This window comes from Hyperolius riggenbachi, chromosome 10 (genome assembly GCF_040937935.1).
Source record: "Hyperolius riggenbachi isolate aHypRig1 chromosome 10, aHypRig1.pri, whole genome shotgun sequence".
NCBI lineage: Eukaryota > Metazoa > Chordata > Amphibia > Anura > Hyperoliidae > Hyperolius > Hyperolius riggenbachi.
The window spans coordinates 19,293,243-19,437,421 of record NC_090655.1 but is presented as its reverse complement, the minus strand read 5'-3'; the positions used below and the strand labels follow the sequence as shown (position 1 = coordinate 19,437,421).

Genomic DNA, 144,179 nt, shown 5'->3' with positions numbered 1-144,179 from the left:
GCAGGCTCTCAGCGGCACAGATTTTCATCCAATCTGATTATAATAATCGGATGGTCGATAGGCCTCCAAGTTGCCTGATGTATGAGCACTTTAACGGGAAATAATATAAGAGCTGAGCAGATAAGGAGCTTGATTGAAGAGGCATGCAGACGGCACTGCGCATGTGCAGTAGCTGTGACTACAGCTCCAGTGGCAGATCTTTGTGAGGGTGCAGCAGCACAATGGCAGGAGAGGGCATTCCACGATCAGGGTCAGGATTACACCAAAGGTTACGGTAGGCAGCAGACAAACAATCAATAATCAAGTGATAGGCCAGTGAGGACAGCTTACAGAATGAAACAGGTTCAAGCAGAGGTCAGGGCAGGCAGAAGATGATGGTCAAACTCAGGGGTGTAACTAGAAATCACTAGGCCCCCGGTGAAACTTTGCATAGGGCCCCCTCCCGCCCCCCTTGCTTTCTGAGAACCAATGTTATTCAGTTGGCTAGTGCACACTTGAATGTGTTTTCCCCATGCAGATAAAAACAGACAGCATAGGAGCACTTTTGTCTCTCAATTACATTAGCTTCTGTGATAAACATGCATGTTTTCCCACAGATACACGTGACGTGCAGAAAACACCTACAGAGAACCGACAGACAAGTGTGCTCCCGGCCTCAGCTTATTACACTCACCCTGTTCATTTCTGATGGAGCAGAACTGGCTCTGCAGACTCCCAAGGCATCACTACAGTACACAGCACTTGGGGAGGGGTAGAGAGGCTTGGGGCTGGGTGATGTACACAAGACCCTGCTGCACACTGAATAGGGACTGTCTACAAATATTTGTCTACAAAACTTTTTATGATTCGTTATCAGTGGCTGAGCAGATGCAGGCATTTGATATTGCAGAGAGCAGAAAGATTTTTCTGTCTGTGCCCTTAGTTGTCAACTTGTCAGTCTCTCAGGACAGGGAAAAGAAACTTCTCCCCCCTGGGGCCCACTGAGACTTCTGGGCCCCCCTGCGGCTGCATCCCTTGCAGGGTCTATTGTTACGCCGCTAGGTCAAATATGAGGCAGAGGTCAATACAGGCAAAGCGTAATCAAGAAAGGGCAAGGGTTGTCATCAGGAGATTCACATCAAAGAGTATAATTAGACAGGTAGATGGTTGGAAGTCCTTGGGCTGCAGTTGCAGGAGACCTAATTAGTCATCTTGACCATCAGGCTTGTCCAGGCGTAGGGAAATGTGCTCGTCTGCAAACACCGATGTGAACATGATCCCACATACGCACGGCCGCACAAATGTGCCGCAATGTCTGCATGTAACGTTTAAAGAGACACTGAAGCGAAAATAAACTAATAATGTAATGATTTGTATGTGTAGTACAGCTAAGAAATAAAACATTAGGAGCAGAAACACAAGTCTAATAATGTTTCCAATACAGGAAGAGTTAAGTAACTCCAGTTGTTATCTATGCAAAAGACCCACTGAGCTCCACGACTTTCAAAGTCGCAGAGAGCTCTGTCTTCTAAAGCTTGTTATCTCAACTGTCCGTCATTAAATTTTCTTTTTCTCTGCAGAGGACAGTTCAAAAGTTCACTGGCCTGCTCTGTAAAATCATTTAGAATGCTGAGTAGTGTGTAAATTGCAAATATTAGAGAATGATGCAATGTTAAAAAAACACTATATAACTGGAAAAAAAAATGAGAATATTTTCTTTGCTACTAATGTTCCAGTAATTATCCGTATTATACAACCAATTAATTATATCATATTTTTTTTCCGGGTTTAGTGTCTCTTTAAGTGGGTTTTTTTCTTTACATTACTAAAGTAAGAGTTTTTCCTAAAACTAAAACTTGGCAGAGAAACTAACAGATGGAATTCCAAAAATGAAATATCCATTATTGTCAGTACTGCAGTACTGACATTTTTATGATTATTAGTCGCATAATTTGGGGAACATTATTTCCAAAAATAAGTTTCCTTTAAAAAGCAACAATCATCAGTTTGCTTTAGCTCAGAGAAATTACCTTCCCTGATTTCATATAGAAAAACACCTGTCCCCAGACCATCCGTCTGTTACTTGTTCATAAGAATGTAGAGAGCCAATTATATGCAACTAAGTATATTTTTCTTCTTTTTGGGAATTTACAGCTTTTTAAACATATTCTTACTTTATTTCTTTGTTGTGTCTTTAGCAATACCGGTAACCGGTAAGCCTTTAAATCTAATAGCCACCTGAGTTTAGTTCACTGAGGCGCCAGGTCCTACCCGGACATACTGCTGTCGTGTACTCCTATCCTGTATTTGCCTGATGAAGTGGGCTTGACCTGCGAAACGCGTTGCGATCTACCTTTGGGGTGTACCAATAAATATACCCCCCCTTTTTTTTTTTAAACATTAATTTTTATTGCCAATAAGTATAGCAATGATATAGTTGCGACAAAGCAGAGTTGTAATATACAAACACGATAAACATCTTACAGTTGGCTAATTATTATTTTGAAGTTATCAACACTATATATAACCAGTAGTATAGAGCAAAAACTTAAACATTATACTAATCAACATATCAAAAGGTAGAACATTTTTGTGACATCGGTTTACTAAGCAGGAGAATAAAAGGACACATTTAGATGGGTATACTTATAATGCTAAACGGGTGGTCTGAACATGGTGAAGAGTGATGGAGGAGAGTAGTAATCTGTGGGAAAAAAAGTTTTTTTTTCACTCATATCATTAACCTGAGATTAAGTAATTAGAGGACGTATGGTCTTTTTCATATTGATATTAGCTATTGCTAGAGCAAGAATTTGGTCCAGAGAAGGTGGGGTGGGATTATTCCAGTTGGTCACAATTTTATGTCGCGTGGCACATACAATTTGGGAGATTTCTAAACGGTATATAGTGGGTATTGTGTCCAAACCTATATGTAGTATAGCTAGCTGTGGAGTTAGGGTAAATGAGGGCCAGATATGAGAAGTAATGTGTAGAGAGATTTCTCTCCAAAGGTTTCTTATATGCTTGCAATACCATAAAATGTGGGGGAGTGATCCCAAGTCTCCACAGTTCCTCCAGCATTCAGGCGATTGGTCCACCTTGTATTTTGCTAGTCGTAGAGGGATGACATACCAGTGCAGTAAAAGTTTTTGGAAAGTTTCCCAGTGGGCGGTACATCAAATATACCCCCTTTTTGAATACGCAGCTTGTTGTGCCTGCTTGTAGGAGGTAAGTCCACCACTGCCTCCTAAGCAATTTTAAAACTTTTAAATATTGTTTTTATCCTTTGGCACCTCTGTTCTCGAATATAATACGTCTAATATTCACCCTTGGTGGAGGGGGATACCCCTTTTTCTTCAAATCTACAGAGAGCGACTTCTTAATCCTGAGTGAGGACAGGCTAATCTCCTCACCTGCTTATACAGTGGTTGCCTGGAGGTAACCCTGGTTTGCGAGTATCTAATTTATACTCGTCCTATTGACCCTGTTGCCTGTACATACTACACCATATTGGGCTCTCAGATCTCCTTTTTCTCATACCTGAGTTTAGTGACTGATTAGACATGATCTTTTCTCCCAGGACTATGGGTGCATACACACATCCAATTTTAACTGGGCGATGGTTGGCCAATTTTACCATTTCCGTGTAGTGGGAGGGCCAACCGATTGTAAATACTATGAATAGTAATGGGTAGGATGGAGGCGCCCAATGTGTATTCTATTTTAGTGTTTTAAAATATAAAAATAAAAAAGAGAGGAAATCGCTTATCTCTCCAGAAGATATAGACACCAGTTCAACTGGAAAAAAAGGTTTTATAAAAAAAAGCAATCTGACAATGCGTTTCACGGGTCATGTCCTGCTTCCTCAGGTCAATACAAAATGCCTTGATAGCATAGGGGATAGAGTGTGGATACGCCTCTCCAAAAACGTGGAGAAAAGGCCATTGCGTCTTATATGCCCCTGACTTTCAAACTCCCACCGATACGAACCGCCGATCTGTTGCAATGTCAAGGACTTCCTGTACTGTGCCCGTATTATCCTCTGCTCCCCCCTTGAGCCCTTCTCCGCTCCCTTGAATAAATGAAAGCAGCAGCAGCATGGCTCACCTAACCCATCGGAGCCCACAGCAGTCAGAGACCTCTCCTCTCCCTCACTGCTCCCCTAGTGCTGGCTTCTGCTGATCGCATCATTACACGTGACCGGCACTAGGGGAGCAGTGAGAGATATGAGAAGTTTCTGATTGCTTTGGGCTCTGATGGATTAGGTGAGCCATCATGCCGCTGCTTTCATTTATTCAGGAGGAGCGGAGGAGGACATGGGGGAGGCGAGCAAAGGAGACATGAGGACAGAAGGGGACACATGGCGGACAGAAGGGGACATATGGGGACAGAAGGGAACACATGGGGGACAGAAAGGGACACATGGTGACAGAAGGGGACACATGGAGACTGAAGGGGACACATAGGGGACATATGAGGTACAAGGGACACAATAATTGGGGGAGAACATCTACAAGATGCTCCTGGACCATGGACGCACAAGGTTTAGGATATTTTTTACCTGGTTTTTGCCTTCTAAATCTAGATGTGACTTATAGTCCAGAGAATCTTATATTCTGAAAAATACGGTATATTCTGAAATTTATCACAGGTGGCAATATCTTTAGTGCTGTCAGTTGCATCTCTGTGGAATCATGTTTGTATATTCAGTGTTCCAAAGCCAATACAAATAATACCTGGCCTCCTAGAACGCTCAGGGGAAAGAATTCTTCATAGTTAAACAGTCTAGGCTAAGCATCACTGGGAGGGTGAGGTTACATACCAATATACAGCAGTGTACAGCTATAGGAAGTGTTTGTGATGCTGACACCAGGATATTTAACGTAAAAGTGGGTATCAAGAATAATTTACTGCCTTCTACTATATGTCATTACAGTTCCTCTTTAACTACTAGCCGACCGCGTCATGCCGAAGGGCGTGGCTTCGGCGGCAGCCCCAGGACTGCCTAACGCCGATCGGCGTAAAGTCCTGGGGCTCTGTTTTGCAGTAGATTGCAGGCAGGCTGCACGCGCATCTCCTGCTTGGTGGGCGGAAGGGAGCCTTCAGTCTCCGAGCGGCATTCACCGCCACCGTCTATTTACCCGTACAGCGCTGTGATCTGCAGCAGTGCTGTACTGTGTCCCCCAGGAGCGACCCGTTGTGATAGGCTGGCCAGGGGAAGGAGGGTAAGAAAAAAAAATACATATGTTTATTTAAAAAAAATACAATAAATATTTATAAAAAAACAAACAAACCTGGGGGCGATCAGACCCCACCAACAGAGAGCTCTGTTGGTGGGGAGAAAAGGGGGGAGGGGGTGAATCACTTGTGTGCTGTGTTGTGCGGCCCTGCTGCTTGGCCTTAAAGCGGCAGTGGCCTATTTTACAAAAAAAAGGCCTGGTCTTTAGGGGGGTTTAACACTGTGGTCCTCAAGTGGGTAAAGTGGTATGAACCCAGCATTTCCTCTTTGTTCTAAAAGATTATTTACAACATAAAATCTACTACCAGAAAAAAATTATAACAGAATAGCATTCAAATAGTTAAACACAGCACACTGTTCTTCAGTGGAAATCTCCTTGCTTCAGTGGGCAGCTTCTGGCCGCATCTGAAGAGGTGATAACATTATCTTTTGTTTACATTCCTTTGTGAGATACATTTAGTAAACATTAGCAAACTGCCGAAACTGAGCTGTACTGAGCTGAGAAGCAGAAAGAGCTGAGAAGAGATCACTAGATAGATTTTGATATATAGATACAGCAGCTATGCAATACAATGGCAGCTTTCAGAGCAGATAAACTGTACTTAGGGAATTTGTCATTTGTAGCCAGACAAAACTACTTGTGCACAGAAGCAAATATGAGTTTTATCCCAGTTTACTAAACAAAAAATGTACAAATTCCCCCCAAAAGCCCTATAAATCACGGTGAGTAAAAAGCACGATGGTTGCTAATGACATCGCCTCTTCTGTGCATCGCTCTCCATTCTTACCCAGCAGCCCCCAGCTGTCTGCAGAACTATAATGTTTATTACTCCGGGAAATCTCTGCCCAAAGACAGCCTAAAATAATAAGAATTGGATGTTGCTACAGTTCTGACTGCAGGCACTTAACCTATCTCACCTGCGTTATCTATACAAATAGATTTTTAATGAATAATTCATTGCGCTAAATTTTTCTCATCAACAGACTACGTGGGAACGCACTTTGCAGTCCTCTGGTGGAGCGCGCATATTGCAAGGATTGACAAGCAGGATGGAGTGATGGAACGCTTGTAGTATGGAGCTGGAGCTCCCCCTGCTGGAAGGAAGAGACATGCTTTTGCCAGGATAGAGGCTTTCCATGCACAGAATACAGCTATAGACAAGGATGGATGATGATTTTCTTTTAAGCAATATCAGTTGCCTGGCTGTCCTGCTGATCCTCTACCTCTAACACTTTTAGCCATAGCCCCTGAACAAGCATGCAGCAGATCAGATGCTTCTGACATTACTCTCAGATCTGACAAGATTAGCTGCATGCTTGTTTCAGGTGTGTGATTCAGACACTACAGCAGCCAAATAGATCAGCAGGGCTGCCAGGCGACTGGTATTGTGTAAAGGGAAATAAATATGGCAGCCTCCGTATTCCTCTTACTCCTGTTGTCCTCTAAGGCTGTTCATATTGGTGCATTGCAGTGCAGCATAACCCCAGCTTTGTAACTTGGCTTGCCGCTCTGCAATACACCACCTATAGTGATGCTCACAGTGTGACGAGTGTGTTGCGGTTTGTCGGCATATGGCATGGTAACGCACTGCATGCAGCGTGTTGCCGCAAAATGCACATGTTAACAGTGACAGCGAAGCATACTTTTCATTGCCTGTATGCTTCACTGTATACAACACATTGTGAGAGTAATGTGCGGCCTCTCTTTCCTGATCCGCTGAACGTATCCTAAAAGGCCTCCTCAGGGCCGGCCCTAGACTTTTTGCCGCCTGAGGCAAAATGTAAGAAAATCGCCGCCCCCACCCCCGCCGGGGGCCACCGAGCTGGAGGGGTAGCGGGCAGGAAGGGGGTATTGGGCCTAGCGGTGGAGAGGGGGGGTCGGACCCCCCCTCCCTCGCCTGGGTCCCTCGATCTGCGCTCCCCTCCAGCTGTAAATAGTTAAGTACCAGCGTATAGATTAAGAGGCAACGGGCGGGGATCACTCACCTTTTCCGCGTTCCAAAGTATGCTCCACTGACATCACTTCCTGCAACGCCGTCCACTTACAATACAGTGGGCGGCGTTGCAGGAAGTGATGTCAGTGGAGCGCTCGCTGGAACGCGGAAGAGGTGAGTGATCCCCGCCCGTTGCCTCTTAATCTACACACTGGTACTTAACTATTTACAGCTGGAGGGGAGCGCAGATCGGGGGACCCAGGCGAGGGAGGGGGGTCGCCCCCCTCCCCACCGCTAGGCCCCATACCCCCCTTCTGCCCGCTACTCGTCCAGCTCGGCGGCGGCCCCCCACCCTCAGACAGGCGGGTGCCGCCCCCCCAGATATGCCGCCTGAGGCAAATGTTTCACCCCGCCTCATGAGCGGGGTGAAACATTTCATGAGTCTGGAATTGATGGACATGCAGCCTCTGTCTATGGTGCTGAAAATGTTTAGCTCTGTGGAAAGTTGTAGGGAAAAAAAAGTAGCCCACCCCCAACTGTAGCATCTGCTCATGAGTAGAGTCCACTTATTGTACCAATGAGAAGCCTGAGGACTCCTCCAGATTCTCATTGGTACAGTATGTGGACCAATAGGAGACCCCAGCGGCACATTTTAAATATGCTTTGCCATGGCTCGCTAGTTTAGTAAAGCAAGTTCCAGCAGCAGGGAGCGAAGTGTGCGCAGATGTGTGGCAGGAATCTAAATGAAGGGCCAGAGGCTATTGGCCTGCGATCGTTTCTGAGGATATTGGTATGGGATCATTAATTAAAGTATTTATGGTTCCACGATGTTTGCCCATTTGGACATTTTGTATACTTGCATAATGTGTACTATTAGTTTTGCCTTGACTGTGATATCAATAAACTTTATTTATTTAAAAAAAAAAAACATATTTATTGTTAAAGGGGCACTATAGCAAAAAAATTTAAAATTTAAAATATGTGCAAACATATACAAATAAGAAGTAAATTTTTTCCAGAGTAAAATGCACCATAAATTACTTTTCTCCTGTGTTGCTGTCACTTACAGCAGGTAGTAGAAATCTGACAGAAGCAACAGGTTTTGGACTAGTCCATCTCTTCATGGGGGAATTCTCAGGGATTTATTTATTTTCAAAAGCACTTAGTGAATGGCAATTGCTCTGTCCAACTGCCAAAAAACTGTGTAGGGAGCAGGGAAGCTGGCCAGCATCATTGTTTAAATCCTTTTTAGGGAATATTTTTAAATAGAATAAAAAAAGCCTTGCTGAGAATCCCATATGAAGAGTAGTGTTGGGCGAACAGTGTTCGCCACTGTTCGGGTTCTGCAGAACATCACCCTGTTCGGGTGATGTTCGAGTTCGGCCGAACACCTGACGGTGCTCGGCCAAACCGTTCGGCCACATGGCCGAACTAAGAGCGCATGGCCGAACGTTCCCCGAACGTTCGGCTAGCGCTGTGATTGGCCAAACGGGTCACGTGGTTCGGGCCCGAACGCGCTCTGATTGGCCGAACGGTCACGTGGTTCGGGTAAATAAATACCCGAACCACGTCATATCTCCGCCATTTCTCTGTGGGTTTAGCTTTGGGTAGGCAGGCAGGGTAGTTCGCTCTCCAGCCACGCTAGCCAGGGTCCCCCCCAGTCATTGTGTGTCGCTGCTGGGAACAGTAGTACACCGCTCGCTCAGCCACACTATATAGCATTCTGTTTACTGCCACTCTGTGTACCTCGCTCAGCCACACTATATAGCATTCTGTTTACTGTTCTGTGTCTGCTGGGAATAGTAGTACACCGCTCGCTCAGCCACACTATATAGCATTCTGTTCACTGTTCTGTGTCTGCTGGGAATAGTGGTACACCGCTCGCTCAGCCACACTATATAGCATTCTGTTTACTGTTCTGTGTCTGCTGGGAATAGTGGTACACCGCTCGCTCAGCCACACTATATAGCATTCTGTTTACTGTTCTGTGTCTGCTGGGAATAGTGGTACACCGCTCGCTCAGCCACACTATATAGCATTCTGTTTACTGTTCTGTGTCTGCTGGGAATAGTAGTAATCCGCTCGCTCAGCCACACTATATAGCATTGTGTGTACTGCCACTCTGTGTACACGGCTCAGCCTGACTATATAGCATTGTGTGTACTGCCACTGTGCACCTCGCTCAGCCACGCTATATATAGCATTGTGTTTACTGCCACTCTGTGTACACCGCTCAGCCAGACTACATAGCATTGTGTGTACTGCCACTCTGTGTACACCGCTCAGCCAGACTCTATAGCATTGTGTGTACTGCCACTCTGTGTACACCGCTCAGCCAGACTATATAGCATTGTGTGTACTGCCACTCTGTGTACACCGCTCAGCCAGACTATATACCATTGTTTACTGACACTCTGTGTACACCGCTCAGCCAGACTATATACCATTGTTTACTGACACTCTGTGTACACCGCTCAGCCAGACTATATACCATTGTTTACTGACACTCTGTGTACACCGCTCAGCCAGACTATATACCATTGTTTACTGACACTCTGTGTACACCGCTCAGCCAGACTATATACCATTGTTTACTGCCACTCTGTGTACATGGCTCAGCCAGACTATATAGCATTGTGTGTACTGCCACTCTGTGTACACCGCTCAGCCAGACTATATACCAATGTTTACTGACACTCTGTGTACACCGCTCAGCCAGACTATATACCATTGTTTACTGACACTCTGTGTACACCGCTCAGCCAGACTATATACCATTGTTTACTGACACTCTGTGTACACCGCTCAGCCAGACTATATACCATTGTTTACTGACACTCTGTGTACACCGCTCAGCCAGACTATATACCATTGTTTACTGACACTCTGTGTACATGGCTCAGCCAGACTATATAGCATTGTGTGTACTGCCACTCTGTGTACACCGCTCAGCCAGACTATATACCAATGTTTACTGACACTCTGTGTACACCGCTCAGCCAGACTATATACCATTGTTTACTGACACTCTGTGTACACCACTCAGCCAGACTATATACCATTGTTTACTGACACTCTGTGTACACCGCTCAGCCAGACTATATACCATTGTTTACTGACACTCTGTGTACACCGCTCAGCCAGACTATATACCATTGTTTACTGCCACTCTGTGTACATGGCTCAGCCAGACTATATAGCATTGTGTGTACTGCCACTCTGTGTACACCGCTCAGCCAGACTATATAGCATTGTTCACTGCCACTCTGTGTACACGGCTCAGCCAGACTATATAGCATTGCGTACTCTGCCAGTCAGTGTGTATATTGCTGGGATCAGTAATACTCCACTCACCGTCAACCACTATATGAGCTCACCATGAGTTCCTCAGAGACCTCCGCTGTGAGCAGCACTCCCAACAACAGCAACAGCCAACGCCCCACGCAAGCTATAACATCCACCCCAGCAGCCAGTGGTCAGCAGCAGCCCTCCCCGGAGGAGAACGTTGTGTCCATCGGTCCGGCGCCAGAGCGATTAATGAGGGCTGCCATTGAGGAGATGATGGGGCCTGATGTGGAGGAGGAGGTCGGGCTCAGGCCAGCATCCCAAGTTAATGTTGAGGACGATGAGGGGTCTGTGACTGTGTCTGGGGATGTTGGGGTGGCAGAGGTGGTGGGTGGGTCAGACTCAGGAGAAGAGTTGTATGATGAGGATGATGATCGGGACCATCTGTATGTGCCTCAGAGTCCGACCCCGGAAAACATGTTGTATCGTGTGTTTAGGTACTAAAATCTGCGTTCCCAGTAGTGTTGGGCGAACAGTGTTCGCCACTGTTCGGGTGCTGCAGAACATCACCCCGTTCGGGGTGACTATATAGCAGACTATATAGCATTGTGTTTACTGCCACTCTATGTACACGGCTCAGCCACACTATATAGCATTGTGTTTACTGCCACTCTTTGTCTGCTGGGAACAGTAGTACACCGCTCACCCGCCACTGTATAGCATTGTGCTCTGTGTCGCTGCTGGCAATAGTGGTACACCGCTCACCCACCACTGTATAGCATTTCTGTACTGCCACTGTACTGCTGCCAGTCAGCGTGTACTGTAAGGATAAGTGAAATGAGGAAGAAATCCGGTGAAAGAGGGAGGGGCAAGGGAAGAGGTGTTTCCCCTGACGGTTGTGCTGGGGAGCTGTACTCCACGGCGGCGGCCCCCCACAATGACATATGACGAGTTTGAGGAGATGGAAGAGGAGGGTATGGACAATGTGGACATAGACCCAGATTTTGTTTGTGAACGAGAACATCGCCGTCGTAGCAGCAGCACAGATGAGTCTGTTGAAGAACCCACTGCTGCACGAGTTCGCCTTGTGCCACAAGGTAGGCGGCGCGCAATTTCAGGCACCACAAGCGTGGAAGTTCAAGTGAGAGGCAAAAGAGGCGCAAACAGAAATCGCCAGCAAGGCAGGTGCTCCAAAGTCTGGGCTTTCTTTGAAGACTGCACTGAGGATGTTACCATGGCGATTTGCAAGGTGTGCAAGACCCGCCTGAGCAGGGGGAAAAGTATTAACAACCTCTCCACCACCAGCATGAGCCTCCACATGCTATCCAAACATCCCACTCTGTGGGCAAACGCGGCAGGACAGGGTACCACCAGCAACACTGCCTACCTTGGGTTCACCAGACTCACCACCAGACCCGCCTCAGCAGCAGCAGTAGCCCAGCCATTGCGTGGTTCAAAACATTCCAAAAAATCAGATGACGCTGACACTGTCACTTTCCGGAGTAGTGCTCTTGAGGTCTCCCAGTGTTCATCAAACACAACAACCAACAGCCCTTCGTTGTGCAGCCCTACGGTTCAGTTGTCTGTCTCGGAGATGTTTGAGCGCAAGAGGAAATTGCCAGCAAATGACCCCCGGGCCGTGGCAGTAAGAGCCAGCATAGCCAAGCTTCTGGCCTGCGAAATGCTGCCATATCGAGTGGTGGAGACAAACAGCTTCAAGGGCATGATGTCAGTAGCCATCCCACGTTACGTGGTTCCCAGCCGCTACCACTTTGCGCGCTCTGCAGTGCCTGAGTTGCATGAGCACGTGGTCAGCAAAATAACCCGAAGCTTGAAGAATGCCGTTGCCTGCAAGGTTCACCTCACCACTGACACCTGGACGAGTGCGTTCGGCCAGGGTCGATACATCTCCCTTACCGCGCACTGGGTGAACCTTGTGGAGCTTGGCAGCGAATCCTCACCTGCTACGGCGTGGGTGTTGCCCAGTGCCCACGCCGCAAACACCTGCACCGCCGTCCCTCCCACTGGATAACAGCAGCACCTACCTCTCTGACTCCTTCTCCTCCAACGCATCTCAAAGCTGTACCTCATCCGGAAACGCTAACCCAGCACCAGCAGCAGTAGGATCGTGGAAGCAGTGCAGCACAGCTGTTGGCATGCGTCAGCAAGCGTTGCTGAAGCTGATCTGCCTTGGGGATAAGCAGCACACAGGGGAGGAAATTTGGAGGGGAATAAAGGAACAGATGGATTTGTGGCTGGCACCGCTGGACCTGAAACCGGCCATGGTTGTGTGTGATAATGGGAGTAATCTCATTCGCGCTTTAAGGTTGGCTAAGCTGACACATGATGAAGAAGAGGAGGAGGAACAGCTGGAGTTGGAGCAGGAATTTCCTGCCACCACTGACGAGGGCCAGAGCGGTGCACGTTGGACTTCCACAATTCAGCGCGAATGGTCAGCAGAAGCAGACCAGGAAGAAGGTGACGACTATGATGCATCACAACAACTATCACAACGCTCACAAGAGGATGATGAGGATTCTGGTAGGACTCTGGCACACATGGCTCAATTCATGCTAAACTGCATTGAACGCGACCCACGCATTGTGCGCATTCGGGACAACACCAATTACTGGGTTTATATACCCTTCTGGATCCACGGTACAAACACAATGTTCCAAAACTGCTTGAAGAGTCAGACAGGTCAAAATGGAAGAATACCAGCAGGCCCTTGTGGAGACTTTAGAGAGGAGATTGACATCCTCCCCCTCCTCTAGCCAGTTGTACGCCGACAGACTGACTTCCGCAAACCCAGGACGACCAGGAGGGCAGCAAACAACACAAGCCGCAGCTAGTGCCTAAAAGGGAATGGTATCGGCAGTGTCCTTGGAGTGGGAACATTTTCTGACACCCATGCAGCAGCAGCCCACAGAACAGCAAGCGTGCAGATCCACCTCCAACACCGATCGCCTGGAGAAGATGGTCAAGGACTACATGTCAGATGGCGTAGCTGTGTCTAACAATCCATCTGCACCCTTCAACTATTGGGTATCGAAGCTAGACACCTGGCACGAACTGGCAATGTACGCAATAGAGGTGCTGGCTTGCCCGGCAGCCAGCGTTATGTCGGAACGCTGTTTCAGTGCTGCCGGAGGCATCGTCACAGATCGGCGTATCCGCCTCTCCACAGAAAATGCAGACCGTCTGACTCAAATTAAAATGAATCAATCCTGGATTGGAAACGACTACGCAACACTCCAGGACCCCAACCAAGTAACATGACCAATGAACATCTGGGATGGTTTAGCGTTTCCGGTCCCTGTTTATTGAACCTCTCATCTGTATTACATTTATGACTGCATGGCGGCAAAAAGCATTGCTGCTATATCCGCACGCTTTTTGTCCTCATGCAAGGCCTGGGTTGTTGTGTCTCAAAAAGCATGGCCTTCTCCTCCTGCGCCTGCTCCTGTTCCATCACGTGTGCTGCTGCTGCTGGGTTAGCGTTTCCGGTCCCTGTTTATGGAACCTCTCATCTGTATTACATTTATGACTGCATGGCGGCAAAAAGCATTGCTATATCCGCACGCTTTTTGTCCTCATGCAAGGCCTGGGTTGCGTCTCAAAAAGCGTGGCCTTCTCCTCCTGCGCCTCCTCCTGTTCCATTATGTGTGCTGCTGCTGGGTTAGCGTTTCCAGTCTCTGTTTATTGAACCTCTCATCTGTATTACATTTATGACTGCATGGCGGCAAAAAGCATTGCTATATCCGCACGCTTTTTGTCCTCATGCAAGGCCTGGGTTGCGTCTCAAAAAGCGTGGCCTTCTCCTCCTGCGCCTCCTCCTGTTCCATCACGTGTGCTCTGTGCTGCTGCTGCTGCTGCTGGGTTAGCGTTACCGGTCCCTGTTTATTGAACCTCTTATCTTTATTACATTTATGACTGCATGGCGGTAAAAAGCATGCTATCCGCACGCTTCTTGTCCTCATGCAAGGCCTGGGTTGTTGTGTCTCAAAGCGTGGCCTTCTCCTCCTGCGCCTCCTCCTGTTCCGTCACGTGTGCTCTGTGCTGCTGCTGCTGCTGGGTTAGCGTTACCGGTCCCTGTTTATGGAACCTCTTCTCTTTATTACATTTATGACTGCATGGCGGCAAAAAGCATTGCTGCTATATCCGCACGCTTCTTGTCCTCATGCAAGGCCTGGGTTGTTGTGTCTCAAAAAGCGTGGCCTTCTCCTCCTGCGCCTCCTCCTGTTCCATCACGTGTGCTGCTGCTGCTGCTGGGTTAGCGTTACCGGTCCCTGTTTATTGAACCTCTTATCTTTATTACATTTATGACTGCATGGCGGTAAAAAGCATGCTATCCGCATGCTTCTTGTCCTCATGCAAGGCCTGGGTTGTTGTGTCTCAAAAAGCGTGGCCTTCTCCTCCTGCGCCTCCTCCTGTTCCATCACGTGTGCTGCTGCTGCTGCTGGGTTAGCGTTACCGGTCCCTGTTTATGGAACCTCTTCTCTTTATTACATTTATGACTGCCTGGCGGTAAAAACCATGTTACCTGTGCAAAGAAACATGACATTTTCAGCATTTAAAAGACATTTTTTCCTTTGAAACTTTACAATCAATTTTCTCAAAAACTATAAGCTCTTTTTGCTAAATTTTTTTCCCTCTTGTACCCACTCCCAAGGTGCACATACCCTGTAAATTTGGGGTATGTAGCATGTAAGGAGGCTTTACAAAGCACAAAAGTTCGGGTCCCCATTGACTTCCATTATGTTCGGAGTTCGGGTCGAACACCCGAACATCGCGGCCATCTAGATGTTCGCCCAACACTAATGAAGAGTAGGGATGGTCGCTGAAGATTCCGGCCGAAATTGAACCAATTCCGATTCCGGCGGTCGGAACGAAATTGCTATAGCAAAACAGAATTCCGCGGAAAATTTTACAATTCCGCGGAATTGTACGGAATTCAAATTTATTTCCTCACCTAACTAATTTCTACCTAATTCCCTTCCTCCCTCCTCCCGGAGGGTCTCGTCTTCCAGGGAATTGTAGTATTTCAAAAGCCAGCCTACATACCGTGGCTGGGAATTGAACCCAGGTCTCAGTGTGTGGTAGGTAACTCACTTAACCACTATACTACCACCAACACTACATGCTGAAGCCAGCCTAGCATGTACCATTATGATCAATCCAAGAGAAAAATTAGCTTGCTTAAGGATTTGTAGCATGTCAAAAGCCAACTCACATTGGCTGGGAATAGAACCCAGGTCTGAGTGTGTGGTAGGTAGCTCACTTAACCACTATACCACCACCAACACTACATGCTGAAGCCAGCCTAGCATGTACCATTGTGATATACTCAAGAGAAAAATGAGCTCTCTCTCTCTCTCTCTCTCTCTCTCTCTCTCGCTCCCAGCCACGGTATGTAAGCTTTTGAAATACTGCAATTCCCTGGAAGACGAGACCCTCCTCCCTCCGGGAGAAGGGAGGAAGGGAAGAGGGAAGGATAATAGGGTCTATGGGATACCATATAGGATAAATAAGGTTACCTTAGCGATTTTTTTAATTTTTCCGACAGAATCCGGAATTCCGCGGTATTTCGTACAGATCCGGTGGAATTTTCATAGCGACGGAATTTAACACTGACGGAATCCATGATTTCTGGCGGAACGGAATTTGCTCTTTCCGATCATCCCTAATGAAGAGATGGACTAGTCCAAAACCTGTCGCTTCTGTTGGATTTCTACTACCTACTGTAAGTGACAGCAACATAGGAGAAAAGTAATTTATGGCTCATTTTACTCTGGAAAAAAAACGTACTTATTTGTCTGTTTGTACATATTTTAAATTTAAATTTTTTTCGCTATAGTGCCCCTTTAATAAAGAATATTAAAATACATTTAATGTAGTTACATAATTATTTCATAGTTTAACTCTTTGTTGAAATGGTATGCTGCACAAGAGTAAAAGGGATATGTGCTCTGACCAATCAACTCCTGACTTAAATACTGGCTGCCTCAAGTCATCTGACTAATTAAAATGGCAAAGCGTTTGCAAATTGCATTCGCCCACCAGAATTTCTTTGTGGAAATGGGTACAGGGCACAATAGTTCCCCTACACCCATTTCACTTGGGGATGGGGTGGGCTTCAGGTGGTTCCCAGATGCCACCATGAACCGACCCCCACCTACACCTACAGGCGTCAGGGTTGTTACACCAGAGGTGGTGATGAGCCCTTTGTCCACAGTATGAACAAGAGCTTTAGGGTAGGGGGGAGGGGCTTTGCTGCCCCTCTCTTCCAGACCCCCCCCCCCCTATATCCTGGACAATGTGGGCTGGTATAGCTCAAGGTGCAGAGCCCCATGCAATCCTGGCTGCAAATTCTTGATATACGAGCCTGCATGGGTGACAAGGGGTTAAGGAGGCTTAAGAGAGGGGACCCCCATCTATGCTGTTCATTTTCTTAAAATGTATATAAAACTCGAATCTCAATAAATATATATATATATATATATATATATATATATATATATATATATATATATATATATATCTTTTTTTTTTTTTTAGAGTGTACCACAGCAAAATATAATTTTTCTGAGCTTAAAATCATTTTTTCTTTGAACCATTTAAAATTGGTTGTCTCAAAACCTTATCTCTTTACTTGTTCCCACTATTCTCAATAACATACCTGGCAGATTTGGGGACAATAGCATGTATGGGTCGGTGCAGGGCCAGTTAAAGGAGGTGTGGAGCCCAGGGGCAAAGGTAACCTGGGGACCCCCCTCCCAGCAAATTCAGCCCCCAGGGCCCCTGAGCCATGCTCCCCGGCAAAGGGAGCAATTGTCTCAGGGTCCCCAAGCACTGCCAGATGCTTCCAATCTCTCCCGTCACCTTGTGCCCCCTGAGGCCCCTGGTGCTAGGACTATAACACCTGTCCCTGCGCACTGCTGTGTCCATGCTCCCAGTCTTCATCCCCGCGGCTGTCTGCCTCTTCTCGGTGACCAGGCACATGTTTGCTTAATGACCCGATGCATGACCATGGCAAATCACGCGCCGGGTCAGACTGGGAGCACGGACACAGCAATGCGCTGAGACAGGTGAATATAATCCTGGTTGCAGGGGGAGCACAAGGCAGCGGGGAACATTGAAGCGGTCCAGCAGCACGAGGAGCTGGGCAGCACTTGGGGACCCTGGGGCAATTGCCCCCTTTGCCTTAATGTCAGCGTCGGCCCTGGGTCAGTGGTATCGACTTTAAAGGGAACCTGAAAGGGAAATGGAGGCTGACATGTTTATTTCCTTTTAAGCAATGTACTTTTAGCTACAGACCCTGAACAAGCATGCAGCAGATTAGATGCTGATTGGATTAGCTGCTTGTTTCAGGTGTGTGATTCAGACTCTACTGCAGCCAAAAAGATCAGCAGGATTGCCAGGCAACTAGTATTGGTAAAAAGGAATTAAAATATGGGAGCTTCCATATCCCTCCCTCTCAGGTCAGACATCGTTAAATGTAAATGTGGGAATTCCAAATTCCCCACTTGCAGGACTTTGAACGGGTGACACCGCCCGGCAGGAGTGGGGAAGGGGACCAACATCCTTTCCTCCCTCTCTGTGGGCCACCCTCCTGTGTCCCCTTGCAGAACTGGCCCAGTCGTGCGTTTTGTAAATGTCTCACCTGTCCATGCTTCTCAGCAGCCGGCTCCTCTCTACTTCCTGTTTCCCTGCATGACATGTAGGGAAACAGGAAGTAGAGATGAGCCAGCTGCCAAGAAGCATGGACACGTCGCATGGACAGGTGAGACCTTTACAAAACGCACCACTGCACTAGCTCTGCAAAGGGGCAAAGGAGGGGTGGCCCATGGAGAGGGAGGGAGCAATGATGTTGGCCCCCCCTCCCCACTTCTGTCGGATGGGTGTCACTTCTTCCAAGCCTGTATCCCTACTCACGACATCACTGTTCCAGCGCTGCCCCCAGGTAATTTGCCACCTGAAGCAGGTGCCCCTGGTAAGGAGCATCATTGCAGAATGTTCTGATGTGAGCAGAAACAACAACTGGTATCCCAGAGTGCTCTGGGGCAGGAGGCTGCATAACTAAACAGCTTAGGATGCATGTAAAAATGGGTGTCTTGAATAACTTATTACATTTCACTTTATGTCACTGCTGTGCCTCTTTGAAGCTCCCAAAAAAATCTTGAAAGAAGGCTTCAGAAAGAAGTGTGTGGACATCTGTAGTTTCCAAAGAAAACAAACCGGTAGGATCTGGGGGAGGACAGATTGAATTATGCAAGAACATGCATTCCAGATCAATAAAGAGGCAGTTAATTTTCATCATTCTTATCACAAGTCTTGGAAGGGATGTTAGAAAGTGACACTTAGGAAGTCATTACAGATTCTAGTGGTGCAGCACTACAATAGTTCAGTGATAAAACACTCGCAGTTATTCAAATCACAGGCTTATCTCCACTTCCATTCTGACCTCAAGAGGATTCTTCAAACTCGCTCCAAAAATTTAAAAGGAAAACTACAAGTCTATAAAAAAAAAAAAAAATTAGGGTGGAACTCTGAGTCAACAGCAAGACACAAAGCTGAGAGACAGGCTAATTGACACCTTAAAGTGTACCAGAACTCCAAAAAAATATATATATATATACCTGGGGCTTCCTCCAGCCCCATCAGCTTGGATCGCTCCCACGCCACCATCCTCCGATGTCTGCAGCTCCGGTACCGGCTCCCCACACTTCCATCAGTCGGAGCCAGTCTACACAGGAGACGTATGCTCTTTGCGTATCTCTCCAGCAGGTGCTGGAGAATTACATAGAGGGCGCTCTTTCCTTACGTCAGACTGGCTCCGACTCCGAAGTGCGGGGACCCGGTACCGGCGCTGCAGACATCTGAGGAGGGCAGTATGGGAGTGATCCAAGCTGATGGGGCTGGAGGAAGCCCCAGGTATGTATAAATCTTTTTTTTTTTTCGGAAGCTCTGAGTCACTTTAAAGTAGACCTGAACCCTTGCACCGGATAGATGGAAAAAATTGAGAAATGCACCCTGTATGTATTTAGAGAGTTTAGCCCGTCTGTGACTAATCACAACTGTAATTTGATCTCTCCACTGTGTCAGCTCAAGAACCTCATCAGTCCTCGGGAAACAGCAGCTAATTCATAAACACAGGATGTTAACCCTATTTCTGCTTACATGAAAGCAGGAAGTAGACACACTACAGATTTATTGCAGGATTTGAATCAGTTGTAACAAATAAATGTTTTTGTTTAAAGGTTATTATGCTGCTGCTCATCTTTCACAGCAGAGAGGAAGTTCTGAGTTCAGGTCCGCTTGCAATTACATTTTTCACCTGAGTTATCTCCTAGGAGATCATTTTCATCTTGTCTTTAAACAAATTTTTCAGCTTTTTAAAGCTTAACCTCCTTGCCGGTCTAAAAAATCCGGCAAGGAGGCAGCGCCGCACATTTTTTTTAATTTTTTTTTTTTTAAATCATGTAGCGAGCCAAGGGCTCGCTACATGATAGCCGCTAAGCGGCGGCATCCCCCCACCCACTCCGATCGCCTTCGGCGATCAGAGTATGCAGGGAATCCCGTTGAGAACGGGATTTCCTGCAGGGCTTCCCCGGTCGCCATGGCGACGGGGCGGGATGACGTCACCGACGTCATGGACGTCGGTACGTCATAGGGAATCCCGATCCGCCCCTCAACGCTGCCTGGCACTGATTGGCCAGGCAGCGCAGGGCTCTGGGGCGGGGGGGGAGCGACTCGGCGCGGCGGATTGCGGCGGATCGGCGGCGAGCGGCGGCGATCGGAAGTTACAAGCAGCTAGCAAAGTGCTAGCTGCTTGTAACAAAAAAAAAATTATGCAAATCGGCCCAGCGGGGCCTGAGATATCCTCCTGCGCAGGTTACCCCGAGCTGAGCTCGGGATAACCGGCAAGGAGGTTAAAAGGTATCCAAAAGTTGGTGAAAAAGTGCTACCAAATTCATTTTGAGTGTTTTCTTGTTTGCTAATTGCTGGTGGCTTAAAGGGCATTTCAGGTCAAGTTATAAAAATATCACCTAGGAGAAAGCTCAGGAGAAAAATGTAATTGCATATGGGCCCAGGTGCGTTTTAAAGCAAACCTGAAGCGAAAATAAAAGTATGAAATAATATATAATGTACTGTATGTGTAGTACAGCTAAGACATAGAACATTAGTAGCAAAGAAACGAGTCTCATATGTTTTTCCAGTACAGGAAGAGTTAAAGGGACACTTAAGCCAGACAAAAAAAAATGAGTTTTACTCACCTGGGGCTTCTACCAGCCCCCTGCAGCAGTCCTGTGCCCTCGTAGCCACTCACTAATCCTCTGGTCCCCCGCTGCCAGCTAGTTTTGTTTTTGCCGACAGGACTGGCCACGCGTAGCTTTTTCTGCATTCCCGACTGTAATTTGCCGCTATTGCGTTATCTATGCGTACAAAAATACGCGTTGCCACATTACGAAGGCATAGATATGTGGTAACGTGTATTTTTGTACGTGTTGCGGCCCGCAATACCGGCTAATTACAGTCGGGAATGCGGAAAAAGCTACGCGTGGCCAGTCCTGACGGGCCTGTCAGCAAAAACGAAACTAGCTGGGAGCGGGGGACCAGAGGATTAGTGAGGGGCTGCGAGGGCACAGGACTGCTGCAGGGGGCTGGTAGAAGCACCAGGTGAGTAAAGCTCATTTTTTTTTCTGACTTAAGGTTCACTTTAAGAAACTTCAGCTGTTATATATGCAAAAGAGCTTCTCTGAGCTCTCTGACCCAACTTGGGTCGAAGACCAGGTCCTGTTTTCTGAAGCACTTATACATTAAATAAACAGCAAGAGACAGCTTGGATAAGGTTTTACTGCAGGGTAGTTCAGAGTCATTAGCTCTGCTCCGTTTTATAGTTGAAAATAGGGGGATCCAGCGCTGTCTCCCCGAAAATACAGCCGATAAGGATGTTGGCTGTGGCGCAGTAGCGCCTGCAATATTTACCTACCAGGTTCAGGTTGGCTTTATTGCGTAGGCGCGAGTCGCCTGTACATTCGCAGTAGAGCGGACTCAATTGTCCTCTGCTATTTCTGCCTGAGCCTGTTCAGAAGCCGCTACTGCACCTGCGCTGGATTGCAGTAGGTAAATATTTACCTCGCTGGTGAGCCAGCTCTAGATCCCGGCAGGTGAGGAGGATGGGGAAGCATTATTAGGACCCTGAGGCTTCCCCCTCCCGAGATAAGTACCCTCCCCCCCCCCCAGGGAAAGTTTTTGTTTGTTACAGATTTGCTTTAACCGCCCAGAAAAAAAAAAACTTGATTTTTTGTCACCACGTGATTTTTCATGCAAGATGCGATTATTCGATTTTTCTGCATTCTCACGGACCTGACTGCAAATCCCTTGAAATACATTATATATATGTGTGGCAATTGTATTTTTTTGAGAATTGCAAATCTCACGAGAGAGAGAGACAGAGAGAGAGAGAGAGAGAGAGAGAGAGAGAGAGATACAGTGTATGTGTGTACAGTGTGTGTGTATATACTGTGTGTGTGTGTGTGTGTAGTGTGTTACAGTGTGTATAGTGTGTGTGTGTATAGTGTTTGTGTATACAGTGTGTGTATACAGAGTGTGTATACAGTGTGTGTCAATTAATGATATAATCATTTATTCAAAATATAGATTTAAGTAATCATATCAGCAGGAGATCTTGCATGGCCAGCATTGGAGATGCTACATGGATTATTATAGTTACCAAATCCCTCACCTGCAGATTATTTCATATATTTATGCCATCTGGTGTTCAAACGGCAAACTGCAAGCATCTTATTTTTCTAATCCAACATCGCCATCTTATGGGCACTTTCAGTATCTACAACATGTGCATTTAGAATTAGTAACAATGAATGTGAATACAGTATCTGATGAGGGACTAATAGACTGCGTCATTATAACCCATATCTATAGCACCTTCTGCAGTGCCTTACAGAGAGCTTCTAACAATACAGATCTCTAAATGTCCCTCAGCAGGATTCCCAATCACCTGTGAGGGAATATGGAGGCTGCCATATTTACTTACTACTAAACAATACCAGTTGCCTGGCAGTCCTGCTGATCATTCTGTCATCAGTAGTGTCTGGATTACACACCTGAAACAAGCATGCAGCTAATCCAGTCAAACTAAAGTCAGAAACTCGGCGTGCTTGTTCAGAGTCTATTGCTAAAAGGACAAGAGGCAAAGGATCTGCAGAACAGCCAAGCAGTTTGCATTGTTTGAGGACCAGTGCACCCCAAAAAGCGCTAGCGTAATTGCAAACGCTCAGCACTTTAAGTGATTTTCCTAGACGATTCTAGACATGTGCCTGGCGATTTTCTAAGCATGGCTAGTGTTTTTGGAGCGTTTTGGTGTAGCATTTATTATTTTTGTTACAGTAGAGCTGGAACAGATCAGCTTCTGTAACAAAAAACGCTTGGAAAATCACTCTGTTCTAGCGTTTTTCAGAGCGATTTTCCACTTTCCTATACTTTACATTGAGGCTGAATCGCCTCAGAAATCAGCAAAAATGCTGCAGGACCCGAGTTTGCGTTTGGGAAAAAAAGCTCATCGCTCTGGTGTGATTTAAATACATTAGTCAAGCCCTTTTCAAAGCACAAGCGTTTTTAAAAGTGCTCTGAAACGCTCTTGGTGTGCACCAGCCCTAAAAGGAAATAAAGATGTCAGCCTCCATAGCCTTCTCACTTCAAGTGTATTTTCACAGTGCCCTGCAAGGCAGAGTGTCCATCTACAAATTGATACACAATAGTGCAAGAAAGCACCACACTGGCTAACTGGAAACTGTAGCGGCTTCAGAAAAATTTGAGCTCTATCCCCAAAAACAAACCAAAAAAACCTCCACTATACAAAACATTATCACAACAAGGTTATCATGTTTGCAGACAATTGTCACTATCAAGCCATGAACTTCTCCGTCCTGTCCCCACAGACCAGCAAACAATACGCTCTCATGCTCTCCTGCCTCAACTACTGCAACAAAAGGATTAACCTCCCTAGCGTTCTGATTATTTGCGGCGCACGGCCGCGGGAGGGTTTTTTAACCTATTTTTATTTTATCATGTAGCCAGCCTAGTGCTAGCTACATGATTCCCCCTTCCCTGCGGCATCCCTCCCACCCCTCCGATCGCTGCCGACGATCATACCCAACAGGAAATCCCGTTCTGAACGGGATTTCCTGTATGGGCTTCCCCTGTCACCATGGCGATGATTGGAATGACGTCATCGACGTCAGGGGTAGTCCCGATCCACCCCATAGCGCAGCCTGGCGGTGATTGGACAGACTGCGCAAGGGGTCTGCGGGGGGCCCTCTTTCGCGGCGGGTAGCGGCGGATCGGCGGCAAGCGGCGGCGATTGGAACAAACACGCAGCTAGCAAAGTGCTAGCTGCGTGTTTGAAAAAAAAAATTATGCAAATCGCCCCACCAGGACCTGAGCAATCCAACGCGGCATTACTGGACAAGCTGAGCTCCTCCGTAACGCTCAGGTGGTTAAAGGGAACCAGAGATGAACGATTCACACAAAATAAACATATCAGTTGATAGTTTGTAAAGAATAAATGCTCTACCTGATAATTTAGCCACTCTGGTGTGCCTTTTTGAGTGTTTTTTTATCCATTATTGCTCCAGGAAATATCCAATATGGCCGCCGGCTCATATCCCTTCTGCTTCCAGGTTATAAGCTGTTCTGGATGTGCTGTCTAGCCTCTATGAGACTATAGACAAGCAGGGCTGCTGCAGCCTTTCATCTGTCTGCTTTCAACTATTATTCTGGAATGCTGTGTGGCTGCCTGTAGGAAGTGTCTCTCATAGAAATGAAACTGCATACAGTAGATAATGACAGGCTGCACACTGCACACAGATACAATTGTGTGTGTCAGAGCTTCTTTCTCGGCAGCAGCAGCCCCTCCCATGTCAACAGCTCTGAGTATGAAATTTGAGCCAGGAGGGGGCAGGCTTGGGCTTGAAAAGGCTCCACAGAAGAGTGACTCAGCTATAATGATTCCAGGTCAAACCTAGACTGAGCCAGTCAGGGATTCTTATCACAGTTGATAACAGATAGATTAGACTGAGAAGAATAAAACTAAAAGCAGGGTAGGTGTTTACTGTCATGTTCCCACTGATAAATGTAATAAAATACATAAGGGTGCTTCCTCTCTGGTTCTCTTTAAAGTGGACCTGAACTCTTGCACAGGACTGAAGGAAAACAGAGAAATGCACCCTGTATGTATTTAGAGAGTTAGCCTGTCTAATTCCCCCTCATCTGTGACTAGTCCTAAGTTGTAATTTGATCTCTCCCCTGTGTCACATGACTGACTTTGCAGAGATGGCAGCTAAGCTTTAAAGGATACCCGAGGTGACGTGTGACATTGATGAGATAGACATGTGTATGTACAGTGCCTAGCACACAAATAACTGCTGTGTTCCTTTTTTTCTTTCTCTGCCTGAAAGAGTTAAATATCAGGTATGTAAGTGGCTGACTCAGTCCTGACTACAGTGTAGCCACAGGAGGTGTGGCTAAAAGTATTAGGGCCCATTTCCACTATCGCGAATTCGCATGCGTTTTTCGCATGCAAATTCGCATAGCAATACAAGTGAATGGGAATGTTTCCACTTGTCAGGATTCCTTTGCGTTTTTCTGTGCAGAAAAAATTTGCATGGCAGAGCCATCAGAATTTGCATATCGCATACCGCTATGCGAATCGCATACAATGTATTTAATAGGAAATTCGCATGAGGTTTGGGTATGCGAATTTGCATAGAAACAATGGAAAAAGCACACCAGCACTGCTATGGTTAAATTTGTATACATCGTCATCCATGCGAATTTTCATGCAAATTCGCATGAAAGTTAGCATAGACCCACATGCATCCGCATGTGAATTTTTACCGCAGCGATTCGCACCGCACAAGTGGAAATGCAGCCTTAGAGACACAGGAATTAGCAGGAGAGTCAGGCAACTGGTATTATTATTTTGGTCTCTCTAAACCTCCGAAGCCACAGTAGACAAACTGTCAGGCTGGGGCGGAGGTGCACTACTCCTGCAATATTTACCTTCCCTGGCTGCAGCGCAGGCGTAGTAGCAGCTCTCGGCTCTGATCAGGTGGAACTAGACGATCCCAGCTGGGTCTTCTCTGCTGCGCAGATGCAAGTCTCCTGCACAGTAGAGTGGACCCGACTGAGATCGGCTAGTTCCGTCTGATCTGAGCGGAGAGCTGCAGGCGCTAGTGCACCTCCGCCCCAGCCTGACAGTTCCGCCTAATAAACTGTATTTCGGTAGTGGTTTTTGACAAGGGGCGCCTTGAAAAAGAAGTCAAGGGCGCCCTCACCTTGAAAAGTTTGAGAACCACTGGCCTAGGGGGAACTCACCTCAGGAGGGGGGAGCCTAGGTCTACACTGCTGCGCATTAGTGGCGCTAGCATGCATGCCTAAGGCTCCAACATGCCCAGCACTAGAACGGGGCTGCTGCAGAGACAAGGGAATCATTTTAAGGATCCAGAGCCCACCGGAGCTAAAGCGGGACGGTAGTGCTCACACACACACACAGAGGCCTCACGGAAGGTCCCGGCAATGGAACGGTCTGCAGAGGACGAGGCAAGTGTCCGTTTCTTTCCTTTTTTAAAAGCACCGATTAATGTTAAAGGAAACCCGAGGTGAAAATAAACGGATGAGAAACAATTGTATCTGTTCTACTCCTAAATAGAACATTTTTATATTCCTAGTTTTATTCTCTATGTCTCAGCTAAGAAGAGAGTTTTATGTTGGATGGGCTCATAACTGATACAGCCTCTCAGTGTCCAGGAAGCTAAAATATGAGCTATCCCACCCACATCCCACTCTGTTTTTTTTTTTACTATCCCCTAGTCTCTGAAGCTGTTCTGTGCATAGCGAGTTGCTGTAATTCCTTATCATGGAGGATTATGTTATAGCCCCCCAGGTCCTGACTGGAGAGAAACTGTCACTTGCATACCTGAATGTTAACCTTTTCAGGCAGAGAAAGAAAAGGAGCACAGTCCAGTTATGCTTGGCACTATACACACATACATGTATCTTATGTCACATCACCTTGGGTACCTTTTAACCATTTATGCCGCCTGGACGTGATTGTCCCATTCATTGATCTAAGTTCCCGGTAGAAAGACTGAAGGCTTCTTTTCAGAAGCCGCAGTCTTTCTGACATAACAAAGTTCCCCATCCTTATACTTCCTGGAAGCTTCCAGGACTAAAAAAAAAAAAATTCACTGTGGCCCTCTTGTGGCCAAATAGTAAAACTACATCTACATACATTTTTTTTTTTTTTTTTTTTTTTTAATAAAATAAACACACATTATTACATTTCCAATTAACTGTTCACCTCCCACACCAAAAATTACCCAAATAAAATTTTTAATGAAAAAAAAAAATTACAATTAAAAAAAAAAAAAAAAAGCATAGTTACCCAAGATTCTGAACTTTTAATATGCATGTGAAGAGGGTATATTAATAGCATTTTTTTTTAAATTATAAGCTTGTAAATAATGATGGCCGCAAAACTGAAAAAAATTGCACCTTTATTTCCAAATAAAATATTGGCACCATACATTGTGATAGAGACAGAATTTAAATGACGTAATAACCGGGACAAATGGGCAAATAAAATACGTGGATTTTAATTATGGTAGCATGTATTATTTTAAAGCTATAATGGACGAAAACTGAGAAATAATGATTTTTTTTCCATTTTTTCTTAAAGGGAAGGTTCAAGCAAAATAAAAAAATGAGTTTCACTTACCTGGGGCTTCTACCAGCCCCATGCAGCCATCCTGTGCCCTTGTAGTCACTCACTGCTGCTCCAGTCCCCCGCTGGCAGCTTGCCGACCTCGGAGGTCGGGGGCCGCATTGCGTACATTTTTACGCATTCCCACTAGTGCAGGAACATTAATGCATACATTTTTACGCGTTACTGGTTCAATGCGTAAATTTTACGCATTGAACCAGTAATGCGTAAAAATGTATGTGTTAATGTTCCTGCACTAGCGGGAATGCGTAAAAATGTATGCAATGCGTACCGCCGACCTCCGAGGTCGGCAAGCTGCCAGCGGGGGACTGGAGCAGCAGTGAGTGACTACGAGGGCACAGGATGGCTGCATGGGGCTGGTAGAAGCCCCAGGTAAGTGAAACTCATTTTTTTATTTTGCTTGGACATTCCCTTTAATATTCCTGTTAAAATGCATTTAGAAAAAAATAATTCTTAGCAAAATGTACCACACAAAGAAAGCCTAATTGGTGGTGGAAAAAACAAGATATAGATCAATTCTTTGTGATAAGTAGTGATAAAGTTATTGGCGAATGAATGGGAGGTGAAAGTTGCTCTGATGCAAGAGGTGAAAAATGCAAGAGGCTGAAATGGTTAAAATCCACACTGAGGGCATATTGCTACCAAGATACCACTGATGCACATACTACAGAGCTGAAAACATACAGCTTAGCTGGTATTATCATTGTTTTTTGAGGGGGGGGGGGGGGGGGTGACTTACACCCTTTCAATGGAGGGACTGCATCCAAAACACGCCATAACATTTATCGAGTTATCAAAAAGGGACCTTTCTTTAAACCATTCATGTACCCATTTTAATACTGGAAAATGAAATAGAAATCAGAGGATAAGGCTTCTTGCACACCAAGACGTTGTGTTAGGTGCCACGTTAAGGTCGCATAACGTGCACCTAACACAACGTATGGTGCTGCAAAAGCCGACGGTAGAGTGAGCCGCGTTCGGCGGCTCGATTCATATAATGTCTCCCAGAGTGGCGCTGATTGGCCAGCGGGACCACGTGATGCGGAGCGAGACACTCCGCATCACGTGGTCCCGCCGGCCAATCAGCTGCCGCCAGTGCAGTGAATATTAAGTAGCCATGTGCGCGGCTACTGTAGCTGGCTCTCCCCGCCTCCTCTCCGCCCCCCACTGCGCATGTGCAAACAGTCTAACGCGGCTATAGCCGCTCCAACGCCGTAGCATGCTGCACTTTGCACCGAACGTGCAGCATTACATGTAACGCAACGTGGGCTGTGTGAACAGCCCACTTGTGTTACATTGCTGTGCGTTGGGGGAGCGTTACAGGCGCACTAACGTGCGCCTGTAACGTCTTGGTGTGTAAGCAGCCTAAAGCAGCTTCTCACAAGCTTGCCAACAGTGCTTTGATGGATTCTGGTTGTATCCTTTTTTTTAATAGATCCTTTCCCAGGTGAGCCACACTGGGGGGTGAAAGGAGACCATGGTTGGAAAACTGATTGAACCATTTCAGCTGCTCGGATACTCCTTTTTAAAATCCAAATTGATTTGATCCGGATACTCAGATATCCGGATACAGATCAGATATCCAAATCCGAACATTCTGATATCCGCGTACATGCGGATATACGAACGCATTATCCGGGATTTCCGGGCGGATTCGGATATCAGGATGGAAAACCAGAAGTGGCCTTTAAATTGCTTCTAAAACGATTTTTAGGGTAAATGAGGCATGTAGCAGCATGTTTTTTTTTTTTAAAGATTAATTGATTATGTGGGGACTTCAAATACAAAAAAAAAAAGGCTGTAAATTAACATCAGGACAAGGTTCCAGACAGCGGTCGTGCAGCCCAATTGTGTCCAAAGTCCAACCGCACAACTGGGACATGACAGTTTTCAGCTCAGACATCTCAAAAATATTAAAGCTATTGTAGTGGCATAATAGCTGGTGGCAGTGGCAGAAAATATAGTTTTGTGTGGACCCTGGTGGTGTTGGGTCCCACAGACAGCAGCAGGAGGAGTAGGTAGATGCAGCTATTGTAGTGGCGTAATAGCTGGTGGTAGTGGCAGCAGAAGATATACCGGTAGTTCTGTGTGGCCCTGGTAGTGGTGGGTACCACAGACAGCAGCAGCAGCAGGAGGAGGAGTAGGTCGATGCAGCTATTGTAGTGGTATAATAGCTAGTGGCAGTGGCAGCAGAAGATGTAGTTTTGTGTGGACCCTGGTGGTGTTGGGTACCACAGACAGCAGCAGGAGTAGTAGGTCGATGCAGCTATTGTAGTGGCGTAATAGCTGGTGGCAGCGGCAGCAGAAGATATAGTTTTGTGTGGACCCTGGTGGTGGTGGTAGTGGGTACCACAGACAGCAGCAGCAGGAGGAGTAGGTAGATGCACCCTGGCGGTGGGAGCAGAACAGGCAGCAGAAGACAGGAGGAGGAGAAGAAGTTTAACGTGTGGCAGGCAGCATAGATATTCCACCATGGCACCTAGTGTTGGTACCACGGTACAGTTAAAACATTACAAAGATGAGGTTCCAGGAAGTTGTCATACTGCCACAGTGGGGGCCCCCCACACAACTCGGACAGCGCAGTTTTCATCCCAGAGGGTGGAACCGGATCAGAGGAACCTGCTGCACTTCCCCTGACCCTGCTGCGGGGTGGCACCACCCACTGGATTGCTGCTGTGCCCGATGCTGCTGTCCCCTCCTCACCTCCTTCCACCAAACTGACCCAGTGCACAGTGAAAGAAAGGTACCGGCCTATCCCAAACCGGCTTGACCATGAGTCCATGGTCACGTGGACCCGCTCTCCCACCGCATGGTCTAGGCCACGTTGCACATTGGCCGTTGCGAAGCGGTGCAGTGCTGGGATGGCCGAGTGTGAAAAATAATGCCGGCTGGGAATTGGCTAATCTGGCGTGGCACACTGCAGGAGCGCACGCATGTCGCTCCCCTCCTACACAAAGGAGTACGGAAGGAGCTGGGAGGACATAGCCCGTGCAAGCAGGCAGTTCAGCTGGCGGACGCGAAGGATGCCGTTCAGCTTCCTTCAGCCTCTTGAACTCATGCTCATAGTGTTTATTGGCCAGGTGGTTGATGAAGCTGGAGGTGCCGTAGTTGGAGGGGTTGCAACCTCTGCTCAGCTTCACCTGGCACACTTTACAAGTCACAAACTCTGTCCACTGAGGGCAACTCAAAAAAACGCCAGATTGGGGATTGGAATTTTCCCTTACGCCCTGATTGGGCTGCTGCTGCTTTTTTTTCCCTGCGGTGGTTGGGGCCTGGGGTTGAGTGGTGCGGCTGGTGGTAGCGGCAGAAGATGAAGCAGCAGGCTGGGGGTCCCGAATTCCACGTCCACTGCTGCTCCTACCAATGTTAGCGATGCTGATCCTCCGTGCCAGATCCACGGATGCATCTTACTCCTCAGACTCAGAGCTTGTGGTTGGTGGTCCCGGTCCTTCATCTTGTCATTATTATCAGCATCATACTCCCCCTCCTCAAACAATTGCTGGGATGTTGATGACCCCCTCCAAACTCCTCTTCTGCTGACACATCAGGCAAGGACTCTCTCCCCCCCAACATTCACCGTCACCATCTGTGACTCCTCCACTTACGCCATTGTGCCCAGAATATCCTCCACAAACGCGCTGGTAACAGCCCTGATTGTGCTCGCGGTGCCTGGAGTAAAGAGCGCACTGACTGAGGTGAGGCTGCCCGCTGGGGTCGACATGATGACCGACAAGTCCCCATGCACTGCTGGGTGGCTGCTGCTGCTCCTGTGAACAGGAGTGGTGGTGGGGGTGGAGATGTCTGTTGTAGAGCTGGTGGTGGCCTGCTCATCCACCATCAGCTGCATCACAGGCTCGGCGTCTTTCTCCTCCAATTTGCGGCACCGACCCTGCTGAAAAATGGCTGCTACACGCTGCTGCGCATCTGCAGTGTGACTCCCCCTATCAGCTGGGTGAGGAGTGCGTCCATGGCCAGTGGCTAGCGGCGGAATGGACACTGGTGCGGCAGAACTGCTGGCGGTGACGGTGCCAGCAATGTCTTCTTGCCCTTGATGCCCTTCCCCCGGGTGCCAGTTCCAGCAGACATAGTGCAAGTTTGTGTGATGATGATGTCACCAGATGGATGTGGGGTACTTGCACTTTATTGAAATCAGTGTTGGACTTTGATGAATCAGCACGGAGTGACAGACAGCAGAGTAGAAGAAGACAGTGTGCACACTAACGGTCTATCTGTCACACACACTGACACTCAGCAGCGCAGCAGAAATGATATACTAAGATATACTGTAGCTAAGGCTAATAGCACAGGCCTGGCCTGTGTGCACAAACACCACAGACACCTAACTTGCAGAGCTGCTGCAGGCTGCAGCAGAGACTGTCACACGCACTAACTAAAATCACAATACAAGCTAGCTAAACAATAAAAGAGTGGTATAGTACAGGTCTTTATGTGCAAAAAACGCTGGGTTTAACACAGTGGAAAGAACTTGCCAAACAGCACTGGAGTATCTCTCAGTGAGCAGTCACAAAGCAAGGACGAGTTCCCTCAACATGGCCGCGGCTTTATATACAGGGGGGGCTGGCCCCTCTGTGATTGGTTGCTAGGGCTTCTGCTGGGAGCCCTCTGATTGGCTCAATGACGTCATGAAAGTCATCTCTATGGTTACAGTACCCGGATTCGGATATCCGACCGAATATCCGGATTGCGGATAAATCCGCGTAGTGCTATTCGGATTTCCACAGAAATCTGGAATCCGAATCTAAGGTCGAATAGCTGAAAAAGTTCGGTTTATTGGAGGTAATTCGGATATCCGGAATCCGGATGAGCACCACTGTTCACTGGATTTCTCCCCGTTAAGATTACTGACAATCTTGGCATATCAGTTGTGTCACTATTGTTACAGCAGAGTAACCAAGCAGCTCGGGGTGCCCCAAACCACTAGGAATGTATAGGGGGATAAAAGAGACCGAAAAACCCTCCTACTAATAAGCAATGCTTGGTGAAATGTGCCTTCTTAAAGTAGAAGGAAATTTGCAATAATTCAGCTAGAAGTGAACATTTGTGGTTACCCACATTGTACCACTACTAAATATGCAAATTATCCCTTTTCACCCCTGTAAGCCAGGCAAGAATCCAGAACCGCTGGTGTGTAGCAAGCCTATAGCTTTTAATATAATCTTTAATACTAGTGACCTTAGCCCATTTAAAAAACGGGCTAGGTCCGTCTCCGCTAATCCGCCGCGCACATTCCCACCCCTCCTGGCCCCCCACCACGTCATTCCCCCAGCTCTCCTCCTCAGTGTCTCTGCATCCCTCCCTGCACATGCGCACAACAAAAAAGGACACACACAGGGACATGGGACGCAGACATTTGCGTCTTATTAAGTAGGATTGTTACCGCAATACTGTTTTATTATTTATGCCACCTAAGTAATTTTATAGGCATTTTATCGGGGAAAATGAGGTGTCAACGAAAAATCACATTTTTTCCAAGTTTCGCCCTCCCTAATTTTCACATGACAAGTGACATGGTTTTAAAACACCTCAAAATACATTATTTGACCTTTCCTGATTAAAATACCATACACATACATATTTCATCACTAGTTGGGCATACAGTATAGCACATCATTATCGCCAGTCTGTGTCTGTAGTGATTTGCTATGGCGCAGTTTGTAGACCCCAATGCTGTACAGACATTTCTAGGCAACAGCATAGCGATGCATCTATACAGCGGTGATACAGGCAAGGTGACGGTGGGTGGCCGTTGGAGATCGCTCTGTGGTAGATCGTCCCTTTCTTGGCGAATTACCTTGGCACATGGCAACAGCATTTTGCATTAAAGCAATTAGCATTTAGTAAGACATCCCCAGTAAAGGAGTAGTCCTGCAGGTGGTGACCACAAACCACTTCTCAGTTCCTTTGCTTTCTGGCTGATGTTTTGGTCACTTTTGAATGCTGGCGGTGCTTTCACTCTAGTGGTAGCAAGAGACGGAGTCTACAACCCCCACAAGTAGCTCAGGTAGTGCAGCTCATCCAGGATGACACATCAATGCAAGCTGTGAAACAAGCTAGAGCAGGGGTCTCAAACTCGCGGCCCTCGATACAATATTTTGTGGCCCCAGGACCCCAGAGCTTGTAGGGGCCACCAGTGGCTACAAGAGGAAAAAAAAAATTTTCAAATCGGCCTTATAGTTTTTGAGAAAATCGATTTTAAAGTTGCAAAGGAAAAAAATACACATTTAAAAACCTGCCAACTTTAATGGTTAATAGCAAATCCACCTTAAATGCTAGAAACCCTAAATTTGCAGGATATGTTAAGGAGATCATTAGGAATAGGAGGAAAAAACAATTTTTCAAAAAGACCTTATAGTTTTTGAGAAAATCGATTTTAAAGTTTCGAAGGAAAATAGTATACTTTTAAATGCGGTAAATGTCACTTTTAGTAGCAAGCCTAACAGTAGTGTAATTTTACATGTATCAAAAGAAAGAGCAATACATTTCCTGACAGGGTTTCCAGGGGGTCCATACGCAGACGCAGCGCTTTGGCCAGGGATCGCTATACAGCCGCAATATGGCTGTATGAAGATTCCTGGCATTTTTTCCTATTTTCCAATCCGCCGCGATTGACGTCAGGAGGGGCAGAGCTGAAGCTGAAAGCTCTGCCCCTTCCAGGAAATGCCGGCGGATTGCCCCTCGGGGCGATTTGGGGGCTCTGCAGCCCTCATTTTGCGGCGGGGACACGTGAACTCCCTTATGCGGCCCAGCCTCATCCTGACTTTGCCTCCTGCGGCCCCCGGGTAAATTGAGTTTGAGACCCCTGAGCTAGAGAAACAGGGGGGGGGGGGGGAGCAGGGATATACTGTCGCCTGTCCTGATGCCCCCCCCCCCCCTTCTTCTTGCCCCACATTCTACCTAAATGCACCTTGGCCTCCTCTCGCGGGTCGCTGGAGTTGGGCACTACTGTGCAGGCTTTGGCAGTATATGCCTGCTTCTCCCCAGTTTCTCTAGCTTTAAGGTTATCAGATGTGAAGCAAGCTACAGTTGGAATACTGTGCTCCAACCCCCCCCCCCCCCCAATGGTGCCCGTCCCACTCATGTCTCTCTCTGTGCCTCCTCATCTCCTCTGCCTTCCTATGCCCCGTGTGCCTACTCATATTCTCCTGATGTTGTTCCGTGCCCCATGTCTCCTCATGTCCTATGTCCCCTCTGTGCTCCCTCATGTCCTATATCCCTCCTCATATCCTTCGGTGCCCCAAGTGCATTCTCATATCCTCCTCATGCCTTCTGTTCCCCAGTGTACCTTCTCATATCCTCCTGTGCACCTTCCTCTCCATCTATGGTCCCTTTGTGCCTCCTTCGATCTTCTCTGACTTCTCCTATTCCCCTTTATACCTACTCTCCCCCGATGCCTCCTACTGTCCCCTTCTGTGCCTGCTCTCTCCATGCCCCCTTCCGTCTTCCCTCTGTGAGCACACACAAACACTCCCTTTACTTATCAGCCTCTGGTCTTCCTCTTCTTCAATCAGATCTCCTGCATCTGCATCTCTTGGTTTTTTTGTAATCCTATAGGAATTACAATGGGACTACGAGACAGCAAAGGGGGAGAGGCAGAGCAGCAGTGGCCCGCAGGCCACTTTATATTAAAACTAATGGGAGCTTCAGGGGCCACACAATGAGGCTCTGCGGGCTGTATTTGGCCCGTGGGCCAGTGTTTGGACAACCCTGTACTAAGAGAAGACAAACTGCTACATCAGGCTTATAACCTAAGAAGAGGAGGAACACAGGATACTCAAGGAGGAGAAGACAACCTTCCTTAGCAGGCTTACAATTTAGGAAGTTGTAATAAAGAGCAAAGAGGACCCTGGTCCATATCAAGTTTACAATGTAAGAGTTGGGGGAACAAAGAATACATCAAATACTCATACACACGCCCCACTTAAAGCACAACCAACTGCACAACATGACCAACAAGTTGTTTACCTGACAAGTACGTACACACACGCCAAGCAACTAAACAACCCACCGCTTAAATACTTTGCGTGCAAGCTAAACGGCAAACTGCACAAAAACTACAAAATTGTTCAACAGACTTCTACACACGTAGCCAGCGTGCATGATAGTTGGTCAGATTGATCCACCGGTTGGATCTGGCAAACAACCTGTTATTAGTTGGTCATCTGGTTGCTTGCCAGCAGTACACACACCCAACTCATCTTCCACCAGACAAGTTTGGAAGATAGTTGGACAGATTTTTGGTATGTGTGTATGAGCTTTTAAGTATCAGGAGAGGTCATTGTAACTTGTTTTCCTGCATGACTAACGATGTACCACAAAACTTATTTGTTGATATGTCTTGTTCTTTTTGAAAATTCAATAAAAATGGATTGAAATATAAGTATCAGGAGAGGTTGATTGTAAGTTGCTAATGATGGTTAGAGTAGAGAACAGCATGGGTATACTATTCTGATTAAATTGGTTTTGAGTGACTCTTTAAAGTGAACCAGAGAAGAAGCACCCTCATGTATTTTACCATATATATCAGTGGGAACATTAACCACCTACCCGCCACTCTGTTTAATTTTTAACTGTTCAGCTTGCTTCTTATCAGCCCTGATAAAATCCCTGGCTGAGCATTCAGTCTGGCTTTGCTCAGGAATCATCATAGCCGAGTCTGTCTTTTCAAGCCCAAGCCTGCCTTCTTGCGGCTCTGCTATAATGAGCAAAGCCAGCCTGAATGCTCAGTCAGGGATTTTATCAGGGCTGAAACAAGCAGGCTGAGCAGTGAGGAATGAAGCAGAGAGCAGGGTAGGTGTTTTCTCTAATGTTCCCACTGATATATATATAATAATAAAATACATGAGGGTGCTTCCTCTCTGGTTCACTTTAAACACGTTAAAGCAAATCTGAAGCGAAAATAAACTTATGAGATACTAAATTGTATGTGTAAATAGAACATTTGTAGCAAAGAAGAGAGTCTCATGTTGTTTTCCAGTACAGGAAGCGTTAAGAAACTAGAGTTGTCATCTGTGCAAAAGCGCTTCTCTGAGTTCTCTAACCCAACTAGGTCGAACTCAGTCCAATTTTCTGAAAAGCTTAAACAGCCAAGAAACAGTGAGAGACAGCTTGTGATAAGGTTTTACTGAAGAAAAGTTCAAAGGGTCGTTCTGCTTCTTTTACAGCTTAAAAGACAGTGTGGATTCTAATCTGCAACTGTGATAGTCTGATACAATATAATGCTGGATCCACACGGTGCGTTCGCGCACTCGATTTCCCGCTCGATTCCCGTCGATTCGTTTATTTGCAACATGTCCGATTTGGATTTCGATGGATCGTTAAGTCGATTTGGCATACTTTGCATGCGAATCGACCTAACGATCCATCGAAATCCAAATTGGACATGTCGGAAATAAACAAATCGACGGGAATAGAGCGGGAAATCGAGTGCGCGAACGCACCGTGTGGATCCAGCATTAGAGTAAACAGGCGCCAAAAGGATAAAAAGTATTAAAAAGTTTAAAATCCTCAGGAGGTGGTGGTGGACTCACCCTCCCGAAGTAGACAGGATACTGTCAGTTTTTATACAACAGGTTTATTCATGTACTCCAAAACAAACAGCGCAACGCGTTTCCAAGGGCATATTCCCGCTTCCTCAGGCAACAGATAGGAGTACACAGTTTAGTCTCAAGGTCACGATAAGCGCCTCTGTGAGGACAGGTCTAATCTCCTCACCTGCCTGTACAGTGGTTACCTAGGCGGTAACCCACACTTGTGAGTATATACACTATATACTGTTCAAATCCAACCCTTTGTTTTGCCTATTGGGCTCTTGGTGCCCCCCTCTTTTTTACAGTCTGATACAATGTTATAAATAAAGCTATATAACTGAAAATAAAAATATGAGACTCTTCTTTGCTACTAATGGTCTATTTATTATCTATACTACAAAAACTATTTGTCATACCACAAGTTTATTGCATCTTCAGATTTACATAAAGTGGAGGAAAAAATAAAAAGTTATCAGAAGAGAGAGTTTTCCACTGAATTGGAGCCACACATGGGAGGTGGTGAAGACAAAGATAGATTACTGAAGGAGCACAAGAAGCCGTTTACGATACATATTAGAGATGGTCAATGAGAGGTCAATTCCAGCTTGCCTGCAGCTTGGACTTAAGCCAAACAAAATTTAGCAGGAAGGGCAATTCATTGGCCCAGTGTACAATTTGGAATTACTAGCACCTCAAACATATTTGTGTATGAGACCAGAGTTAGGACATGACTCATGGATTTATTTGAAGGCGTTAGAAGGAATCTAATTTCCTGATAAACCGGAAGCGAAAGACTGGCTGAGACGGGCAGCAGATCAGCAGGAATGGTAGACTTGTTTAGTAGCAGTGTTCACATCTGACTGTAGAGATAAAAGTCTCGAGAGGAGAGGATGTTACAGTGATCCAGGCATGAGATGATTATGTCATTCACCAAGACCGTTGAAGTCTCCTCAATTGAATGTTGCCAATGTTTCACAGGTGGAACTTGAACCTCTTTATTTTTGACACCCAGAACTTCTCCGGCCTGCTCTGCTCCTGGATCCCTCTGCCTGTCAGCTGCAATCCCATCTCTTTGACTCCTGGAGCGCCGCACACGATAAGAGGCGCGATTAGGGTGCATCATAGGAATGGGACTGACAAGCTGCAGAGGAATGTTGATGGCGTGGACCAATAGCCAAAAGAAGCACCACCATATGCCGAAGGGGACACTCGTACACGGACATGGAGGTTTCCCACAAGTTCCTCTCTGGCAGGTGGATGTTAGCACAGCCACAAGGTACCAGCTGCCCGCTGCACATGGCTAAGGGGGGACAGCCGCCACTGCTCACCTCCATTTTTCGCAGTTTATATGCTCATATTGTGGTGGAGGTGCACAATATTTGCACATGACTCGAGTAGAAGCAGAGATTCCAATTTTTGGTCAACTTTTTTGGTCCCAAAAACTGAGCTCGTACTCGAGTATACGGTAAGCAGTAGGGGGCATTTTTTAGAGTCCCCGAGATTCCCAGCACAGAGAGAGCAGTCTTTTGGCTTCTCCCTACTCCAAAACTACACGCAGCCAGAACATACGTACTCCAAAGGAATAAATTAGGAAGGCAGCAAGAGCAATTTTATGCATGCTTCCGCTTTCAAGAAAAGGCCACCGTAAAAAACAAATAGTATGCAGTGAAGGATAAAATCAAAATGCAGTGTAGGAAAAGCTTAACTTTTTGGCAAGAATTGAAAAATTCTTAAATATTGAAATAAAAAAAAAGTAAATAAAACGGTACAACTTTAACACGGTTTTATTAAATTAAAAGATTCCTTGAGTACGGTACTTTTCACATGAATGCTCAGGAGCATACGTGCCCCCCCACCCCCACCCCACCCCACCCCCCTTGTATCCTGTACAGGCCCTGACCTATCAGAGAAGAGAGAGAAGGAAGACGCGCTGAGGTCCGGTTACAGGGCGAGAGAGCCCCGCTGTCTCAGAATGATCACGTGTATAATATATCCTCTATATGGCACGGCAATACTGTAATGTCATCCCTTCAGCACTGAAGTCAACTCTCCGCTCTCCTTCAACTCCTGCAAGAACAATGGGAAAAAACACAGCAAATATAAGTAGCGGTACTGTCTAGTGTAGCTTTATGTAACATCTTCTTTATACACAGCAAGTCCTCTGCTGGAGGCAGGAAAATTGGGCGCATATAAGAGGACAAATCGGACGCCGCCATTCACTCTAATGTTAAATATCAGCTATTGGGCGTAAAACTAGATGATTTGGGCGCCAGGCACCGCACCCGTCTAACCGATTTTTTTGCTATCAGAATTAATGGCATGAAAAATATCGTTATGAAATTTGTTTTGACAATTATTTTTGTGCATTTTTCATAGTAACTTTTTAAGCATTTTGATATTCTACTTTTTAAAATCATTTTTACATTTGTTTTGAAAATTTCGTTAATTATCGTATGCAGTGGAGAAAGGTGGGTTCAGGGTTAGGAAGGGAGGTTTTTGGAATATACACCACCAGGGGGGGGGATCTTAGGGTTAGGCACCACCAGCGGGGGTTGTGCTAGGGCTAGGTACCACCGGGGGGTAGGATTATGCATTAATGGAGGGATGGTTCTGCGTAAGAGTAGGGTTAGGTTTTAGCAGTAAAAAGCTTTGAAATGTTTAAAATTGTTAAAAAATTACCTTAGAAACAATTGCCAATTTTAAGCCATATTTCTTTTTAAAGTGGATCCGAAATAAACTTTTATTCATTGCATAATTGTGTTCCTTATGTATAGTTTGCAAGCCTCACCCACAGCTCAAAGTGCCTTGGCACTCCATGTAGCAAGGGCTTATGGGAGCGCAGTCTGGTCAGGAGGAGGTTACTAGCCAGAGATTTCAGAGGCAGAGGAGAGGGGAGTGAGCCGAGGGCTGGAGATGCAGTTGCAGCTTGCCTGTGTATAATGTGACAAACAAAACATGGCTGCCCTCATTGTATCACAGGAAGAAATAATCATAAGACTGTTAAAGCTGTTTGCAGCTACAATTTGCTGTGTAAACTATCAAACGTTAGATAAGATACGTAGACAAGTTACTTAGTCATAGTTAGTTATTCATCTCGGATCCGCTTTAAACTAATATTTTAGTACTCCGTACGGAAAAATAAAGATTTCAGCTTTATCCTGCACCCTTTTTTCACGACGCCTCCATTTCATGCATGGCCTCCATTGATTTCTGCTTTGATTTTAGGATGAGAGGTTTTTGGAAATGGCGCACGTCGCCAAAGTGGTGGGTGCGTAACCTGGGTGCCAAGCAACACCAAAAAGATATAGCAAATGTCCAAAGTCAGGTTAGCACATCACGATAGTTTTAACGCTGACTTTTTTTATGGGGACAAAAAGTAAGGATAATAAAAATTGCGCCCTGCAAAAAGAAAACACAGAGACAACAAAAGCCCAAATGGTGCAGTATGTCACAGTACCAGAAGTATATAAAATATACGGGTGGATTATACTCACAAAGGTGGGTTGCAGAAGGGCAACCGACCAGGTAGAGATGTATAATTCTGACTCCACTCGGGTGACCATCAGGTGATGGTCGCACTCTTGATAAAAAGTAAACCTCAAATGACCTAAATTGGTCAAAGAGGGTTGATCCCCTCCGAAAGGAAGGTGAAGGCACAAGATAAAGGGGAAAGAGGCACCCAGAGAAGATAAAATGCATTAAGAACAAAATGAAAAAAAGTGAGGTGGCTTACCTCAATGAAGACAAATTAACGTATTAATACCTGAACCCACTTTTATTACTATTAGCAGTGCCTAATAGTGCTTGTAGCCACAATTAAGGCGCCTCTATTTGTGGCTACAAGCACTATTAGGCACTGCTATTTGGCCTGAGGAAGTGGGTATGCACCCACGAAACGCGTTGCCAGCGCAATAAAATTCTATTAATACCTGAATTTGTCTTCATAGAGGTAAGCCACCTCACTGTTTTTAATTTTATTTGTTTTTAACGTATTTTATCTTCTCTGGGCGCCTCTTCCCCTTTATCCTGTTTTTTTATGGATTTCGTCAACACGAAATTGTACGAATTGTAAATGTGAAGCAAGTGAATGCCAGAATTACAAATAGTAATCACTATATGCAACTCAGCACTTGACAAACATGGTAAGGGCAGATCATAGCAGATGGAATGGGACATGCACAGGCCGTACTCGTAAGAAAAGTTTGGTTGTCATATTTGTGAGAATACACTATGGGATCAATTCTTAAAAAGCTGTGCGTTACCAAAATGCGGTATTTTCCCCGACCAGATTTTTTTCTATTTCAGACTTTTGTGTGCTAGATTAAAACATTTTCACAGGTGCGATAGAGTGCGGTAAATTACCGAAGCCAAACTGTCGGTAACATCAGAATACTCTTCTGATGTTACCGACAGTTGGGCTTCGGTAAATTACCGCACTCTATCGCACCTGTGAAAATGTTTTATGAATTAGCACACAAGTCTGAAATACCGAATGCAGGCTTTTATGTATTTATTATTTTTTAACAACACAGGCAACTACTGTTGCCTGTGGTGTTACATGTTGTTCTCTTTTCGGAGACAGCATTACAATATAAGAGGCATCCCAACTTCCCTTTAGATTTTACTTGGAGCATTTGAATAAATTGTGTATATTTTGAAAATCGACAGCCTTGTCGTCCGTTTATGGTTAGCTGGTCCACCACCGCAACCAAAACATTTTAAACTTTTTAGCTACTTTTATACTTTCGGCGCCTCTGTACACCTTGACGCATCCCTTTAGATGTACATGTTTTGCTACACTGCCTCTGCTTGCCCTGAATCCATCTATTAGTCTTACTTAAAGAGAATCTGTACTGTCCGATTTGTACAATAAAAAAATACCAGTTTTAGGCAGTATTTACAAACAAAAAACATGGCCACTAACCAGGAAATGGTGCGTGTGTGCGTGTTTTTTACCTACGTAACAACTTCATTATTTCTTTAGTGTTGTCAGGTGGCTTAGTGTGGTTTTAGTCGGCACATTTGGAACAGGTTGCGACTGAATAGCAGTGCTTGCAGGTGGTTTACCAACAGCCAAGGCACGGTCTTACAAGCAAATGAAGAGTTTACCTTTATAATGTCTAGGCCTCCTATGAGCTCGCCCTTCACATACAGCTGTGGGTACGTTGGCCAGTTGGAGTAGGTCTTCAGTCCTTGCCGCACCTTAGAGACAGAGCAGAGACATGTCAGGGACAGTGATGTGCCACAGAGGTGCAGCAGCTAGAATTTAAACAGCAGAATCAACCACAAAGTTCAGAAGTTTCTCGAGGACTCTGGAACGAGATAGCTGAACCTCCATCCAACCTAAATCTCACAACCATTAACGTGGAACGCAAAGTTCAATCATTATTCTGGTGTTTAAAGTGAACCCGAGATGAAGCTCTGGTCAAAAAGGAAATTCCTAAAAAGAGGGAAGCCTCTTGATCCTATACGGCTTCCCGTGTCCTCCTCATTCCTGCCACCAGGGCTGTGGAGTCGCTACAAAAATCATCCGACTCCTCAGTTTATGAAACCACCGATTCCAGGTACCAAAACTGCTCTGGCTCCACAGCCCTGCCTGCCACCGCAGGAGCAGCCCAGCAAACTGCGCAGTACAGCCGTGTTCATGTTAGAAGAGGAGAGGGGCCCCGATCAGATTTCCAACAAACCCTTGCAGTGTTCTTCCCCAAAAAATTTTCAGCCGGGTGGCAGAAAAATCTAACCGGGTGGAGCAGGACAGCGAAGCGCGTCATCTGTGACCACCGGATAAAATTTGTAAACGGTGAACAGAGGCGCCAACAGGATAAAATGTGTTAAAGTTTTAAAAATTGCTATGGAGGCTGTGGTGGACTCGCCTCCCAAAAGCAGGCATAAAACTGTCAGTTTCCGTGAAAACCTATTTATTAACATACTGCAAAAAACAAGGGGTTGCAACGCGTTTCACAGGTATATTCCTGCGTCTTCAGGAACTAAACAACGGAGTATTGAACCGCCAGCTGTCATAAATACACCTTTAAATCTCCCCACCTGCAATTACAGTGGTTGCCTAAAGGGTAACCCTGGTTTGTGAGTATTACTTTACTTACTTTCATTGTTCTCTCCTATCCAGTACATCCTACACTAGATTGGGCTCTCGGTATCTTTTCTTTTTAAAACATAGCAAAGAAATGAACAGCGCTACTTAAAAACAGATGAGTGCTTACCTGCAAAAAAGTGCACACCCCACTCATGGGATTCAAATACACAATGAGCATACACATGACCTGTCTACCACTTGGAGGATGTTAGTTTCCACTAACCCCTTGCATGCAATTTGTTAGGTACTTGTCCCTCCCACTGTCGAAGAAGTCTTTCCTCCATGGGAGGGGACCTAACACTAACTAAATTCTACCTATGCATATGCATAGCCTGGGCGCGCTACCAGTAAAGTTAAGAATTGCGCAAAAAAAGTGGGATCAGCGCATCACCAGGCCGCCTCTGAATGGCCTCAGCTCAGAGATGCGCTGAGCCCCCCCAGAAACTACAAACTTTTTTTGCGCAATTCTTAACTTTACTGGTAGCGCGCCCAGGCTATGCATATGCATAGGTAGAATTTAGTTAGTGTTAGGTCCCCTCCCATGGAGGAAAGACTTCTTCGACAGTGGGAGGGACAAGTACCTAACAAATTGCATGCAAGGTGTTAGTGGAAACTAACATCCTCCAAGTGGTAGACAGGTCATGTGTATGCTCATTGTGTATTTGAATCCCATGAGTGGGGTGTGCACTTTTTTGCAGGTAAGCACTCATCTGTTTTTAAGTAGCGCTGTTCATTTCTTTGCTATGTTTGATTGATTTATTTCTGGTCAGCTGCTCCCAATTATTAGTGTATCTTTCCTTTTTGCCCGGATAAAATCCGAATGAGTTTCATTCGGATTTCATCGAATTACAACACCTGAGCGGGTGTGTGTGCGGGAGGGGGGCATGTTAAACTTACCCAGCAGCCTTCTTCCTTAACCAGTCCCACGGCATGTCACGTGACTACTACCCTTCCTCCTCCAGCCCGAAAGGAGGAAGCGTAGTAGTCACATGACGCAGTGTGGTGCAGGTTAAAGAAGTAAGCTCATGGGTAAGTTTGAACCCAGCTGATCCCTGGTGCGCACACACACGGAGAGGCGTAGTGCCAGATGACGGTGCGGCTATGGCTGCAATGCTCTAGTCCACCCCCTGTGTAAAGGTAATTTGTGGTTCCGGCGATTGCCAGACCAGAATTACTTCTCCCTCTGAGTTGCTACGCCTCAGACAGGAAATAGTATGGTGATTCAGCGTCAGCACGGTGAGCCATCATTTGGCTTGCCCTGCGCCTAACTGCCAGGGCAGCATACTAATACATACCTGTGGGGCGGGACGGAAATGTAGGGCTTGGAGCTTCTATAACAAATCCAACTGAAATGACTGAAATGGAACTATAATGTAGGCTTAGCACTGCTTTATAAAATTTCTGAGCATTCATGGCCTTGTAAGTACTAAAATGCTTTGGCTGTGAAACATAGAACAAATACTAAAACAAAGGCTTATGCACACAATCCCTAATACTGGCAATAACCAACAGCAAAGCAAAAACGTAGTGTCTTAAGGTGCCCATACACTAGCACGATTTCCCACCGATAGATATAAGATTCGATCACTGATCGAATCTGCTGTGAAATTGATAATGCAAACGCAGACCAAACGACCTATTTCCATCCAAAGTTGATAGATTCCGTCGATCTGCCCAGGCGGAATATTTCGCTCGATCGCCGGTGGGTCGGGAAAGCGTCCTTAGCGGCGTTCGATACGCGGCGACAGATGCAGAAATACTATTTCTGGTTGAACTCGATGGACGTATGTCTTTTCAACCCAAATAACTCTATAACGAACCATCACCTGTCCGGCCGGCGCGAGTCCCCGCTGTCTCTCACTCCCATCCTGTGATAAAGTGCAGTTCAAACAGTAGAGGGCGCTCTACTGAAGCAAAGCGAAGATGGAGGAGTACACTGGAAGAAATGAGACTGTGGGCACTTGGGACTTGCGTCGGCAGACAGGTTATGTATTGCTGCTGGCCGGGGAAGCAGGGTCGCGAATCGATTCAAAATCTGTTTGCAGTGTATAGGCAGCCATTAGATCTCTCTCTGATCAGATTCAAACAGAGAGGGATCTACCTTTTGGTCGATCTGGTGGCAATCAACCACTATATGGCTGCCTTTACAAGCATTTCAGAAGAGGCGGGCCAGCTGGGACGGCAGTGAATATTAATAAGGATTAGAGGCTCACAGCTCAGCTCTCTCCTAGCGACAGTGTCAGCAGCATAGAGTGTGAGGAAGATCGTCCGCTGTACCTCTGTAGCATAGCATAGCAGTGCTGACAAGCCACATATAGAATAGCAGTACTGGCACCACCCATCCACATCCTGTAGAAGCCAGCTAGCAGTCATTCACTGGCTACCAATCCAATTGCTGCATCAGGTGACACTGCTGTCCAACTGGGCGGCAGGCTGTCACCTGGGTATGCTTCACTGTCTACTGCACAAAGACGTTCTTCAAGCGACGCACGACAATGGCTGCTGCTGGGATTTCTCCTCCAGGCATGATTGGAGGCGATCAATACCTAGATTCCATGTAGTGTTTTTCAACATCTTTTTATGTATGTTCCGGCCCCCCAGGGCAGTCTGAAGTATGCTGACCTGGCCCTTGACCGAAAAAGTTTGGGGAACTCTGCTTTACAGGATCCAGAGGCATGCCTCTTCTCAGGCAAGTATTTCCTTTTTGAAATATTTGAGTACACCTTAAAGGGATACTGTAGGGGGGGTCGGGGTAAAATGAGTTGAACTTACCCGGGGCTTCTAATGGTCCCCCGCAGACATCCTGTGCCCACGCAGCCACTCACAGATGCTCCGGCCCCGCCTCCAGTTCACTTCTAGAATTTCAGACTTTAAAGTCTGAAAACCACTGTGCTTGCATTGCTGTGTCCTTGTTCCCGCTGATGTCACCAGGAGCGTACTGCGCAGACACAGGCCATACTAGGCCTGCGTAGTACGCTCCTGGTGACATCAGCGGGATCGAGGACACGGCAACGCAGGCGCAGTGGTTTTCAGACTTTAAAGTCTGAAATTCCAGAAGTGAACGGGAGGCGGGGCCAGAGCATTGGGGAGTGGCTGCGCGGGCACAGGATGTATGCTGGGGACCGTTAGAAGCCCCGGGTAAGATCAACTCATTTTCCCCCGACCCCCCTACAGTATCCCTTTAAATTAAACCATCAACCACTTGTGTCCAAGGGAATGTTATTCCGTGTTAGCCATCAGTAAAAGAAAGAAGTTGATGATACCATTTATTGGCTAACTTAGAAGAAAAGGAGTAAGCTTTCGGGTATGAAGGCGTCCTCAGACTCGATTCCTGTGTATAGGCTGAGGAAGGCTTCATAGCCGAAATTCCTTTTCTTCTAAGTTAGCCAATAAATGGTCTCATCCTGATTCTTCCACGTGTGTCCCCAAACCCAAATGTAGCCATCAGAATAACATCAGTTTTACACTAAGGAATGACTCATCAATAGTCCCTCAGCATTTGCTGGGTGCCGATACGGGGAGAGAGGCAGCAGATGGGGAATGAGATGCTAATAACCCCGCATTGAATGCAAAGGTTATGCAGCTTGGAACTGAACCAATCCAATGCATTTCCTGACAAATCTCACTGGCCCAAATCCAAGTCACAAACTGTGTGCATTTAAAGGGAACCAGAGACGAAGCACCCTAATGTATTTTACCATAATTATCAGTGGGAACATTAGAGAAAACACCTACTCTGCTCTCTGTTTCATCCTTCACTGCTCAGCCTGCTTGTTATCAGCCCTGATAAAATCCCCACGTGAGCATTCAGCCTGGCTTTGCTCAGGAATCATTATAGCCGAGTCTGTCTTCTCTGATGTCCATGCAAGCCCAAGCCTGCCCCCTTGTGGCTCTGCTTTCCTGTTCTGTATACTGCAGCATCACAGAGAGCTGTTATGAGATGGGAGGAGCTGCTGGTGCCCAGGAAGGAGCTATGCCGGTGTCTGCTAAATATCCAGTAGTGGCTGGATAGTCTAATAGTTAAGGGCTCTGCCTCTAACACAGGGGACCTGGGTTCGGATCCCGGCTCTGCCTGTTCAGTAAGCCAGCACGTATTCAGCAGGAGACCTTAGGCAAGTCTCCCTAACACTGCTACTGCCTATAGAGCGCGTCCTAGTGGCTGCAGCTCTGGTGCTTTGAGTCCGACAGGAGAAAAGCGCGATATAAATGTTCTGTGTTTGTTAGCTAATGTAAGGGTATATTGAAATGTATGTATTTTTTATCTAGATTTGTTAGTCATAAGAGGTTTTTAGAAATGGTGATTTCATTTTGCACAAAGCCAACTAAATAATGTGCTATTCTGATGAACTGTGTTTTGCATGGAGTTTTAGTAAAAAAAAAACAAAAACAAAACACAAACAATGGCACACCAGAGCAGCGAAAATACCAAGTATAGTATTTATATAGTATTTATTTTTGTAAAAATAGTATTTATTTTGTAAAATCTATCGGGGGGATATGTTTATTTTGTGCCAAAGTGTTCATCTCCGGTTTCCTTTAAAGAGAAACTCCAACCTAGAATTGAACTTTATCCCAATCAGTAGCTGATACCCCCTTTTACATGAGAAATATAATGATTTTCACAAACAGACCATCAGGGGGCGCTGTATGACTGATTTTGTGCTGAAACCCCTCCCACAAGAAGCTCTGAGTACCACGGTACTCTGGGCAAACTGCCACAATGTAACAATGTTCACAGACAGGAAATAGCTGTTTACAGCTGTCTCTAACAGCCAAAACAGCTAGGAGCAGCTACATAACCTGTCCACAGTAACAATGTCACCATGTAATAAATGTCAGATTGTAAATCGGGGAGAGGAAAGATTTTACAATGAGCAAACACTGACTAAATCATTTATACATGTTAAATGTGGGATTTGTAGTTTAAGAACAAAGTCTTTTGGAGACCAGAGTAAATCATTTAAAAGGATGTTGTTGTTTATTTAGGCATTATTGATCTTCCATGAATATTCAAAAATAAATCAATAAAGGTACAAATCTTAGTTACTTCATAAATAGTTACAAAACATAAAATAATGAAATTGCTGAGTAATCTGTAAGTAGATTTATAAAAAGCCTATTGTTATAGCTTGCGTGTTTGCTTGTGTGCGTGTGTGTGTGTGATGCTGAAGGAAGAAGGAATGACTGACTCCCGCCTAAAACTCGATACATAATGAAATGGGAGGATCCCATAATGCATTACAATCCTAACTCTGGATGGTCTATTCGAATAATGCTGTAGTCTCTATTGGTCGACTACTGAACCTAGCTGCTTTAGTTAACTGTTCATTTATCACAAAGAGAACACATGTTCCATTCTGGCTGAAACCAGAACTGGCAATCTTCTGGTATGCCTTGGCCAGAGATAATGAGAAACATCTGTTTGACCAAGCTTCTTATTCCACTATGGGGGGATGGTTAGCCTGTACATTCCAAGTGAGGGGGGTAGTCTATAGACATCCTGGACAAAGTCTTATGTTAAGATTACCACTAAAGACTTGTTCCCCTATGCTAGATAATCGAAGATTTCTTTTCAATCAAGCTTATCAATATCACATATATAATTGATCTATAGCTTTGATATCTCAATCGCGTCACATCCAATATAGATAATTCTCCTTCTCATCACAGCAGGGCCCTAGCTATGTAGAGAGCTCAAATCATCACATATTTAGATTACTCGATCAAAATCTCAAAACAACTTATTACAATACATAATTATGGTAAAAAAATGAAGCACTTTTTTACTACATCATTTTCACTGGAGTTTCTCTTTAAGGTGAACGTAAGCTGAATTATTAGGGCCTTGCTGACTGACGCCGTCGATATGACATATCGAATGCGTCATGGAGTTACCAACGCTAGTTCTTCGCAAACCAACCAAACTGACAGTTTTTGGTTTAAATACACTTTTTTTTTCCCTTCGCCAAAGGGCTGGAGAAATCTTTTCATGGTCAGTGAATTAGCCTCCTGTTGAAAAGATTCTCTGCCAGCACAGGGGACCCCCTGAGGTGTTTATGACCTCATCCATCAGGTGATGGGTAGATATCCGTTGACAGAAGCTCATAAATTGTAGCTTTCTCCAGCCTGATCGGCACCGACCCACCAGGAATCCGACACCTAGCTGCCTTGTGGCCTGAGTTGAAAGGAGACAGGAATGATCCTTATCACGCCATCTGGGCACCCAAAGATTCAACAAAACTGTAGAAACTGTATTTAATAAATAGGCACAGTTTGGTAATATTTCTGGTGTTCCCAAGATCGCAGTTCCCTCAAATTCACGGAGTTTATTAGATTCCACATGACACTGGTCCTGAGAGATTTTCAGCCCTCTGGATCTTTCGGAACCAGTGCCAGTAAGGTGAAAGGGGGGATGGTGCTATTAGCGATCCAGACTCCTCGTGTTTGGTATTAGCAGATTCACACACTTACGCTGATTGTGAATATTCATTCGGGTTCTTGATATTACCTACGGGCATGCTGAGAGCGGGCAAAATATGAATTGGCCCAAAACCTCTCCCTGCCTAAGGGGGCATTGCCTTATTCAAATTGCAAGGCTGGACTTGTACGTGTCATAACTCCCCCCACTTACAGTGAGGAACAAAACTGACATGACACAAAATTCCAGGGTCCTTTACCTTCAATCTGATGCCTAGTAACATCCTGGCAGCCCGCAAGGACGCGGGCAAACCCTCCCTCTTGGAACTTCCTAACAAAGGCCTGTTGGCCGCATGGCAACCGCCATTTTGGGACTTTCGCCAAAGACTTGCGATTGCCGCATGGACTACCAATAACGGTATTTGAACTGTATATTAAGACATTCTGTTTCTCTTCCTCTCTTCTCTCTGTCCAATCAATCTGTTCTAAAATAAGCTGTGTGTATGTAGTTTAGAAATAAACTAACGATTTTATCGTTCAGTCTTGTGCCTGTTCTGGTCATCTGATTGCTGCTATAACGAATCTGCCCTCTGAAGAGTCAGTCATACTACCGCATTGTTTTATGATTTGCTTATAAATTGTTGATTTGCTAGCTAGGTTGTAAATAACCGTTTCTTCATTCTAGGATTAGCTAGTACCAGATTTCCTGTGCGAAATCGATAACTTTCGTTTCTCGATTGTACATACAATTCGAGATTGCATCATATAGGGACCCAGTAACCTTTCTTTAACGTCACATTGCTCACAGTCTTTAAGCCGTCGGAAGTGATTATTCCCCGAACGGTGACTTGAGCGTGTTGAACGTGATTGGGCTGGCTACCGTCTTATGATAGCGTTGGGGTCTCTTCGCCCTAGTTGGAGACTGTCTGCTCCATTCATCCAATCAGACAGTGGTGGCAGTGTATTTATCCGATTTCCAGCGCGAAATCGATATTTTTAGTTTACAGATTGTATATACAATCAAAATTGTACATGTATGGGCACCTCCAACCAATCTTAACCGTTTACTACGCACACAGTGAATTTGCCTCCAGCAGCCTCTAGTGCATGAGACCTGCATGGCAACAGTGGCCTAGTAATACGGGATTGGGGATGTTTGTCCCATTACATATTGTCGGCAGCTGCGCGACCAGTCTTTATTGTCAGTCTGTTCACCGTACTTCCTGCGTATGCTAACGGGAGCAGATTAGACGGGATTGGCACGCTCTGTCGCCCTTTTCTTCTTACCTCTGACGATCCAGCAACCGGTCTCGTTGTCCGTCTGCGCCCGTACTTCCTGCGTACGCTAACGGGAGCAGATCTCGACGGGATCGCGGGGGCTGGATTGTCACACTGACCATCTCTAATAAGTAGTGCTGTGGCGCAATTTACAAGTAGTAAGGATCGGTATACACTGCTGATAATTTACCATCAGTATAAACACACAGTAACATTTTATTCCAGACACACAAGTTGTATATACTGTTGCCATAGTTTATATCAAAGTTTAAAAAAAAAAAAAAAAACTGCAGACTGGATGTAGGGACGATCAATGATTTGCAAATAGTTAAACGTTTATGCAAATGTATGTACTTTTTATGCAAATATGAGCAGTTTGAAAATTTACCAATCAATTTAAACCTGTGTTGGACTTAATTTCTCCATTTTTAAGCTGCATATATTTGCATAAAAATGTACATACATTTGCATAAACTCTGGCATATACATCATTGATTATCCCTAAATGGAAGTGATAGATAATATTTAATGGCATTCAGTTACAAATATGGCCTGTATGGAAAGTATGTAGAATGATTGTACCAGGGTGGAGTAACCCTCCTCCTCCTCTCTGGACTTTACAGTCCAAACTCAGACAATTCTAGCTGCACTTAAACTCACCTCTTCATCCTCCAGGATGTCAAAAGTGTCGTAGTCCACTCTGAAAAGAAGGAAAATGGAGAGAAAGGGTTAAAAACAGTGTTATGAACACATGTTAACTATACTTTTTAACCATTTCGGGACCGGACGCCTAACCCCCCTTAAGGACCAGGCATTTTGCGGTGGGGGTTGCGCTCATTGTGGGGGGGGGGGGGGGTTAGTCAGGTGGCCGGATCCCCTCTGTGGTTGGTGGGCAGTGTCCCCCCATGGTGGCAGGTGTCCCCCATTTTGCCAGCAGCCGTCACTCACCTTCCAGGCTCCAGCAATGAACCGCAGTAGCACCCTTTTCTCCGGCCGGCATCTCTGCTCCTAATGCCGCTCTGTTCCGGGTCGCGGCTTGATGATGTCATCAAGCCGGGACCCGGAACGGAGAGGCATTAAGAGCAGAGATGGGCGGCCAGAGCAGAGGGGGGCGCCGAACGACGCTGGAACGGCAGGGAGGTGAGTGAATCCTCTTCTCTCCCCCCCCCCCCCCGCCAACGTGATCACTACGATCCGCCAGCGATCGTAGTGACCACGTGATCAGCAGCCATACGCGATGGCTGCTGATCACTGAGGGGAGATGTCAGTTGTCATATGACAGCTTAATCTGCCCCACTCCGGTGCGCACTATCGCGTCGGGAGGGTTAGTTAGCGCGAACGTTGAATCAACGACCAGCCAGGGCGGCAGCACCACCTGCTGGACGTAGATTCAACCTACGTCGGTCCCCAAAAGGTTAAACACCAGTACATAAATAGCTTCATTCTTATCCCTAAATCTGATGCAGTTCGCTATACATGACTGCATGGTGTGCTGAGTGGACAGTGTGGCTGTAAGCGAAACTGAACTGGTTAACTTGCAGGTGCCATAATCTGCATACCCAAATCCCATTATTTTAGTAGAGCTTAGCATCAGCTCATCCTGCTAGCCCAAGCTCCAGAATGTGCTGTCTGTGTTTTCAGAATTGTTTATTTCGCCAAGCATGACAGGGTCATGTCCGGAATTGGGTTCGGCACGATACATAGAAGGTGCAAGAGGTCGAAGAAAGATGCAGTTTACAGAGCTACAGTAACACAGTGATAGGGAAAGGCATAATACATACATACACACTAAACCATCAGCAGCACTAAAAAACATAACGAAACTAATAGGTTCTACTGAAGTGAAAAAAAGCAGGAGAAAACGTATGATAGGTTCAATTCAATTATCATTGTCCGTTTGACAGGTTGTCCGAAGCCATTGCTCTAGTCATAACTCTGGAGGTAGTGGAGCGCTGATGGAGGGTGGAAAAATAGAGGAAGTTCAGGAGGCTAACGGCCGAAGAGAAAAAAAGAAAAAAAAAAAAAAAAAAAAAAAAAAAAAAAAAAAAAGAGTTCCTATGTCTGGTGGTCTTGGTGGATATGACCCGCAGCCTCCTGCCCAGAGGTAGTGGGCTGAAGAAGCGCTGACCTGGGTGAGAGGGGTCACTTGCAATCTTCAGTGCCCTTGTGTTGTACAGGTGGGCAAGTGAGGGCAGGGGTCTTCCAATGATCCTCTCTGCCGATCTGATGACCCTCTGTAATTTGTGCCTGTCGCTGGCGTTGCCAGTCCGGGACTGAGGGGCAGAGGATCGATTCGATTGTGGCAGTGTAGAAACATGTCAGAATCTCCTGGGCCATGTCAAACTTCCTCAGCTGATGGAGGAAGTAAAGTCTCTGCTGGGCCTTTCTCTGGGTGGCAGTGATGTTGGGCCTCCAGCTGAGGTCACATGAGATGGTAGTGCCCAGGAGACGTGCGCAGGACACTCTAGCCACTTCTGTACCATCTATGTAGATTGGAGAAGGTGTGGGAGCAGACCTCCTAAAATCGATGATCAGCTCAATGGTTTTGGCTGTGTTGAGCACAAGACTGTTCTCTTTGCACCAGTGACATATCATCTCCACCTGCTGCCGGTACGCCTGAAAGTTATCCTTGGTGATGAGACAGACAATGGTGGTGTCATCAGCAAACTTAATGGCCTTGACAGAGTCTGCTGTGGACCTACAGTTATTCGTGTATAAGGAGAATAGCAGTGGGGACAGGACGCAGCCTTGGGGGGCCACCGTGTTGGTGATCATCTCACGCGACTAGATATCTCCCAGCTTGACGACCTGGGACCTATTGGAGAGAAAGTCCATGATCCATAGGCGAAGGATGGGATGGACCCCAAGTGCAGCAAAATCCTCCTGGAGAATGCGTGGGCATATGGTGTTCAATGCTGAGCTAAAGTCCAGGAGCAGTATTCTGGCATATGGCAGGTGTTTGTTGATGAACTCCAAGCAGATATTTATGGCATCGTCAGTGGACCTATTTTTCCTATAAGCGAACTGAAGTAGGTCCAGTAGGGGCAGGGTAGAGAGGTTGAGGATGGATAGGACCACTCTCTCCAGGGTCTTCATGATGACGGACGTCAGGGCTACAGGCCTAAAGTTGTTGAGGTCAGAGACATCATATTTCTTGGGGACAGGTATGATGGTGGACCTCTTTAAACAAGTGGGGACTTTGCCTTCCTCCAATGACTTGGTGAAGATGGTGGAGAGGATGGAAGTAAGTTGCCATGAGCAGGTTGTAAGGCACAATAGAGATACGCCATCAGGCCTTCCTGGCGTTTAGCGTGGACAGGAGGTGCAGGACATCTGCCTCGTCCACCACCAGAACACCCTTGCTTGGGGCGTTTATGGGGGCCGGAGGGAGAGTGTGTGGTCGTGGGTGCCCCTCCGGGTCTGCCTGCCGCTCAAACCTGCAGTAGAAATTGCTGAGTTTTTCTGCCAGCTTGGAACTGCATGTTGGGGGGGGGGGGGGAGGGAGGCTTGTAGTTAGTTGCAGCCTTGAGCCCTTTCCAAACAGCTCATGAGTCATTCGATTGCAGGTTCTGCTTCAGGGGTCAGCTCTCCCTCTGCAGATCCCTGATGGAAGTGAGCACTACTGGACCTGTACTTAGACGTTGCGGTACGCTTCACAGAGCCACAGCGAGACTGAGAACGGATGCTGTGCAAGCAATAGACTTCACAGAGCCACAGCGAGACTGAGAACTGATGCTGTGCCAGGGGCGGACTGACAACTCATGGGGCCCCCGGGCAATAAATTATGGGGCCCCCATACCAGTGTTTCCCACCTTTCATGCTATTTTTTTACAGACTAAGATATAATAATTTACTGACAACAGATATTTTATATTGATAAAAACCCCTGCGCCGCGCATAGAAAAATGGGTGTGGTCACGTAACAGAATGTGGGCGTGGTCATCGGTAGGGCAAAATATACATGACCTTAGCAGTGGTGTAAAAGGTCTGCCGGGGAAGTTTGAACTCTGCCGTAGTGCTTCCCCCCAAAATACATGTAATCTGACAGCATTTCACCAAAAATCCATACAATTTGGCAGAGGTTCCTCCAAAATACAGATAATATGGCAGTCGTTCCCCCAAAATAGACGTAATCTGGCAGCAGCGGTTCCCCCAAATACACATAATTTGGCAGCGGCTCCCCAAAACATGCGTAATCTGGCAGCGGATCACCGAAAATACATGTAATCTGGCAGCAGTGGTTCCCCCAAAATACACAATCTGAAAGCAGCGGTTTCCTCCATTATACACAATCTGGCAGCAGCAGTTCCCACAAAAATAGGTGCCCCCAGTATAGGTAACCAGGTCAAAAGGTATCCACAGTGGAAGTAACCAGGTGTATAGGTTTTCCCAGTGCAGGTATCCAGGTCTATAGGTGTCCCCAGAATAGGTAGCCAGGATTATAGGTGTCCCCAGAATAGGTAGCCAGGTCTATGGGTGCCCCCAGTACAGATCGCAAGGTCTATAGGTGTCTTCTGTATAGATGGCCAGGTCTATAGGTGTCCCCAGTATATGTAGCCAGGTCTATGGATGTTCCCACAGTATATGTAGCCAGGTCTATGGATGTCCCCAGTATATGTAGCCAGGTCTATAGTTTTCCCCAGTACATGTAGCCAGGTGAATACGTGTCCCCAGTATATGTAGCCAGCTGTATAGGTGTCCCCAGTATTTGTAGCCAGGTGTATAGGTGTCCCCGGTATACGTAGCAAGGTGTATAGGCGCCCCCAGTATAGCCAGGTCTATAGGTGTCCCCAGTATATGTAGCAAGGTGTATAGGTGCCCCCAGTATTTGTAGCCAGGTGTATAGGTGTCCCCAGTATATGAAGCAAGGTGTATAGGTGCCCCCAGTATAGCCAGGTCTGTAGGTGTCCCCAGGAGGGGAGGCAGCCAGTGAAAGGGAGCTGTGGACAGAGCGATGGAGAAGGGGGGGGGGGGAAGTCCCCCCCCTTCCCTCACCTTAGGGCCCCCCTTCCTGCCTCTCCCCTCCAGAATTATTGAAGTGTCCGTGCAGCGTCTGACAGCGGGCAGGGACTTACCGATGTACAGCCACCGGAGGGAGCTGTGATCTGTGCGCCGCAAGTCTGGTCTTGAGTAGACCAGACTAGCGGCGCACAGATCAGCGCTCCCTCCAGTGGCTGTAACAGCGGTAAGTCTCCGCCTGCTGTCAGCCGCTGCACCAACACTTCAAAATTCCGGAGGGGAGAGCCAGGAAGGGGGGCCCCAAGGTGAGGGAAGGGGGGGAGACTTCCCCGCTGTTCCCACAGCTCCCTTTCACTGGCTTTCTCCACTCCTGCTCGGGGTTCTCTGGCGGGATACCCCCCCCCCCCTGACCACGGGCCCTCGGTCCGTGCCCGAGTGCCCGAATGGTCAGTCCGCCCCTGTGCTGTGCAAGCAATAGGCTTCACAGAGCCACAGCGAGACTGAGAACTGATGCTGTGCAAGCAATAGGCTTCACAGAGCTACAGTGAGACTGAGAACTGATGCTGTGCAAGCAATAGGCTTCACAGAGCGACAGCGAGACTGAGAACTGATGCTGTGCAAGCAATAGGCTTCACAGAGCCACAGCAAGACTGAAAACTAATGCTGTGCAAGCAATAGGCTTCACAGAGCCACAGCGAGACTGAGAACTGATGCTGTGCAAGCAATAGGCTTCAGAGAGCCACAGCGAGACTGAGAACTGATGCTGAGCAAGCAATAGGCTGTGTGTGATGCGCAAATGGAGGAAGTTGAAGATGCATATATGCAGACAATGCATGAAGTGGCGAGTAGGTGAGTTACCCCTCCTTAATTCTTCAGCTGGAGACTTATCCAGGGAGGGAGGAAGAAGGGAAAATTTTAAGAATGCGGCCCCTGGTACGCAGCATGCGGCCTGGGCCTTGCAAAGTTTGCCCAGCCCTGGTTTAGCCTGTCTAATTCCCCCTAACCTGTGACTAATCACAACTTTAATTTTATCTCTCAGCTGTGTCAGCTGGCAGCCTCGGCAGCTAACTGGTAAACACAGGATATTAACCCTACGCCTAAACACCCAACAAATTCATGGCAAGATCTATATCAGCTGTAATAAAGATATATTTTTTCTTTAAAGTGAACCTCCAGCCTAAATATCTACTCAGCAGCACTGAAAAGGCTTGGTGTTTATTTAACAGGTTCACAGCATCAGAACTTTGTTTTTCTTACCCAAGCCTCATTTTTAGCTGCACAGAAGAAAACTGCCCGGGCATTTTTCCCCTGACGCTGTGCAAAACATGATGGGATTTCTGATGAGGTTGTTCTCCTTCTGCTGTTTCGGTGCAATTTTTTTATTTTTTTTATTTTGAATTTGAGATTTGAAGCCTAACGCACGCAGCTGGGAGGGATGATCAGTACACAGAACAGTTGGAACTGTGTCTCATGCTCCCTGTCCCCTCTTTTCAACCAAAAAATGACTGCCCCATGAAAAAGATGGCTGCCCCCATGCAATCACAAACATTTGCCTGTTCTTTTAAAACAGGGTGGGTAAGAGATTATATTATCTATTTTAATTAACATAACTAATGTAACTTAATGACACTGTTTGTTTTGTTTAGCTTGAAGTTCCCCCTTTAACCACTTCAGGACCACAGGCTTACACCCCCTAGTGACCAGGCCATTTTTCACAATACAGGGCTGTGCAGCTTTGCCAGTGTGCTGCACAGCCATAACAGTTACCACACAAATGAATTTTTTCTCCTTTTCTTGTCCTTAACAGGACACTCTTTAGGAGGTCTCTGATAGCTGTTGCGATTTTATTATAGCGAGACTAAAAGAGGCCTTTTGCTCCCCTCCTTCCTACTCTCTTTGTCGTCCGCAATCGCCATAGGACGGTGATTGGCTCCCTTACCCGCCTCTCATCAGCCTATGAGAGAGCACACATTAGGAGCCGCTCTGATGGACAGCCGAGTGTCCCTCGTACAGAGCTGCAGGAGTTTGCAGCGCTGTACAATTGTAAACAAAGGGGATTTCTTTCCCCTTATGGCTGGAAACTGTCTGCTAGCCACGATCGCAGCTAGCAGGCTGACCGTGGAGCGGAACTCCGTGAACAATCAGGGAATGATCGCGCATGCCCGCGCGCGTTCCTTGCTAAACTGCAGTTCCAGGACTTGACGCCAATCGGCATTAGGCGGTCCTAGGGCTGCCGCTGCGTTCACGCCCATTGGCATGACGCGGTCATTAGGTAGTTAAAGGTTAGTATGATGTTGCTTATCTTTTAGAGCAGAGAGGAAGTTCTGAGTTCAGGTCCACTTTAACCCACAGAGGCTTCATATGAGTCATCTCATTTGAGATAAACGCACTGCTTTTCACCTCAGTCATCAAGACTCGTTGTGCTGTAATTACTTGGAATGCTTTGATTTCTCTCTGCTAGCAGAAAATATAGAAACTAAAAAGCAGAAGTCCTCTGTTACACACACTGCCCCCTAGTGACAAGTGGCCATAATTACACATTACAGCAGTGCTAATTAGAAGCAGGGAAATGTAACAAATTAGAAAAAAATGGTAACATTTGCCTGGAGCTTTTGTAAGCAGCCTATTAATTTAGAAGCTTGCAAGATTTTGCACATATTTCACCCCTCCTGTGTAATGCCCTCCCACAACACATCCGTCACTCGCCAACCTTTGTTACCTTTAAACGCTCTCTAAAAACTCATTTGTTCCGACAAGCATATGTGCTACCTTAAAGAGAACCAGAGATGAAGCACCCTCTTGTATTTTACCTTATAAATCAGTGGGAACATGACAGTAAACACCTAATCTTCTCTTTGTTTCATTGTTCTCTGTTTAATCTGACTTATCACCTCTGAGAAGAATCCCCGACTGAGCACTGTCTAGCTTTGCTAAGGAAAGATTATAGCTGAGTCTGTCTTCTCTGGTGTCTTTTCAAGCCCAAGCCTGCCCCCTTGTGGCTCTGCTATAATGACTCAGCTATAATTATTCTCTGCAAAGCTAGACTGATTGCTCAGTCCGGGATTCTTATCACAGCTGATAACAGACACTTTTAGCAGTGAGGATGAAACAGAGAGCAGGGTAAGTGTTTTCTCTAATGTTCTTACTGATATATATGGTAAAATACACAAGGGTGCTTCCTCTCTGGTTCACTTTAAGCCACTTCCCTGTATCCTAAGACCAAATTGCACTCCTACTAGGTATCCTAAAAAACACACAGCCTCTATATTTGCTGTATACTACCCCTCCTCTTGTTTCCCCCCATTCCCTTTAGATTGTAAGCTCGCAAGGGCAGGGCTCTCTCCCCCTTTTGTGTCTTGGAAATCATTATACAATTTATTTATCATGTTACTTTTATCACTGTTACCAATTCTGTATTTTGTATCTTTTTTTGTATTTTGTCACTAATTATGTATCTTGTATATTAGTGTACACTATTGTCTGTATTATTATGTACCCCATTGTTTGTTTCTTACTTTGTACAGCGCCACGGAATATGTTGGCGCTTTATAAATCAATAATAATAATAATAATAATAAAAGGGTTTACCAGAAGGGCAATGTTGGATTGATGTGGCTCTGTAAAATGTATTAGTTACAGCAGTGTTTCGCAAACCCGTCCTCATGACCCCCAATGGTGCATGTTTTGCAGGCAGCCTCCCCTATGCACAGGTGGGGTAATTAGTGTCTCAGCTACAAGGAATCCACCTAGGTGAGACACTAATTACCCCACCTGTGCATAGGTTAGGTTGCCTGCAAACCATGTGCCGCTGGGGAGTCATGAGGACAGCTTTGAGAAACACTGGGCTACAGGCTCACTATACACCAGCGGTTCTGAATGTGCCCCTGGCTTTCAGAGGCATAAAGAGAGGATTTGCACATTCAGGAGTGATGCCTCATGGGATACCACAGTTGCTCATTTACAGCTGAATTATAGATAATACCTTCTGTTTTAAAGGACCAAAAAATATAAAATTTAAAATATGTTAACACATACAAGCAATTACTTTTCTCCTATGTTGCTGTCACTTGCAGTAGGTAGTAGAAATCTGACAGAAAAGAGAGGTTTTTGGGCTAGTCCATCTCTTCATGTGGGATTCTCAGCATGGCTTTTATGCTTTATAAAGACACTCGGGGGAAAGGATTTATACAAAGATGCTGGCAAGCCTCTCTGCTCGCTGCACACTTTTTTGGCAGTTGGACGGAGCAACTTCACTAAGTGGTTTTGAAAATAACCCCAACCCTAAAAATCCCCCTTGAGGAGATGGGCTAGGCCAAAACCTGTCAGTTCTGTCAGATTTCTATTACTTACTGTAAGTGATAGCAACATAAGAGAAAAAGTAATTTATGGCTCATTTTCTGGGTATTACAGAACGGCAACACTTATACATACACAACATTTATACCACACTACATCACCGTGCTGGGCAGCACAGTGGCATAGTGGGTAGCGCTCTTGCCTTGCATCACTGGGTCCCCGGTTTGAATCCCGACCAGGTCAACATCTGCAAGGAGTTTGTATGTGATCCCCGTGTCTGCATGGGTTTCCTCCGGGCTCTCCTATTTCCTCCCGCATCCCAAAAACATACAGATAAGTTAATTGGCTTCCCCTACATTGGCCCTAGACTACGATACACACACTACACGATACATACATCCTACCTAATAATTGGCAAGTGTCCCTGTGTCCTGTCCGTGTGTCAGTGCTTTTGCACTACTGCGCATGTCAAGCACTGACAGCAGTTGGGACAGGACGCAGGGAGAGCGGACCGGCCGAGCGGATAGGCAGGTGCGTGCGGTATGAGGGTGCGCGACGGATGGGCGGGTGCGCCACACACTCGGTGATGACAGACCTAGAGCCCGTTTTCAAACGGGCTTAGGTTACTAGTAGACATATAACTACGGTAGGGATTAGATTGTGAGCTCCTCTGAGGGACAGTTAGTAACAAGACTATATACTCTGTACAGCGCTGCGGAAGATGTTGGCGCAATATAAATACTGAATAATAATAAATAATATTTTTATCGCCCCCTTCTTATAAACTCCAAAATTGCATCAGATTGTCACAGTCGCTGCTTGGCATTGGGTGCTGCTGAACGGCGTTCATCTCTGGGGACCATTACCGGTCTATAAATCTTACAAATATGTAAGAGCAGCGTAATACATTACACTGACGCGGCAATCAATACGGCGTAGCATTTGAACCTGACAAAGGAAAAGTTGTCATAATTGAAACTGTTGGCCGAGCAGCGCTGCAAAATTCCAATCCATTAAATTGTAATACAAATGAAAACAGCGCAACAAAATAAATCACCGGCTATAGAGAAAAATAACGGGAGCAGACGAAAGTGACGTATCGCCAATATCCGGAGCCGCACATTAGTGTTTACTACAGGCAAACAAAGCGTATCAATTATATCTACCCCCGTGACGGATCACCGCCAGGCCACTCACCCCGTGTTATTGAGGATTTCCAAGATCTGCCGGCTAAATCCACACTTTGCCACCTGCAGACACACAAGAAATAATGAGGTTGTTATCCAGGTAAAAGAATAAAACATTACATACGAGGGTCACCCAGAAAGTAACAGATGTCTGCTTTTGTCTGCCATTCAAGGTACCGTATATACTAGAGTATAAGCTGAGTTTTTGTGACCAAAAAAACTGGCCCAAAAGTGGGAGTCTCGGCTTATACTTGAGTCCTAACAGCCCCTGAGTGCCCCCAGCCATGTGCTCAGTGCAGTAGTGACACCCCCCTGAACTCAGAACTTTACTCTCTGCTCTAAAAGATATGCAACAGCATAATAACCTTTCAAGAAAAACATTTTTTTGGTTACAGCAGATAGAAACACTGCAGATTAATTTCCAGATTTTCTACTTTCTGCTTTCTTGGAAGCAGAAATATGGTTAGCCTCCTGTGCTTTCAAATGAGCTTATCTGCAGTGGCAGTCAGGTGACATAAGGGAGAGATCAAAATACAACTTGTGATTAGACACAAATGAGGGGGGAATTACACAGGCTAAACTCTCTAAATATATACAGGGTGAATTTCTATCAGTATCTTTTATTGTATTACAGTTTGATATAATCATAAGGCTTACAAGAAGTATTGTGGAGAGTATAGCTTCTGTAATTCCTACCCCCGGCTTATACTCAGGTCAATCATTTTTCCCTTTTATTTTTTAGTTAAAAGATGGAATTCGGCTTATATTTGAGTATATACAGTAATCTTCCTGTGTAATGTAAGCTGCATCTGCCAGGTTAACCTCTTCTGTTCCTGCACCGCTTGTCAGGACTGCAGAATGCCGGTAACAGTTTGATCAGCAGTATTAACCTAAAGGCCCTCCCCCTCAATTCCACCAACCCATAGGTGAGGAGGGTGATGCTACTACAACAAAAATACAGGATTAATTCAAGGCCTTTTTACACTTTGTGCGATTGTATCTGCTAGCGACAAAATGGCTCTCGCAAAGCATTTCACACACTTTAGTCTATGTGGCAGACTGCATTGACAGAGAAATTGGAGACAACCGGTCTTCAATAAGTCACACCCTTCAGTCATGTGTATACTGTTTGACAGGAACTACATCAAAAAATATGTGCATCTACGCACTGCAAATGTGCCAAAAATACAAAATGTTCTATATTGCACCTCATTGACCACTCCTTTCCACAGCAGGGGTTTCCGCAACCAACCACTGACTAACAACTCTTAGGGCCCATTCACACTAGAAGCGCTTTTATGAGCGTTTTGCGATTAATTAGCACTTTTTAAAATCGCTCCCATAAACTCATTAAAATCGCAGGAAAAATCGCCGCAATCTCGCGATCGCATACATGAAAATTGCAGCAATTTTTCCCACGATTTTAATGAAAGTGAATGGGAGCGATTTTAAAAAAAGCTAATCAATCGCAAAACGCTCAGAAAAGCGCTTCTTTTGTGAATGGGCCTTTAGGGCTGGTGCACACCTGAAGTGCTTTTTTAAAACACCAGCGCTTTCAAACGTGCTTGGCTAATGTTTCTCTATGGGATGGATCACACCGGAGCAATGCGATTTTTCCCAAAATGCAAACGCTGGTCCTGCAGCATTGCTAAGGCGATTCAGCCTCAATGTATAGAATAGGAAAGTGGAAAATCGCCCTGAAAACGCTAGATCAGAGCGATTTTCCAAGCAGTTGTACTGCATATATTAAAAAAAAAAAAAAAAAAAAAAAAGCTACACAAAAGCGCTCCAAAAATCGATAGGTATAAAAAGAAAAATCTCTCGGCACATACCTAAAATCGCCATTAAGCTAGCGCTTTTATGCTGGGAATACACGATTCGTTTTTGCCTTCGTTTAAACCTTCGTTTCGATTGTGCCTTTTGTCCTTTTCGATCCCGAAATAATCGATAGTACGGTTAATATCACCACCCACGGTTTCGTTTTTTTTCGATTCTGATGGTTTCGTTTTTCCAATGATCGAAGGCTGCAAAGAAACGAAACGAAAATCCCTTTTTTCCTTTCGTTTATACCTTCGTTTTCGTTTTCGATACCCACATTTATGCAAAATAGTACAGGCACGGACTAACGAATCTACGGTATAAACGAATATATAATCGATCTGAACAGCCATCAAGCCTACCAATGGCTCGATTAGATGGATAAAGAGAGATAATATCAAACATGTTCGATCACTAGTCGTTCGTTTTTTGGGTCTATTAATCGAAACTATAATGAGATTATGACTATTTTCACATACGTTTTCAACACTCGATTCGTTTACCGAACGAATCGAAGGCTAAAACGAAGGCAAAAACGAAACGTGTATTCCCAGCATTAGGTGTGCACCGGCCCCTACTCAGAATAACCTAATGGCCACTAGGGATAGTCAATGAGATGGAAATTATTCTGAGTTGATGCACAATTATATATGCTTATGTAGCTTGAAAATGGACCAATTAAATCCCACCAAGCGCACTGCTCAAACGTGCAAGGTGGTCTTTATGTAATGGTTTCTAAACTATTTTAATTTCTCTGAACGCTGTTTTTGTTCTAACAAATCTTAAAACAAAAAAGCTGGGAACATGTTTTTAATTGACCTTTAACCTTCCTGGCGGTAAGCCCGAGCTTATGCCGCGCAGGAGGATATCTCAGCCCCTGGTGGGGCGATTCGCCCCATTTAAAGTGCTGTGCGCGCAGCTAGCACTTTGCTAGCCTCGCGCACAGCTTGATCGCCGCCGCTCTGCTGCGATCGCCCGCACGCAGCGGCGGAAGAGGGCCCCCCCGCCAGAGCCCTGCGCTGCCCGGACCAATGAGTTCCAGGCAGCGCTATGGGCTGGATCGGAGGTGTCTGACGTCAGGACGTCGGCTGACGTCCATGACGTCATTCCGATCGTCGCCATGGCGACAGGAGAAGCCAAACAGGGGAACGCGTTACATACGCGTTTCCCTGTTTGCTATAGATGTCGGCGACGATCGCACTAGAGGGACACATGCGCCCTCTAGTGGTGTTTCATGTAGCTACCACTCTGGTAGCTTTACATGAAACAAAAACAAACAAAAAAAACAAAAACGGATTTCTGCCTATTTGGCAGAAAAAAAATCAAGCGCCAGGAGGGTTAAAGGGAAAGTCCAAGCTGACAAAAAAAAAAAAAAAAAATATCTCCACTTACCTGGGGCTTCCTCCAGCCCCTGGCAGTCGTTCTGTGGTGTACGTGACGTTATCGGGTCTCTACTGCGCAGTAGCGACCCGATGACGTCGCATACACCACGTGACCCGCGCCGTGGAGCGCACATAAAGCCGACCCGGAAGCCGACCTGGTGAGGTCGGCTTTTTCAGCGCAGGACACCGGGAGTATGAGGAGCTGCGGCGAGGGCACGGAACGACTGCCAGGGGCTGGAGGAAGCCCCAAGTAAGTGGAGTTTTTTTTTTTTTTTGCAGCTTGTATGCTTCTAGCTTCAAATGAGATACCTCGTTTGAAGCTGCTTGTGTAACGTAAATCTCTAACGGGATAACTCGTTTGGCTGCCTAGCGCAGGCAAACAAGGTGCATGGGAGTAAGAGGCTATATTTACCTGTAATAGGCAGCTTCTCTTCTTCCTCCACCGACTGCTCTGAACTCTCAGCAGGTCTTCAGGGTCTTAATCACATGATATGACGTGATCGGGATACAGAAGGCAGTCTCAATGGTGGAAGAGATGGAAGAGACTCTTCGATCACTCCTCTTCCACCACCAGGTGGTGCTGTAATGCTAACACGGTCTCCTGGATCTGCTCACGTCATATCATGTGATCGGGACAGAGGAGACCTTCCGGAGTATGTCGCTGCTGCTGTGGCGGAAGAAAAAAGCGGACAGGTATGTATCAACTCTACCTGCCGCCACTACTACCCTGCCGGGCCTTCCAGGCTGGCGGAGGGCATACTTACCTTAGCAGAGGGAAGCCTCTGGATAGTCCTTAAACAAAAATAGAGACACCAAGAGCCAAATATAGTGAAGTATGTACTGGTAATAAGGGATGAAGTTGGTAGAGTAAATGCAAATATACTCACAAACCAGGGTTACCTCAAAGGCAACCACTGTATAGGCAGGTGGGGAGATTAGACCTGACCCCACTCAGGATCAAGAAGTCGCTCTCCGTAGATCAGGAAAAAAAAGGGGATGACACCTCTCCACCAGGGGTGGACTGAGAACAATGTATCAGGGATAGAAGCACCAGAAGAATAAAAATGTCTAAAAAGTTTAACATTTGTGGAGGTAGTGGTGGACTTACCTCCTCCAAACAGACACAAGATATGCCAACAAAGCTTAGAAGAACAAATCAACTTACATACTCCAGGGGAAAATGCAACCAGTTTCGCAGGTATGACCCGGCGTCATCAGGCAATAGGTAGAAGTAGGTACAGTGCTGGTTAGTAGCTGAGCTACAGACCAGCACTGTACCTACTCCTACCTATTGCTAGATGAAGTGGGGTCATACTTGCGAAACATGCCCGGGACTTCCTCCAGCACAAATCACTCCCCATCACTCCTGTGCCGCCGTCCTCCGTCTTCTGCAGCTCCGGTACCGTGCCCCCGCACTTCTGTCAGTCGGCTCCAGTGTATGCAGGAGAAGTGCGCTCTTTGTGCATCTCTCCAGCAGCTGCTGGCGAGACACGTAGAGGGCGCACTTTTCTTACGCCAGACTGGCTCTGACTGACGGCAGTGCGGGAACCCTGCAGAAGACGGCGGTGTGGGAGCGATCCGAACGTATGTGGCTGGAGGAAGCCTCATGTATGTATAAATCTTTTTGTATTCATGAGCTCTAGTACACTTAAAAGGAAATAAACATGGCAGCCTCCATATACCTCTCCATTCAGTTGTACACACATACGTACCTGCTTGTTGCCTTTCATGAAAAGGACTACTGAAGCTTTGTTTATGAGCGCTTTCAGTCTGAAAAGAAAAAAAGACTCCCATGAGACTGCTTTGCATGCAATTTCTTCTTTCTAGATCCATTGTCAACAAGAAGTAGTGGTGTGCACTACGAGCAGCTACGAGTACTCGTAATCAACATCTAAATTACACAGCACTGGCTGTGGCAGAAGGGGGTTACTTTGCCCATGTGGCCACCTTAGCCGATGTGTTTCACGTCACTCAAATTTGTCCATCTTCCAGGTTGAAGGAGAAAGCAATGGAGTGACGTGGAATGCGACGTAGAACGCATCAGCCAAGGCCTACATACTCATAGCGCACACCACTATACAGGACAGATAGAAAAGGACTGCACACACATAGCCAACACCACGCAGAAAGTTGGCTGGTTCAGGGATAAAAAAAGCACAGGCAATTATTACTTTGCCTTGCAGGAGGAGGACTGCAAACTGTTTTTATAGACTAGATGCCTGCTTTAGGAGGGGTCGCAGCATAAGGGGAAAGCATGGCCGCACATCGGCAGGGTGTGGGGGGGGGAGGGGGGGGGGGACAGTCCCCCCTCTGGCTCTTCACTCAGCGCTCCCCCTCCAGCATCTATCACTGGCAGCAGGCAGGACACATACCTCCATCCACCACCAGAGGTCCCGATCTCTAAGTGCTTCACGCTACTTCCTGTTTAAACAGGATGCAGCGTGAATCACTTAGAGGTCAGAGACCTCCATGGTGGATGGAGGTATGTGTTGCTGCTGCCGCCAGTGATAGATGCTGGAGGGGAGCGCTGAGAGGAGAGCCCAACGTGAGGGGCATTGCACATCCCCGATGGGCACTGTGGTCTTCCCACCCCAGACATCCATAAACCTCCCAGATGTGCAAGTCACTGTTAACCACACTACCATTCACCCTACCTCTCAAGCCCGCTGTCTGGGTGTCACCCTGGACTCCGCACTCTCCTTCACTCCCCACATCCAAAACCTCACAAAGTCCTGCAACTTCCACCTTCGTAGCATCTATAAGATTCGCCCTTTCCTGACCTCTGCCACCACCAAACTCCTCATCCATGCCCTCATAATTTCCCGCCTTGACTACTGCAATGCCCTGCTGTCTGGTCTCCCTATGACCCGAACAGCCCCACTGCAGTCCATCATGAATGCGGCAGCCAGAATTATCCACGACGGCGGATCCCCTCCTTGAATCCCTCCACCGGCTTCCTATCCAGTCCAGAATCAGATTCAAGATACTGTGTCTGACCTACAAATCTGTCCACAAAACCTGTCCAACCTACATTTCCGATCTTACTCAGAGGTACACACCTAGCCGCTCACTCCGCTCTTCCAATGAACTTCGCCTAACCGCCCACCGCATCACCCAGTCCCATGCACACCTCCAGGACTTCTCAAGAGCTGCTCCAACACTATGGAACTCCCTACCTCCACTCATTAGGGCAGCCCCCTCATTCAACATTTTCAAGAAAGCCCTCAAAACTCACCTTTTCACTCTGGCCCAAGTGCTCTAAACCCACAGCTGAACTCTGGTCCCCTACCTCTCGTGTCCCTACCTCTCCCTCTAGATTGTAAGCCTTTGGGCAGGGTCCTCCTCCTTTTGTGTCCTACCTGATCATGCACCTCCATTACTGTGAACCCATGCTATGCATCTGAGTGAACCTAACTTGCCTAATCTCCATGCTCCCCTCCAGTGACTAAGCATTACCTTGTACTCATACTGTGCTGCATGATCTGGTCTTTCTTGTATTCAGGTATTGTCATTTTGCCGTATATCACCCCTAAATATTGTATGTATCCCTATTTATTGTCCAGCGCTGCGTAATATGTTGGCGCTTTATAAGTACAATAAATAATAAATAGTTCATTCAGGTTTGATGGCTTCCAAGCATGGACAGCTCTTTTTAACTCACACCACATATTTTCAATTATATTCAGGTCTGGGGACTGAGATGGCCATTCCAGAACGTTGTACTTGTTCCTCTGCATGAATGCCTTAGTGGATTTTGAGCAGTGTTTAGGGTCGTTGTCTTGTTGAAAGATCCAGCCCCAGCACAGCTTCAGCTTTGTCACTCATTCCTGGACATTGGTCTCCAGAATCTGCTGATACTGAGTGGAATCCATGCTTCCCTCAACTTTGACAAGATTCCCAGTCCCTGCACTGGCCACACAGCCCCACAGCATGATGGAACCACCACCATATTTTACTGTAGGTAGCAGATGTTTTCCTTGGAATGCTGTATTTTTCCTCCATGCATAATGACCTTTGTTATGCCCAAATAACTACATTTTAGTTTCATCAGTCCACAGCACCTTATTCCAAAATGAAGCTGGCTTGTCCAAATGTGCTTTAGCACACCTCAAGCGGCTCTGTTTGTACTGTGGGCAGAGAAAAGGCTTCCTCTGCATCACTCTCACATACAGCATCGTCTTGTGTAAAGTGCGCCGAATGGTTGAATGATGCACAGTGACCATCTGCAGCAAGATGTTCACACCATTCTTTGCTTCTTTTTATCTGAGATTCTTCTTGGTCTGCCACTTCGAGCCTTAACTTGAACTGAACCTGTGGTCTTCCATTTCCTCAATATGTTCCTAACTGTGGACACAGAAAGCTGAAATCTCTGAGACAGCTTTCTGTATCCTTCCCCTAAACCATGATGGTGAACAATCTTTGTCTTTATGTCATTTGAGAGTTGTTTTGAAACCCCTATGTTGCTACTCTTCAGAGAAAATTAAAAGAGGAGGGAAACTTACAATTGACCCCTTTAAATGCTCTCTCTCTCATAATTGGATTCACCTGTGTATGTAGGTCAGGTGTCAATGAGCTTACCAAGCCAATTTGAGTTCCAATAATTAGTTCTAAAGGTTTTGGAATCAACAACATGACAACAGTGCTCAAATGTATGCACCTACCTAATTTTATTTAAATAATTATTGCGCACTTTCTGTAAATCCAATAAATGTCGTTTCACTTCTCAAATATCACTGTGTGTGTCTCCTATATGATATATTTAACTGACATTTTTTATCGTAACAACCAATGATTTATACAGGAAAATCGTGACAATTAACAAGGTTGCCCAAACTTTCTTATCCCACTGTAACTATAAAATCCAAAACTTTTTTTTCTTTTTACTGCTTACTGTAAGCAACAGCATCATAGGAAAAAAATAATTATACAGCATTTTACTCTGGGAGCAATGCACTTCTTTACAGTGTCCAGGTGGCTGGATGGTGTAATGGTTAAGGGCTCTGCCTCTGACACAGGAGACCAGGGTTCGAATCTCGGCTCTGCCTGTTCAGTAAGCTGCACCTATTCAGTAGGAGACCTTTGGCAAGTCTCCCTAACACTACTACTGCCTATAGAGCGCGCCCTAGTGGCTGCTGCTCTGGCGCTTTGAGTCTGCCAGGAGAAAAGCGCGATATAAATGTTATTTGTCTTGTCTTGTGATGTCACTGACTGTCCTCAGAGGTGCTCACAATCTAATCCTACCATAGTCGTAGTCTAATGTCTGACCATATATTATTATGGTGGAGAAGAGATTGAGCTCCTCTGAGGACAGTTAGTGACATGACTATGTATGTAATTGCTGTAGAAGATGTCAAAGTTAAAGCAACACTGAAAGGAAAAAACAACTTTTGATATAATGAATTGTATGTGTAGTACGGATAATTAATAGTACATTAGTAGCAAAGAAAAGAAGCGTCATTTTTATTTTCAGTTATATAGCTTTTTTTTATAACATTGCATCATTATCTAATATTTGCAATTTATACAATAGACTCTGCATTTTAAACTATGAAAAAGAGCAGAGCTAATGATCCTTTGAAGGTCTCTGCAGTAAAATCTTATATGAGGTTGTTTTTCGCTGTTTCTTTGATGTGCAAGTGCTTCAGAAAATAGCATTGCTCTCTGACTAAATTAGTCGGGGAGACCAGAGAAGCTCTTTTCTATAAACAAGTGAAGCTTAACTATTCCTGTACTGGAAACAATATGAGACTCATACAGTGGCTTGCAAAAGTATTCGGCCCCCTTGAAGTTTTCCACATTTTGTCACATTACTGCCACAAACATGCATCAATTTTATTGGAATTCCACGTGAAAGACCAACACAAAGTGGTGTACACATGAGAAGTGGAACGACAATCATACATGATTCCAAACATTTTTTACAAACCAATAACTGCAAAGTGGGGTGTGCGTAATTATTCAGCCCCCTTTGGTCTGAGTGCAGTCAGTTGCCCATAGACATTGCCTGATGTGTGCTAATGACTAAATAGAGTGCACCTGTGTGTAATCTAATGTCAGTACAAATACAGCTGCTCTGTGACGGCCTCAGAGGTTGTCTAAGAGAATATTGGGAGCAACAACACCGTGAAGTTCAAAGAACACACCAGACAGGTCAGGGATAAAGTTATTGAGAAATTTAAAGCAGGCTTAGGCTACAAAAAGATTTTCAAAGCCTTGAACATCCCACGGAGCACTGTTCAAGCGATCATTCAGAAATGGAAGGAGTATGGCACAACTGTAAGCCTACCAAGACAAGGCCGTCCACCTAAACTCACAGGCCGAACAAGGAGAGCGCTGATCAGAAATGCAGTCAAGAGGCCCATGGTGACTCTGGACGAGCTGCAGAGATCTACAGCACAGGTGGGGGAATCTGTCCATAGGACAACTATTAGTTGTGCACTGCACAAAGTTGGCTCTTGTGGAAGAGTGGCAAGAAGAAAGGCATTGTTAACAGAAAGCATAAGAAGTCCCGTTTGCAGTTTGCCACAAGCCATGTGGGGGACACAGCAAACATGTGGAAGAAGGTGCTCTGGTCGGATGAGACCAAAATGGAACTTTTTGGCCAAAATGCAAAACGCTATGTGTGGCAGAAAACTAACACTGCACATCACTCAGAACACACCATCCCCACTGTCAAATATGGTGGTGGTGGCAGCATCATGCTCGGGGGTGCATCTCTTCAGCAGGGACAGGGAAGCTGGTCAGAGTTGATGGGAAGATGGATGGAGCCAAATACAGGGCAATCTTGAAAGAAAACCTCTTGGAGACTGCAAAAGACTTGAGACTGGGGCGGAGGTTCACCTTCCAGAAGGACAACGACCCTAAACATAAAGCCAGGTAAACAATGGAATGGCTTAAAAACAAAACATATCCATGTGTTAGAATGGCCCAGACAAAGTCCAGATCTAAATCCAATCGAGAATCTGTGGCAAGATCTGAAAACTGCTGTTCACAAACGCTGTCCATCTAATCTGACTGAGCTGGAGCTGTTTTGCAAAGAAGAATGGGCAAGGATTTCAGTCTCTAGATGTGCAAAGCTGGTAGAGACATACCCTAAAAGACTGGCAGCTGTAATTGCAGCAAAAGGTGGTTCTACAAAGTATTGACTCAGGGGCCGAATAATTACGCACACCCCACGTTGCAGTTATTTATTTGTAAAAAATGTTTGGAATCATGTATGATTTTCATTCCACTTGTCACGTGTACACCACTTTGTATTGGTCTTTCACGTGGAATTCCAATAAAATTGATTCATGTTTGTGGCAGTAATGTGACAAAATGTGGAAAACTTCAAGGGGGCCGAATACTTTTGCAACCCACTGTATATATCTGAGCTACTAATGTTCTATTTCTTAGCCGTACTACATATACAATTCATCATAAGTTTATTTTCACTCTGCTTCCTTTTAAATAAAATGCGTAATAGTGATGTCTGCTCCTGTGTAAGCGGTGGGTATGGACAGAGCTCCTATATTAGGCCCCATACGTCCGTGTAGGAAGCAACACGCATGCTATAAATAAACAAGGACGAGTACCTGTCTTCCAGGCTCTGGGCTTTGGGACACATGGACTCCAGCTCCCCCGATGCCTCCATCTCCTGTAAATGAGAGACTTGGTTAAGCAACACATTTGTATCCCGACAGCAAACAGCAGCAGCCAGCACCGCCGCCACTCACCTTGACAATGTCCAGGCCTCCAATTAGCTCGCCATTGACGTACAGCTGGGGATAAGTGGGCCAGTTGGAGAAGGTCTTCAAGCCCTGCCGTACCTCCTCGTCGGACAATATATCAAAGCTGCTAAATTGGATCTTGTGCTTGTTAAGGATCTCTATAATTTGTCTGCTGAATCCTGCAAGACACAAATCACTCAAATAAATCAAAAGAATTACAGGCCGGAATGCCATGGCCGCGCTGTCAGCTCAGCCTAAACAAGCACGCCATAATGGTCACATGGGTGCCCTGCTCCCCAAGCCCTCAGGCTGGAGTTCAAAAAGGTCATCAATTCGGGACATGCATCTACGGACCTAGAAAGGCAATGGAGACCCATACTAGGACCAAGATTGTTCTGGCTCAAATACAAACGGTTGTAAGTATGATTATAAGAAAAAACACAGAATGCAGGCTCATCTCAAGTTAGAACATTTAAATGGACCATAAACAGGTTAAAAACAGAATTTACACTTACCTGGGGCTTCCTCCAGCATCCTCCTGGCTCCTTCCCTGGTCCCGGCTCCGGTTACACAACGACTTCGGCATGAAGTGATCAGGTCTGCTTCCTGTTGTGGACAATTGCAGCATTACGCCGGCCGGTTACTCGTCATGCCAACCAGCGTGGGAGTCCTACATATGCGCGGTTCAATCTTAGAGAACCACGCATGCGCAGGACTCTCAGACTCTCACGCCAGCTGGAGTGATGACGCGATCGTCTGCAGGGGGAAGCAGACCTGACAGCTTCAGGCCGAAGTCGTCGTGTAACCGGAGCCAGGAGGACGCTGCGGAACCTCGCGGCCTACAGTGGGCTAGAGCAGTGCTGTCCAACTTCATGGGCATGGAGGGCCATTCTTTTCAGACCCCATGGTGGAGGGCCAAAGGTTCTTGCTAGAGCCGCAACCCCCGCCCCCCCCAGGAAAAGATGCTATTAAAGCAGTGTTCCCCAACCCTGTCCTCAAGGCCCACCAACAGTGCATGTTTTGTGGAAATCTACAAAGGTAGTTAATCAGCTCTGCTGAGACACTAATTATCTCACCTGTGCATGTTTGTGGTTTTCTGCAAAACATGCACTGTTGGTGGGCCTTGAGGACAGGGTTGGGGAACTCTGTATTAAAGGACAAACGGGTATCGCCGGCATAGGATAGGCTGAAGCCTGTCAGTTCCGGCGCAGGACAGATATCCGTCCTGCACCGCCCAGGTAAAGGAGGGGAGGGAGGGAAAGCCAGGGAGGGCGGAAAACGCTGCGGAGGGGGGCTTTGTGAAGCGCCCCCCCGCAACACAAATATAGCCAGCGGCGATCAGACCCTCCCCAGCAGGACATCCCCCTAGTGGGGAAAAAAAAGGGGGGGGGGGGGGGTAGTCTGATCGCCCTGGCACAATCACGATCTGTGCTGTGGGCTGGATAGCCCGCTCAGCACAGATTACCGCAGCAGAGCCTGGTCCTTAAGTGGTTGACACTAAAGGGAAAAAAAAAATTATGATATAATGATTTGTGTGTGTAGTACAGTTAAAGCGGTATTGTCACCGTAAAAATCAAAATTTCAACAGCAACCGTTCTGAGTGTATTAAGTGATAAAGATGCTAATCCTGCATTCAAAATGTTTTTCTGCTGTTATGGTTTGGAGTTATCACATACTTTAGGAGCACTGGCCCTAGTGCCAAAAAGTTGAATGCTGGGAGTTTTTTTTATCTATAATATATTCCTCCTCTTCCATTTATTTCCCTGCCTAGCTGATCACTTGTGTTTACAAGCAAGGCTGAGGTGACTCAGTGATTGGATGTGTAAATTAAAAAAAGACTCTGGGAGGAGGGCAGCTAATGAATACACAATGAGCAAGAGAAGGGAGGGGGGAAACAAGAGTCAGGGAGGTGTGATGTCAGCATTAGCTTGGCAAAATGGCCATTGCCTGCAATAGGATTTTCTGCTTTTCCTTTATAATATTCACAGGAATCATTACGTGGATAGCACAATACATCTGTTATGTAAGTAGAAGTAGTATTTATCTACTTATACATGGGTTTTTTATTACTAGGTTAGCATGGGTGTCACTTGTTCTTAAAGAAAAAAAAACATTAGCAGCAGAGACACAAGTCTAATATTGTTTCCAGTGTAGGAAGGGCTAAGAAAGTTCAGTTATCTATGCAAATTAGCCATTGAGCTCTACGACTTTCAAAGTCGCAGACAACTCTGCCAGACACTTGAGATACGCTTTAAAGACTTAGGCTTCAATTCATCAAGCATTACCGCATTCGGTAATGCTGAAAACAGCTGACTTTACGGAGCACTTAGTAAAATGTTAATTCATCAAAGCAGTTACCGCATGAGAAGCAGACATTCCTGTGCAGAGAGATAAATTACCGACTTGTTAAGTGATTACCTCAACACATGTCAGTAAAATGTCAGCAAATGTTAATTCATCAAGCTCACAGCATTCGATAACATGTGCGGTGGTTATCTCCAGCTCTCCCCTGTCGATAAGGAGCTTGGAATGCCTTCTCCTGTGTGACAGGACCATAGAAACCTCCCCTGTCCCCTGCAAGTGCTGCTGATAGGTTGGCCAGGCTTCTCAGGTGGAACAGACCCCCCAGGCAGCCAGGGGAGAGAAAATAATTAAAGTTATTTTCCAGGCACCCTTCTTTTCTAGGCACCCTTCGGTAGTGTAACCCCTTGAGTGCCTGTTTAAATATGCAGGGATGCAAGTGGGAGCTCGTGGCAAAATGACCTAAGCAGGGAATGTGTAATGTTTCTCAGCAGTTCATCTAAGCTGTGGCAAGTAAATAGAAACTTAAGACTAATGAGACAGATTCAGCAAGAGCAGAGGCAGCACAACAAATATAAAAAGGCACATGTATAGGGATGTCGGTGCTGCCTCTTTCCTATTGTAATGCCCTCACTGCACGGACCTCTTCGGTAACTTACCGAACATCTACCACATGTGTGAAAATATTGATGAATTAGCACAGTGAAGTGTAAAATACCGAATGCGGTATTTTAAAGACTGGGATTTTGTTATCGAACACCCTTTGAAGAATTGAAGCCAATGTATCTTTTTTCCCTCTACAGGGAAGATTTTACAGAGCAGGCTAGTGAACTTTTGAACCCAGACTGCCGAGTTATGTCTAAACTGCAAATATAAGAGAATGATGCAATGTTATAAAAACACTATATAACTGAAAATAAGATTAGAATATTTTCTTTGCTGCTATTCTTCTAGTAATTATCCGTATTACACAACCAATTCATTATATCTTTTTTTTTCATTTCAGTGTCTCTTTAAACTATGAATCAGAGCAGAGCTAACTGCCCTTTGAACTTCCCTGCAGTAAAATCTTATCTGAAGTTTCTTAGATTTATAAGTGCTTCAGAAAATGACACTGCTCTCTACCTAAATTAGTCGGAGAGCTCAGAGAACCTGTTTTGCATAGATAACAACTGGAGTTTTTTTTATTCTTCCTGTACTGGAAACAATATGAGACTCAAATCTTTCCTACTAATGTTCTATTTCTTAGCTGTACTACACATACAATAAGTATCATAAGTTCATTTTCACTTCAGATTTCCTGTAAGTGAAGCAACTCCACCCACAGACTGAAATACGGTTCCCATCAAGGTAGCTGCTCACTAATACAACAAAAAAAACTTTCAATTCTTTTCCCATAAAAAGAAGAATTGGTCGTATAGAAAAACATAATGTAACGATTGGGTGCTGCAACTCAGACGTCTGATCATTGGTGATCTGCAGAATCACCAATAATACAGACGCTATACCTGATTATGTGGTGATCTGCAGTATCACCAATAATACTAGTATAGCTAGCTGAGAGTAAGGTGTGGTGTTCGGTGCAACAGTAGAGTAAATGGATAGATCTCACCATAGGAGCTGGTGAGTACTATCTGCAACAACAGTGCTAGACCTCACCAGAGGAGCTGGTGGGTACTAGCTGCAACAGTATAGACTTCTCCAGAGGAGCTGAATGGTCTATCAACACAAATAACAATACCTTTACCAGAGGAGCTGGGAAATTACTAGTAATGAGAGAACTAAAGAAGTTTGTCTAAACCTTACCATAGGGGCTGGTAAGGTACTGACAGTACAAATGACTGAATAGTTAAACTAGACCTTTTTCAGAGGAGCTGGGAAGGTAATAACAGCACAAGTGACTGAATAATTTAGCAAGACCTTTCCAGAGGAGCTGGCAAGGTACTAACAGTCACTGGAGCTTATACTAGTGAGTCTGAACCTCACCAGAAGAGCTGGTGGGTCTAATGGCCAGAGCACCTCACCAGTGGCAAGGGCCCACTGGTGAGTAGAGTAGTCAGACAGGCAAAGTACGATAACAGGCAGGCAGAGACAGTACCAAAACGGCAGGCAAGAGAGTAGTAAATATCAGGCAGAGGTTCAGCAACTAACGTCTGAAAGGCAGAGGTATAGAATCGTTTAGCAATAGCAAGGTCAGAGAGTAGCCAGAATCATACACAGGTTATCAAAAATACAATACAATAATAACTAACTATAGATAGATGTATATTGCAAACACTGCACATACATCTATCATCGAATGGAACCTCACTAGGTCTGAGCACTAACACGAGTGTATTCGCAACAGCAGACGAGCTGTCAATGAACCGTGAAGGCTTAAGAAGCCGAGTAGAGCCCAGCGCCACGCCCTCCTAGCAATCAGCCAATCCTAGCGGCGCGAGTCACTCCCGACGTCAGCCGACCAGCAGGTCAGCCGACGCGCCTTCCTCCAGCACAAAGGTCCTGTCTCCGCGCGCGCCCGCGCGATACAGAGACCCTATGAGCAAGAGACAATGTCGTTCCCGGCGTGCTGGACGCCGCCGGGACAGATAAGGCCTGTGAACAAGGAACAAAGGCGGCTGCGGATCTATCCTGCGCATCCCCAGCCGCCATAGTTTCAGACGTTACACATAATTTATGTATTTTGTCCCAATCGAGAAATGTGATTGAATTTCCTTTATATCCCCCGATTGGCCATGGAAGAGCACTTGTAAATTTTTCAGAAAATTGAATGGTGTAGGGCAGGTACCCAAAATTGCTCCAACTCCACAGCCCTGGTCAGCACTGCACAATAATCTGTAACACATTTGGCCTCAATTCACTAAGATCATGCTGGAGATAATAAGGCAAGAGAAAACTTACCTCCACACAGTAAGAGAGTTATTTTATCTCTTCATTCCTTAAGTTACCTCCTCTGTAGTTATTTCACATGCAGGTAATTAACAGCCTGTCTTTACCTTTAGAATTCTGGAGTCATTTTAAGGATTGAAGAGTTAACTTAAGATAGCTCACCTCAACTTAAATACAGAAGTTAACTTAAAGAGGAACTGTAACGACAAAACGGCCCCTGGGGGGTACTCACCTCGGGTGGGGGAAGCTTCAGGATCCTAATGAGGCTTCCCACGCCGTCCTGCGTCCCTCGGGGGTCTCGCTGTAGCCCTCCGTACAGCCGTGACGCAATATTTACCTTCCTGGCTCCTGCGCAGGCGCTCTGATGGCTGTCGGCGCCGAAGTAGGCGGAAATACCCGATCGCCGTCGGGTCTGCTCTACTGCGCAGGCGCAAGTTTCCGGCGCCTGCGCAGTAGAGCGGACCCGACGGAGATCGGGTATTTCCGTCTATTTCCGTGCCGAAAGTCGCCACAGCGCCCCCGCTGGAGCCAGCAAAGGTAAATATTGAACTGACAGTCGGCACAGTCGCCGGCTGTTCGGAGGGCTGCGGCGAGACCCCCGTGGGACAGAGGACGGCGTGGGAAGCCTCATTAGGATCCGGAGGCTTCCCCCACCCGAGGTGAGTACCCCCCAGGGGAGGTTTTTGTTGTTACAGAGTCTCTTTAAGGTTTGCCTGAGGTAAAAGGTTTCCTGAATACTACATGCCTTATCACCATGGTGACAACTCTAGAAACATTATTAAAGCAGATCCGAGATGAAAAACTAACTAACAAGTAACTTGTCTATATATCTTATCTAAAGTTTAGATACAGTTTACAAAGCATATATAGCTGCAAACAGCTTTAAAAGTTTATGATTATTATTTATTAAGGTCAGGTCAGCCATGTTCTGTTTGTCACATTGTCACAGGATGAGGGCTGGAGATGCTATCAGCTTGCCTGTGTGTAAATTCAGTCCCCTCTCCTCTTTCCTCCCCTCTGCCTCTGAAATCTCTGGCTAGTACCTCCTCCTCCTCCTGCCCAGACTGAGCTCCCATAAGCCCTTGCTACATGAGTCTGAGAGTGCCAAAGCACAAAAGGAGCTGTGGGCGAGGCTTGTTTAGTTTATAGGGAATTAGAGTATTAGAGTATTTAAAAAACAAAAAAACAAAACAAAAAAGTATTTGGCTTGAGGAATGCCCTATAAACTATATGTAAGGAACACAATTATGCAAGGAGTAAAAGTTTATCTCGGATCCACTTTAAAGACAGGAGATAAGTATAGTGAATTGAGGCCAATGATGCAAAGGCTCAAAAAGCACGAAAAGTCATTTGGATTGCCCACATCATCATAAGAATATATCAGCAGCTAAGCTTTAACAAAAATATATTATTTACAGGACTCAGAAGACGATGTCTTGGCTGCAAACAATTGGCGTAGACAACGGGACTTCTGCTTTATATACATACTTGCAGCAAGTCATTACTTTTTCATAAATCAAGATTCTGAAGAGGTCTGAGGACTACGGACCTTGCGGCGTCCCCTCCACGCACCTAAGCATGTTATTTACTGCTCTGCGCATCCGTCATTAAAGAAAAACCAAGAAAAGGGGGGCTCCCTTTGTCTAAGCAGAAGCGTATTCACACGAGTAGCCTTTGTGTGACCTCCCCTCCTCCGACCCGCAGCTAAAATACGGCATCCCCTCTCTGCGATGGGGGCGGCCATGATCTGCATACGATGGAGAGAGGTGTGTACGAGACGGGAGCCTCTTTATTTATACTGCGAGGAAGTGTGAAGTTCATGTACAGCCCCGAGTGCAGCTCGCGCTCTGAAATGTGTCATTCATCTGGGAGTTCATTAGTAAATAGCTCAAGGCTCACTGCTTTCGGTTATTCTGTTTCCAATCCGTTCAATCATTTTTACTGGACTGGCCCCACCAGAAGGCTTCGCAGCGCCTCCAGGCGATGGGGATGAAGACTGGCGAGATGGATGGCCTGGATTTCAATTTTAAGGGTTAACGCTGCAGAGAGAGAGAGTGGTACCGGCGCTCGGGAGTCAGAATTAAACCGGCGGGGATTTAATTTTTTCGCGATGAGACGTAGGCAGCTGAATACTCTCTACGTAACGTCGGACTTCAGCAAATAAAGCCGTTTACTGGTGTTTATATTTGGAAGTCATTAAAGCATACCCGAGGTGACATGATGAGATAGACGTGTATGTACAGTGCCAAGCACACAGATATCTAGGCTGTGTTCCTTTTTTTCTTGTTCTGACTGAAAGAGTTAAATATCAGGTATGTAAGTGGTAGTTTCTGTCTGAGTCAGGACTGGGTCAGACTACAGTGCGACGCTCTTTGATAAGAACTTACAACTATAAAACACTTTCCTAGCAGAAAATGGTAACAGAGCAGGAGAGATAAAAAAGGTCAATAGTACATAGATTTTAGCTCTGGCATACTTCAATGAATGTGTATCTGCAGCTGTATCTTACCGACAGCCATTCTATACCAGTTGAGACCTGTCCTTCGCAGGGTTTAGTCCAATCTCACATGGTTATCTTCCTACCTCTCTGGAAGGTCCTTCACAGTCTCCTACTCAGATCAAATCTCTTCTCCTCATGCTTTGTCTGTCGGGGTTCCCCTAGGCTCTGTCCTTGGTCCTCTCCTCTTTTCCATCTACATGCACGGTCTTGGTGATTTAATCAACTCATTCGGGTTTAAATACCACCTCTATGCAGACGATACACAACTGTACCTCTCTGCCCCAGACCTTAACTTCCTCCTTAAACGTGTTCCTGACTGCTTGTCTGCTATATCCTCCTTCATGTCCTCTCGCTTCCTAAAACTTAATATGAGTAAAACTGAACTAACAATTTTTCCACCGTCTCTGTCCACCTCCCTGCCTGAAGTAACAACAAATGTTAACAACACTCCCATAACTTCAGTTCCCAAAGCTCGGTGCTTGGGGGTGATATTAGACTCATCTCTCTCTTTTATTCCTCATGTTCACTCCCTAACCAGCTCCTGCCATCTCCAACTCAAAAACATATCTCGCATCCGTCCTTTTCTCACTCAAGACACAACTAAAATGTTAATACATGCTCTCATAATTTCTCGTCTGGACTACTGCAACATACTACTCTGTGGACTACCTTCTAACAGACTGGCCCCGCTCCAGTCGGTACTGAACTCAGCTGCTCGTCTCATTCATCTTTCTTCTCGATCTTCCTCTGCTGCTCCTCTCTGTCAAGCTCTTCACTGGCTGCCAATTAACTAGAGGATCCAGTTCAAACTCCTAACCCTAACCTACAAAGCTCTCCACAATCTCTTTCCCCGGTACATATCCTCACTAATCTCCAGATACAAACCCAATCGCAATCTCAGATCTGCACATGATCTTCTGTTGTCCTCCTCTAGAATCACCTCCTCACATTCACGCTTACAAGATTTTGCACGCGCTTCACCCCTCCTCTGGAATGCCCTCTCACAACACATCCGTCACTCGCCAACCTTTGTTGCCTTTAAACGCTCTCTAAAAAACACACTTGTTCCGACAAGCATATGCGCTACCTTAGGCCACTTCCCTTTGTCCTAAGACCAAATTGCACTCCTACTAGGTATCCTAAAACACACTGCCTCTATAGATCTGCTGCATACTACCCCTCCTCTTGTTTCCCCCCATTCTCTTTAGATTGTAAGCCTGCAAGGGCAGGGTTCTCTCCCCCTCTTGTGTCTTGGTAACCATCATACATTTTATTCATCATGTTAATTTTATCACTGTCATTACCAATTCTATAATTTGCTTTTGTATCATTCTTTGTATTTTGTCACTAATTATGTATCTTGTATTTTGGTGTATAGCATTGTCTGTATACCCCATGTGTGTTTCTTACTTTGTACAGCACCACGGAATATGTTAGCGCTTTATAAATCAATAATAATAATAATCTAACTAACCGTTTCTCAGAGCGCTCTCTTTGTATGTTTATCTGTTTCAATAATTTGACACGAGCAACTTAAATTCCCAGGTTGCACAGAATGGTCACATGATGCACACAGCACTGCTTATTGGTCGTCTACATCATCTTGTGGACTTCTGGGTAGAGGTTGGGTCAAGTGTTCTCTCGCATTCCTTTCCATTTAATGGACGGGAGGGGTGCGCAAGCCAGGCTGACACTTGCCAACCCCCCCATTCAAGTGGCATTGTACAGGGAAAATGCTGGTTATATGACCCCCTCCCTGCAACTCACACCGAGGACTCCACAAGCAGGCTAGGCATACTGCCACCCACCATCCCTCCCATTCCTGACTCCAGAGGGGGCATTCTGTGCCACTATCCACCATCACTTGCACTTCAAAGGGAACCTGAGGTGAGAGGGATATTGAGGGATGACATTTCTTCCTCTTCCACCCTGGCAGTCTGTTTAAAATTGCCAGGGTGTCAGCGGCTGGGTTTTTTTTTTTCTTTTTTTTCCATGCTGCCAACTGAAAGTTGGTAGCATGAAAGGCCACTAGAGGGCGCCCTTCTGATCGCTGTCGGCGATCACAAGTAACAAGAAATCCTGCGAAGAGCGGGATTTCTTGTTAAGCTTACCCCGTCACCATGGCGACGATCGGGATGACGTCATGGATGTCAGCCGACGTCCTGACGTCAGACGCCTCCGATCCAGCCCTTTGCGCTGCCTGAAAGTGATTGGTCCAGGGAGCGCAGGGCTCTGGCGGGGGGGGCCTCTTCCGCCGCCTGCGGCGGCGGATCGCAGCTGAGCGGCGGCGATCAAAGACCACACGCAGCTAGCAAAGTGCTAGCTGCGTGTGGTGCACTTTATTTGGAGGAAATCGGCCCAGCAGGGCCAGAGATATCAGCCTCGGTGGCTATGGACGAGCGGAGCTCGTCCATACCGCCAGGAAGGTTAAAGAATACCAGTTACTTGGCAGTCCTGCTGATCCTCGAATACCTTTAGCCATTGACAAGCATGCCGATCAGATGTTTGACTGACATCTGACTGGATTTTCCTCATGCTCGTTTCAAGTATGGGATTCAGACCCCACTGATGCATAAAAGATCAGCAGGCTGCCAGCCAACTGATATTGTTTAAAGGGAAATTAATACTTAATGGCAGCCTCCATGTCCCTCTCACTTTAGGTGTCCTTTAAAGAGACACTGAAGCGGAAAAAAAAATATGATATAGTGAATTGGTTGTGTACTATGAATAATTACTAGAAGATTAGCAGCAAGGAAAATATTCTCATACTTTTATTTTCAGGTATATAGTGTTTTTTCTAACATTGCAGCATTCTATAATATGTGCACATTACACAACACTCAGCATTCAAAATGAGTCTTTCAGAGCAGTCTGTGAAGTAATGACCTCTCCTCTGGCAGAGGAAAAGTAAATAGTCCAGGAACAGTTGAGATAATAAAAGTCAGATAACAGCCCTCTCCACTACTAACTTAGTCAGGAGAGCTTAATGGCTTGTTTGCATAGAGATAACAACTGGAGTTTCTCAACTCTTCCTGTACTGGAAACAATTACACTGATGTATCTGATCTTAATGTTTTAATTCTTAGCTGTGCTACACATACAAATCATAATATCATCTTTTTTTTTCACTTCAGTGTCTCTTTAACTCTCATCAACCCCTGACCCCCCCCCCCCCCCCCCTCCATAAACGTAATTAATCCAATGCTAGATTATAAATACTAACCAAACCTATTAACCTTCCTGGTGGTATTATTTCCAGATTTTAGGGACTGAACATTTTGTCACACGCTTTTAGACCCTAAAGTGAGATCTGCAGCAGCCCCTGTACTTACCTCCCTGGTGTCCACCGCTGCAATACTCCCTCCATCCTCCAGGTGGCACACAGCGCAACGTGTGTGGCGTTTCAACTCACCTCGATCGGGATCCAGACGCTGGCAGCCATTCTTCTTCCGGCCCTTGGAGGCTCTGGATCATGACGATAAACATCAACATCACCCGAGGGATCCAGATACTCCAAGGACCGGAAGAAGGATGGCTGCTGGCGTCTGGATCACGGTGGAGGTGAGTTGGAGCGCCACGCGCGCTGCACTGTGTCCCTATACCTCCCAGTGGCTACCCTGAGTCAGGCACGAAATTACCACTCCTGGCTTCTTTTTTCCCCCTAAGCATGACTAGGGGTTACCGCCAAGGAGGTTAACCTTCAAATTTCCCTTGAGGCCATCAAGAACTTTTTCCAATTAAACTAAATTCAATTCTGCAAGTTCCTCAGATGATAAAATATGTCTGCAGATGTGCAACTTCCAGGAAGAATGTGTAAACTCATTGGCAATCTCCAGGAGGAAAAACTTACATGGGTATCTGCAAGGAGATATTGCACAAAATTATGCATGCCTGGTCAGTCTTTGTCTACATTTATCGGATTGACCCCGAGTGCGGCTTCACTCAGAATGGAGTCAGAGGAACGCCACTTGATTTTGAAGAAGGCGGACCTTGAGGAGCCACCCCCTCTTCCCCTCCCCCTGCTCAGAAACAGACATGGGGATTACCACCGTTGTGTAGCCATCGTAGATGAGTCTTCCCAACACAAGTTTGACATCATGTGACAAATTTAGGGCATAGAAGGAATTTGCATTGTATCCCCCCCCCCTCCCTCCGTTTATTAGTTGAGAAATTTGATATTGTGCCATCAGCAACTTTGTCAGTCTCCTGTTTATTTTTATATTTGATCTCCTGTTGAGATCTAACCATCATTTGAAAGCCTGGGCTTCCATTTGCACTGTCGTTCCGATGCAACATTTCCAAGTTAGGATGCAAAATTCCTGAGTTAGGCAGTGCTGAAGGAGGGGTGTCCACTCCTGCACCGGACGTCCCAGAAGTGGCAGCGGATGCTGTCTGGTTAGGAGTCAGCCAGAGAATTTTCTAAGTTCTATAACGAACTATATAATATGGATGAATCAAAATTGTTAAACCCCAAAGATTTTCTGGACAAAATAAAACTCCCAAAGATAAGCTTGAAAGAGAAAATAGAACTGGAATCCCCGATCTCCCTGGCCGAATTCTGCAGGACTGTAAGGGAACTGCCCAAAAAAAAATGTCCGGGCCCTGACGGATTTAATGCCGAGTTTTATCAATCATTTACGGACATTTTAGCACCGCTTTTTTGTAAACTTGTGAATAATAACGAAAACTGTACAGTTTTTTCCAATGAATCAAACCGAGCAACTATTACGCTGATTCCGAAAGGGGATAAACAGAACCCAAGCTGTGCGCAATTTAGGCCAATTTCTCTCATAAATTGCGATGTAAAAATCTACGCTAAAATATTATCAAATAGACTAAATAAAATAATTGGTAATCTCCTGGGGAATCAACAATCAGGTTTTATTAAAAACAAACAAACCAAGGACAATATATATACCGCAATTAATTTGATCCAAAAATGTAGAGTAAGAGGGGAAGGGGCAGTGGTGATCGCAGTTGATGCCGAAAAGGCATTCGATCGCATCTCAAGAGGTTTTGTCTTTGCAGTCCTGGAGGAATTCGGACTGGGACCAATATTTATTGGGAACATAAGGAAGCTGTATAGTAACCAAAGTGCAGGTGTTAAGGTAAATAATCAGATCAGTGACATATTTTCTATCTCCAATGGGGTTAGACAGGGATGTCCCCTGTCCCCCACACTATTTAATCTTGGCATTGAAACAATTATCCAAACCATTCAACAAGATAATGAAATTAGAGGCATAAAAACGAAACAAGGCGAAATGAAGATACTGGCTTATGCCGATCTACTTTTGACCTTGACGGATCCACTCAGCTCGACTATAAAATGTCGAGATAAGTTTAATCTTTTTGCAAAATACTCAAACTTTAAATTGAATAAAGAGAAAACTGAAATATTAAATATAGGTTGCTCTAGAAAACTCATAGTAGAGATAAAACAAACTAGAGAATTTAGATGTAATAACTGCTCGATTAAATATTTAGGCATTAATCTTACCAGTAACCCGGATTTACTTTTTAAGAGTAATTTTTCAAAAATAATGGACGAAAGTAAAAAAAAATTGAGATCCTGGGACCGCCCATGTTTCAATGTAATTGGTAGGATCGGCATCATTAAAATGCTGATCCTTCCCAAACTTATTTTTTTGTTGCAGAGTTTACCGATAGCCATCCCTACTGCATGGTTCCAGAACTGGCACAAGATATTCCAGAATTTTATTTGGAGCAATACTAAGCGTAGAATAAACTACAAATTGACCATGAAAAGAAAAGATCAGGGCGGACTGGCTGCCCCAAATCTATATAATTACTATAAAAGCGTACACCTGACAAGAATCCTAGAATGGAAGATAGAGATTACCTCCGATACAAATAATAGGATTTGGCCACGGCTGGAGGAGGAGGAATCTGACTTGGATCTTGTATTTACCTGGATTCCTAAAAACATTAATAAGGTATATAACTTATCGTCCCATCCACTGATTAAACCAACTCTAAAGTCATTACTCTGGATAATTAAAAAATGGCAGGAGAATACGGGGTTATCTCCCCTGACAACCTTGCGAGATAATCCAGACTTTCCCCCAGGTCTTGACCCAGCCTGGTTCGGCAAACATAATATAAGTCGGGAAACACGCTTTATTGATATTAGGGGTAGCCGTGTTCTGGGAATTAAATCGATTTTTGAAGATAATAATGAGGCTAGTTTATGGGGCTCTGCTCAAATTCACAGTTTTACTCGAAAATGGATTTCACTGTATGCCCAAAGGGTGGAACTTAATAATTTTGAAAAACATCTCTATCTGGGGAAAAAAATGAATAAATCAATCTCTAGTCTATATTCAGATATCTGTGCTGCGGATTATGGCCAGGATCTCCCGGCGTATTGTAAGAAATGGGAAAGAGAGCTGGGGTTTAGTCTGGAAGGGTCTTGGCCACAAATATGGGCAAATAATTTTAAAATTCAAGATCCAAGACTACAATTGATACAATTTAAAACAATTGGTAGATGGTATATCACACCATTCCGTATTAGTAAATTTGCAAGACGCAGGGTGATGTGCTGGAGATGTGGACAGGGGGACGGAGATACCCTACACATGTGGTGGGGGTGCCCGATAGTCAAAAAATTCTGGGATGATATTTGCCTTCTGGCTGAGAGATTATTAAAAGAAAAATTTGAGCTTACACTAGAAGAAGCAATTTTTAGTTACATAGACACAAAAAAAAAAAGAAAAAAAGAAAGTCCCGGATGCTTATTGATCAAAGAATATGGCACAATAGTGGCCAAAAGCATTATTGCTAATAATTGGAAAAATTCGACCATTTTGGATACAAGGGAATGGTTTGCTGGGATGGATGAATTGTGTAAGAATGTGGGGCTGGGACATGCAGGCAATCTTGAAGAAGTGTGGAGAAGCCTCACAACTAACCTTGGTTAGATTACCTGGAGGAGAGTGACTGGGGAGAGGAGAGGGGCATGTGTAAGCGGGTGTGGTTGTATGTGTGTAGGATGTGTCTTTGAGAAGGATAGTTAAAATATCAGGCTCAGCAGCAGCCGTTTATTGGTGAGGTAGGGTATGAAAAGAAAGACCTATGAGGCTTGTATATAGCTACTACCAAACTATGATGATCACACAATTCAGTTTAGGGGCATGGCAAGAAAGGAATGTTGCCAATGCCACATATAACTGATTACTCAAGAATTTGGGTCTGTGTGCTGAGTTTGAAAAAAAAAAAAAAAAAAAAAAGGAGTCAGCCAGAACTGAGGAGAGGGTGGTTAGACAATTCCAGAGGTTTGCCTGCGGGTGCATTGCAGTGGCAGAGTCAGCAGGAACATCTCCAAGCATAGAAGTTGGTGCCCTTCAGGTCCAGTTGGCTGGCAACAGTGCCCTCTGCAGCCACAGAGCAATTAGTCATACAGCCTGAGTCTCTAGACATGGGGGAACTATTCCTCAGAACAGATCGGAATCATCAATGGCACAACGGGAGCATCAGCTGTAACTTAGATATTGAGGCGCAAGAGTGGACAGCACAGCCAGGTGTAGTGTATACCCTGCACATAACTCAAGAACGAACGACTCACCCCAGGGCAAACGAAAGTCAAGACCTTCCAACGATGGTTAGAACTCGCCAGGGGATCAAGTAACATTTGAAAGGGAGGCTGCCAAGATTGTGGATGGTATAAGAGTCTGGAGTCGGGAAATAATTTTTTCCCTTTTGGGGGTAATTGGATCATGCCTTGTAAGGGTATTTCACCTTCCTCTGGATCAACAGGGATATGTGAGGGAGCAGGCTGGTGTTGTACTTTGTTCTCTGGTTGAACTCGATGGACGGAAGTCTTTTTTTTAACCCAAATAACTATGTAATAATACGTACGTACCAAAATTTTAAACAAACCTCGTTGGGGAGGGGGGAAATTGTCTGAAACCTGCTGGGTCCAGGACAGACGATGCATGTAGCTCAGCAACCAGGGGTCATATCTTGTCAGACACAAGACGGATGAACCAAGGGCAGCTGCATGATGGCTTATGCATCAAATAAAACCGTCTCTCAAATGTTAAAACAGACCTACGCCACCGCAGCTGCCGGGAAACTACAAGTCACAGCCCGACCTGCCAGCGGAAAGCTGTCATCGATGACGGGCTTCTGGAACAGCAGAAAAAAAAGGCATCAAACCTCCCAGATAGATTGTTATATTTCGCCTTAAAACCAAAGGAGAGTGGAACATCCGATTATCAATAAGGCATGTAGACTGCCTGGAGCATCCCTGAAGACTGTACAGGACATCATATAATGTGACGTCATCACCAGCCGGCAGACACACGCTGCCCTACAAGACGCTAATAGAACCCCGCCTGTCATCTCAAAAGGATATCACGCAACGCCGTCTAGAACATAACCGCAACCAATCCCGATGTGTCGTAGCTGAAGGAGACATTTAAACTGTTCCAGACAGCATTCTTTTTTTACTTTAAGGGCCCGTTTCCACTATCGCGGAAATCGCCGCGATTCCACAGCGTTTCCCCGCACAAGTATCGCACGGGGAAACTCTACCATAGGGGAGAATGGCGCCGCCGGCCGAATCGCTTGCGGTAGCGATTCGGCTGGAACCCCCCACAGAATTCGCGGCGGAGGCTGCGATTCCCATAGCCGTGCATGGCACGGCTCATGGGATTCGCCTGCGATCCCGCCCACCCGCTCAGTGCCGGCGTGCATCTCGCAGACGCACGCCGCTCTAGTGGAAACTAGTGTTGGGCGAACACCTAGATGTTCGGGTTCGCGAACGTTCGCCGAACTTTGCCGCGATGTTCGGGTGTTCGACCCGAACTCCGAACATAATGGAAGTCAATGGGGACCCGAACTTTCGTGCTTTGTAAAGCTTCCTTACATGCTACATACCCCAAATTTGCAGGTTATGTGCACCTTGGGAGTGGGTACAAGAGGAAAAAAAAATTTAGCAAAAAGAGCTTATAGTTTGAGAAAATCGATTTTAAAGTTTCAAAGGGAAAACTGTCTTTTAAATGCGGGAAATGTCTGTTTTCTTTGCACAGGTAACATGCTTTTTGTCGGCATGCAGTCATAAATGTAATACATATAAGAGGTTCCAGGAAAAGGGACCGGTAACGCTAACCCAGCAGCAGCACACGTGATGGAACAGGAGGAGGGTGGCGCAGGAGGAGAAGGCCACGCTTTGAGACACAACAACCCAGGCCTTGCATGAGGACAAGAAGCGTGCGGATAGCAATTTGCATTTTGTCGCCGTGCAGTCATAAATGTAATACAGATGAGAGGTTCAATAAACAGGGACCGGAAACGCTAACCCATCACAGATGTTCATTGTTCATGTTACTTGGTTGGGGTCCGGGAGTGTTGCGTAGTCGTTTCCAATCCAGGATTGATTCATTTTAATTTGAGTCAGACGGTCTGCATTTTCTGTGGAGAGGGGGATACGCCGCCGATCTGTGACGATGCCTCCGGCAGCACTGAAACAGCGTTCCGACATAACGCTGGCTGCCGGGCAAGCCAGCACCTCTATTGCGTACATTGCCAGTTTGTGCCAGGTGTCTAGCTTCGATACCCAATAGTTGAAGGGTGCAGATGGATTGTTCAACACAGCTATGCCATCTGACATGTAGTCCTTGACCATCTTCTCCAGGCGATCGGTGTTGGAGGTGGATCTGCACGCTTGCTGTTCTGTGTGCTGCTGCATGGGTGTCAGAAAATTTTCCCACTCCAAGGACACTGCCGATACCATTCGCTTTTGGGCACTAGCTGCGGCTTGTGTTGTTTGCTGCCCTCCTGGTCGTCCTGGATTTGCGGAAGTCAGTCTGTCGGCGTACAACTGGCTAGAGGAGGGGGAGGATGTCAATCTCCTCTCTAAAGTCTCCACAAGGGCCTGCTGGTATTCTTCCATTTTGACCTGTCTGGCTCTTTCTTCAAGCAGTTTTGGAACATTGTGTTTGTACCGTGGATCCAGAAGGGTATAAACCCAGTAATTGGTGTTGTCCAGAATGCGCACAATGCGTGGGTCGCGTTCAATGCAGTCCTAGGCCGAAGAGGTCATAGCCTAGGGTCACAAAAACCTGTTTATTTGGGCAATTTCAATGGTGGCGAGTCTGACGTACATAAATCGCAGCAATGGCCGTTAGCAACGTCTGAATCTCACGAAATGTCTCATGCAGGTAGAAGAAATATTGTTAGACTTGGGCTCCAAAGATGGGTTCCCTACATCTCTGCAAACCAGAGTTACAGGGCTCCAAATTTGGTAAAATCCCCCATAGGCTTTCATTGGGCCTCCTATTTACAGTTCCAAAATCTCACATCTTTTCAAAGGGCAATTACTCAGCAGTGGCAAATTTTCTAGCATTGTAGGGACCCTTAGGGGGAACATGACTGGTGAGTTTCGGGCCCCTAGGCCGAAGAGGTCATAGCCTAGGGTCACAAAAACCTGTTTATTTGGGCTATTTCAATGGTAGTGATGGTGACGTACATAAGTCTCAGCCATGGCCGTTAGCAACGTCTGAATTTCACGAAATGTCTCATGCAGGTAGAAGACATATTGTTAGACTTGGATTCCAAAGATGGGGTCCCTACATCTCTGCAAACCAGAGTTACAGGGCTCCAAAATTGGTAAAATCCCCCATAGACTTTCATTGCCTCCCTATTTCACTTTCCAAAATCTCACATCTTTTCAAAGGGCAATGGCTCAGCAGTACCAAATTTTCTAGCATTGTAGGGACCCTTAGGGGGACCATGACTGGTGAGTTTTGCCACTGCTGAGCCATTGCCCAGAGTCGCTACTGCAAATCGCTTAAAAAAAACCGTAAGCGTTTGCGATTACACCTTGCGATTTCTAGTGTGCACTAGGCCTCGGGCAGGTTAGAAGACACCTAGCACAGCCCTCTTCACCAATAGATTATGTAGACACACTCAGCTGACATCCAATCTAAAGTTAGGCTTTCCTCTGACCTGCTCCATTCAGTGGCTATGTAAACACAATCAGGATCAGACTGCAAAGGGCTCCATATTGGAGTGGCACATTCAGAACCCTAGTGTAAAAACTCAGAGATTCAGAAATCTACAGAATGACAGAGATTGAGACCACTACAGAGACTCAGATTCAGAGTGCTACAGAGAGTCTCCCAGAGATTCAGACCACTAAAGAGAATCTTTGACGGCTCGTTTCCACTTGCGCCGCACGCGTCAGTGAGATGTGCGGTAGCACTTCCGGGTGTGCGGATCGCAGGTGAATCCCAGAAGCCGTGCCATGCATGGCTATGGGATTCGCAGCCTGCCGCGCGAAAACGGTGAGCAGTTTCGGCCAAAAATCGCTAGCGCAAGCGATTCGGCCGACGGCACCATAGTTTCCTATGGCAGAGTTTCCCCGTGCGATTTGTGTGCAGGGAAACACTGCGGATTCGGAGCGGATACCGATCCAGTGGAAACGGGCCCCCGAGAATTAGACCACTGCAGAGCCTCACAGCGATTCGGACCTCCAGAGACTCCTAACTCTACAGAGCATAAGAGATTCACACCACTACTGAGAATCACATAGAGATTCAGAACCTATGGAGACTCAGATTCAGAACCCCACAGAGACACCGAGAATCATAGTGCGACACAGAGTCTCCCAGAGATTCAGACTACCACAGAGAATTCTAGAGAGTCAGACCACTGCAGAGGCTCATAACGCTTTGGACCTTCACAGAGACTCATAACTGTACAGAGACTCAGGGACATTTATCAAGAGTGTCTGAGACAAAACATTGGTAGGTTTTTAGAAATCCATGCAGAACTGTCTCAGACATGTTAAGAAATCATTAGATAGCGCAGATTCCTTCTAAAACTGTTGTAAAATAGGAGGAGCTAGGAAGGTCTCTCAGACACTGCAGTGTGCGAGGGGAATTGCTGTTGCTGAGGTAACCAACACATCTGCTGTATTGATAGCAGCAGGCTCTGAGTAGGAATTCAGCAGGGGGGGGGAAGAGCACTTCACAAATCATGTCTAGCCTGCAGTTCGACATCTGTAGAACTGCTATCAAGCACTTCTTAACCTGTGCCAGTTTAGGGATGTATTTGCACTTTTCTTAAAATGAATGGGAACCGCATTTTAAAAAAAATGAGACAGATACTTACTCAAGGAGAGGGAAGGCTCTGGGTCCTATAGAGCCTTCCCTCTCCTCTCCTGGTCCCCTCATTCCAGTGCTGGCTAAATTAGTCAAATACTGCTTTACCCGGCCAAAGGAGGCTTCAGAAGTCTTCAGGGAGCCCGAGTGCTCCTGAAGAAGGGCGGCCCTGTACTGCGCCTGCGCAAGCACGTTCTCTTACACGCTCACGCCTGTGCAGTATGGAGCCGCACGTCTTCGGGAGGACACGGCTCCCAAAGACTTCCAAATACCCTTTCGGTGGGGGATTGAAGGGGGGGGGGGGAAGCCAGCACAGGATAGAGGGCACCGAGAGAGGAGACGGAAGGCTCTATATGACCCAGAGCCTTCCCTCTTAAGTATTTGCTTCGTTGTTTTTTTTTAATGCGGTTCCCATTCACTTTAACTGTAGTGCAGCTCTAATTCATGCTAAACTGCCACTATTACCTAGGATTTAAGAAGGTTCTCATCATGCAGAACTGTTCTTCCTGCTGGTTAGAACAGATTAAGAAGAAAAAACTGTCGGTAATGCGTTGATAAATCTCCCCCTCAGAGATTTAGGTCACTATAGAGATTCGGAACAGTATAGACAGAGATCCATATCGCTACAGGAAGTACAATTTGATCTGCCATTGCATCAGAGGCAGATGGCATAGTCTAAACAAGGCCAGTTATTCAAAATTAAAGTCAAAATTATAAAAGCTGAAAAAAATTATAGAATTTCCCTTGTCTTCAGTGGAAGTGTAGTCACTAAATAATGGAACGTCTGTCTTCATAGAAGAAGCCCTGATGAAACAGTAGGAATTCCTGATACAGCTAAAGGAAGAATGGTTACTCAAGTCCACAACACACACACACAAATCAGTAATTACTACATGATATTACTGGCATCCTCTTCCACTAACGATAGAAGCAGTGTTTGGCTACATACCACAGCGGGGCTCCTTAGGAGAGCCCTTCATGAACAGCATGCACGGGGCCACACTGATCAGCTTCTTCAGCCTTACATTCAGGTCTTCTTTAGGTGCGCTGTTGGGGGCGGCTGGGAAGGAGGTGCTGGAGGACAGTCGTTGGACCTTCTTGGTCAGCTCAGGTGCGTGTGCCCCGTCCAACCGGTCAATCTTCTGAGAGTTCTGAGACAGGAGAGAGAATGTACTGAGAGGACAGGGGAAACGGACCACCAGAACAAATCTACATACAGGCAAGTGATGAATAACCCCGAGCACTGCACAGTTCAACACAATCCGACACTATAAACAAGACAACTGAGGGCTGCTGCTAATACCTCAAACTTTAACACACAGCAATATATTTATATAGCAATGACATCTACTGCAGCACATTACAGAGTACATAGCAATGTCACTGACTGTCCTCAGAGGAGCTCACAATCTAATCCTACCATAGTCATAGTCTAATGTCCTACCATGTTATTATGTATTTATATAGCAATGACATCTACTGCAGCACATTACAGAGTACACAGTCATGTCACTGACTGTCCTCAGAGGAGCTCACAATCTAATACTACCATAGTCATAGTCTGAGGACAGTCAGTGACATTGCTATGTACTCTGTAATGTGCTGCAGTAGATGTCATTGCTATATAAATACATAATAACATGGTAGGACATTAGACTATGACTATGGTAGGATTAGAGTGTGCGCTCCTCTGAGGACAGTAAGTGACATGACTATGTACTCTGTAATGTGCTGCAGGAGATGTCATTGCTATATAAATACATAATAATAATAATATGGTAGGACATTAGACTATGACTATGGTAGTATTAGATTGTGAGCTCCTCTAATGTCCTACCATATTATTATTATTATGTATTTATATAGCAATGACATCTCCTGCAGCACATTACAGAGTACATAGTCATGTCACTTACTGTCCTCAGAGGAGCGCACACTCTAATCCTACCATAGTCATAGTCTAATGTCCTACCATATTATTATTATTATGTATTTATATAGCAATGACATCTACTGCAGCACATTACGGAGTACATAGTCATGTCACTGACTGTCCTCAGAGGAGCGCACACTCTAATCCTACCATAGTCATAGTCTAATGTCCTACCATGTTATTATGTATTTATATAGCAATGACATCTACTGCAGCACATTACAGAGTACATAGTCATGTCACTGTCTTCACAGGAGCTCACACTCTAATCCCTGGTATAATCATAGTCTAATGTCCTACCATTTAATTATTCTGTCTATATAGCACTGCCATCTCCTGCAGCACATTACAGAGTACATAGCAATGTCACTGACTGTCCTCAGAGGAGCGCACAATCTAATCCTACCATAGTCATAGTCTAATGTCCTACCATGTTATGTATTTATATAGCAATGACATCATCTGCAGCACTGTACAGAGTACATAGCAATGTCACTGACTGTCCTCAAAGAAGCTCACAATCTAATCCTACCATAGTCTAATGTCCTACCATATTATTATTATTATTATTATGCATTTATATAGCAATGACATTCTCCTGCAGCACTTATCAATCAGAATACTGGCTATTGTCCTTTGGATCCGAAATCTAATTGGAATTTGGGGAAAAAAATGCATATTTGTGTATTGCTAGCTTTCTTGTATAGCTTATAGATGGCCAATCTGAATATCTGCTCAAATAAAATGTGAAACAAAATTGCATAGTGTGTACACAGCTTAAAGGGAATCCAAGGTGAGCGTGATATGGAGGCTGCCATATTTATTTCCTTTTAAACAATACAAGTTGCCTGGCAGCCCTGCTGATCTATTTGGCTGCAGTAGCGTCTGAATCACACCAGAAACAAGCATGCAGCTAATCTTGTCAGACCTGACAACGTCAGAAACACCTCATCTGCTGCATGCTTACTCCGGGTCTATGGCTAAAAATATTAGAGGCAGAGGATCAGCAGGACAGCCAGGCAACTGGTATTGCTTAAAAGGAAATAAATATGGTAGCCTCCATATCATTCTCTCCTCGGGCTCCCTTTAAGATGGGGCAGTATGACAACTAAACAGTCAATCAAACAAATTCAAACCGCTCTAGGAATAAAGTTCCATGAAATTCCAAGTCAGACAAGTAATAGACTGAAGTGGCCAGTAGAGGGGGGTGTAGGCTCATGAAACAGAAGGTAGAATGTGATAGAATCGCACTCCTTGCTCTCACATCACTGAAACTGCAGAAAACCATTCCAGAGGATCAAAACGCAACACAAATATTCCACATTCCAAGCAAAAACAAATAATATTGTCTTTTTTGCCGGGTTCACATCTGCGTTCTGAGCCAGAAGGATCCGGTGAGTGGATCCGGCCTCCGTTTCACCAGATCCGGATGGCTCAGTCCGTGGCCCGGTTCACATAGATTGATCAGATCCGGTTTCACTCAGCAATACATACCCAATCTTCAGTAGCAGCCGGCGGTAGAGGCTTCCTCTTCTTCCGCTGTGACTACACAGCGCGTCATGTGACGCGGAAGACGGCGGAAGCCTCTACCGCCGGCTGCTATGGAAGATTAGATATGTATAAACCCCTCCCTCACCCACCCGCCTGCTGCACCCTCCTATCGCTAGTTTTGCGTCGGCCCAAGCGCCCATCCCCCGTGGCCTCTAGTGTGAAGAAACGTTCCGTTTTACATTGCCCCCAATGCTGCAGCATTTTTTGTCCGGATCCGTTCCGCTGGGCAGAACAGTCTGGAAAATTAGGGCCTGCAGCAATTTTTAGTTCCGGGGATCGGAACGTACCCGTACCAACGGACGCATGTGAATGGATCCATAGGTTAACATTGGATCCTTTCACATCCGTTCCGTTCGTACAGTATACGTTCCGGTTACGTTCCATAAAAACCGCTAATGTGAACCGGGCCTTAGGCTAGGTTTACAAGTAGGACATTGCATTGTGCTTTCCCTGTTCAACAGGAACACATCAAGAGTCATACCACACTTTATAGAAGCATTACATCGCATACAGTAGATACAGTGAAGCATACAGACAATGAAAAGTATGCTTCCCTGTACCGGTTAACGTGCTTTTAGAGGCAACACCTGCATGCAGTGCATTACCATAACGCAACACGTTACTCCGCAACGCTAACCCCGCACTGTAAAAGTTGCATAGACCTATCATTGCAGGGCGGTGAGCAGCGTTATAGGACTTTATAACATGTGACCATAACGCCACACTGTAAACCTAGCTTAGTGGCCCCCCCATCTTCCCTCCCCCTACAGAGATCAGCAGCAGGAAGCGAGGCTGGGTAAGTATTACTCACCTTCTTCCTCTCTCCAGCCCCGAGCAGCTGTGACCGGCATTACAGCAGTCAGCATCATACTGACAGGTAAGGGGTCCTGGCTTGATGACATCATCAAGCCGGGACCGGTACTTCAGTCAGTACGGAGCTGGATGACAGGGGGCAGTCAGGAGTTGTGACAGTCAGTGAGATGCAGAAGGCGAGTGAAGCTTGTTTACAATGTGATCACTACAATCACCGAGGATCATAGTGATCACGTGATCAGGAGCCAATCGTTGCAGCTCCTGATTAAATTAAGCTGTCCATTGTGTGTGTGGTCTTGTGAGCGAGCAATCGCACTGGGACGCGGACCAAGTAGTGCGAAAACTACGTCCTGTCTGAGGCTTACAGCCACAAGTATAACAGATTTCAACTGTGTCAGTCCACAAAGGGTTAAAGCAAACCTGAAATGAAAACAAACATACACCCATCATACTTACCTCCCGTGTAGTCTACTCCTCCATCTCTTTCTCCTCTCCTGCGTCCTGTTTGTCCACTATGATCAATGGAATTCTGCGACCTCCATTTTAAAAATGGCAATGATTAAACTGTTAAACTGTAATATCGCCCACTTAAGCCATAGGAAAACATGGACATTACCTTGCACATCAGTGTCCTTTCAGTCATAACTGACTGCAACTGATCTGACAGGAGTTTGTCGGAACTAAAATAGAACTGGCAGGAATCGTTGTTAGAAGAAAATGGTGAGCTTTTGAGAGGAACTGACGGTGAGGTAAGTATGTAATATTCACTTGCAGGTACATAAGGTTTATTTTAAATCATTTTACTCGGTTCAGGTTCCCTTTAAAATGGAAAACCGAAGAAAGATGTACATGGAGGCTGCCATATTTATTCCTTTTATACCAGTTGCCTGGCCTCCTGCTGATCTTTCAAGCATCAGTAGTGTCTGAATCACACACCTGAAACAAGCATGCAAGTTAATCCAGTCAGCCTTCAGTCAGAGCACCTGATCTGCTGCATGCTTGTTCAGGGTCTATGGCTAAAAGTATCAGAGACAGAGGAGCAGCAGGACAGCCAGGCAATATGCATTGTTTAAAAGAAAATAAATGTTTTAGCACCCATATGTCTCTCACTTTAAATTCCCTTTAACCACTTTGTCCTCCTTGACGTATAAAAACGTCAAGGAGGACAGGCGCGCGGCCGATCGCGCGCGTGCACGCGCACTCCCGGCCGCGGAGTCGGTAGCCACGGAATCAATTTATCGGGCTATGGAGCCCGATCATTGATTCCTCTCCCCCGCTGAAAAAGCGACAGCTTCTCTCGGAGGCTTCGCTCTTTCTGAAGCTGTGTCTCTCTAAGCGTACATTGTACGCTTAGAGTGACGTCATGTAAAAAAAATCGAGATTGCCATCTTGTGGCCAAAAAGTAAAACTACAAGAAAATCCTCAAAAACATTACAATACACCAATATTTCCCCAAATTAAACACTTTTATATCCCACCCTCCCAAAAATGCCCACATAAAATGTTTAATAAAAAAAACCAAAAAAAACATTACTATAAAAAAAAAAAAAAAAAAAATATTTACCTAAGGGTCTAAACTTTTTAAATATCTATGTAAAGATGAAATATTTCTCTCTATTTTTTTTTTATAAGCTTGTAAATAGTAATGGATGCAAAACGGAAAAAATGCTCTTTTATTTCCAAATAAAATATTGTCGCGATACATTGTGATAGGGACATAATTTAAATGGTGAAATAACCGTGACAAATGGGCAATAACAATACGTGGGTTTTAATTATGGAGGCATGTATTATTTTAAAACTATAATGGCCGAAAACTGACAAATAATGAATTTTTTCATTTTTTTTCTTATTCTTCCTGTTAAAATGCATTTACAGTAAGGTAGCTCTTAGCAAAATGTACCCCCCAAAGAAAGCCGAATTGGTGGCGGAAAAAACAAGATATAGATCAGTTAATTGTGATAAGTAGTGATAAAGTTATAGGCTAATGAATGGGAGGTGAACATTGCTCGGATGCATAAGCTGAAAACGACTGAGATGTTAAGTGGTTAAAGAGGATCTGTAACATGAAAAGATCCCCTGGGGGGTACTCACCTCGGGTGGGGGAAGCCTCCGGATCCTAATGAGGCTTCCCACGCCGTCCTCCATCCGTCAGGGGTCTCGCTACAGCCCTCCGTGGAGTCCGTGCAGCGGTGACGTCAATATTTACCTTCCTGACTCCTGCGCAGGCGCTCTGACGGCTGTCGGCTCCGAACTACACGGAAATACCCGATCGCCGTCGGATCTGCTCTACTGCGCAGGCGCAAGTTTCCTGCGCCTGCGCAGTAGAGCGGACCCGAATGAGATCGGGTATTTCCGTGTAGCGCTCCCGCTGGAGCCAGCAAAGGTAAATATTGAACTGACAGTCGGCACAGTCGCCGGCTGTTCGGAGGGCTGCGGCGAGACCCCCGTGGGACAGAGGACGGCGTGGGAAGCCTCATTAGGATCCGGAGGCTTCCCCCACCCGAGGTGAGTACCCCCCAGGGGATCTTTTTAATGTTACAGAGTCTCTTTAAGTGATCTGACAACAAACCAAAACATGCTGGGAACATCCCACAAGACCTGCTTGGTCCGTTTTTGAAGATGGGGGAACATGATTTAGCCCTTGTCAAAAGTCACATGGAGGCTTGCTTGGCCATTTCTCATGGTTTCTGAAACACGGCCTGTAAAGTGGATCGTTGAGGAAAAGGTCCATAAGACGCCCCTGCACCATGGACGCAACAGGATTGGGTTTTTTTTTTTTTCCTGATTTTTGTCAACTAAACCTAAGCATTTTATGGTCTGGAGTGTTTTATCATCAACTGAAAAATACAGTACATGTTCAGAAATTGCACTTGGGGGGGGGGGGGGGGTTGATTGTGCACCCTGCTTAATAAAGTTTAACTGAACAGACAGGGATATGGTGGCTGCCATATTTATCCCCTTGTAAACAATACCGGTTCCCTGGCTGTCTTGGCGTTCCTCTGCCTCCAATGCCCTTAGCCATAGACCCTGAACAAGCATGCAGGTTAGATGTTTCTGACTGAAACGTAGCTGGATTAGCTGCATGCTTGTGTCATGTGTGTTTCAGACACTACTGATGCATGAAAGATCAGCAGGACAGCCGGGCAACTGGTATTTCTAAAAGAGAAATAAATATGGCAGCTTCCATATCCCTTTCACTTCAAGTGTGCTTTCAAGGGAAAGAGTACCTGTAGTGAAAAAAGTGCCCCTAAGGGGAACTTACCTCAGGAGGGGGAAAGCCTCTGGATACTAATAAGGCTTCCATCGTCGTCGTCCACACTCCTGATCCAGCTCTGGCGAACCGACCCACCCTCAGTCCACCAACAAGGGCTTGTCGGCGGATTGCTCAGGCACACTATGGCTTCCACTGCTGGGTCCCCTAAACAGTGTGTGCCCAGCGCAGGCGCAGTAGCTGCTTTCTGCTCAGCCGAGCCTGATTGGGTCTGCTCTACTGTGTAGGTGCAGATTTCCCGCGCCTGTGCAGTAGGGCGAAACTAGACAGAGGTGCCTGGCTCTCCTACTGACCACATATGCTATAGCTCCGTTGTTATTGCCTGATGAAGCGGGATCAAACCTGTGAAACGCGTTGCATATTTGGAGTTCATAAATAAAATATATTGACTGTCTTTACTACAGTCGTTGTGTGTGTACTTGGAGGAGGCAAGTCCACCACTACCTCCTCTATTTACCAAGAATTTGGTTTTTAAGCTCATTTAGGTTCCTTTTACCCTTTTGGCGCCTTTGTTCTCCTGCATAGTAGGGCGAAACTGATCGGGATCGGCTATTTTTGATGGAGCACGAGCAGAAAGCAGCTACTGTATCTGCGCTAGGTGTACAAATTTAAATATCGTGGTGGCCGTTTCTCTGGGGGAGCTACTGGATAGGGGCTGCTGAGAAAGACTGGGGAAGCCTCATTAGGATCCAGAGCCTTCCCCCTCCAGAGGTAAGTACCCCCTGGGGCAGTTTCTTTCCTTACAGGTATCCTTAAACTGCAAGGACTATTTCCATTACAAGCTCCCTAATGCACAGTCCACTTTAAGACTTCTATCCATCCAACGACCTACATAGCATTTCTTGTTCATCCAAACAATCCACCCCCCATTATTCAAGGAGAAACAAATAACCCTGTACACAAATGAGTCCCTTACCTTGAAAAACAAGAAGGTTGGCACTGAGTTGATCTCATACTTCTCTGACACCTCTGGAATGACTTCTGCTTCAAGCTGCAAATAATAATAAAAAAAAAAAAGAAGAGTGAAGGAGTGAAAAAAAACAATGTTGCTTCAATTTTATTTTCATGTCCCTTTTTATGATCTGTGTTTAAATAAAAAAAAAAAAACCCTCGCAGGGATACCGGGGGAAGCTTAAAAAGGGTGTCGGATGCAAAAGTTTGCAAGTCATTTGCATTTAAATGAGGCGCGTCGGGCCGGCCTGTCATCCGCTGAGCTCGGACTATGACAAAACAGGTTCAAGGGTTCTTATTTTGTTGCGTGTTGCCGGCGATGCCCGCAGGCGACGAATACAATTTTTTTCTCTTTTTTTTCTTTTTGGTGCACTAGTGACCTAGTAAATTTTCAATCATATGCAGCTACTAGTATATTGAAATCCATAAATCACTGACCCCAGTTATGTCATGATTACACTGCTTATTTTCTGCCCAGAGCAATTCTGGCTGTTTGCTCTATTGACTAATTTTGAGAGGCAGTATATCAAGGCTGACATTTGCAGCTCTCTGCAAATTATGGAGCAAAGAAAAAAATATATAAAAGAGGTAAAAAGGAGTATTTCTTCAATACGCGATTGACGGCGGGTACATTCTAAGCTTAACCCTTTGGCGTCGCAGCGTTGGCTTCCCAAATAAGGCTCTTGTTAGAGCGACGAGAAATAAAGCTGGGTGGTTTTTAAAGACGAATGGCGGAAGGCAGAATCGAAGATTAGAGTGTCAGCCAATACACAGACATGAGGATGGCTGGGGGGGGGGGGGGGGGCGAGTGGGTAGATGTTATGCAGTAACAGCAGATCTAGGAGACAAGAAAGAGCTATTAGAGGAGTGGGAGAAACATTGTAATATTTTGAAATTACTGTCTTATCCACTGATCAGGCAAGACATTGAAACCACATGCTTATACTGTGTAAGCCCAACTTCTGCTGCCAAATCAAGTCTGCGCCATCAGGGCATGGACTCACACAAGATCTCCGAACATGTCTGATAGCATCAAGAGATTAGCAGCAGGGAACCCGAGGCCAGAGCGATATGGTGGCTGACATGTTTATTTCCTTTTAAATAATGCACATTGCCTGGCAGTCCTGCTGATCCTCTGCCTCTAATATTTTAAAGACCTGGAACCCACTAGAGCGCTTTGAGCATTTAGGGAGCGTTTCAAAACGCTAGCGATTTCCTTAAAGAGAATCTGTATTGTTAAAATCGCACAAAAGTAAACATACCAGTGCGTTAGGGGACATCTCCTATTACCCTCTGGCACAATTTCGCCGCTCCTCGCCGCATTAAAAGTGGTTAAAAACAGTTTTAAAAAGTTTGTTTATAAACAAACAAAATGGCCACCAAAACAGGAAGTAGGTTGATGTACAGTATGTCCACACATAGAAAATACATTCATACACAAGCAGGCTGTATACACCCTTCCTTTTGAATCTCAAGAGATCATTTGTGTGTTTCTTTCCCCCTGCAGCTATCTTCCACTGAAGTGTCAGGCTGTTTCTTCCTGCAGAGTGCAGACAGCTCTGCCTGTATGTAATTCCTCAGTATGTGAAAGCCCAGCCAGCTCAGAGGAGGATTTATCCAGCTTGTAAAAGATGAGAGAAGAGAGAAGCTGCCCTAATCTAAATACACAGGCAGTGTGCAGAGAGGGGCCTGGAGGGGGGAGATGCATCACAGAACCACAACACTGAAGAACTTGGCAGCCTTCCAGACACAGGCCTGACAAGTCTGACAAGAGAGAGATAAGTTGATTTATTACAGAGATGGTGATAGTAGAACGTGCTGCAGTAAGCCAGAACACATTAGAATAGCTTTTGGAACATGTAGGATGATAAAAAACAGGATGCAATTTTTGTTACGGAGTCTCTTTAAACACTCTGCCAATGTAAATAAATGTAACAAATTCCACAAGAGCGATTGAGTTTCCCAAAATCGCTAATGCAGGACTTGCAGCATTTTGGGAGCGGTTGCGCTTCAATGCAAAGTATTGACGCGCTGGCAAATCGTTCACGAATATGAATCGCTACACATAGCGATTTGTGTGCAATTTTAATATTAAATTGATCAATCAGAATTAAAATCGCTAAACAATCGCTGGCAAAAAAGCCTAAACGTTTTAAAATCGCTACCAAAATCGCTGGAAAACGCTCAAGAAATTGCATACAAAAGGCTAATTAAAAACGCTAGTGATTGCGCTAGCGATTTGTAGTGAATTCCTGAGGCGGATTATCTCTTTGGCTGCGGTAGTGTGTGAATCACACACCTGAAATAAGCATGTGGCTAATCCACTATCCCGCCTATTCATCTATTTAGTGCCGAGTACTACACTTGCACAAGTACAGAAGCGTCTATGCTTGTCTGGATGTATTGAAAGTTGCTCCTTACTGTATTTTCCTGAGGAAGTGAGATGTAGACCCGCGAAACGCGTTGCTGCAATTTTTGGAGTATGAAATAATCGATTGTTCTCAACTGATTTGCATCTGTCGAGTCTTCTGTGGGGAGGCAAGTCCACCACTACCCCCACTTTTTACATGGGTTTTAATATATTTTATACTGGCGCTTCTGTTTCTACACAAAGATACGTGGCTAATCCAGACACAATTCAATCTGACCACCTGATCAGAATGCTTAACCACCCTGGCGTTCTATTAAGATCGCCAGGGCGGCTGCGGGAGGGTTTTTTTTAAATAAAAAAAAAAACTATTTCATGCAGCCAACTGAAAGTTGGCTGCATGAAAGCCCACTAGAGGGCGCTCCGGAGGCGTTCTTCCGATCGCCTCCGGCGCCCAGAATAAACAAGGAAGGCCGCAATGAGCGGCCTTCCTTGTTTTGCTTACATCGTCGCCATAGCGACGAGCGGAGTGACGTCACCCGACGTCCTGACGTCAGCCGCCTCCGATCCAGCCCTTAGCGCTGGCCGGAACTTTTTGTTCCGGCTACGCTGGGCTCAGGCGGCTGGGGGGACCCTCTTTCGCCGCTGCTCGCGGCGGATCGCCGCAGAGCGGCGGCGATCAGGCAGCACACGCGGCTGGCAAAGTGCCGGCTGCGTGTGCTGCTCTTTATTTGATGAAAATCGGCCCAGCAGGGCCTGAGCGGCAGCTTCCGGCGGTGATGGACGAGCTGAGCTCGTCCATACCGCCCGGCTGGTTAAATCGGGGTCTAATCACAACGTGGAAATCTTCATCCAGAAAACCGGATGCAGAATACAATATGCTAGGGGAAATAGGCCCTAAAAGTATTAGAAGCAGAGGATCAGCAGGACAGCCAGGCAACTGACATTGCTTAAAGAGACTCCTTAACAAAAATTGCATCCTGTTTTTTATCATCCTACAAGTTCCAAAAGCTATTCTAATGTGTTCTGGCTTACTGCAGCACTTTGTACTATCACCATCTCGGTAATAAATCAATGTATCTTTCCCCTGTCAGACTTGTCGGCCTGTGTCTGGAAGGCTGCCAAGTTCTTCAGTGTTGTGGTTCTGCTATGAACTCCCCCTTCCAGGCCCCTCTATGCACACTGCCTGTGTGTTATTTAGGATTAGAGCAGCTTCTCTCTTATCTTTTACAAGCTGGATAAATCGTCCTCTGAGCTGGCTGGGCTTTCACATACTGAAGAATTACAGACAAGGGCAAAGCTGTTTGCAGGAAGAATCGAGCAGCCTGAAACTTCAGTGCATGAGAACAGGGGGAAAGAAACACACAAATGATCTCTTGAGATTCAAAAGGAAGGCTGTATACAGCCTGCTTGTGTATGGATGTATTTTCTATGTGTGGACATACTGTACATCAACCTACTTCCTGTTTTGGTGGCCATTTTGTTTGTTTATAAACAAACTTTTTAAAACTGTTTTTAACCACTTTTAATGCGGCGAGGAGCGGCGAAATTGTGCCAGAGGGTAATAGGAGATGTCCCCTAACGCACTGGTATGTTTACTTTTGTGCGATTTTAACAATACAGATTCTCTTTAAAGAGACACTGAAGCAGAAAAAAAAATGATATAGTGAATTGGTTGTGTACTATGAATAATTACTAGAAGATTAGCAGCAAAGAAAATATTCTCATATTTTTATTTTCAGGTATATAGTGTTTTTTCTAACATTGCATCATGAGTCTTTCAGAGCAGTCTGTGAACTAATGACCTCTCCTCTGCCGGAGGAAAAGTAAATAGTCCAGGAACAGTTGAGATAATAAAAGTCAGATAACAGCCCTCTCCACGACTAACTTAGTCGGAGAGCTTAAAGGGGAACTTCAGCCTAAACAAACATACTGTCATTAGGTTACATTAGTTATGTTAATTAGAATAGATAGGTAATATAATTTTTTACCCACCCTGTTTTAAAAGAACAGGCAAATGTTTGTGATTCATGGGGGCTGCCATCTTTGTCATGGGGGCTGCCATCTTTTTGGTTGAAAGGAGGTGACAAGGAGCAGGAGACACAGTTCCAACTGTCCTGTGTCCTGATTACCCCTCCCAGCTGCACACGCTAGGCTTCAAATGTCAAATTCAAAATGTAAAAAAAACAAATTTACACCAAAACAGCAGAACGAGAGCAACAACATCAGAAATCCCATCATGCTTTGCACAGCATCAGGGGAAAAAAGCCCGGGCAGTTTTCTTCTGTGCAGCTAAAAATGAGGCTTGTATAAGAGAAACAAAGTTCTGATGCTGTGATACTGTTAAAGAAACACCAGGCCTTTTCAGTGCTGCTGAGTCGATTTTTAGTCCGGAGGTTCACTTTAATGGCTTTTTTGTATAGAGATAACAACTGGAGTTTCTTAACTCTTCCTGTAGTGGAAACAATTAGAGTGATGTATCTGATCTTAATGTTTTATTTCTTAGCTGTACTACACATACAAATCATAATATCGTTTTTTTTTCCGCTTCAGTGTCTCTTTAAAGGACTTCTGTCGCGAAAATCTTAAAAATGTAAAATACATGTAAGCATAGACAAATAAGAAGTACATTTCTTCCAGAGTAAAATGAGCTATAAATTACTTTTCTCCTATGTTGCTGTCACTTACAGTAAGTAGTAGAAATCTGACATTACCGACAGGTTTTGGACTAGCCCACCTTGTCATGGAAGGGGGGGGGGGGGGGGGGAGTGCTCAGGGATTTATTTGATTTTTAAAAGCCCTGAGTGAATGTCAGTTGCTCCGCCCAGCTGCCAAAGAAATGTAGGGTGAGCAGAGAGGCTGGCCAGCATCTTTGTACAAATATTTTTCAGGGAATGTCTTTATAAAAAATAAAGTTCAAACGGAGAATCCCCCATGAAGAGATGGACTTACCCAAAACTTGTCAGTAATGTCAGATTTCTACTACTTACTGTAAGTGACAGCCACATAGGAGAAAAGTAATTTATGGCTCATTTTACTCTGGAAGAAATGTACTTCTTATTTGTGTTTTAAATTTTAAGATTTTCGCGACAGTTCCTCTTTAACCTCTTAGCAGCCATGAATGAGTTATCTTGAGCAATAGCGGGCTAAAGGGGCCCATACACTCAGCCGATTTTCTGGCCGACCGATCGATCCAAATCGATCGATCGATTGCAAATCGGTTGGCCAATCGACTGATGGCCGATTTCGATCGATTTCGATGGATTTCCATCGAACTGGCAGGGTGGAAAATCTAGGTCGATCTGATGAGATTGCTTATCAGTTTGCATTGGCCTTAATAGAAATCTGATGGCAAAAAAATGCCATCAGATCGATGTTCAATAGATTTCAAACTGAAATCTATTGGAATTCTAGCCTGGTAAAAACAGTTCTAAAAACGCATCAGATAGATCATCAGATGCATTTCTTATCTATCTGCTGCCAATCTGACGAGTGTATGGGCACCTTAATAGTAGATTCTGCGTCCATATCAGGTAAATATCAAGCATCTCCTGCTCCCCTCTGCATTAGGCTGTGGGAGGCATGCTGGCAGGCCGAGGAGACACAAAACAACATGGCACTACAGTGCAAATAATATAAAAAATGACTGGAAAAAGGTCAAAAAAGGAAACATGGCAGCCTGCTTGTATCTCTTTTAATGAACAAGTATAACAAAGCTGACCTTTCAAGGCATAAGCGCACCTCTGGTGTAAAGTAGTGTAATAAGATCTTCTCGGAGCCCGGTATTAGCTAGGTTCAGGCACATTCTGTAGCTCGGACCCCTTGCAAAAGCCTCAGGGCCCAACCACACTCGGGCAATGAGCGGGCATTTACTGCAAATCGCTGACGATCGCTAGCACTTTTTAAAGTTCTAATGCAGTGATTCCCAACCTTTTTAAAATCGTGACGCAATGCGTCAAACTCAGACCTCTGTGACACATCACCCCCCCCACACACACACATAAAACGCACTTAGACTCAGTATAGGTAGGTAGGTAGCCAGGTATAGGTGCCCTTAGTATAGGTAGCCAGGTGTAGGGGCCACCAGTATAGGTAGCCAGGTGTAGGGGCCACCAGTATAGGTAGCCAGGTGTAGGGGCCACCAGTATAGGTAGCCAGGTGTAGGGGCCACCAGTATAGGTAGCCAGGTGTAGGGGCCACCAGTATAGGTAGCCAGGTGTAGGGACCACCAGTATAGGTAGCCAGGTGTAGGGACCACCAGTATAGGTAGCCAGGTGTAGGGACCACCAGTATAGGTAGCCAGGTGTAGTGGCCACCAGTATAGGTAGCCAGGTATAGGTGCCCTTAGTATAGGTAGCCAGGTGTAGGGGCCACCAGTATAGGTAGCCAGGTATAGGTGCCCTTAGCATAGGTAGCCAGGTGTAGGGACCACCAGTATAGGTAGCCAGGTGTAGTGGCCACCAGTATAGGTAGCCAGGTGTAGTGGCCACCAGTATAGGTAGCCAGGTGTAGTGGCCACCAGTATAGGTAGCCAGGTGTAGGGGCCACCAGTATAGGTAGCCAGGTGTAGGGGCCACCAGTATAGGTAGCCAGGTGTAGGGGCCACCAGTATAGGTAGCCAGGTGTAGGGGCCACCAGTATAGGTAGCCAGGTGTAGTGGCCACCAGTATAGGTAGCCAGGTGTAGGGACCACCAGTATAGGTAGCCAGGTGTAGTGGCCACCAGTATAGGTAGCCAGGTGTAGGGGCCACCAGTATAGGTAGCCAGGTGTAGTGGCCACCAGTATAGGTAGCCAGGTGTAGGGACCACCAGTATAGGTAGCCAGGTGTAGGGACCACCAGTATAGGTAGCCAGGTGTAGTGGCCACCAGTATAGGTAGCCAGGTGTAGGGGCCACCAGTATAGGTAGCCAGGTATAGGTGCCCTTCAGGATAGGTAGCCAGGAGTACGTGCAAGGTGTAGGTGCCCCAGTATAGGTAGCCAGGAGTAGGTGCCCCAGTATAGGTAGCCAGGAGTAGGTGCCCTCAAGATAGGTAGCAAGGTATAAGTGCTCCCAGTATAGATAGCCAGGATTAGGCGAACACTCATTCCAGTGCAAGAGACTTGGGCGCAGCCGGCGCCACCATAGGTCGTAATAGGAATTATAGCTATAGCGAGTAACTTCAGCGCTGTCAGAAGACGGAGCTAAAGTTGCTTATAAAACGCTATAATCGCAATCGCTGGAAGCCAAATTATTGCATTCTCCACCATTCATGTCAGCCGGGAGCGGGAATAGTATTTAACGTCGCCGGGAACTTGTGCAGGAGCAGGATCAGCCAATTCGGCTGTATCCTCCGCCCAAGTCTCCAAGCGATTCCTTTTGTATGCGGAGTACGTGCCCTCTGGATAGGTAGGGAGGTGTGGGTGCCCTCTGGATAGGTAGGGAGGTGTGGGTGCCCTCTGGATAGGTAGGGAGGTGTGGGTGCCCTCTGGATAGGTAGGGAGGTGTGGGTGCCCTCTGCATAGGTAGGGAGGTGTGGGTGCCCTCTGGATAGGTAGGGAGGTGTGGGTGCCCTCTGGATAGGTAGGGAGGTGTGGGTGCCCTCTGGATAGGTAGGGAGGTGTGGGTGCCCTCTGGATAGGTAGGGAGGTGTGGGTGCCCCTTGGATAGGTAGGGAGGTGTGGGTGCCCTCTGGATAGGTAGGGAGGTGTGGGTGCCCTCTGGATAGGTAGGGAGGTGTGGGTGCCCTCTGGATAGGTAGGGAGGTGTGGGTGCCCTCTGGATAGGTAGGGAGGTGTGGGTGCCCTCTGGATAGGTAGGGAGGTGTGGGTGCCCTCTGGATAGGTAGGGAGGTGTGGGTGCCCTCTGGATAGGTAGGGAGGTGTGGGTGCCCTCTGGATAGGTAGGGAGGTGTGGGTGCCCTCTGGATAGGTAGGGAGGTGTGGGTGCCCTCTGGATAGGTAGGGAGGTGTGGGTGCCCTCTGGATAGGTAGGGAGGTGTGGGTGCCCTCTGGATAGGTAGGGAGGTGTGGGTGCCCTCTGGATAGGTAGGGAGGTGTGGGTGCCCTCTGGATAGGTAGGGAGGTGTGGGTGCCCTCTGGATAGGTAGGGAGGTGTGGGTGCCCTCTGGATAGGTAGGGAGGTGTGGGTGCCCTCTGGATAGGTAGGGAGGTGTGGGTGCCCTCTGGATAGGTAGGGAGGTGTGGGTGCCCCCTGGATAGGTAGGGAGGTGTGGGTGTCCCCTGGATAGGTAGGGAGGTGTGGGTGCCCTCTGGATAGGTAGGGAGGTGTGGGTGCCCTCTGGATAGGTAGGGAGGTGTGGGTGCCCTCTGGATAGGTAGGGAGGTGTGGGTGCCCTCTGGATAGGTAGGGAGGTGTGGGTGCCCTCTGGATAGGTAGGGAGGTGTGGGTGCCCTCTGGATAGGTAGGGAGGTGTGGGTGCCCTCTGGATAGGTAGGGAGGTGTAGGTGCCCTCTGGATAGGTAGGGAGGTGTGGGTGCCCTCTGGATAGGTAGGGAGGTGTGGGTGCTTCTCTTGCAATCCAGGGTGCCCTCTGGATAGGTAGGGAGGTGTAGGTGCCCTCTGGATAGGTAGGGAGGTGTGGGTGCCCTCTGAATAGGTAGGGAGGTGTGGGTGCCCTCTGGATAGGTAGGGAGGTGTGGGTGCCCTCTGGATAGGTAGGGAGGTGTGGGTGTCCTCTGGATAGGTAGGGAGGTGTGGGTGCCCTCTGCATAGGTAGGGAGGAGTGGGTGCCCTCCTTGTGTTCCAAGCATCCAGTGCAAAATCACAGCAAAATTGCATAAAAATCCCATAACTAGTTTCAGAGCTGTCAAGCCCTTGTCACCAGGGCTGTGGAGACGGTACAAAAATTCGACTCCGACTCCTCAGTTAAGGATTCCAGCGACTCCGACTGCAACTCCTCTAATTTGCATATTCCAATCTTGTTGATTGAAAGTATGTAACATGAAATTTCGTCTCTTAACTGCCAACGCTTAGGAATTTTAAAAGACAACTGAAGTGAGAAGGTTATGGAGACTGCCATATTTATTTCCTTTAAATATTCCCATAGAATAAAACTAGTCCTTGGTAAGAGTACTTGTAAAAGGTACAGGCCGGAACAAAGAACATCTATCTCGCCCTAGGCAATGTAACTGTGGGTACATGTAAGAGTGATGTGCAGGTACTTTGCAGGGGAATAAGGATATTCTTCCTCTATTACACATTCTTCATGCACAATCTGAACGAGGTTTATGGGTGATAGACAACACCTCTGTGTTCAATGTGCACAGCATTCTCAGTGGATTCCCTGCAGCTCTGTGAGGAGTGCATATGTAGAGTATAGTACTACTGTGTAACAAAGTAAACCTGAGACAGATGAAATTAAAGTTTTATACATACCTGGGGCTTCCTCCAGCCCCCTTCATGCTAATCAGTCCCTCGTTGTCCTCCTCCACCACCTAGATCTTCTGCTATGGGTCCAGGGACTTGAGCCAGTCAGGCGTAGTGCGCATGCACACACTCCGCCGCCGGGAGCGTACTACACCTGCACAGCACTTTTGCCCAGGTGCAGAATGCTCCTGGCTGTGGGAGCGCATGCGGCCGGACTGCGCTGACTGGCTGAATTACCGGGACTCATAGCAGAAGATCCAGGTGGTGGAGGAGGACAGCGAAGGACCAATTAGCCTGAAGGGGGCTGGAGGAAGCCCCAGGTATGTATAACACTTTTCTTTTCATCCTTCTCAGGTACCCTTTAATTCGTAGTCACCAAACCAAATTTTAACAAAATATCAAATTATTTGATTTCATGAGCAAAGGGAGTTCATAAATTTGCATAAACCAGCATCAATGCAGAATGATTTCCATCTCATTGACCATCTCTATTAGTGACACAGTTACAAATCAGGCTTTATTCTTACAGCATAGATGTTATTTAGTATATAGAAGGGCTCCCTCCTAGGGGCAGCTTTTGTGACTTCAGAGTATTTTAACCTCCTTGGCGGTAAGCCCGAGCTGAGTTCGGGCTATGCCGCCCAGGAGGATTTCTCAGGCCCTGCTGGGCCGATTTGCCTAATTTTTTTCCGGTACGTGGGCCGGAGTGGACTGCGCAGATAAAGCAGAATAGCTAGAATGACCTCCTTACATTCACAGATACAAGATTTCACATGTGCTTCACCCCTCCTCTGGCATCCTGTGCTACAACACTTCCGTCACTCCCCAACCTTTGATATCTTTAAGTACCTAAAGACCATGTAACGCCGATGGGCGTGAACATGGCGGCAGCCCCAGGACCCCCTAATTGGCATCAAGTCCTGGGGCGGGGTTTTGCAGGAGGTCGCTTGCCAATGCATGCGCATCTTCGTTTGGATGACGGAGCTCCCCTCCGCCATCAGTCTCCCAGCGGCAATTGCCTGTTAGACAGAGAAACCGCTGTTTATGTACTGTGTACAGCGCTGTGATCCACAGCAGCGCTGTATTGGGGACAACCGTGTGACATGGCTGTCGCCCTGAGAGGCAGAGAAGCGATCCGCTGTCATAGGCTGGCTGGGGGAGGGAGGTTGAGTAAAAAATAAATAAATACATAAAAATAGTACAAATATATATATATATATATATATATATATATATATATATATATATATATATATATATATATATATATATATATATTTATATTTATATTATATATATATATATACATACACACACACAGATACTGGGAGCGATCAGAGCCCACCAACAGAAATCTCTGTTTGTGGGCAGAAAAGGGGTGGGGGGGAATAACTTGTGTGCTGACATGTACGTCCCTGCATCGAGCCCTTAAAGCTGCAGTGGCCTAAATTGCCTGGTCACTAGGGGGGGTGTAAGCCTACGGACCTCAAGTGGTTAAACGTGCCCCCAAAAGTCCCTTTTTCCGTCAAGCATACGTTCTACCTTAGGCCAGTTCCCCTGTTGACCTCTGGCCAAGTTGTACTTCCTACCAGATTACCTAAACACACTGCCTTCTAGGTATGACTATATACTACCCCACCTATTCTTTCACCCCTATTCCTTTAGGCTGTAAGCTCGCAAGGGCAGGACTCTCTCACCCTTTTGTGTTTTGGATGTTGTTACACATTAGTTCTGTCACGGTTATTACCAATTCTGTACTTTGCACCAATTCTTTATTTTGTATGTTGGTGTAGATCATTGTCTGTATTATTTTGTACCTGATGTGTGTTTCTTACTTTGTACAGCTCCACGGAATAGGTTGGTGCTTCTTAAATCAATAATAATAAATGTAAATGATTTACTTAGAAGAGGCATCACAGGAGGAAGTCACAGTTATAACTGCTTCTCAAAAACAATGTAAGGCTTAAACAGGGCCGGGCCGAGGCATAGGCTGGAGAGGCTCCAGCCTCAGGGCGCAGAGAAGGAGGGGGCGCACAATTCATTCAGCTGTCATTCCTAATTGTGTTTAAAGCAGAAATAAATAAGAAAAGGGGATACATAGCAGTGACTGCAAGCCAGATAACTAAATATTAAGGTGTTGGGGAGGTTGTGGGCCCTGTGGCCCTCTTAGTCTAATAGCAATCAGTGTGTGACAGCTGGGGTGGGAGGGATGGAGGGGCGCACTTTGGTGTCTCAGCCTTGGGTGCTGGAGGACCTTGTCCCAGCTCTGGGCTTAAACCACTTCACAGCTCCTCTTACGAGTCTATCAGTCCGCCCAGATGTGCCGAATAGGGTGTTATCTCTGTGTGGCCTTGTGTGTAATCTGCATACGGTAGCTGCTCCATGTCACTGCAGAGTAATTTGAAAGCCAAATACTGGTGGAAGGACCGATAGGTCTGTATAATGTAATAGATTTAGGATGACTCCTGGTGGTTAAGCTAACAACCAGATTCAGTAATAAGAGAGACCAGGAGCCCGATGGCGCAGTATCGTTAGGTATATGAATAAGAACAGAGTGATAAAATATACTCTCATTCCTGCAACCACCGACAGAGCCTACGGGAAATTACCTTTCCCCGCTCGGTATCCCAGGTCTGCTGAGCAGGTACTGACTGGTCGCTCTCCTCGGTTAATTGAAACACGTGGTGTCCAATACTTTAATGTAGAACGGAAAAGAGTAGGATTCCAGCACTCAAAAGAGATTGCAACAGGGGGTTGGGTTGGACTATGCTGTGCTGTAGACTGTGTGTGTATGAATCCCTTTAAAATTGCGTGCTCCGGCACAATGAAGGAATGAGGTTTCAAACTTGTAGCAGCAGAGAGAGAAAGCCAGCACTGCAATTAGGGTAATTTATTGGTAAAAATCAAAGCACTTACAGTCAAGTAGCAGCTGGATGCTATGGCAGGTTAAGTGGGCGCCAGGTCTGTGTCCCCCTGCGGACGTCCGTTTCGCGCTAACAGCGCTTGTTCACCGCAATGGGTGAACAAGCGCTGTTAGCGCGAAACGGACGTCCGCAGGGGGACACAGACCTGGCGCCCACTTAACCTGCCATAGCATCCAGCTGCTACTTGACTGTAAGTGCTTTGATTTTTACCAATAAATTACCCTAATTGCAGTGCTGGCTTTACTCTCTCTCTCTCTGCTGCTACATGTCCAATACTTTACCCCGAGGGGTTGAACTAGGGCTGTGGATTTGGAGTCAAGAGTCTGTGCAGTTTTGGGTACCTGGAGTCGGTGGTTTCAATAAACTGAGGAGTCGGATGATTTTTGTACCAACTCCACAACTCTGGGTTGAACTATTGCTAAAAGGAACCGTAGGATGCGCCCAAAGATATTCTATTCTCTGAATCATAAAATATAGGAGTAGATTTGGTGTTACGTCCATAAAACAACAAACCAGTTGGGTAGATACGTTTTAATGATGCACAAAAGACAACGCGTTTCACAGGTAGGGGCCTGCTTCCTCTGGTCAATAATAAGTGCCTAAGTCTGCAGCAGTCACGGGTTTGGGTGCCACTTATTTAAAAAGAGGAAATAAAAGCGCGCCCTCAGCCATGACTGCTACAGACTTAGGCACTTGTTATTGATCTGAGGAAGCAGGCAAGAACCCGTGAAACGTGTTGTCTTTTGTGCATCATTAAAACTTATCTACCTAACTGGTTTGTTCTTTTATGGAGGTAAGACCAAATCATCTCCTATATTTTATGATTCAGATAGGAGTTATGGTGAAGCACCCGCTTCTTGTGAAGCAAGTTGATGTGCCTCGGTCAAATCTGGCAGCACTCCAGAATATAGTTGCTAGAAGAAAGGTCAGACCGGCACCATCCGTAATATTGAATGCTCTTTTATTGAAGAATAACAGCCATAGTAGCGACGTTTCGGAGTAACAACTCCTTTCTCAAGCTAGGCTGGAAATCATTTACAATACAACACCTAATAGATTGCTATATATACCATACAAAGGCTGGGATACCAATAGCTGTAAAGAATACTCATACCCAATTACAACGGTCCATACAAAGTCGGACCTGACAGAGAACTGAGCTAGTGGGATCCCATTGGATGCCCGCACGGAGGAGACTCACCTACACCATATCAGCTGCATAGACGCCGCTTCAGAAATCCCTTCCTGGTTATATTTTATGATTCAGAGAATAGAATAACTTTGGGCGCCTCCTACAGTTCCTTTTAATGAAATACATGCAAGGCGACAGCAAAACACCAGCCCCCAGCCAGGTGGCATGAAAAATTAACCAGGCGAAACAGGGAAATACAGGGTCAGCGCTTCCAAAGAGACAAACAGGTCTCCTCCCCCCCCCCGCCCCAACTGCAGTGCAGCTCTCCCCCCAGGGGGTGCCTGGGCATCACTGCAGGGAGCAGATGGAGTGGCAGCTCTTCGGCCCAGTGTGCTGTGGGCCCCCTGTAATGACCTGTGTGTTCTGTTAACTGGATCTGTCATGGCAGTGGCAGTTTAGTTACCCTAAACTAGTCGAACGAGTTACAGGATGTTGTTGTGGCTCTCAGGGACTAAGTCTGCCCTGCTGAGCAACTCGGGGCTGCAGAAAACCTATGGCCCTCTGACTGGCTGCCTTCAAAGATACGCCACACTGTGAGAGGACCTCCTCCCTCCCACCCCAGCTCCTGAAACTTTTGGATGGAGTGCTTCAGAAGCCTCCTCAGATCCTCTCTCACCATCCCAGAAACACTTCAAGCTGTGGAATGTCTGAAGCCTGAATTCCCACCCCAGGTTACGACAAAAAACTTGAATCAAGTAATTCAGGCAGGAAACTCTAGGAGGCAGCAGTGCTGTACACTGGAAAAGTAGACAATATTTTTCATACTCTGTGGCAGACTCACAGTATGTATAGTATGTAACCATTTATGTATGTAGGTGTAATTTTATTATTTGATCACAAGATGTCCTCCCGCATTACCGTATTTTTCGCCGTAGTCCCTGCGTCTTATACGGCAAAGGCAGGGAATCCCCGACTTACAAACCGCCACCATCGGGGATTCCCTGCCCGTGTGGCCGTCTCCTTCCCCCCACTTGCCTCTACCCCCTCCTCGGGTCACTGGGTCCCCCCTGTGTGAGAAGCGGCAGCAGTAGCAGCTTAACTCCTCCATCTAGCCCGTAGCGATTGAAGACATCCAGCTTCTGTCGGCAGCTTCTTCTAGTCCTGGCTTCTGACGCGTCATTGATGACGCGCCATTTCAAGCCGGCACTAGAGGAAGCCGCCCACAGAAGCCGGATGCCTTCAATCGCCACGGGCAAGATGGAGGAGGGAAGCTGCTGCCGCTTCCTACACGAGGGACCCGAGGACACCAGGATGAGGGGGTAGAGGAAAGCGGGGGGAGGGGGGGGCGGCACGAGATCAGAAGTCGCATGGGGGCAGACAGCAGGACGCATGGGGGCAGACAGCAGGACACCATTTGGGGGAGGTCATGTACAAGGTGCTACTGAAATATGGACGCACCAGGTTTCAGTTTTTTTTTTCCCCCTTGGTTTTTGGCCTCTAAACCTAGGTGCGTCTTATATGGCGAAAAAATTAGTTTTTGAGAACATAAATTGTAAAAAATTAAAAGTATGGGTCCTTTTGAAAGAAAAAAAAAAAAAAAAAAAAATTACTTGTTCCCACAAAACCACATTTCCAAGGCCGTTCCTATCAGCGAGTCATTCGTAAGGGGTGTGTTTGACATCCTGGTACAGGAAGGCCCGACTTAGGCCTGGAGCACACCAAAACCCGCTAGCAGATCCGCAAAATGCTAGCAGATTTTGAAACGCTTTTTCTTATTTTTCTGTAGCGTTTCAGCTAGCGTTTTGCGGTTTTGTCTCCCGGTTTTGGTGTAGTAGATTTATATATTGTTACAGTAAAGCTGTTACTGAACAGCTACTGTAACAAAAACGCCGGCAAAACCGCTCTGAAGTGCCGTTTTTCAGAGCGGTTTGCGTTTTTCCTATACTTAACATTGAAGCAGAAACGCATCCACAATCCAAAAAATGCCTCACCCCAGGAGTATGAGTTTCTGCAAAACGCCTTCCGCTCTTGTGTGAACCACCCCATTGAGATACATTGACCAAGCGTATCCGCAGCCGCAAGCAGCTGCAGAAACGCTGAAAAAGCCGCTCGGTGTGAACCAGCCCTGACAACTTCTTTTGCTATATCAGTTCTTTAAAACAGTGGCCCTTATTACATTCTCCTTTTCTCTAGTCTTCTTGTTTAAAATAACACTTCAGCACTCTGCAATTAAAAAAGCACCAAAACGTAGGTGAAAATATACTATCAAAAGTAATCGGAGTATTTTCAGTACACAGTAGAATCCCTTTATAGTAAACGCCAAGAGACCAGTAAAAATCGTTTACTATATCAGAAGTTTACTATATAAGTATCGATCATACAGATAATTATACAGAAGCATTTTCTGGGAACTTTGGACTGAGTTTACCATAATGAGATTCTACTGTAGTTGCTGAGTTCCACTGGTCCATTTCCAAAACCTTTGCATCCACCCAGCGTTCTTAGCATCCCATTCACCATGCCTAGTAGTAAGCATTTACAGTGCATCCCTTTTTCCACATTTTGTCATGTTACAGCCTTGTTCCAAAATGGATTACATTTTTTCCACAGAATTCTACACACAACACCATATAATAACACAGTGAAAAGTTTGAGGTTTTGGCAAAATTATTACAAATACAAAATTGAGAAAGCACATGTACATAAGTATTCACGGCCTTTGTCATGAAGCTCAAAATTGAGCTCAGATGCATCCTGTTTCCCCTGATCCTCGAAATGTTTCTGCAGCTTAATTAGAGTCCACTTGCGGAAAATTCAGTTGATTGGATAGAATTTGGAATGGCACACGCCTGTCTATATAAGGACCCTCAGTTGCCTGTTCATGTCAGAGCATAAACCAAGCATGAAGTCAAAGGAATTGTCTGTAGACCTCCAAGACAGGATCAAGGTACAAATCTGGGGAAGGTTACTAAAGCTTCTGCTTTGCAGGTTAGATCGCGCACAGTGGCCTCCATCATCAGTAAGTGAAAGACATTCAAAACCACCATGACCTAAAACTGGCTGGCCATTTAAACTGAGTGATCGGGAAGAAGGGCCTTTGTCAGGGAGGTGACCAAGAACCCGATGGTCACTCTGTGAGAGCTCCGGAGGTACTCTGAAAAGAGAGGAGAACCTTCCAGAAAAACAACCATCTCGGCAGCAATCCACCAATCAGGCCTGTATGGTAGAAGAAGCACCACGATGAGACAAAGATTGAACTCTTTGGCATGAATGCCAGGCATCCGGTTTGAAGTAAACCTGGCATCGCTCATCACCAAGCCAATACCATCCCTACAGTGAAGCATGGTGGTGGCAGCATCACACTAAAAAAAAAATTTAAGCGGCAGGAACTAGGTGACTAGTCAGGATAACGAAAAGATGAAAGCAGCGATGTATAGAGAAACAAGGGAGGGAACAGGTGTTCAGAATGTAATAAAACTTTGTTAAAAAACAAAATGAGAAAAAGTTGAGGTGGCTTAACTCAAATGAAGACAAATTCATGTGATAAATTTTATTAGCACTGGCAATGCGTTTTGTAGATCTAATCACAATCATTCTCCCACTGTCTGTGACGTACTGCACCATCGGGACTCATGCCGTCTCTGCATTTTTGTTTTCTCAGGGTGTTTGTTGATCACCCTCCACCCCATATAATGTACAGAGACATCCTGGAGGAAACCCTGCTCCAGAGCTCTCTTCTCACACCGGGGCAACTGTTCATCTTTCAGCAGGACAATGACCCTAAGCACACCACCAAGATATCAAAGGAGTGGCTTCAGGACAACTCTGTGAAAGTCCTCGAGTGGCCAGCCAGAGCCCAGACTTGGATCCGATTGAACATCTCTGGACAGACCTTAAAATGGCTGTGCACCGACGCTTTCCACCCAACCTGATAAAGCTTGAGAGGTGCTGCAAAGAGGAATGGGCGAAACTGGCCAAGGATAGTTGGGCTGAGTTTGTGGCCTCATATTCAAAGAGATGCTTGAAAGACAGGAAAAAAGGACCGAGAGCCAAATCTGGTGTAATATGTTCGACCAATGTGGAAAAAATATTTAAATGAAATTATACTCACAAGTGTGGGTCACCACGCAGGCAACGACTATAATGGCAGGTGGGGAGAATTTTCAACCTGACCCCACTCAGGCATAAAAAGTCGCTCTATAGAAAAGAAAATGGGGATACACCCCTCCACCAAGGGTGGACAAGATATGGATAGAAATGGTAATAGAGGCGCCAAATTAGGATAAGATGGGTTAAAAACAGTTTAAAAAAAGGAGGGGGTGGGTGGATCCACTACCCTCACTAAAATGACCAGGCTAAATCAAGCCGTAGATGATACAAGTAATAAATATTTGCTTGTATCATCTACGGCTTGATTTAGCCTGGTCATTTTAGTGAGGGTAGTGGATCCACCCACCCCCTCCTTTTTTAAACGGTTTTTAACCCATCTTATCCTAATTTGGCGCCTCTATTACCATTTCTATTCATATTCAAAGAGAGGCTGTAATTGCTGCCAAAGTTGCATCAACAAAATACTTAGCAACTGCTGTGAATACTTAGGTACATGTGATTTCTCTTTTTAAAGAATCTGTATTAATAAAAATGCCTGTGTGGGTACTCACCTCGTGAGGGCAAAGCCCTTGAATCCTATTGAGGCTTCCCCCCATCGTCCTCCGTTCCACAGCGGGAGCGATACAGCTCCCCGAATGGCGAGCATGTAAATACTTACCTTCCCGGCTCCAGTGCAGATGTAGTAGCGAATCTCGGCTCGCAAATAGCTGATCCCACTCGGGTCCGCTTACCTGCGCAGGCACAAGTGTCCTGCGTCTGTGCAGTAGAGCGAACCCGACTGAGATCGGCTATTTCCGCCTATTTCTCAGTGGAGAGCCGCAGCAGCGCCCCCGCTGGAACAGTGAAAGGTAAATATTGTACAGCCTGACAAATTGTTGGCTGTGCATTCCGTGGCCCAGAGTGAGACCACTGTGGGACGGAGGAGTACTCGCCTTGGGAGGGGGAAGCCTCTGGACACTATCGAGGCTTCCCCCTCCCGAGGCGAGTACCACCCCAAGGGAACATATACACACACACACAAATATATATAAATAAATATAGATAGATAGAGAGATAGAGAGATAGAGAGATAGATAGAGCGTGTGCGTGCGTGTGTGTTCTCTTTAATAAATCTGCCAAACCTTAAGTAAATTTTATTTTTTTTGACGATGCCATCATAGGGTGTTGTGTGTAGAATTCTGAGGGGAAAATAAATGGATTTAATCCATTTTGGAATAAGGCTGCAACATAGCAAAATGTGGAAAAAGGGATGCACAGTGAATACGTTCTGTATGCACCGTATGTAATTGAAAGCAAGGAGATTCGCTGTACCTTTACGAAGGTGACTTCAGGGTGAACTTTGGCCAGTTCAGCCATAACCTCGTTCATTTGGGTGCACTGAGGAGCCCATGATGCCCAAAAGTGTACAACAAGCAGAGACCTGAAAACACAGAGAAAAGCTGGTGTTAGCGCAAGTCACACAGATGGTCGGAGTTCCTGCATGGCTCACAGACAGGCGGAGCCACCTCATGTTGTTGACTGGGAGATCCCCAGCTGAACAGTTGGTAGACAATTAGAAGGTAGACTATTCCATATACAGGTAAAACTTGAAAAATTAGAATATCGTGCAAAAGTCTATTTCAGTAATTCCAACTTAAAGAGGAACTCCAGTGAAAATAATGTAATAAAAAAAAAAAAAAAAGTGCTTCATTTTTACAATAATGATGTATAAATGATTTAGTCAGTGTTTGCTCATTGTAAAATCTTTCCTCTCCCTGATTTATAGTCTGACATTTATCACATGGTGACATTTTTACTGCTGGCAAGCTGCTTGCTGTTTTGGCAGTTGGAAACAGCTGTAAACATCTATTTCCCACAATGCAACAGTGTTCACAGACAGGAAACTGCCATAAGTATGTACTCAATTTCTTTGTGGGAGGGGTTTCACCACAATATCAGCCATACAGCACCCCCTGATGGTCTGTTTGTGAAAAGGAATAGATTTCTCATGTAAAAGGGGGTATCAGCTACTGATTGGGATAAAGTTCAATTCTTGGTCAGAGTTTCTCTTTAAGGCTGGTTTCACACCAGGACGTTGCGTTTTAGGGGACGTTATGGTCGCATAACGTGCCCCTAACACAACGCCTGGTGCTCTCTTCTGTGGACGTCAGAGTGAGCCGCGTTCTGCAGCTCACTCTGGCGTCCGTGATGCGCACTCTTGGACGCATGCGGCATCACGTGGTCCCGCCCGGCCAATCGCCGCAGAGAGCGGCCGCTCCAGGAAGTAAACACTGCACGTCACTGAGTGCAGTGAATATTAATTAGCCATGTGCCTGGCCGCTCTCCGCTCCTCCCCAATGTTACTGAGCATGTGCAAGCAGTCTAACGCGGCTCTGCCGCTTACAAAGTACTGCAGGCAGTACGTTGTGTAATGGCGCAGCGTTACTGTGTAACGCAACGTGGGCACTGTGAACAGCCCATTGATTTTTCATTGCTGTGCGGTGGGCTGCGTTACAGGCTGCACTAACGTGCGCCTGTAACGTCCCACTGTGAGGGCTTGTTTCCACTATTGCGGTGCGGAATCGCCTGGATTCCACCGCTGATGAAATCGCATGCGGATGCGATTTCCCATGCGTTTTTTGCCGCGAATTCGCATAGGTGAAGGTATATGCGATTTTAACCATGTCACTGCCTGTGTGAATTTACATTGGTACCTATGCGAATTCGCATGAAAATTCGCATACCATAGCCGCATGCGAATTGCCTATTAAATACATTAGCGGCGATACGCATGCATTCCACTCGCAGGTGAATTCGTTGGCTCTTTTGTGCGTTTTTTTACCGCTGAAAAAAAACGCACCTCAACAACGCTACAGTGGAAACAGGCCCATCCACTTGCATTACATGTGCGAATCCGCATGCATTGGACGCATGCGGATTCGCGATAGTGGGAACGAGCCCTGAAACAAGCCTAAAAGGTGAAACTAATCTATGCAGCTGTTTTGGATGAATTAGCTAATTAGAGTCTGACACTTTGAGCCTAGAACAGGCTCCATCAACCAGGGTTTCTTGGAATCTCCAGGTTCCTCGAGTCCTCTGCAGGAGTTCCTATTCCCATTGTGAGGGTTGGGAGGGGCAGTATGATAGAGAGCACACTATAATAGGTGGTATTGTAAGAAGAAGCACTAAATTGGGGGTCAGAATAATAAGGAGCACATTAATAAAAAAGCACTAGAGTAAGGAGACAGTAAAATGAAGGGCACTGTAATAGGGGGATAGTGACATAAACTGCCAAACCAACTTTTAAAGGCCATGCCTCCTGCAAAATAAATGTAGGGATTCCTTGAAATCCAAAAATTACTTGCAGGGGTTCCTCCAGGGTAAGAAGGTTTAGAAAGGCTGGCCTAGAATATTGAACCTTTTCACAATATTCTGAGATTTGGGGGTTTCCACAAACTGTAAGCCATAATCATCAACATTACAACAAAGAAAGGCTTGAAATATCTCGCTTTCCATGTAATGAGTCTATTTCATGTATTAGTTTCACCTTTTAAAAAAAGAGAATCTGTACTGTAAAATTCTTACAATAAAAAGCATACCATTCTATTCATTATGTTCTCCTGGACTCCTCTGTGCTGTTTCTGCCACTCCCTGCTGCAATCCTGGCTTGTAATTGCCAGTTTTAGGCAGTGTTTACAAACAAAAGACCTGGCTTCTAACTAGAGTGTGATAGGCTTGAGAGTAGCTAAATCTCTGACTCATACAGAGCTTGGAGAGGGTGTGAATAGCTTCTGGCAATGACAAGCAGTGCAGCACATTCCACACATTCCAGCCTCAGCCAACAGAAGAGAGAAGATTAGATCATATAACAGAGATAACACAGCCACTGTGCAACTAGAAAAGGCTGCAGTAACACAGACCACATTAGAACAGGTATAGGAACTTATAGGATTGAATAAATAAGGCTGAACATTTTGTTACAGAGTTTCTTTAAATTGAATTACTGGAAAAAATGAACTTTTAATTGTTCCTGTATACTGTACTTTATTGGTGTATTTAGCCATTTTGCTGGAGTTCAGCTTTAATGTAATGTTTATAGCATGGCAAAGCATGATTGTGCAGCTCAACTGCAACCCGGGTCAAGCCAATTACTTTCCACCCATCACAACTGTATGAAACAGCAAAACGTTACCCGTCATGTTCTGACCTCCCTCGTAAATGCAGGTGATGCTGATCGAAGGTCTATACAGCTTGTACAGAAGAGATGGCCATACACAGAATGGAAATCACAATCAACTTAAGGATCCATAAGATAAAACGATTTTATCTGTGACTTAATATTTTAATTGACAAATTCCAATCAAAACGGAAAGATCGGACAGAACGTGAGATGTTCTGATGTGGCACAAAAGTTGTGAGCGGCGATAAAGAAGTCAACATTAGGAAAGCATGGCTTGATCTAAATAAGTCAAGCAATCAGTTTTTGTTATAATCGATCAGAATATAAAACAGAAAAGTTAAAAGACCACTACCACAAAAAAAAAAAAATTGTAAAATACATATTAACACATACAAATTTGACATACGTGAGCTATAAATTACTTTTCTCCTCTGTTGCTGTCACTCAGTACTTGGCAGAAATCTGACAGGTTTTTGACTGGTCCATCTCTTCATGGGAGATCCTCAGCATTTCATTTATTCCTTACACTCCCTGAAAAGGAACAATACAAAGATGCAGGCTAAGCCCTCCCCAAACCACCTGTTTGCACACTATTCTGGCAGTTGCACTGAGCAACTGCCATTTACTAAGGCCCCATTAACATTAGAGCATGTTGCCATGATTTCAGCAAAACGCTCAAACGCTAGCACTTTTTAAAAGCACTAGCGTAATGAAACCCTATGGGCCCGTGTCGCCCAAAAACTGGCAAAATCGTGAAACGCTACCATTTTCAGGCGATTTCCCGGCGATCGCGTTTCAGTGCTATAGAAGCGCTAAACGCGATCGCGGCAAAATCGCCGCACTGTTCAGTGATTTTTCTGCGTTAAATCGCGGAAAAAAATCACTCCTGCAAAACGCCGGAAAAAATCTCCGGCGTTTTGCGTTTCTAAGTGTGAATGGGCTTAACAGAGTTTTTGAAAATAAACCAAACCCCCGAGAATCCCCCATAAGGAGATAGGCTAGTCCAAAACTTGTCAGTTCTGTCAGATTTCTACTACCTACTGTAATTGACAGCAACATAGGCGGAAATTTATAGCTCATTTTACTCAAGGAGGAATGTACTTATGTATGTGTTTTCATGTATTTTAAATGTTACAATTTTCCGCTATAGTGGTCCTTTAATTCACACAAGCATATTGTAAAGAAATTTTTACATAAACTGATTTATGCTATTCATTTCAACCAACATTTGAAAGCGATTGATCTTTAATCTTACAGTGTATGGTCATTATGGAAACTCACTCACACTATATGAGGTATCAGATATTACACGCCACCATCAGTAAGGCCTTGTTCACATCTAAAATCCAAATTGATGACGCCAACGGTTTTCTTTTTTGTGCGATAATTTTTAGCACCTACCTGAGCGCTGCAATTTTTATAAAGCGCTTTTGCAGAGCAATTTTTTTTTTACTTCCTAACGTCATTAAGGAAGTGAAGTCTTTCAGCCAGAAATTAATAAATGCAATGTGTTTATTCATGAAATCCCGCTGATGTCACCAGGAGCGTACTGCGCACACACAGACCATACTTTCAGGGCTCATTTCCACTATAGCGAATCCGCATGCGGATTCGCACAGCCAATACAAGTGGATGGGCCTGTTTCCACTTGTGCGTTGTGCGGAGCATTTTTGTGTGCGGGGAAAATCTGCACGGCAGAGCCGTCAGAATTCGCTCCCCGCACGCCGCTAAGCGAATCGCATACAATGTATCTAATAGGGAAATCGCATGCGGTTTTGGCATGAGTTTTTCCCCGCGATTTCGCATGCGATTTCGCATAGGAGGTAATGTTAATTTACACAGGCAGTGACATGGTTAAAATCGCCCACCTACTACCCTATGCGAAATCGCATGCGAAATCACTGGAAAAAAAGCATGCAAAATCGCACCCGCATGCGATTTTGTCTGCGGTGATTTCCCGGCGATTCCGCACCGCACAAGTGGAAATGCAGCCTAAAGGGAACTTTAACTCAAAAAAAAAAAAAAAAAAAAAGTTTTACTTACCTGGGGCATCTACCAGCCCCCTGCAGCCATCCTGTGCCCTCGCAGTCACTCATGGCTCCCCTGGTCCTCTGCTGCCAGCTAGTTTCGTTTTTGCTGACTGGGAATCGGCCGGCCGCCATGCGTACGTTTTTACGCATCCCTGCTGGTGCAGGAAGCCACTTGTTCACAGTGCCCACATTGCGTTACACAGCAACGCTTCACGTCAAGACAACGTACTGCATGTAGTACTTTATACGCGGCTAAGCCGTGTTAGACTGTTTGCACATGCTCAGTACGGGTGTTTTTTTTATTTTATTTTAGGGGCAGGGAGAGGCCGCTACGTAGCCAGGCACATGGCTACTTGGCATTCACTGCACTTGCAGTGTTTACTCTTTGGAGCGGCCGCTGATTGGCTGGCGGGACCACGTGATGCGGAGAGCTCCGCTCACGTGGTCTCCGCATCGCCTCCGACAGAGCAGGCACACCAAGAGCTGCTTGTAACGTGGCTCTTGGTAGCGTCCTGCTCCAACACCACCAGGCGTTGCGTTAGGGGCACGTTATGTGCCCTATAACGTCCCCTAAACGCAACGTCCTGGTGTGTAAGTAGCCTTAAGGTTCCCTTTAACCACCTGAGCGGTCTGGACGAGCTCAGCTCGTCCAACACCGCCAGAGGCTGCCGCTCAGGCCCTGCTGGGCCGATTTTAATGAAATAAAAAGCAGCACACGCAGCCGGCACTTTGCCAGCCGCGTGTGCTGCCTGATCGCCGCTGCAGCGCGGCGATCCGCCGCGTGCAGCGGCGAAAGAGGGTCCCTCCAGCCGCCCGAGCCCAGCATAGCCGGAACAAACAGTTCCGGCCAGCGCTAAGGGCTGGATCGGAGGCGGCTGACGTCAGGACGTCGGCTGACGTCCATGACGTCACTCCGCTCGTCGCCATGGCGACGAGGTAAGCGAAACACGGAAGGCCGCTTATTGCGGCCTTCCGTGTTACTTCTGGCCGCCGGAGGCGATCGGAAGAACGCCTCCGGAGCGCCCTCTAGTGGGCTTTCATGCAGCCAACTTTCAGTTGGCTGCATGGAATAGTTTTTTTTTTATTTAAAAAAAACCCTCCCGCAGCCACCCTGGCGATTTTATCAGAACGCCAGGGTGGTTAATGAATCTTTAGTTATCTATCTCTAAACCTAACCTCTATTCTCGCTTTAACGCTCCCTCAATCAATGCCTAAAGGCTCATACACACATCAGACTATAGTCTTTGGAAAATGAAAGATCACAGACCAATCTTACCACCCTTCATGTAGTATGAGAGCCATACTCTACACAGTCTTTTCTATGGAGCTGAACTCCACATCAGAAAAAAAATCTTTGCAAGATGCTGCACACACAGATGATGTACAGACACAAAAGATCAGTATCTGCAAAAGATCTGTTCCTGCCAAAAATCTATTCCTGTAAATTGCAATGATAGTCTATGAGATCTGCAGATCATCATACCCACATGATTTAACTGACATTCATCTGCAGATCAGATCCACCAGGATGGATTTTCAGATCTGCAGATGATTGCTTGATCTGCAGATGAATGTCAGTTAAATCATGTGTGTATGATGATCTGCAGATCTCATAGACTAGCATTGCAATTTGCAGGAATGGATTTTTGGCAGGAACAGATCTTTTGCAGATACTGATCTGTTGTGTCTGTACAGCATCTGTGTGTGCAGCATCTTGCAAAGATTTTTTTCTGATGGGGAGTTCAGCTCCATAGAATAGACTGTGTAGAGTATGGCTCTCATACTACATGAAAGGTGGTAAGATTGGTCTGTGATCTTTCATTTTCCAAAGACTATAGTCTGATGTGTGTATGTGGCCTAACTCTAACCGGTTTCCCCCCTCCTCCCCAGCACCCAATCACATTACTAATTGTCAATTTACCCAGTAAGCACTGCTATGGCTGCAATTAACATTGTGGTATACAGAGTTTCTCTAGAAATTTTATTGCAGCCGGGTGGCATGAAAAAGTAGACAGGTGGGAGTTGGCGCAACCCTGCTTACAGCATAAGAGGCAGATAAGAAGGCAAGCCGATGATAGTCGGGTGGTCACCAAAAGTAGCCGGGTGGAGAACCCGCCTAAAAGAGCCTGGGGAGAACATTGGTATATGCGGCATGCATTTTACCAAATAGCTGACAGCGCCCGAATGACCTGATTTAGCTATTCCTGTACATCGACTACATTGCATATCAGAACTGTCCCTAACAACATAGGGGATTCCCTAAGAGTTGGTTCATACAGGCATCTGCCAGCTTCTCATTTCGCTGCAGCCAAACGATGTTCTGCAACCAAGCTCAAAAGCATTTGGCGTGGCTTCCCGTCAGTTTGACATTACGTTTTGAGTTCCTAGAGGGATATGGAACTGGAAACGCAAACCGACACTAGAAGCTACGTGCAGCATCTCAAAAATCAGAACCGACCGTGACGCTTGCGCAATCACTGCTAATTGCATCGAGTTGAACCCTGCCACTCATCTCAATGCGGGACATGGCGGATCCCAGCAGTAAACGTGCACACGCCACCAGTCGCCCATGTGAACCGGTCCTTATGGAGGCACTCATCTCTATGGCAAGGACAGAGCAGCTAGGGGCACTACAGGAACCACTGCCAGCTCCATACACTCCACTGGGCTCTCCCTGACGTCACTGGGCATTTCCTGACATCATTGGGCTCTCCCTGACATCATTGGGCTCTCCCTGACGTCACTGGGCAATCTCTGACGTCATTGATCTGTCCCTGACGTCACTTGTCACTCCCTGACGTCACTGGCCAGTGAGCCGAGCGATCGATCAGCCACTAGGTAACCGCTGTAGCCTAGCGGAGCACCGATACGCCGCCTGTCACTCCCTGACGTCACTGGACTCTCCCTGACGTCACTTGACTTTTCCTGACGTCACTTGACTCTCCCTGACGTCACTTGACTCTCTCTGACGTCATTGGGCACTTCCTGGCGTAACTTGCTACTCCCTAACGTCACTTGTCACTCCCTGACGTCACTGGACTCTCCCTGACGTCACTTGTCACTCCCTGACGTCATTTGCCCGTCCTGCAGCCAGAGACTGCCCAAGGTCACAGCCCCCCCCCGTCTCCCCCTCCCCAGGCTCGGCCCCCCCGCACACACTGCCGTACTTGTCGCTCTTCTGAAACAGCTCCTCGAAATGCCGCACAGAACCGGCTTCCAGCACCGCCGCCATGCTACCAGGAAGGACGGAGAGCCGAGCGATCGATCAGCCACTAGGAAACCGCTGCAGCCAGCCCGCCTCTATAGCGGCCAGACCCGCTTAGCGGAGCGCCGATACGCCGCCTGTCACTCTGAGCGCACTGCAGGTCACGTGTGTGACGAGCGCCTCTAGCGGCAGCCTGTGCTACCTGCAGCAGGAGGAAGGGAAAGTTTACCTTAGTTATATTAGTATTAGTATTATATTGTTGTTTTATGCAAATGCAAAAGCTTCAAAGAACAGTCATCTAATCTTCAAACAGGCTCTCATATTGTGTGCTAATCACCATCGTTTAAAACTTTCTGCCTTAAAGAGACACTGAAGCAAAAACAAAATTATGATTGAATGAATTGTATGTGTAGTACAGATAATTACTAGAATATTAGTAGCAAAGACAATATTTTCATATTTTTATTTTCAGTTATATAGCTTTTTTTTATAGCATTGCATAATTTTCTAACATTTGCAGTTTACGCACTCCTCTGCATTCTAAATGAATTTGCAGAGCAGCAGTGAACTTTTGAACCCCTTCTCAGCAGAAAAAAAAGAAGATACAATCGCTGACAATTGAGATAACAAGCTTCAGAAGACAGAGCTCTCCGCGGCTTTGAAAGTCGTGGACCTCAAGGGCTTTTTCGCATAGATAACAACTGGAGTTTCTTAGCTCTTCCTGTACTGGAAACAACATAATGCCGGGAATACACGGTTCGTTTCTGGCACTCGATTCTCCTCTCAATCGTTTTTGCTGCTCGATTCTGCAATTGATTCTCGTATCTTCCACTCGTTTTTCTTATCTTTTTCCATTCACTTCTATCAGAAATCGAGCGGCGAAAGGATCGAAAGGGAAATCGGACATGTCGGAAATTATCACCTCAAAAATGAACCATGTATTCCCAGCATAAGACTTATGTCTCTGCTCCTAATGTTTTATTTCTTATATCATCATTTTTTTTTGCGCTTCAGTGTCTCTTTAACGGACAACTGAAACAGGAAGGATATGAAGGCAGCCATATTTATTTATTTTTAAGCGATACCAGTTGCCTGGCAGCCCTGCTGATCCTCTGCCTCTAATACTTTTACCCACAGACCCTGAACAAGCAGGCAGCCGATCGGGTGTTTTTGACATTATTGTCAGATTTGACAAGATTAGCTGCATGCTTGTTTCTGGTGTGATTCAGACACTTCTGCAGGTAAATAGACCAGCAGAGCTGCCAGGCAACTGGTATTGCTTAAAAGGAAATCAATATGGCAGCCTCCATATATCTCTCCCTACAGTTCTCCTTTAAGTGGTTAAACAGCCTTTCTCAACCTTTTTACACTGCAAATACTTTTTTGAACTCGAGGAACCCCTCCGTTTATCTTGCAAGAGGCATGGACTGAGGGTAGGAACACACTAGGAAGTGCAGGAAAGTTAGGGCCCTTTTCCACTATGCTGAATTGCGAAATCCCAAATCGCTAGGGTTTGCTAAATAACATAGGAATCGTGGTAGGTATTTTCCTCTACCACGATTCGATTTTTACAAAAGTGCAATCGCCCCACGGAGTGATTTTTACAACGATTTTTACTATGCAATGCATTGCATAGCAAAATCGCGATCGCAATCACAGAAACAATTTAAGGACTTTTGTAATCGCTAGCGTTAGCTCTAGCGATTGCTAGTAGAAAAGGGCCCTAAGTGTTTTGCTGTATATGCGTTTGTGCGTTTTCAGTGCGTTTTGCGTGCATTTTCTGTGTGTTTGTGTGTTGCGTTTTTTTTGTTCCGCACATGCGTTTTCTTATGTTATAATGCGTTTGCAGTTGCGGGAAAATGCCAAGGAACCCCTGCAGAGTACTCAAGGAACCCTGAGGTTCCGGGGGGAACCCTGTTTGAGAAAGCCTGCTTTAACCTCCTGAGCGTTACGTTCCTCAGGAGGTTTTGCAGCCTCAGAGTCCCCCAGGTGAAACCTATTAAAATAAATGTAATCAGAACATATTAGGTAGCACTAGGCTAGCTAGTGTAGTCTGTGTTTACAAAGTAGTTGCCCTGGCTACACAGGGACGGATCTAGACCAAGTTGCCCCAAATTGCGCCTGGGGCAAGGTCAGGTTTTGGCGCCTAAACTGCCATTCCCTATCCAAATTTTGCCGCCTTTTTAAGAATTCAACAAACTGCGCCTGGGGCAAGAGACCCGCTTGCCCCCCCCCCCCCCCCCTAGATCCGTCCCTGCGGCTACAGAGGAGATTCCTGAGCTGACACAGCTGAGAGATCAAGTTGCAGGCCAGCAGTTCGTATCGGCAATCGATCATAAGTCGGGTACTCCCTGTCTTTGGACTATAAGGTGCAGGGAATCCCCCCCCCCATTTTTGGGGGGAATTTTCTTAATTAGGGTATTTTCACTACAATTTCTTTTTAAAGACAAACACCAGTCACTACACAATGGCTGCTAAATGCTTGAGGCGGGTTTTACATACTGCGTCGCCCATTAACTTGCATTACATTACAGCATAATCCATGCAGTGACCAAAACAACCACTGATTCTGCACTAGGGCCTTATACAGGGGGCAGTAGTGGTGTGAAGGATTATTGGGATATGGTCGGTGCACTGCTAGGACCAGCAGACCTGTCTCCAGCAGCTAACATGTGCACTGGACACACAGAACGGCAATATAATAATAGCAAGAAAAAAAAAAAAGACATTAGAAGGATGAACTACTGTAGCACTAAGCACTGACTGCACCTGTCAGCAACAACTAAAGGGCACTGTGTGGACACACTGAACATCAATATCACAAGATCAAAACACAGCCTTTATAAGGGTTATTGGGGTTATGTAGATGGTGAATTGGTAGTGTAGCAGCAAGAAACTCCACTGGGGACACATAACACAGGCCTAACTAACGCTTTCCCTAATAGCAGCGCAGCTCTCTCCCTAGTTTCCTTCACAGCAGCTACAGGCCGAGTGTAAAATGGCCACTGTGCTGGCTGTCTGATAGGTGTGTGTGGGGGCTCCAGGTGGGAGGGATAGCTGATTGGCTGCCATGTGTCTGCTGACTCTGGGGGGAGGGGTCCATTTTTGGCTCCATTATAATGTATAGGGGGCGGGTTGAACACAAATAGATGCAGATTTTAACACGCGGTTTTCGCCGTGAACTTCACTGGGCGAACAATTGGACCACCTCTACTTAGAACACACAGAATGCAGGTACTACTCCACTCCTGGTACAGCCTCAATTTTATTGGCCATTCCAACCAAGGTGACCTAAAGCCAACAACACACATCCAATCTGTACTGGACAATAGTCAGCCAATGTTACCACTTCCATGTAGTACAAGGGCGTACCTACACAGTCTATAGAATTTAAATTCTGTTGGGTCTCATACTACATCATCATTGGCCAATCAAGACTGGATATGTGTACTGGTCTTTAGCAAGCTATTAACCGCAGTAAATGGCTCAGCGGTTTTCTTCAGGGAAGTCGAGTAAGCAGGGTCTTCAGGACGGCTTCGCGGGACAAGGCTTCTTGGGTAAATATAACTTTTTTTTCCCAGGAGGCTGCAGGATTTTCATCCTTACTCTGGAGGCCCGCTTTCATAGCTCTGACTTGCATGCAAATTGAATGCAAGTTACATGCAGCATGAATTGGGCCAATCAAATGTACGTTCTGTCGATTTTGATTGGCAAAAATCAAAACTTCAAAAGTATATGGTTATTTTGATTTTGAAAGGAAATCTAAAGAGGGGGAAAAAAATCAGTTTAACTTACCCGGAGCTTTTACCAGCCCCTTGCAGCCGCCCTGTGCTCTTGTTGTCCTTCCGGCCAGCAGTGGTGACCCCCGCAAAGCTGGCCGGCCGCCACACCGCATGGCAGCGTTCTGCGCATGTGCAGTACAGGAAAATTGCTGAGCAGAACACTCCTAGGAATGGGAGCGCGATCAGGAGGTGTGTGCAGCTCGGGGGACGTGCTTGAGCAGTAGCCTCCGGCAGGGCATGATCAGCCAGCTTTGAGGGGGCCACCGCTGCTGCATCAGGAGATGTGGAAGTGTATGGAGGGGACGGCGGGTGGAGGCGGCTGTGAGAGAATCTGCTGCATGATGCAGATTCTCGGATCGCTCCGCACCGCTCTGCACGCAATGGAAACTGTTCCATTGCCGTGCATTGGTTACAGGACACCCGCGGTGCGATTCAGCTATGTAGCCGCATCGCACCGCATGTAATGGAAACGGGCCCTGAGGTGAGAGGGATATGGAGGCTGTCACATTTATTTCCTTTTAAAGTGAACCTCCGGACTAAAAATCGACTCAGCAGCACTGAAAAGGCTTTGTGTTTCTTTAACAGTTTCACAGCATCAGAACTTTGTTTCTCTTATCCAAGCCTCATTTTTAGCTGCACAGAAGAAAACTGCCCGGGCTTTTTTCCCCTAATGCTGTGCAAAGCATGATGGGATTTCTGATGTTGTTGTTCTCGTTCTGCTGTTTTGGTGCAATTTTTTTTTTTTTTACATTTTGAATTTGACATTTGAAGCCTAGCGTGTGCAGCTGGGAGGGGTGATCAGGACACAGGACAGTTGGAACTGTGTCTTATGCTCCTTGTCACCTCCTTTCAACCAAAAAGATGGCTGCCCCCATGACAAAGATGGCAGCCCCCATGACAAAGATGGCAGCCCCCATGAATCACAAACATTTGTCTGTTCTTTTAAAACAGGGTGGGTAAAAAATGATATTACCTATCTATTCTAATTAACATAACTAATGGAACTTAATGACAGTATGTTTGTTTAGGCTGAAGTTCCACTTTAAGCAATACCAGTTACCTGGCAGTCCTGCTGATCTTCTGCCTCTAATACTTTTAGCCATAGACCCTGGACAAGCATGTAGCAGATCAGGGGCTAGAGTCACTAAAGACTGAGTGATAACGCTTATCACGGCTGTGAAAAGCGCTTTTGAGCGCGACTTCAAGCACGCAAATCTTTACGCATAATAACTAAAGACTTTGCACGCAAAGGCGGGATATTACGTTATAAACATCAGTGTCACGTCATATCACTGCACACAGCACATCACGCGATCCGCTTAAAACTTTGCACGCGATCAGCGAAGCACCATTGCTGATATCAGTACCAAACTCTATCTACTTCAAATTATCACGTGAAAAACGCGCTTATCGCGTGAAGCGCAACGCCGTACGCGTGATAAAAATTATCGCGTGATCGCTAAACTTTTCACGCGCAACACGCGCGCACAATGGTTAACTGTGTTAACATGCTTTAGTAATTCGAGGTGTATCTGACATTATTGTCAGATCTGACAAGTGGGGTTGTTTAAAAGCAAATAAATATGGTAGCTTTCATATCACTCTCACTTCAGGTTCCCTTTAAAGAGACTCTGAAGCGACAATAAAACTCGCTTTTTCCCTTATATTCAGCAGGGGTATGTTTGCCCCTGCTAAAACGCCGCTATCCCACAGCAGAACGGGGGTCCTTTACCCCCCAAATCCCCCCTGCAAAATCCACTACCAACTTGGTCGTAGATTTTGCTGATCATGGAGGCAGAGCTATGAACCTCCATGCGTGTCTATCAGGGGCGGATCTCCGCCTCTCCCCCGCCCCTCTCAGTGAAGGAAGACTGAGAGGGGCGGGGAGAGGCGGCGATCAGCACTGATAGACGCGTTGAGAGGCCGGGCTGCGGCCGTTAGCCCTGCCTCAAGCAGGAAGCGCTCCCCGCACAGCACGGAGGGGAGTTGGGGGGTAATTGACCCCCTTTCTGCCGCGGGATAGCGGCGTTTTAGCAGGGGCAAACAGGCCCCTGCTGAATATAAGGGGAAAAGCGAGTTTTATTCTCGCTTCAGACTCTCTTTAAGGACTGCAGTGTTAAACACCACTAAAGACCAGGCCATTTTTCTCTAAAGGGGCCACTGCAGCTTTAAGGGCTCACACAAGTGATCCCCTCCTTTTCACCCCACCAACAGAGATTTCTGTTGGTGGGCTCTGATCGCTTCCAGGTTGTTTATTTTTTATATATATATATATTATTTTTTTTTATTAAATTTTACCATTTTTTTTATTTATTTTTACCCAGGTCCCTCCCTCTCTCCCAGCGGCAGCCTATGACAGCGGATCGCTCCTGGTGTGACACGGCTGTCCCCAGTACAGCGCTACCTTAGATCGCAGCGCTGTACATCCCTATTGGACGGCGGTTTCACCTTCTAACAGTCTGCGAGCGCCAATCGCCTTCTAAGCGGAGATGTGCGCGATCTCCTGCTAGCCCCATAGAAGACCATTCATGCCAATCGGTGTGGAGCGGTCGGCAAGAGGTTAAAAGGTTATTATGCTGTTGCGTATCTATTAGAGCAGAAAGGAAGTTCTGAGTTCAGGTCCGCTTTAATGTCTGCTCGCACCTCCATGCAGGTCGGCGGTAAGCATAGCTCAGGCGGCGCACATCTGGTCATGGCCGCGGCGCAGGAGGAGCGCACAGCCATGTGGCTGATTTTTATGCAGTCTGTGTCATTTTGATGTTTTCACAATCCCTCATCTCATTACCTAATTTATGACAGGAAATTGAAGGGTTCAGACGCCTCCCTGGAATTAAAGTCAATTATGACAAGTCTCATCCACCTATATAAATCTCTCCCCTCACACTGGGACGCGCATACAAATTAACATTGTCTATAAACTACCCAGGGATAAATAACATTACTCCCTCTTCCACTTTATATGGCACTAATTTCTGCCAGTCTGTCACTTGCTGCAGGCGGGGATGTTCCTAAAGGCATAATTCTCTTTTCACAGCCCCTTCGCCTGGATACGCCAACCAGGCGGCTGGTTTTGCGTTTTTTCTTTCTTTTTTTTGTTACTATTTCTTAAGGCAAGTCTGTCATTAACGTGCGGCATGAATCAACAGGACACATGTCAGCGGCACAAATCGCATTATTAGTGCTAGCGAGAAAGCGTCTGCCTTGGACAGAGTAAGGATCGCTGTCGCAGAGTTCTGCAGTTTCCTTGAGCCTAGGCAGAAAGATGACATGGAATACTCCCAGGTGCATTGTGGGTGTCTGGCCATACACTACGGACTATCACTCGATTTTGTTTTCAAACGAAATTACTTATCGGTATTACAATCTATATTAACCTCTTCCATACTCCGCGTTTCTGGCCCCTTAAGGATACCTTAGTCCTTAACCTATTCGGAAATTGACACCAGTTGCCTGACAAAGTGGGATATGCCCACGAAACGCGTTGCATCCAACAGGAGTATGTAAATAAACTATTTATGTGTTGAAATAAGTAATATCATTTTGTGTTTACTTTGGGGAAGTAAGTCCACCACTTACCCCCAGTGTTCTTTTTTAAATATATGTTTACCTTTTATACTTCTGGCGCCTCCTGTACAACTGTACAATACCAATTGCCTGGCTGTCCAGCTGATCCTCTGCCTCTGATACTTTTAGCCATAGCCCCTGAACAAGCATGCAGCAGATCAGGTGTTTCTGACATTGTCAGATCTGACAAGATTAGCTGCATGCTTGTTTCTGGTGTGATTCAGACTCTACTGCAGCCAAATAGATCATTAGGGCTGCCAAGCAACTTGTATTGTTTAACAGGAATTAAATATGGCAGCCTCCATATCACACTCACTTCAGTTGTCCTTTAATATAATAAAATGGGTGAAATTTCTGGTCCTATGCCATGTACAATGTTTCCTGGTAAGACGGCACATTGTGCTGACTCTGATGGAGTTTATTCACCAGAGCTGCAGTCTAATGTTTCCCCTCCTCCTGGAGTTTCTCCTGTGACTGTCCAGCGCCCGCACATACTGATATGTGATATATAATAAAGCAGATCTATGGCACTGCTTGGGGGATATCAGTTGCAGGGCACTATTTTGGGGGATGTCAGGGAGGGTGTCATCAGGCCCTGGATGGGGATGTTTGCTCCACATGGAGGGGAACATTCTGCATAGCTGGGAGTTGTTTATCTCATTGCTACGCACATCCCAGGTGCATGCTCGCCTGTAAACAAGTCCAAGTCTCCCCTATTGCTGCTGTCACAGAATGACCGATATCCCATCATGCTCCAGGCAAAAGGGTACATATATATTAAGAATATGAGTCCTCATTTGGACCCAGGCTCGGATTTACATCACAGGAGCCTATAGGCATAGATGTCCTGGTACCTTAGACTTCCCCCTCCATGGACCTGCAAACCCCCACTGAACCTTACTGCAAGTGCTGGCTGTCATTTCTCCCTTACTTCCCTTGCCCGGTGTAGGTAGCCACAGGTATCTCCAGGGGTGTAACTAGAAATCACTGGGCCCCCCTGCAAAACTTTGTATGGGACCCCCTCACCCTGCACACTGAATAGGGACTGGATACAAATCTTTGTCTACAAAACTTGGTATGATTAATTATCAGTGGCTGAGCAGATGCAGTCATTAGATCAATTGTGCAAAGAGCAGAAAGTTTTTTCTCTCCATGCCCTCATTTGTCAGTCTCTCAGGATGGGGCCCCCTGTGGCTTCTGGGCCCCCCTGCGGCTGCATCCATTGCAGGGTCTATTGTTATACCCCTGGTTATCCCTTATCACTGAGTGTAGCTCTGGCTCAAGCGCTGTTAAAACAGCGCAGGAGATTTGGGTGCAGCCGGCGCCACCATAGGCCGTAATGGGAATTACGGCTATAGTAGAGCTCAGTCAAAAGATGTAAATTTCTTTTAAAACACTGTGAATCGGCCGCCATCGATAGCTGGAACACGAATTACATAAATCCCCACCATCCACATCGACCGGGTGGGGGGATTAGTAATTAACGCCACCAGGACTTGTGCAGGAGCAGGGTAAGCTTTATATTGGCTTTATCCTGCACCCAAATCTCTCTGGCGGCATATTCATAGGTATGCCTCTAGCTACCTGATACTAAGTACGTAGAGGTGCCTCTAGGTATTAGGTACCAGAGTTGCCCCTGACTGAAAGGGGAACTGAAGAGAGAGGTATGTGGAGGCTGCCATGTTTATTTCCTTTTAACCTCCTCAGCGGTATGGATGACTATACACGTCCATCACCGCCGGAGGTCGCCGCTCAGGCCCTGCTGGGCCGATTTGAGCGAAATAAAAAGCAGCACACGCAGCCGGCACTTTGCCAGCCGCGTGTGCTGCCTGATCGCCAAAGAGGGTCCCCCCAGCCGCCCGAGCCCTGCGCAGCCGGAACAAAAGTTCCGGCCAGCGCTAAGGGCTGGATCGGAGGCGGCTGACGTCCATGACATCACTCCGCTCGTCGCTATGGCGACGATGTAAGCAAAACAAGGAAGGCTGCTCATTGCGGCCTTCCTTGTTTATTCTGGGCGCCGGAGGCGATCGGAAGAACGCCTCCGGAGCGCCCTCTAGTGGGCTTTCATGCAGCCAACTTTCAGTTGGCTGCATGAAACAGTTTTTTTTTAATTTTAAAAAAACCCTCCCGCAGCCGCCCTGGCGATCTTAATAGACCGCCAGGGAGGTTAAGCAATACCAGTTGCCTGACAGTGCTGCTGATCCTCTGCCTCTAATACTATTAGCCATAGCCCCTGAACAAGCATGCAGCAGATCAGGTGTTTCAGACTTTAAAGTCAGATCTGACAAGACTAGCTGCATGCTTGTTTCTGGCGTTAAATTCAGATACTACTGCAGAGAAATAGACCAGCAGGGCTGCCAGGCAACTGGTATTGATTAAAAAGAAATACATATGGCAGCCTCCATATACCTTTTACTTCAGTTCCCCTTGAAGGGAGATCTCCCCAGTGGAATGCCCAGAGCTGGGAGAGTAACCTCTCATTTATGCTCCACTAAGGACTCTGCATAGGGAAGGAGGGAGGGACTCGAGGAGGGTCGTGAGCCACCTTTCCATCAGCAGGCACCTATAGGCACGAGCCTACAGTGCCTTACGGTAAATCCACCCCTGTTTGGACCTGAGGAGAGTATTCAATTTTCTTGGATCTACAATCTTCAAAAAACCTAAAGTGGGACAACAATACCGTCACCATCATCAAAAAGGGGCAACAGAGGATGTACCATCTACGGCAGATAAAAAAGTTTGGCCTACGACAAAAATAAACGGTGCAGTTCTATACCGCGTTCATCACATCCATCAGGAACTTGTCTGATTCGGCTCATGCTCCGTACGAGAGAAGGCGAGACTGCAGCGCATCATCCGAACAGCGGGAAGGATAATTGGCTGTAGCTTACCTTCCCTGCAGGATCTTTACGCCAGCAGGTCATACCTCCGAACTTTTTGAGATGAGAAAAAGGGACACTTAATCCACACCCCTGCCACACCCCTGGTCACGCCCTCACCACGCCTCTAGTCATGCATACCATAAAGATTTCATAAGAAACATATGTTGTTTTATAATTCAAACCAAACTGGTCCTTTCTATACTAGTTCATTTTCCTTCATAGTAACATTTTAAAATTAGTAATATATCAATTTAAAGGCTGGGAATAAAGTTTAGAGTCAATCAAACACATTTTTAGTATATAAATATGTATATTTACATAGAAAGAGGGACAAAGTCCTGAAAGAGGGGCAAATGAGGAGGAAAAAGGGACAGGGCTCCCAAAGAGGGACTGTCCCTCCGAAAAAGGGACAGTTGGGAGCTATGGCAGGTGCAGAAAGAGAGCAACCAGGATTGCCTCTGACCCCTCTCACCCAGCTCACTCCATCTTCTTATGCCTTCAGGTGTGAAATACTGGTCAGTCTCAAGAAAAAGGTCCAGGCACAGGAAATGCTTCATCCCTCACAGGGGCGTAACTAGAAATCACTGGGCCCCCCTGTGAAACTTTGGATGTGGCTCCCCCCCCCCCCCCCCCCCTTTCTCTCTGCACAGGTAAACTGAGAACCAATGTTATTCAGTTGGCTAGTGCACACTTGAATGTGTTTCCCCCATGCAGATAAAAACAGACAGAGTCTGCAGGCATTTTCTCTATCAATTACATTAGCTTGTATGATAAAATGTGCATGTCTTCACACATACAGACACACATGGGAGTTGATTCACTAAACCGTGATAACTGCATAGCGAACTGCCACGCGTGAAGGTTTGCGCATGTAAAGGGTTACTCCGCGTGATAAACGGATGTTTGTGCACGACCACGTGCTTGAAACATGCACGTAATCGCGCGCAAATGTTAGTTTGTCGCGCGACGTAATGCTTTACGGCAGATCGCGTAATAACTGCTATGATAGCAGTTATCACGCTTTAGTGAAACAAGACCATGGCGTGCAGAAAATGCGTACAGAAAACTGCCAGATGAGTGTACTCCCAGCCTCAGCTTATTACACTCACTCTGTCCATCTCTAATGGACCAAAACTGGCTCTGCAGACTCCCGAGGCATCATTACAGTACACAGCACTTGGGGAAGAGTAGAGAGGCTGGGGGCTGGGCGCTGTACACAAGACCCTGCTGAACATTAACCACTTGAGGACCGCCCCCAGCCGATGGGCGGCGGCAAAGACTGGGCCTAAAGGACCGCAATACGCCCATCGGCGGGGGCGGTGGCGGGCGTGGTTATGCGGCGATTGCGTCATTTGTGACGCGATCAGCCGCTGGTGACAGGCTCCGCCCCCCTCGCGCTGTAACCCGCTGGCCGTTCGGAAGCGCCGGCGGGTTACTAGCTGCCCGATCGCCGCTGCCCCTATGTAAAATAGGCTTTGTAATGCATACAAATGAGGAAAAACAAAAGATGTGCAATCTTGCGCTGACGCAGGTGAGAGGTCAAAGTGGACCGCAGACTGATCACACACTGGCAGCTCCTCAAACACTCGGCTGTGAGCGGACTACTGGAAAAGGAAGCAAAAGACAGGAGGAGCGCTCCGTAGTGTGATACCGTTTAATAAAATGAAAACTGCGCAATAAAAGATACACTTACTAGATGTGTATGAACAGTAGGCATTTAAAATTGGCATATAGCCCAGAATAATAAGGACATCCCCTCTTGGAAGCGAAACCTGAAGCTGCAGTGGCCAGCGGCAGCAAGGATCCAGATGGTAAATGGATGACAGGTCTCCCTTCGGGGTGACTGTGTGCAGGTTACGTCAAGACGCGTTTCGGCGTGTCCACGCCTTCGTCAGTTAACGTACCTGCATGCACACTATGCTCCTATTTATAACAGGAGTCAAGGGAATGGCTTCCCAGAGCAAATTGAGGTTAACCCGCCCCCGTTGCCTCTACAGGGATGCTGGGGCCACCGGTTTTTTTTTTTTTGCAACACTTCATACTGTTGCAGTTGAATCAATCAGTTCTTTGCCGTCAGGGCTTTATGCCCTGGTGATTTAGAGTTGAGCTTCCGTCAGGAGGCTGGAAAATATAGGGTTTTTGTTTGCAGTACTTTGCAACCCCGCCCCCTACCCTCTCACCCTCGTTAACCTCAATTTGCTCTGGGAAGCCATTCCCTTGACTCCTGTTATAAATAGGAGCATAGTGTGCATGCAGGTACGTTAACTGACGAAGGCGTGGACACGCCGAAACGCGTCTTGACGTAACCTGCACACAGTCACCCCGAAGGGACACCTGTCATCCATTTACCATCTGGATCCTTGCTGCCGCTGGCCACTGCAGCTTCAGGTTTCGCTTCCAAGAGGGGATGTCCTTTTTATTCTGGGCTATATGCCAATTTTGTAATGCATACAAAGCCTATTATACAGGCTGCCTCCTGCCCTGGTGGTCCCAGTGTCCGAGGGACCACCAGGGCAGGCTGCAGCCACCCTAGTCTGCACCCAAGCACACTGATCTCCCCCCCCTTCCCTCTGATCGCCCACAGCACCCCTCAGACCCCCCCCTGCCCACCCCCCAAACCACTGTTTGCACCCAATCACCTCCCCTAATCACCCATCAATCACTCCCTGTCACTATCTGTCAACGCTAATTTTTTTTATGGACTAAACTGCCCCCTCCTGATCACCCCCCCACCCCTCAGATTCTCCCCAGACCCCCCCCCCCCCCCCTGTGTACTGTATGCCTCTATCCCCCCTGTAATAACCCACTGATCACCTGTCAATCACCCATCAATCACCCCTGCCACTGCCACCCATCAATCAGCCCCTAACCTGCCCTTGCGGGCAATCTGATCACCCACCCACACCATCAGATCGCCCGCAGATCCGACGTCAGATCACCTCCCAAGTGCATTGTTTACATCTGTTCTCTCCTCTAAACACCCACTAATTACCCATCAATCACCCATCAATCACACCCTATCACCACCTGTCACTGTTACCCATCAGATTAGACCCTAATCTGCCCCTTGCGGGCACCCAATCACCCGCCCACACGCTCAGATTGCCCTCAGACCCCCTTTATCAATTCGTCAGTGCATTATTTACATCTGTTCTTCCCTGTAATAACCCACTGATCACCTGTCAATCACCTGTCAATCACCCATCAATCACCCCCTGTCACTGCTACCCATCAGATCAGACCCCTATCTGCCCCTAGGGCACCCATTCACCCACCCACACCCTCAGAACGCCCTCAGACCCCCACCCCATGTACTGTATACATCTATTCTCCCCTGTAATCACCTGTCAATAACCTGTCATTCACCCGTCAATCATCACCTGTCACTGCCAATTATCAGATCCTAACCTGCCTCTTACGGGCATCTGATCACCCTCCAACACCATCAGATTGCCCCAGACCTACCCTCAGATCACCTCCAAAGTGCATTGTTTACATCTGTTCTGCCATCTAATCACCCACCAATCACCCCCTGTCACTGCTACCCATCAGATTAGACCCCTATCTGCCCCTAGGGCACCCAATCACCCGCCCACACCCTCAGAACGCCCTCACACCCCAGCCCTGATCACCTCGCCAGTGCATTGCTTGCATCTATTCCCTCCTCTACTCACACCTTGAGACACCCATCAATCACCTCCTGTCACCACCTGTCACCCCCTAGCACACCTACCCATCAGATCAGGCCCTAATTTGCCCCGTGTGGGCTCCTGATCACTTGGCCAAACCCACAGGTCCCCCTCAGACCCCCTTCCGATCACCTCCCCAGTGCATTGATTGCATCTATTTTCCCCTCTAACCACCCCCTGAGACACCCATCAATCACCTCCTGTCACCCCCCTAGCACTCCTATCCATCAGATCAGGCCCAATACAACCTGTCATGTAAAAGGCCACCCTGCTTATGACCTATTCCACAAAATTCGCCCCCACCTGTCATCAAAATTTGCAGATGCTTATACCCCTGAACAGTCATTTTGAGACATTTGGTTTCCAGACTACTCACGGTTTTGGGCCAGTAAAAATGCCAGGGCAGTATAGGAACCCCACAAGTGACCCCATTTTAGAAAAAAGACACCCCAAGGTATTCTGTTAGGTGTATGACGAGTTCATAGAAGATTTTATTTTTTGTCAAAAGTTAGCGGAAATTGATTTTTATTGTTTTTTTCACAAAGTGTCATTTTTCACTAACTTGTGACAAAAAATAAAATCTTCTATGAACTCACCATACACCTAACGGAATACCTTGGGGTGTCTTCTTTCTAAAATGGGGTCATTTGTGGGGTTCCTATACTGCCCTGGAATTTTAGGGCAGTTAGCGGAACCCCACGAGTATTCTAGAAAACAAATGCCTCAAAATGACCTGTGAATAGGACGTTGGGCCCCTTTGCACACTTAGGCTGCAAAAAAGTGTCACACATGTGGTATCGCCGTACTCAGAAGAAGTAGTATAATGTGTTTTGGGGTGTATTTTTATACATACCCATGCTGGGTGGGAGAAATCTGGACAATTGTGTGTAAAAAAAAATGAAAATGAAAAATGGACAATTGTGTGTAAAAAAAATCAAAAAAATGTCATTTACAGAGATATTTCTCCCACCCAGCATGGGTATGTGTAAAAATACACCCCAAAACACATTATACTACTTCTCCTGAGTACAGCGGTACCACATGTGTGGCACTTTTTTGCACCCTAACTGCGCTAAGGGGCCCAAAGTCCAATGAGTACCTTTAGGATTTCACAGGTCATTTTGCGACATTTGGTTTCAAGACTACTCCTCACGGTTTAGGGGCCCTAAATGCCAGGGAAGTATAGCAACCCCACAAATGACCCCATTCTAGAAAGAAGACACCCAAAGGTATTCCGTTAGGAGTATGGTGAGTTCATAGAAGATTTTATTTTTTGTCACAAGTTAGCGGAAAATGACATAGTGAGTCCGTGGCAGATTTCATTTTTTTTTTTTTGTCGCAAGTTAGAAGTGGAAACTTTTTTTTTTGTCACAAAGTGTCATTTTCCGCTAACTTGTGACAAAAAATAAAATCTTCTATGAACTCACCATGCCTCTCAGTGAATACTTTGGGATGTCTTCTTTCCAAAATGGGGTCATTTGGGGGGTATTTATACTATCCTGGAATTTTAGCACCTCATGAAACATGACAGGTGGTCAGAAAAGTCAGAGATGCTTCAAAATGGTAACATTCACTTTTGGCACCATAGTTTGTAATGCTATAACTTTTACCAAAACCAATAAATATACACTGAATAGATTTTTTTATCAAAGACATGTAGCACAATAAATTTGTACAAAAATGTATACAGAAATTTTACTTTATTTGAAAAATGTCAGCACAGAAAGTAAACAAAATCATTTTTTTGACAAAATTCATGTCTTTTTTTATGAATATAATAAAAACTAAAACTCGCAGCAGCAATCAAATAGCACCAAAAGAAAGCTGTATTAGTGACAAGAAAAGAAGGTACAATTCATTTAGGTTGTATGACCGAGCAATAAACCGTGAAAGCTGCAGCGGTCTAAATGGAGAAAAAGGCTCTGGGCGAAAAGACTGTGGTCCTCAAGTGGTTAAATAGGGACTATCTACAAATCTTTGTCTGCAAAACTTTGTATGATTCCTTATCAGTGGCTGAGCAGATGCAGTCATTAGAACAATTGTGTAGAGAACAGGAAGTTTTTTCTCTTCGTGCCCTTAGTTGTCTCTCTCTCAGAACAGGGAAAAGAAACTGCTCCCCTCATGGGGCCCCCTGTGGCTGCATCCCTTGCAGGGTCTATTGTTACGCCTAAAGTCCTTCAGGTGGTAGCCATGCTTAATGCAGAACCACGCTAGAACTGCTAAGACTGGAAAGCATTACAGCACAGAACTGAAAATGAACACTTCTCACTCTGTTTATTGCCCCTGTAACTTTTGATACCTACACTGTGTGTCCTTGTACTGTTTTGTTTGTGTCCCTTAAAGTGTACCCGAGATGGTAAGAAAAAAAAATATACCTGGGGCTTCCTCCAATCCCCTACTGGCCTATAACTCTCATGCCATCCTTCCGGGCTGCCTCAATCTTTCGCTAGGTGGCCTGGTAAATCCGCCAGTTTGGGTGAGTTAGCACATGCGCAGCCCGGCTGTGTGCTCACCCCCATCGCACTCCTGTTGTCTGGAGCGTTCTATGCCTCTGCAGAGTACTGCACAAGCACAAATTGGCCTGAAGGGGGCTGGAGGAAGCCCCAGGTATGTATTATTTTTTTCCCCTCCCCAGATATAAGATTTCCTTTAAAGCAAGTGTGCAGCAAAAAAAGTAAATAAATAGAT

At 46.1% G+C, this 144,179-nt stretch overlaps 1 protein-coding gene across 1 annotated transcript; it reads right to left on the bottom strand.

Moving 5' to 3' along the window:
• Positions 1–38,561: 38,561 nt before the first annotated feature.
• Positions 38,562–127,668, bottom strand: GLRX3 (glutaredoxin 3). Its single transcript, XM_068258559.1, has 11 exons — positions 127,537–127,668; positions 119,492–119,600; positions 100,244–100,318; positions 92,706–92,907; positions 71,942–72,114; positions 71,801–71,862; positions 65,939–65,996; positions 61,037–61,089; positions 51,245–51,284; positions 41,905–41,997; positions 38,562–38,862 (listed from the first exon to the last, which is right to left on the bottom strand). Exons 1-11 carry the CDS (start codon positions 127,599–127,601, stop codon positions 38,818–38,820), a joined length of 975 nt encoding a protein of 324 aa, XP_068114660.1. The 5' UTR covers positions 127,602–127,668; the 3' UTR covers positions 38,562–38,817.
• Between the last annotated feature and the right edge of the window lie 16,511 nt (positions 127,669–144,179).

Coding starts and splice junctions, on each gene's coding strand:
- GLRX3 (XM_068258559.1), bottom strand. CDS start 127,601: ATGGCGGCGGTGCTGGAAGCCGGTTCTGTGCGGCATTTCGAGGAGCTG. Junction 119,601..127,536: donor CTGTTTCAGAAGAGCGACAA/GTACGGCAGTGT, acceptor CTGTGTTTTCAG/GTCTCTGCTTGTTGTACACT. Junction 92,908..100,243: donor CAACCTTCTTGTTTTTCAAG/GTAAGGGACTCA, acceptor CTCCTGTCTCAG/AACTCTCAGAAGATTGACCG.